General features: G+C 40.5%; 1 protein-coding gene, 1 long non-coding RNA gene and 1 pseudogene across 5 annotated transcripts; 1 reads left to right on the top strand and 2 right to left on the bottom strand.

The window, feature by feature from the left end:
• Positions 1-23,938: 23,938 nt before the first annotated feature.
• Positions 23,939-70,854, bottom strand: osbpl5 (oxysterol binding protein-like 5). Of its 3 annotated transcripts, XM_086298159.1 has the most exons (23): positions 70,662-70,854; positions 62,330-62,391; positions 45,107-45,262; positions 44,808-44,881; positions 43,637-43,717; positions 43,296-43,397; positions 42,884-43,087; positions 42,404-42,488; positions 42,133-42,295; positions 37,010-37,223; positions 36,720-36,904; positions 36,156-36,237; positions 35,102-35,200; positions 33,778-33,874; positions 33,510-33,608; positions 30,952-31,049; positions 30,760-30,849; positions 30,214-30,350; positions 29,738-29,917; positions 28,972-29,101; positions 28,623-28,737; positions 28,424-28,526; positions 23,939-25,717 (listed from the first exon to the last, which is right to left on the bottom strand). In XM_086298159.1, exons 3-23 carry the CDS (start codon positions 45,240-45,242, stop codon positions 25,582-25,584), a joined length of 2,610 nt encoding a protein of 869 aa, XP_086154285.1. In that variant the 5' UTR covers positions 45,243-45,262; positions 62,330-62,391; positions 70,662-70,854; the 3' UTR covers positions 23,939-25,581. The 3 variants fall into 3 exon arrangements, with proteins under 3 accessions (XP_086154285.1, XP_086154286.1, XP_086154284.1); XM_086298160.1 differs by lacking the exons at positions 62,330-62,391; positions 70,662-70,854 and adding an exon at positions 45,418-45,523; XM_086298158.1 differs by lacking the exons at positions 62,330-62,391; positions 70,662-70,854 and having other exon boundaries at positions 45,107-45,281.
• A 2,853-nt stretch (positions 70,855-73,707) lies between these two features.
• On the bottom strand, positions 73,708-126,926 carry ptprjb.2 (protein tyrosine phosphatase receptor type Jb, tandem duplicate 2; annotated as a pseudogene). Its single transcript, XR_015130635.1, has 38 exons — positions 126,909-126,926; positions 125,452-125,556; positions 122,841-122,908; positions 120,332-120,474; positions 106,287-106,308; positions 105,955-106,155; positions 105,557-105,814; positions 104,007-104,267; positions 103,390-103,641; positions 92,979-93,227; positions 91,928-92,188; positions 91,308-91,556; positions 89,817-90,077; positions 89,197-89,445; positions 88,086-88,346; positions 87,454-87,714; positions 86,528-86,785; positions 85,924-86,196; positions 85,383-85,652; positions 85,020-85,283; positions 84,257-84,517; positions 83,873-84,127; positions 83,224-83,490; positions 82,736-82,996; positions 82,396-82,647; positions 81,920-82,189; positions 81,552-81,815; positions 81,045-81,302; positions 80,577-80,664; positions 80,423-80,476; positions 80,139-80,226; positions 79,652-79,742; positions 79,301-79,377; positions 78,964-79,098; positions 77,197-77,313; positions 75,618-75,778; positions 75,363-75,498; positions 73,708-75,270 (listed from the first exon to the last, which is right to left on the bottom strand). The product of XR_015130635.1 is annotated as a protein tyrosine phosphatase receptor type Jb, tandem duplicate 2 (transcript).
• A 3,802-nt stretch (positions 126,927-130,728) lies between these two features.
• On the top strand, positions 130,729-139,273 carry LOC147324384 (uncharacterized). The gene is made up of 2 exons (XR_015130133.1): positions 130,729-131,659; positions 138,923-139,273. It is a non-coding gene; the product is annotated as an uncharacterized LOC147324384 (long non-coding RNA).
• Positions 139,274-144,179: the final 4,906 nt, after the last annotated feature.

Genomic DNA, 144,179 nt, shown 5'->3' with positions numbered 1-144,179 from the left:
TTCCGTCGCAGCATCGCACCTTGGGGTGTGGCAACGAGATAGGACCTCGGAGTGACGCTCTCCTTGGAGATGATGGCCGGTGTTGTCCAAGCCTTCTCCTGGTCCAGCTTAGTTAGGACAGCATCCCCTGGATGAAGTGGAGGTAGGGGCCTAGCACCATGGCGGCGGTCGAAGTAGAACGCCTGCTTGGCCTTCTGACCAGCATCCCTTCGTTTAACTTCTCTTTTGTTTGGCCATTTAGGTCGAAGATTCTTCTCCAAGGTAGGCAGGGTCGTCCTGATCCTCCTCCCCATAAGAAGTTCCGCTGGGCTGAAGCCTGTAGTGGCACAGGGAGTAGACCTAAAGCACATTAGCGCCATCAGTGGGTCGTCGTGCCGGAGGATTTTCTTTGCAGTCTGTACTGCCCTCTCCGCGTGACCATTTCCCTGTGGGTGGTGGGGACTAGACGTTATGTGGGCGAAATCCATCTCTCTCGCTAAAGCCTGGAACTCAGAGCTGGAGAACTGAGGGCCATTGTCACTCACCACCACGTCAGGGATCCCAAACCTAGCAAAGGTCGACTTCAGTTTCTGAACAACTTGGCCGCTGGTCGTGGATGGTAGGTGAAGTATTTCCAGAAAACGTGAGTAGTAGTCCGACACAACGAGGTAATTATTCCGGTTGTGTTCACAGAGATCCAGGGCTATCCTTTGCCATGGACGATCTGGCAAAGGTGTGGGGATGAGCGGCTCCTTTGTCTGTGTTGGCCTCTGGGCCAGACATGTGTGGCACTGCAGCACTACATTCTTTAACTCAGTGGAGAGCCCCGGCCACCACACAGATGAATTAGCCCTATCCCTGCACTTGGTGAGGCCTTGGTGCCCTTCATGTAGTTTGTGTAGAATGGCTGTTCTCTGCGACTTTGGAATGGCAATTCTGCAGCCTCGTATAACCAGGCCGTCAGCCTCTGATAGCTCGTTTTTCACTTTCATGTACGCTTTAATGTTCAATGGCACACTAGCTCCGTGTGCAGGCCAACCCCTGCGAATGTACGTAATGACGGTCTGTAGTTCATCGTCCGTTGCAGTGGCTGCTTTAATGCTTTCCATTCGGCTTGGGGACGCTGGAATGCCCTGTAACACGGTGGCTATGTAGCAGTCCACTTCACTGTGAGTGCTAGTGTCATCCTCAGCCCAAGTCTGTGGACTCCGTGACAGCGTGTCGGCGATGACAAGCGTTTTGCCAGGGACATAGACAGCCTCCGGCTTGTACCTCATGAGCTTCATCAGGAGGCGTTGACACCTCAATGGAACATTGTCAAGGTCCCGGCTATTGACCAGGGGTACCAAAGGTCTATGGTCGGTCTCAAGCCTGAAGCGATCTAAGCCACATAGATACTTATCAAACTTCTCGCAGGCCCAAACACTTGCCAAACACTCCTTTTCGATTTGTGCGTAGCGTGTTTCAGCCTCCGTGAGGCGTCTAGAGCAGTAGGCAACAGGTTTCCACTCTGCGCCATGAAGCTGAAGCAGCACAGCCCCAAGCCCGTAGCTACTGGCGTCGGCAGATACGGCTGTGAGTCTGTTGACATCATAGAAGGCGAGAACGGGTGCTGATGTAAGCGCTCTCTTTATGTTCTCGAAGGCTGCCTGCTGTGGGTGATCCCAGGTCCAACTGTTTTTGCTTTTAAGCAACTCGTACAGTGGCTGGCATATTGTGGCAAGAGCAGGAATATATCTGCCCAGGTAATTAACCATTCCTAGGATCCGTTTAAGCTCTTGCACATTTTCTGGTGATGGCAGCTGAAGAATGGCGCTCACTTTCTCAGGGTCTGGCCTGACCCCAGAATGGTCGATCAGGTGCCCTAGGAAGCGAAGCTGGCTCTGTCTGAAGGAGCACTTCTCTCGGTTGAGCTTCAATCCTGCTAGCTCAATGCGCTGCAGCACCTTCTCAAGTCGGGTGTCGTGTTGTTCCATGGTGGCCCCATAGACCAGGATGTCATCCATAAAGACCTCCACTCCTTCGAGCCCCTCTAAGGTCTCCAACATCTTTCGCTGAAAGATCTCTGGTGCACTCGTTATCCCAAAGGGCAGCCTCTTAAAGCAATACCTGCCAAATGGCGTGATGAATGTCGTTAGTTTGCAACTCTCGTGATGCAATGGGATCTGCCAAAATCCACTGGCTGCATCCAGCGAGGAGAAGACCGTTGCCCCACTCAACCTGGACATCGTTTCCTCAGTGGTAGGCAAGATATAGCGCTCTCTTTTGACAGACTTATTCAGTTTTGTCAGATCAACGCAGATCCTGGCCTTTGCTGTGGTCTTCTTCAAGACAGGCACCATTGGGGCACACCATTCGGTAGGTTGGGTCACCCTCTCAATGACACCATGGTTCTCCATTCTTTGTAGTTCCTCCTTCACTTTCTGCAGCATGGGGAAAGGCACACGGCGTGCCGTACGCACCGCGTATGGCACAGCATCGTCCCTTAACTGAATTTTGACTGGCTCAGTTTTTAGTGTTCCGTGTTCACCGTAAAGTGGTTGGTTCCTGGTGGGTGTGATCGTTGCTTCATCAATTCTTCTCACCAGGTTCATCTGCACTGACAAGGAGCGGCTGAGAAGGTTGCTGACTCTGTGTCCACGAACCACATACACCTTGGACAGGTAGTCTTTGCCTTTATAACTTATTGTGGCCTTTAAGTAACCGAGACATAGCAGCTCTCCTCCTGGGCTATCTAGAGGGCGATCTGAAGGCTCTAGCGTTCTCTTATGAGCAAGAGTGTGCAACGTGTCCTCATTTATGATAGTGACATCTGCTCCTGTGTTAATCTTAAATTCTATTGGGGCAGAGTCTAGCAGCAGCTGCACAGTCCATGCTTCACTATTTCCGTTTGCATTACACACTGAGCCTAGAAAATATGAGGCCTGCTCTCTTTTCTCTGTCTCTGTAACCTCATTCACTGATCTGGTGTTACGACACACCCTGGCCCAGTGTCCAATTTTTTTGGCATCCATGGCAAACAGATTTTGCTGCCGGGCACCTTTCATCCCTGGCATGCTGTGTCTTCCCACATTTACCGCATTTTTTGTCACGCCCCGCCCATTTTGTTTTCGCGGGTAGCCTACCTCGCTGTTGTTGTGATTTCCAGTCCATGCTTTTCCGTTTATCCCATACCTCCTGTACTGAGCCTCCCGCATCTCCCTGCAAGCTGACCTGCGCTGCGACCTCCTCTGACTGTCTGACGATCTGGGTCGTTTGTGCCAACGTGAGGTCCTTCATCAGCTGTAGCCTGCGGGAGAGGTCCTTGTCTCGTATCCCGACCACAATACGATCGCGGATATTTTCCTCTTTACATGCACCAAACTCACAGTGCTCTGAGAGGTCATACAGGGCTCGGATAAAACTCTCCGCCGTTTCGCCTGGCCGCTGGACTCGCTGGTGAAAACATGCTCTTTCATGTATCGTGTTCCGCTGCGGGAAAAAATACTCGTCGAACTTCCTCATTACGACGGCGAAGTCGTCACGACTTTCATCGGCGGAGAAGGTGAGTGACTTGTAAATGTTCTCTGCTTCATTTCCCATCGCATAGATTAGGCAGCTCACCTGTACCTGTCCTTCGTCTTTGTGGAGTTTCGTTGCGATCCGGTAGCGCTCGAAACGCTGTTTCCAGTCGGGCCATTCCGTCGGCTTATCGAAGGGGAAGCCCGTCGGGGGATTAAACTTAGCCATTCTGCTGTTTTCTCCCCTATGGCGTTATTCGGCGATGGTCCGGGCCACTTCTGACACCATGTAGAATGACCACTCGGTTGCTTTCTTGTGACGCTGCTTTATTGAACGTGCATCCAGCAGGGGTTATAACAGCTCAACAACGTGTGTGTCAGCTAAGACATAGAACAGGATATAGACAGCCCCCTGCCGCAGAGCAGGTCCTAGTGGCGTAAAGCCGTAAAGCCCAGTACATGACAATATATTAGAAGGAACAGACTTTATTCCGTTTAACAGACTAGTTATACAATATGGGATCAACAAGAAAAGATTTTTAGAATATCAACAAATTAAATCCATAATAAAAAACAAATTTAACCTCAGTCAAGTTGAATTAAATTATTGTCTAAAATATACAGAACACTTTCTAAAATAGATTAATCAATATCCCTTCCTATTGCAAAGTGGGAAGCAGATTTGTCAGTCAGCTTAGACCAAAACTTCTGGTCTCAGGTATGCTTAAAAATCTTTAAATTGATTAGAAATCCCAGTCTGCAATTAATACAATGCAAAATACTACATAGAGTGCACTATACAGGTCATCGGATGTTCCAGATGGGCTTCCAACAACTGCTCACACTGTCAAGGCAAAACACCAGACAATTACATTCACACTCTTTGGTTCTGTCCACCAGTTCAGAGGTTTTGGCACGAGATATGTGAAGACGTCAAAGTGTCTGAAATGTAAAATTCCAACCTTCCCTTTAGTGTGCTTGCTGGGCAAATTGGATGATGTCACTACAGAAACTAATACAGTCCACATGGTTTTTACTGCCCTACGCATTGCCAAGAAAACGGTCCTCTTGAACTGGAAAAATAAAAATAATCTTAATTCTAGCCAATATAGAAACCATCTAATAGATCACATTAGTCTCGATACAGCCTCTGCCACCACATTAGATCAATCCCTCTGGGCTCCTTTGATCGGCTCCATCACCTAGGTGAGGGGGTCGTGGTTTCGTCCCGCCTTCGCTATTGTTTTTGATGTGGAGGTTGGGACGGGCTTAGGGCATCTGGGAAAACCCTAGGGATGTTATCCCTGGAGGGCTTAACCTGGGGATTGTGGTCATAACCTGGTTAGTGGCCCTGATTGCTCTTAGAAGGTGTTTTCCTCATGGCCGCGTGAAGCAGGGCTGGGAGAGGGTCTGTGCTGGCGGACGTAGGTTACTGGCCTGGTAGCCTGGCTGAGTGGATCCGGGGCAGGTGCTTGGGGTTCGGGGGTGCGTCGCCTCCGTGCTAGGGCTCTGGCTGGGCCTTGGGGGCTTCGGTCCTCATTGGTGTGTCGCTGAGGTTGTGGGCGGGTGGGTGCACTGGTGCTCAGCCCTGGCGCAGGGGGCCTCTGGTGCAGTGGCCTAACTGGGGGGCTCTTTAACTGGCAGGGAGGTTGTTCCATCCTTGCAGGAGTCCACTCTGCAGATGGGGGACAGTCATAGCAGAGGTGGAGAATAAACTTAACCTGGGTGTCTATTGTCCTGTGTAGTCTGGGAGATTATTGAATGTTGGGGTGGGTACAGTTTCCTCTGCGGTGGGGTTGGGTGGGCTGCCCCGGGTCCTGTGGGGCTTGGCGGTGCTGCTGCCATAGACTCCGGTCTGGATGGGCCTGGGCCCCCTTCCCTTGGTGGGTGCCGGAGGACGGGGGTGCTTACTGGGGTCAGTGGGGGAGCTGGCCCCAGGGAGGGGCTTGTTGCCCCTCAATTCTTTTCCTCCCCATCCCCAACTGCCTCCCTCTTCCCGCTCCACCACACCCACCCACACAAGTAGGGCCCTGGGATGCAGGTGTGTCACCAGGGTGCAGGGGAGGCATCCCCCCCCCGCTTCCTCTGTCCCCTTCTGGCCACCTGTGCCTCAATTTTATTCCACAACTTAGACTTCCATGGCTCCCTACACCCTCTAGCAGACCGCTACATGGGGAAACCTTTTGAATACAAGCACGCTGATCCACACAGGTGTGCACACGGGTGTTCACTGTTCATAGACATAAACTACACCTTTCTTAGCTGCTACCTCAAAACACATTGTGCGCTGTCGGTCCTGTGTGCTGCACAACAACATTCAATATTTAGTATTTAATGCGTGGTGCTGTGTTTATTATGTTGCTTGTTTCCTTTTCTTTTTCTCTCAACAGGTGATCGAGGAGATTTTTTTTCTTTCTCTTTTTAAGTGCCCTTTCTCACGGTCCCTCTTCCCCACTGTTTTTCTTTTCCTTCATCTTCCTTTCCCCCAGTCATGTCTGTCCCGTCTGTAACAACTGAAAATAAAATAAAATAAAATGAATAATAACAAGTTCAATCAAATGCACCAATACCGCAAGGCCGTGATGATCCACTTGGTAAAGTAAATCCATTGGGTATCCTTGTGGGCCTTCAGACAACAATTCTGACGGCTAAAGAACCAAATGGGACAGGCAAAGAAAAAAAGTACAGGTTGCCGGCAGGATGGGGCCAGGATGTGCCTTGTCTTCAGCAGCGGAGAACTAACGGGAGAGGTCATCAGGCTTGACGTTCTGGGAACCGGGTCTGATTGAGAAGTGAAAGCGAGTGAAAAATAGAGCCCACCTGGCTTGTCGAGCATTGAGACGTTTCGCTGATTGGAGGTAGGCCAAGTTTTTGTGATCTGTCCAGACAACGAAGGGTTGAGTGGTGCCCTCCAGCCAATGCCGCCACTCTTCTAAGACGAGCTTGATCGCCAACAGCTCTCGGCCAACATCATAGTTATGTTCTGCAGGGGTGAGACGACGGGAGAAAAAGGCATGGGGTGCAGCTTACCTTCCTTCTGTTGGGAGACGACGGCCCCCACCCCCGAATCAGATGCGTCGACCTCTACCACAAACCGAAGAGTAGTGTCAGGCTGGAACAGGATGGGTGCTGAGGCAAACCATTTCTTGCACTCCTGAAAGGCTGATTGGGCGGCGTCATTCCACTGGAAAACAATCTTGGGAGAGGATAACTGGGTTAATGGTAAGGCAATTCTGCTGAAGTCCCGTATAAACCTCCTGTAGAAGTTGGCGAAGCCTAGGAAGCGTTGCAACTAGAGATGGACCGATCCGATATTACGTATCGGTATCGGTCCGATACTGACCTAAATTACTGGATCGGATATCGGAGAAAAATAAAAAATGTAATCCGATCCATTAAATATCACGAAAGCACCTCACAAAACTTGCAACACACCGTAACTCACCTCAGAACGTTAGCACTTGGAGCAGTATGCATCACGTGATAGAGCGGCTGTGGCATGCGGGACCTGTCGGTGGTCTGGATAGCATGTGGAGCTTCGCTAGCAACCCGGCATTTCATCTCCGACAAAGTTATCCCGAGAGAAGTAAAGCAAGCGTGTAAGTCCATCTCTGAATGTTTGTAAAACATTCCTGCGTTAAGCTTAACAAGCGACTGCCTCTCCTGCTGCTACTTCAATCATGAAAATGCTTAATGATCAGCTGATCGGCTTTTCTGTCGGGACTCCATCTCTCTGGTTTGTTTTTGGCCCACTTTGCACCAGAAAGAGGAAACCAGCGGCTGAACAACAGCAGCACGTTTAAGCTTGATCAGCTGTTGTTAGAATGTATTTAATATTACTTTCTACTCGAGGATCTTTTTCTGCGCAGCTGACGGCTGGTAACTGTGCAGGGGCGGATCTAGCAAAGTTTAGCCAGGGGGGCCGATAGGGCATGAACAGGGAAAAGGGGGCACAAAGACATACTTTTCTTTCTTATTCTCATTTAAAATGTCGAGCTTTTAATAAATAATTATCCAAATCTTACACCCAAAGTTTTAATTTGATGTAAAATGAATAGAAGTCAATTACTGTATATAGTGACTATTAAGTCTAATATATATACCCTAGTAAGCTATAGTACTTTTTCCTTTGGGAAGGTACCATCTGTGCAGTCTGCAATTTTGTTGAAGAAAGATGTTGAATATATTTAATATTTCTTGAAAAATAATTGATTTCTGTGCATTTTTTTTTTCACACTGCATCAAATTAAGGTTGATTACATCGATTAAGCATCATGAGGTGGAGGGTGAGGGGTGGTTCCCTATTTTTTATTTATTTATTTTTGTTGTTGCTGGGAGTTGGAACCCTATTAGTTAGGTTGCTTAATATTTACGCTAAGTACTCTTTAAAATACCAGAATAGGGAGGATGGTGTAGGTTTAAGTTTATTAGATTGATCAGTATTGCTGAACTATGAAATATTTTTTTTTTTTGCATACAGGTATAACAGAATAGCTTTAGTGTAGTTGTTTTAAACTTGAGTATGAACTTATACAAAATGCAGCAAGATATTTAAAAAACAGTTTTGTTGATTAAAAAACACTATATCGGATTCATATCGGTATCGGCAGATATCCAAATTTATGATATCGGTATCGGTATCGGACATAAAAAAGTGGTATCGTGCCATCTCTAGTCGCAACTGGCGACGGTTGTTTGGCTCCGGCCAGTCCACTACAGCTTTTACCTTCACAGGATTGGGTCGGAGATTTCCTTGTTCTATGATGTACCCTAAGAAGGAGACAGTGGATACATGGAACTCACATTTCTCGCCTTTGACAAACAGCCGGTTCTCGAGAAGGCGTTGCAGCACCAGCCGAACCTGGGCCTCGTGTTCAGTTTGGGAAGAGGAGAAGATCAGAATGTCGTCTAGGTAGACAAACACAAATCGGTTAATAAAGTCTCTTAGTACATCATTGACCAGAGCCTGGAAGACTACAGGTGCATTGGTGAGGCCAAAAGGCATACCAAGGTACTCGAAATGTCCGAGGTGGGTATTGAATTCTGTCTTCCATTCTTAAGTCCAGTTTACTGAATACAGTTGCTCCCTGGATAAGTTCAAAAGCGGATGTGAGCAGAGGCAGTGGATATTTATTTTTGACCGTGATGTTATTGAGGCCCCGATAATCAATACAGGGTCGAAGGGTCTTATCCTTCTTTTCTACACGATGGGTGATGAAGAGGCCCGGATTATGCCGGCAGCGAGGGATTCAGTTATGTATTTCTCCATAGCTTCCCGTTCCGGCAGCAAGAGGCTATAGAGGCGACTGGTGGGTAAAGGAGCTCCTGGTAGCAGGTCTATGGCAGAGTCGTAGGGCCGATGGGGTGGCAAAGACTGGGCCCGGTCCTTCTGAAAAACCTCTGCGAGATCGTGGTAAACAGGTACATTAGTTAAATTGGAAGACTGTGGTGGCTCTGGACCAGAGACTGTTGTGCTAGGAGGTGAGGCAGCCTTAAGGCATGGTAAATGGTAAATGGCCTGTATTTATATAGCGCTTTACTAGTCCCTAAGGACCCCAAAGCGCTTTACATATCCAGTCATCCACCCATTCACACACTGGCGATGGCAAGCTACATTGTAGCCACAGCTGTGTGATTCTTACTCTGAATCTTAATAAGTACGCGGGACCACTGTGTGCGGTAAGACCATCTCTTTTACTTCCTGTATTACCATCTACCGGCATGCATTGCCAGTGCGTAACACGTGATTACACAATCAAACAGTGAACACATACTGCCCATACAACAAATGTACCAGAGACAATTATGAATACACCACATCTCCCCTTTTAAACAAAAACAGAATATTCCTTTTCTCAGGACAGAACTTCTCTTTTTCAAAGCCATACAAGAACATCTGGCAAACAATCTGCATTACATTTTTAACCTTTTGTTTTTGTTTTCTTGTTCTTTTCTTTTCTTAACAACTCTTTTTAGCTTTATTTTACTGTGCTCTACAAAACCATTATAACACAGTTACATAACAACAACCTTTTTTGTTTCTTACAGATCTAACTTTTTAGGTTTAACTATTGGCCTCCCTGACTTGGTTCTGACCACATCAGTGTTAACAGGTGTAGCAGGGATCACACTGGGTGTTTGAGGCTTCTGCAACACAGGCACATTAGCAGGTTCATGCACAGGTGAACTTAAAGGAATCAAATGCACACGATTACGCCTCACAGTCCCTTGTGGTAACTCCACTGTGTATGATCGGGGTGTAGAGTGATTTTGGATAACAGTGCCTGTAGTTTTGACATCAGTCACCCAAACTTGCTCTCCTGGGGACAGGCTGCATAAAGGTTTTGCGTGGTGGCGCCTGTTGAAGTTTGCCATGTCCATCATCCTCTTCTCCCTTTCCTTTCGAGCGAGCAGTGCGTTGTCCGGCAGTGTGGGCTCCAGCTGCGATGGAAGCATCGGCAGTGTGGTTCGCAGACGTCTGCCCATTAAAAGCTCTGCAGGGCTGTATCCGGACTGCAGTGGTGTAGCTCTATAGGCAAGAAGAGCTAGATAAGGATCAGCTGCTTTTTTCAGAAGATTTTTTACAGTCTGCACAGCACGTTCTGCTTCTCCATTACTTTGCGGAAACTTGGGACTGCTTGTGATGTGTTTGAAGCCGTATGCTGCTGCAAAGTCTGTAAAGATTTGACCTGAATACTGTGGCCCATTATCAGACATGAGGACCTCTGGGATGCCGTGACGGGCAAAGAAAGATTTCAGGTATTTAGTATTTTAGTATTTAGTATTTATTTATTTATTGTCATTGTCAAGAACAATGAAATTGCGTTTGGGGCTTCCATACAACCCAAAAAAAAGAAGAAAATAATAAATAAATACCCCTTAAAACCCAAGTGTACATATTTAACCCAGTGTGACTCCAATGCAATAAGACAATCCTTAGCAATAATGTTCGTAGAAATTCAGACAAAGACCTGAGAAACATGACAAAATACAACAATGCAACCCATTCAATATTATTGTACTGTGAGATATGATATCAGATATGATAGTTATCGATTTAAGAAAGAGGGGGGGGGGGGCAGGAGGGGGAAGAGAATAAAGATATGATGCACCAATGCAGACCAGTTCATTGCTATTAAGAAGTTGGATATGGTTATTGTCCGTGAGAGGGGGGCAGAGAGTTCAGGAGCCTCACAGCCTGTGGATACAGGCTGTTGGCCAGTCTGGATGTTCTGGCCTGTATAGACCTGTACCTTCTCCCTGAGGGCAGCAGATGGAAAAGGTGGCACGCAGGGTGATGTTGGTCCCGCAGGATACTGTGCACCCTCCTCAGACAGCGAGTGGGGAAGATATTACTGATCTCTGGCAGACTTGTTCCAATAATTCTGCCAGCTTCTTTCACCACCCGCTGGAGTGCTTGCTGATCGGCCTTGGTGCAGCTGGGGAACCACACTAGAAATCCATACGTCAGAACGCTGCTGATGGCACAGTTGTAGAAGTTCAACATCAGAGATCTGGGAATGTGTGCTCTCCGCAGTCTCCTCAGGTAGTAGAGACGCTGTTGGGCCTTCCGTGCAACTGAGGTGATATGGTTGCCCCAGGACAGGTCCTCGGTCACAGTTACCCCCAAGAATTTAAAACTGCTCACCCTCTCCACCGCCTCACTGCCAATGAAGAGAGGCAGATGGTTGTTATGACCCCTCTTCCGGAAATCTACAATGATCTCCTTGGTCTTTTTGGTGTTTAAGACCAAGTTATTGTCGTGGCACCATGACTCTAGTTGTTGCACCTCTGTCCTATAGTTTGTCTCATCGTTGTTGGATATAAGTCCGAGCACTGTAGTGTCATCTGCAAACTTAACAATGAGATTGGACGCGCAGGAGGAAATACAGTCATGGGTGAAGAGAGTGTATAGCAGAGGGCTCAGAACACACCCCTGAGGGGCACCGGTGTTGACCACAAGGGTGGAAGAGGTGTTCTTACCCACTCTGACACTCTGTCTACGGTTAGTGAGGAAGTCCACAATCCAGTTGCACAGAGAGGAGTTAAGTCCCAGTTGGTGGAGTTTGGGACGTAGTTTGTATGGCCGGATGGTATTAAAAGCCGAGCTGTAGTCTACAAAGAGGAGCCATGCATAGGTATTCCTGTGTTCCAAGTGCTTCAGTAATGTGTGCAGCACTGTGGCGATCGCATCCTCGGTTGACCGGTTCTCCCTGTATGCAAACTGGTGCGAGTCCAGGGATGGTGGAAAAGCAGCTCTGATGTGTTTAATGACCAGTCTCTCCAGGCATTTGGCGGGAATGGGGGTGAGTGCCACAGGTCTGAAATCGTTCAGACATGTGACATTTGACTGTTTTGGGATGGGAACGATGGTTGCTGCTTTGAAACAGGATGGTACCAGTGAACAGGACAACGAGGTGTTATATATAGAGGTGAAGACGTCCGCCAGGTCCGCAGCACAGTCTTTTAGCACCCGGCCCAGCACTCCATCCGGCCCGGCCGCCTTCCTGGTGTTAATGCTCCGGAACACACGCCTCAGCTCATGAGTGCTCAGGACCGGAGCAGGGTCGGTTGAGGGGAGAGGGGACAGGACAGGGTCGGTGTTCTCCCTGTCAAAACGGGCATAAAAGAGATTTAGATCCTCAGCCAGAGTAGAACTGTCGGCTGAGGGTGATGGTGTTCTTCTTTTGTAGTCCGTGATAGCCCTGATGCCCTCCCAGACCTGCCTTGGGTTTGTGTTGTTCTCAAACCTGGCCTCGATACGCCTCCTGTGCTGCTGCTTGGCAGTCTTGATGCCTCTTCTCAGGTTGGCCCTGGCAGCACTGTATGCCTCATGGTCCCCAGATTTGAAAGCGTTGTTCCTTGTTCGAATAAGTTGTTGAACTCCGTGTGTCATCCAGGGTGGATTATTAGGGAACACACGGAATCGTTTCCAAGTTGTTACATTGTCCACACAGAAACAGATGTAGTCCAAGACAGTGGAGGTGTAACTGTCCAATGCGACACGATTGTCAGTGTCCTGCACCTTGAATACATCCCAGTCTGTGCAGTGGAAACAGTCCTGAAGCATCGGAATAGCATCCTGCGGCCATGTTCTCACGGTTTTGGTTGTAATCCCAGTGCTCTTGATCTTTTGTGTGTATATTGGGTGTAGCAGAAGGGAGAGATGGTCTGACAGACCCAGGTGGGGATAAGCCTGGGCTCTGTACGCATTCGCCATGTTGGTGTACACCTGGTCCAACGTTCTATCTCCTCTGGTAGCACACTTCACATTACGGTGGAAATTGTGAAGTACAGATTTCAGGTCCGCGTGAGTAATGACATCGTTTGATTTTGTCCTGTTTAACAAAGCAATCTCAACAAATCTAGAGTGATAGTCAACAGCGAGAAGGTAAGTTTTCCCTCCCAGCTCGAAAAGATCTGTGCCCACTCTCTGCCATGGGCGGGCAGGGTATTCTGTTGGCATGAGTGGCTCACTGTTATTGTGTCTTTCTTGAATACACGTTTTGCACTTGAGCACCATCTCAGAGATTTGTTGACTCAGCCCGGGCCACCACACTGTTTGGCGTGCACGAGCTTTACATTTTACAACACCTTGATGTCCTTCGTGTAGTTTTTCCAGCACCTCGTTTCTCATTGCTGAAGGAATGACAAGCCGTGTGTCTTTTAACAAAAGGCCGTCTTCAACAGTGAGCGTGGCTCGGTCAGGCCAGTAATTTCGCAGTAAAGGCTCTTGTTTTGCATGTTCTGGCCAGCCTTCGGTGCACATGTCCATGACGCGAGCACACACATTGTCGCTTTTCAGTTGTTCCTTCAGTGTTTGCATATATGATGAACTGACAGGCATGTTTGCTACAATACTGTCGACATATATGTCTGTGCTTTCCATTAGCTCTTTGTCTGACAGGTTCATTGGTTTTTTCAGAGGTGAGCGGGACAAAGTATCTGCTGTCCAGAGCGATTTCCCTGGGGCGTACTGCACAGTGTACGAGTAACGCATGAGTCTCATTCTGAATCGCTGGATCCTGGGTGGCAAGAGATCCAGAGCTTGTCCTCCCAGTAAGGAAACGAGAGGTTTGTGGTCCGTTTCAAGACAAAAATGTTTACCAATCAGGAAATCACGAAAACGCTCACACGCCCATGTAGATGCCAGTGCCTCTTTTTCCACTTGTGCGTATCGTTGTTCTGTAGGAGAAAGGGACCTCGATGCATACGCCACTGGTCGCCATCCTTCTTCCCACAGCTGCAAAAGAACACCTCCGAGACCATAGGATGAAGCATCTGCTGATACTTTAATGTCTCTGTTGGGGTCATACATTGCGAGCACTGGGGGTGAGGTCAGGGCATCTCGTAATGTTTTGAAAGCTCTCACTTGGTCAGTTCCCCAATACCATGCGTTCTTTTTGGAAAGAAGATCTCGCAGGGCTTTGTCTTTTTCAGCTAAATGGGGGATGAACTTGCCCACTTGATTCACCATGCCCAGAAAACTGCGCAACTCTGACACATTAGTTGGCTCTGTCATTTCTGTAATTGCCTCCGTTTTCTTCGGGTCAGGACTGATTCCTGTATCCGCTATGATGTGACCCAAGAAAGCAACCTTGCTCTGGGAGAGCTCGCATTTTTCAACATTCAGCGTTATGCCTGCTTTTTCCAGTCTTTGCAGTGTAGCATGGAGACGGGAATCGTGCTCCTGATGGTTACGTCCCCACACCAACACATCGTCAATGTGACACACCACTCCTTCGAGACCCTCGATGACCTCCGCCATCATGCGCTGAAAGTGTTCGGGCGCTGAGTTGATCCCAAACGGTAGGCGGTTAAAGTGGAACTGCCCAAAGGGTGTGATGAAGGTGGTGAGTTTGGCAGACTCATCGGACAGGGGAATCTGCCAGAAGCCCATGTTGGCATCCAGTTTGCTAAACACTTTGGCTCCTGCGAGCATTCCGAGACTTTGTTCAACCGATGGCAGCACATATTTTTCCCTGCACACATACTCATTTAGTCCGGTAAAGTCTACGCAAAGTCTTAGCCTAGGGCTGTTTTTCTTTGGAACAACAACCATGCCGGCACACCAATCCGTTGGTTCCTCAACTCGGGTAATGACACCAAGCTCTTCCATTCGTTGGAGTTCCTCTTTTACCCTTCCCATCAGAGGCAGAGGAAGCCTTCGCGGAGTTTTGAGTGAGTACGGCACAGCATTCGGTTTGAGTTTAATGTGATAGGCCCACTGCACTTTCCCTAGACCATTGCAAAGTTTAGGGTAAGTAGTCTTCAGAGTGTCCATTGAAACCGCGTCAACTCGCACCAGCAGGCCAAGAGCTGTAATGGCGGGCAGGCCTAGCAGTGGAGTGCTCAGGTTTCTTACAACATAGACCTTCTCTGTTGTCTGTTTCGCTCCGTAGTTGAGCTGTAGCTTTGTAAAACCTGCAACGTCCAGTGGTGTTTTTCCAGGGCCTAACAAAGGTTTTTCTGGCTGCTGGAGAACTGGTCTGTGTTCGTTAGCAAAAATCTTTGATAAGTCCGAGTCAGCTATTACAGTCACATCTGCTCCAGTATCCAGTTTGAAAGTGATTTTTGCATCTTTCACTTGTATGTTGGCTGTCCACGCCTGGCCGTCACTGGAAACTGAGCCTAGGAAGAAACCTTGCTCCTCTTCCTCCTCAATACTTTGCACTGTCTTGCTTTGTCTGCAGACTCGCTGGTAGTGACCTTTTTTTCCACATAAATGACATTTTGCATCATTTGCTGGGCACTCAGGTTTCTGATGTGGAGAGCCTCCGCACTTGTAGCATTTGTTACTTTGTCTCTTGCTATATTGCTGTTGTGTTTTGACAGTTTTATTTTTGAACATGTTGAACTTTGTTTTGTCGTGCTTTTGTATCACTCTGTCAACTGTTTTCGCATTTACATGCATTACATTTGTTTCACTTCTCAAAGCTGACTGTTGCTTTTTGATTTCTTCTGACTGCCTGGCCATATTTATAGCTTTATCCAAGTCCAAGTCTTTTTCCATCTGCATGCGCTCAGACAGCCTCGTGTCGGCCAAGCCCACTACTATTCTGTCTCTTATCAGCTCATCGTGGAGCGGTCCGTAGTTACAGTGCTCTGCTAATGCATGCAAGGCAGTCACGAATGCATCAACAGTCTCATTCGGCTCTTGTTTGCGCATATTAAAACGTGCGCGCTCATAAACAACATTTTTCCTGACAATGAAAAAGTTGTGGAAGCTATCTCTCACTTTAGCATAGTCCCGTTGGTCTACATCACTTAACTTTAGTCCTCTCAGGACGTCATCCGCTTCGTCTCCCATACAATATATGAGAGTGTTCACTTGATTTTCCTCCGAGCTCGCAGACAGATTACTTGCCTGACGGAATCTCTCGAAGCGACGGACCCATCTTGTCCATTTGTGTGGTTTGGAAAAATCAAAGGGCTCCGGTGGTTGGATGCTAAACGTAGCGCTGGGAGTGCTAGCCGCGGTGCTAACTCCTGCCCTCGGACGATCGTCTACGTCGTCATTCGGCATTTTGTTTCCACCTTCCCCTTCTCCTCACACTCGGCAGATGTATGGAGTCTTACGAGTCACACAGCACTTCTGACACCATGTGTGATTCTTACTCTGAATCTGAATAAGTACGCGGGACCACTGTGTGCGGTAAGACCATCTCTTTTACTTCCTGTATTACCATCTACCGGCATGCATTGCCAGTGCGTAACACGTGATTACACAATCAAACAGTGAACACATACTGCCCATACAACAAATGTACCAGAGACAATTATGAATACACCACAACAGCCACCCTGGGGCGCACTGACAGAGGCGAGGCTGCCGGACACTGGCGCCACCGGGCCCTCTGACCACCACCAGTAGGCAACGGGTGAAGTGTCTTGCCCAAGGACACAACGACCGAAACTGTCCAAGCCGGGGCTCGAACCGGCAACCTTCCGATTACAAGGCGAACTCCCAACTCTTGAGCCACGATCGCCCATCAGGTCATATGACACTCTTCCCCCCAGCCAGTGATGCACCCTTTCTGCCAATTAATAAGGGAGTTGTGTTGCTGGAGCCAGGGATGCCCGAGAACTAGTGGTGTGTGGGTGGCGTGAAAAACAAATCTCCTCAGAATGATTGCCAGACAGGGTGAGGGTGAGCGGTTCAGTAACATGCGTGATGTCGGGGAGGCGCTGTTCAGATAAGACCGTGACGCGTAAGGCAATGGTTCCACGGCAATACAGTTGTTTTACTAACTCAGAGTCAATAATGACTTACTGTCTGGAGATATGGGGTAATGCATATAAAACGAACACTCTTCCTATTTTCAAGTTACAAAAAAGAGCTATAAGAATTATAAACCAATCAAACTATATAGAACCAACTAACGTTTTGTTTATTAATCTGAATACCCTGAAATTTTATGATTTAGTTGAATATAAAAGGGCACAGATAATGTATAAAGCACAAAATAACTTGCTTTGCCCCAGTACTCAGAAGCTGTTCAAAGTCAGAGAGAGTCAATATGACTTAAGGGGAACAGATTTCTTTAAAAAAAACAAGATAAGGACAAATATAAAGCAGAGGTGTGTTTCTGTTAGAGGAGTTAACCTGTGGAATAGTTATGACAGTGATTTAAAAAGGTGTAGTTCATTTTCCTTGTTTAAAAACATGTTTAAAAATAGAGTATTAGAAAAATATATAAATCAAGAATGAAAAGAGCAAAAAAACAACAACTCTTGATTCTTTTGCTTTGATGTAGTTACTTATCTAAGGTGGAAAGTTTTTTTTTCTTGTTTGTTTGTTTGTTTGTTTTGTTTTTGCTTTGTTTTATTATTTGCTTCGAGCCCTGTGTACAGGAGCTGCATGCAAAAAGATCTTTTGTTAAAAGGGTTGGCGTAATAAGCAAATGCTTCAGCCAATACCTTTTGATTAGCCTTGTCTCATGCTTTCTTGCTTTGTGGTAGATCTTTGTTCTGTCTTCACTGAGATATTTGAATGCTAATCAATAAAATAAAATAAAATAAAGTGCTATTCTGTTCCAGAATCAATGAGTGCTGATAGTGAATGACACTTGATGTGGACTGGAAGTTTAGCCGTTAGTGCTTCCCCGCTGTTTTTCTTTCCCTCCCTCTCTTTCTTTCTCCCTTTCCATTCCCTCAGTCATGTCTGTCCTGTTTGTAACAACTGAAAATAAAATAAAATAAACAATAAAAACAAAGGTCAATCAAATGGACCAATACGGCAAGGCCGGGATGGTCCATTTGTTAAAGTAAATCCGTTGGGCATCTTTCTTGGCCTCTAGACAATAATTCTGATGGCAAAAGATCAAAACGGGACAGGCTAATATGATTGCCACTGATTTCCCGCCTTTTTCCATTGTGGAGGACAAAGGTTTCAAAAGTTTTCTCAAAGCCTTAAGTCCCACGTACACTCTATCTAGTAGAAAAACTCCTGTACAATGATCCCGAAACTATATGACACAGAACGTGCATAATGGGAAGTGTCATGAAATTAATATCCTTAGTATCCTTATTTTCTTATTATATTGTTTTATGTACTTTAATAATGAAGGCTTGTAGAGCAAGGCCACTTTTGACTCACAAACTAAGTGCTCAGCCAGACTGAAAAACAGGAAGTGTTAGTGCACGGGCATATTAATAGATGTAGGTCCCCGAGCTTGAGCTGGTCGCGCTCCTCTTTTTCCCCGAAGTCGTGCGTCCTTCACCTCCACAGCTTGTACTGCAGCAGTCTGGACCGTGGGCGCAGCAGACAGGAGTGTAGCATTCTTGACCGCAGCCTCCACCTGACACGCAATTGACTATGTGCACGTTAGCATATGCTACTTCCGGTGCGGAAACTCCTATGGGGAGCTTTGTTTCCGGTGTCCTATTCACGCCCTGTTTACGGTCCAAAAAAAGTTAAGCAAATGAATGAATGAAGCGGCGATTGACATTTCTATAGATGTCTTGGGCATTTACCCAATATATTTGTAAATGATGTTCATCGACTTGTCGATATTTTTTCCCCGCGCCTCAGAGCAAAAGCGAAAAGGGATTCAAATGTTATATTTCTCAGCTGTCCCTCGTTTATCGTGGGTCTTATGTTCTAAAAAATAACCAGCGATAGGTGAAATCAAGTAGCCAATTTTATTTTTTGACGGTGCAAAATGTTTGGTGGACATCGTGGACATACAGTACTGCACTTCAGAGTCACACTGCTAGCGATCGATGCAGCGATTCTGTACTGTACAGGAGAGACGTCACGGAGGGAAAATAAGCATGCAAACTTGCACTAAAAAATCTGCGAAACAGCGAGGTGAAATGTGAACCGTGTTATAATGAGGGACCGCTGTAATTTTGAAGGTAAGTCACAACATACCCTTCGTAAATACTAATGTATAGAAACCCTTACCAGCAATCATTAATTTTTTTGTGTGGCTTTTTTCATGGTTTGTTGACATGCTGTGTAGGTGTGTACTTGACTAGCTGATATCAACATAACGGGGGAAACATCTGGTTTGACTATAGTTCACCTGTAGTTTGAATGCTGAACATTTGCCTGTTTAAATCATAAGACCAGTCACTATACAGAGATGTGCTTCTGAATGTCTTCTGCATGCAGTAATGCAGTTCTGCTTGTGTTGAGTGATGTAAACAACTGATCGATCTAAACTCTTTAAACGTCAAAATTGATCATTAGATTTTTTATGACACAACAGTGGTGAGTGTTCCCACCTTCTGTTCTTTGTAACTTAACGCGATCTTTCCGTTTTCAAGTTTTGGACATGATTTTGGAGGATATCTTCGCAGTAGCGATTGACCGCAAAGTAAAGCTACCGGAAATGTACCACCCCACATCCGGTCTCAAACCAGGAAGTTAGCATTTTCTCGTGCACAGGGTCAATAGTAACTGCCTTGTCCAATGTAAGGTCCTCCTCCAGCAGCAATTTATCTTTAACAACACTGAGATTAGCATTAGCAACAAGTTGATCCCGAATCATTTCACCCTCCATTATTCCAAAACCACATGGCACAGCTAATGCTCTGAGGGCGGCAACATACTGGGTCACAGTTTCATCAGTTTGTAATCAGGCAGCGGAGGCGACGTCTGGGTTCAACACTTTATTTCAGGCTTTACAGTGGCACTCCATCTTTTTTACCTCTCTCTACAGGGTGGGCCATTTATATGGATACACTGTAATAAAATGGGAATGGTTGGTGATATTAAAGTCCTGTTTGTGGCACATTAGTATATGTGAGGGGGCAAACTCCTCAAGATGGGCGGTGACCATGGTGGTCATTTAGAAGTCGGCCATCTTGGATACAACTTTTGTTTTTTCAATAGGAAGAGGGCCATGTGACACATCGAACTTATCGGTAATGTCACAAGAAAAACAATGGTGTGCTTGGTTTCAACGTAACTTTATTCTATCATGAGTTATTTACAAGTTTCTGACCACTTATAAAATGTGTTCAATGTGCTGCCCATTGTGTTGGATTGTCAATGCAACCCTCTTCTCCCACTCTTCACACACTGATAGCAACACCGCAGGAGAAATGCCAGCACAGGCATCCAGTATCCGTAGTTTCAGGTGCTACACATCTCGCATCTTCACACCATAGACAACTGCCTTCAGATGACCCCAAAGATAAAAGTCTAAGGGGGTCAGATCGGGAGACCTTGGGGGCCATTCAACTGGCCCACGACAACCAATCATCTAGGAATGCTCGGACCTGGCACCCATAATGTGGTGGTGCACCATCTTGCTGGAAAAACTCAGGGAACGTGCCAGCTTCAGTGCATAAAGAGGAAACACATCATCATGTAGCAATTTCAAATATCCAGTGGCCTTGAGGTTTCCATCGATGAAGAATGTACCCCATATACCACACCAAACCATCACTTTTGTTGTTCCAACAGTCTTGGAGGGATCCATCCAATAAGATAAGATAAGATAAGATAACCTTTATTAGTCCCACACGTGGGAAATTTGTTAGTGTCAGACCAATGCGGGTTAGTGTCAGACCAACAGCGGTGGTTTTGTTTGTTAACTTCACCATTCACATAAAAGTTTGCCTCATCACTGAACAAAATCTTCTGCGTGAACTGAGGGTCCTGTTCCAATTTTTGTTTTGCCCATTCTGCAAATTCTGTGCGCCGATCTGGGTCGTCCTCGTTGAGATGCTGCAGTAGCTGGAGTTTGTAAGGGTGCCATTTGTGAGTAGCTAATATCCACCGAAGGGATGTTCGACTAATGCCACTCTCCAGTGACATGCGGTGAGTGCTACGCTGTGGGCTCTTGCTGAATGAAGCTAGGACAGCCACTGATGTTTCTTCATTAGTGACAGTTTTCTTGCGTCCACATTTTGGCAAATCCAACACTGAACCAGTTTCACGAAACTTAGCAAGCAGTTTGCTGACTGTATCATGGGAGATGGGTGGTCTCGTAGGGTGTCTTGCATCGAAATCTGCTGCAATCACCCGGTTACTGCGTTCACCAGATATCAACACAATTTCGATCTGCTCCTCACGTGTTAACCTCTTCGACATGTCAATGGCTGTGAACAAAGAAAAACTTGTAAATAACTCATGATAGAATAAAGTTACGTTGAAACCAAGCACACCATTGTTTTTCTTGTGACATTACCAATAAGTTTGATGTGTCACATGGCCCTCTTCCTATTGAAAAAACAAAAGTTGTATCCAAGATGGCCGACTTCTAAATGACCACCATGGTCACCACCCATCTTGAGGAGTTTGCCCCCTCACATATACTAATGTGCCACAAACAGGACTTTAATATCACCAACCATTCCCATTTTATTACAGTGTATCCATATAAATGGCCCACCCTGTACTTTCTTCTTCTCCCCTCTCTCTTGCCCAGCCTCATTAGCGGCACCCCTGGTCTGACAGGGTAACAGCATGTACTAATTTGCTTCCTTTATTATAGAACCTTGTAAACACAACAGGCGCTTCATAGATACAGAGAAAAACCCAACAATCATATGACCCCCTGTGAGCAAGCACTTTGGCGACATTGGGAAGGAAAAACTCCCTTTTAACAGGAAGAAGCCTCCAGCAGAACCAGTAGTGTCCTGTCTCTTATCTGTTGAGTTGACACTTAGCAAACAACTAGATTGCATCTCCGCACTCACCCAAAGCACAATATAATACATAATATTAGACAAAAACACAAGCAAGACACTTTCAGTCCCTCCATTTCTTTATCACAGTTTAAACAAAATTATTAAATTTTTTAACAAAACAAAATCCCAGAGAAATCTGGGATTCACAGTCTGGTGCCTGGGTCTTAGTCCATGAGGCCTGGCCGGGCACAGCTTGAAAAAGGGACATGGGCCCATCTTCCTGCAGGTTCACCACCCGGAGTTGGGTGTAGCCAGGCGGTGGGCAGTACTGATTCCCGGTTACCAAGACTGGCAATTGGGACATGAAATGTCACCGCTCTGGTGGGGAAGGAGCCTGAGTTAGTGCGTGAGGTTGAGAGGTATCGGCTAGATATAGTTGGGCTCACCTCAACATTAGGCTTAGGCTCTGGAACCAGTCCCCTGGAGAGGGGCTGGACTCTGCCTCACTCTGGAGTTGACCCTAGTGAGAGGCGGCAGGCTGGGGTGGGTGTCTTGGTATCCTCTCGGCTTGCTGCTTGTATGTTTGTGTTTCTCCCGGTGGATGAGAGGGCAGAGGAGGACACCGGAAAGACCTGGCATGCCAAAACTAATAGTGAGGGTGTGCTGGGAATGCTTAGCAGAGGCCCCCTGGTCTGCGAAATCTTGGCTTCATCAGATGATGGCCTCCAGCTCACTTTGGCATGGTTCACAGAGAGTTGGAAGCAGCGGAAATGAGAATCAGCACCTCCGAATCTGAGGCCATGGTCTCTTGGCTGGGCTGGGAACGCCTTGATGTTCCCGTGGACAAGCTGGAGGAGGTGGCTGGGGAGAGGGAGGTGTGGGGCTTCTCTGCTTGGGCTGCTGCCCCTGCAACCCAGCCCCGGATAAGCGGAAGAAGACGGATGGATGGACAATTCACAAAAGCCACTTTTTGTTCCAGACTACAGACCTTACTATTTTCTTTTTTTTTAAAATTATTATATCAAAAACAAACAGCAACCACAACAATTTGAAGACCATGTATTAGCAAGCACTACAGGCTACAGTGGGAAAGTAAAACTCCCTTTTAACAGGAAGAAACCTCTGGCAGAGCCAGGCTTAGGGAGGGGCACCCAGAGGTTAGTAATTACTATTGGTAAAACATCCTGAGACTAATTATATAGATATATCTATATCTATATCAAGGTATAGATTTAGATAGATATGTCTCACCAAATAAGTGTCCACTAAGGTTTAAACAATACACCGATTCCCCAAAAGCTCCATGTATGTGTAAAAAAAAAAAAAAAAAGCAAATAATCTACAATGAAAAATAAATTATCAGCACAGATTCAAAGTTTGAAATTCATTAGGACACTATTTTTTTTTTTTTTTTTATTATTTTTTTTTTTTTAAATTGTACTATATGGAATATAATGGCTATAACAGCACAATTAGATGTAGGCTTATCAAACAAGGGGATTTTTAAATGGATATAATTATTATTATTGACAAAAAGTTTATTTCACATTGAGGCACACCAAATTGTTTTGTCCAGCAACTGAGACTTGTTTTTAAATTGGCATTATGTGCAGTGAATTCGAACGGAAGAAATCAAACTAATTTCTGAGCAGTAACCACAACAGCAGTATTAGTATTTTCATACTATTTTAACAAACGTAGTTTCCTTTAAGTAAGTAATTCCGATATTTGTTTGTTTTTAAAAAAAATTACATTGATTTTATGTTAGTAGTGCTTAATAGTCCTGCCTCTTGAACCCCAAACAATTCAGGTACCCTCACTGGAGAGGGTAACTGACTTCACTGTGGCAGAGATATAAATCCACGTGGTTTCTAGCTAAAGACTTCTACTTCGTCAAGTTGTACTCTCAGGCCTGAGCTCAGGGCTGAACATAGTTACTATCACAGATGCGACCCAAAGTTTTTGGTACCCCTCCCAAACACAATGAAGCAAAGAAATCTCTTAAAGATGAAACTGAGACCTTGGTTTTGATTTGTGGTGAGATGCATCATTTTAAATATGCTTTACAGTAACAAATTAAAGGAGCTGCGCTCACAATGTGCATCACAATTTGCCTTTTCCTGACCGAATAAAAGGCTTTATATATTTGAAGGACCCCACTCCACCGTCATTTAAAAGATTTATCAGGCTGACAGCTCAGCCTAGTTACATAAAAGGGAGTTGCTTTGCAAATGTGATACAGTCCCAGTTGAAATTTATTTACCTACATCAACATCGCCCTCTAGTGGGAGAATTGCAAAGAAAACTATTTTGCAACACTGTGAATATCACTGGATATGATTTTAAATATTAACGAGAGGTAGAAGCAGAGGCAGGGTTAAAACATTTTACTGTAATGCTACAGTAGTCAATAGATATGAATGAAAACAGGCAATCATCATGTTTTCATCACATTGTTCCATATGACAAAAAAAATCTGGCATGTAGAATCCCACAACATGGCAGCAGTGTAGAAAAGAGGATAGTAATGAAAAGAAAAACAAATTAAGCATTCAAAGAGTCGACTTCCTTCTTCTGCTTGTCCGTCATCTCCTGCTGTGCCGATTGGTACTGGTGATGAGGCTCAAATTCAAGGACTAATATACCAGTAAAAAATCAACATCAGACATGGCTTGGTTTAGCGTGGCCATACAGGCGTCCTCGCTCTTGTGTGCTCCATCACACGGACACACACACATACATGCACTCACACAAATACATATACAAAATGACAAACCTACACAAGCCCCGGGAGATCGATTGTCACCCCTGGTCTCTGTCGTCCAAGCTGATTTAGATTAGGAAAATCAAAGTTAATCACACAATAAATACATTCTGAAATCTCTTTTTGAAATAGACGGCCTGACAAATATATACAAACTGATTAAAAGATTAAAAAAAAGAACAACTCATTACTAAGTGTTTACATCTAAAACAGTCACTTGAACATGTTGAAGTCCGAGATGCACACACAAACCCCTTCTATTAGGCCAAAGTATTAGTTATGTTTTCCTCTCTCTCTGTATTTACTCCCTCTGTTTCATCCTCTCCATGCTTCTTCATGTAACTGATTGTACAAACTAGTGTCATGGTCTAGACCAATAGGTGTTGTCCTATCATCCCTTCAGTTACTTCACTACAGGCACACAAATATAAAGACACTCAGTTTGGCTCTCGGCCCTGCCTCGTTCCAATTCTCCTTCCTACAAACAGAAGCAGTGCTGCCTGTAAACAAGTACTCTTTGTCCTTTCGGATTATAAATACTGTTTTGGTAAATGCATGATCAATAGCAGACAAGACGGAGTGCATTTTAGTGTACACCGATACAAAACACACAATTGCACTGTGAGAAGAGTTTCCTTCTTCATTTGCATTTCTTCTGGTTGGTTTTTTTTGTTTTGTTTTGTTTTTTGTTTTTTTCTTATTTTGGCTTCAGCATTAAGGCCCAAAAATCTGGAGTGTTAGGGAAGAAGAAGTCCAAGTGGTGATCTGCCTGTGCCCAAAGGGCCTATTGTAGGTACAGACAACACGTGTACAGGCACACTCACAGATAAACAGTATTGCAGGGGAATATAAAAGACACTAAGGAATGGTGAAACATCCTCTCTGTCATTTGTTCTTACTAAATCATTCTCAGACTATTCTCAGTCATACATTTCTTCCTTTATTTGAAATCTTCTGAACCGTGCTCGTCCTTCAGTCCTCCTCTCCTGTCCAAAGTGCTTGGGTGCCGGTGCTCTTTCAGTCTGGCTACACTAGGGGGTGCCGTTTCTCTCTGCTGATGACTGACAGGCGGTGGCTGTGTTTATTGCTGTAAGGTCCAGGCTCCTTGAAGTGAAAAGAAAGGGACAAAGTTGCCCTCCCAGCACTGATCTGAGGTCCCTGCCCTCCTCTGTTAATTAGAGTTTGTGCTTTTTAGAGGACTCCGATGCCAGATCAGTGCCAGTGGGGAAACTCCTTCCTCGAGGAGCTGGCTCAGGTGAAGACGTAGTTGAGCAGGAGCTGGGAGAGGAGCAGAACGCAGAGGATGAGACACTGACGGCCTGTCAGCGACACGCTGTCGTCTGTTGTCCTCTGACGAGCCATCTGACGACTCAGAGCCACCAGGTTCCTGCAGGAAGAGAAGGATCAGGATCAACAACTGTTTGAACGAATTTCAACAGGAATTCATAAAAACAACATGAATCCCAGCCTACATTTCTCAAGATGTCCCAGGGTGACTGAAGTCGGAAATAATACATATTCATTTAATGATTTTTTTTCTTAAACATTTGCTTAACTGTGTTTAGTTTCTGAATACTTTAGGAACACCCAAGTCGCTCTAGTCACATCCTGCATATGTTTTAAGGGTCACAAGCCAAAAACTAAATATGATAACAATGAATGAAAATGCAAACACCTACTAAAAACAAGCATAAATGCACTTTTCCAGCATTTAATTCCAATTAAACTATATCACAGACAACTATGCTTACAGCTATTTGTTGTGCCTGAATCATCACTACATCTGTCAGTACATAAACATCTACACGAGTGCTCCAGAGAGGTGTATCACGAAACAAAACTAATGGTTAGCAAGCATAAAATCTCAGTTTCTGTGCCATAAAAGTGGCTCTCTTTTCCTGGCTAAATCACCATGGTAATTTGCATGTACTCATTTAGTGATGGAGAACATGTGGAACTGTTCTTAATACCCGGTTCTAATATGCTGCAGTCTCTTTTATACTGCAGGAATTGCAACTACTAGAGGAAGTTTAGTAAGTTAAAATTAATTTCACTTAAGCTGTAATGTTTAAAGTCGTCGTCGCATTAGAAATAAACACCACCAGTAAAACATAACTCCTACCACTGTGTTCTTTCTTATTTTAAGAATTTCTTGTGTATGTTTGGATTTTACTGTAAAAATCAATATAAAAAAAACAGAAAACATAATATTATCATCATAAGCTGATAATGTTTGATTGGAGTAGGTGGAACACATCAGTTCTGTACGTGGGATTCATTAGATAACACTAAGAAGTGAAACTTAAGAATAGTTTATTAAAGCAAATATTAGACTCCATTAACACAAATAGTTACACAGCTGGACTGGGACTAGACTGTTGCCAAGCAACACATTAATGTTTTCCAGAACAGCAGCTTGCTCCCCACACATCACTGCCAGTCAGCTGCGTTGTATCGTGTGCATTTACGTGAACCTTTCAATTAACTGTGCAAACAGTTCTGCAGCGGCTTCGGATGCACGTGTGCTTCTGATGAGTTACAGCTTCATCCGAACATAAATTGTTTCATCACTTCCTGAGCTCCTTGGATGGTCTCCTGTAGCATTCAGCGGTTTTTGTTAACATTTTTTTTTATCTTATACATCGCTTTTGTGTTTATTTAAGGCAGCTCACCGATTCTTAATCACTGCTATGAGCTCTGTTGCCTTAAGTCTTGCATCACATTGTTTCAGAGAGCACTGGCTCTCAGGCTGTAGTTGATATGAGACATGTGTGACCGGGTCTCTTTCCCATTCTTTGTAACATGTGTTGTAGCTGGTTTACTCTCGGGAGGATTGGTGGTGGATCGCAGCTGTTGGCCTCCTGGGCTTTTTGACCAGGTGGAATTTTGCTCACATATTTTTTTGAGATGATACCAGGTAGAGGGTGATTTACTTGATTCACAAACATAGTGCTCCCTCTCATTTCCTCTCTTTTTCCCGTGGATGTGTATATGTTGGTTGCTACAGTTTAAACCTGTTACTATCTGAGACAGTCTAATGACATGTTGTGACTAAGCTGTGTTACGTGTAAAGGCAAAGTCAATTACACTGTGCTGTACATTTACTACTCATTTACTACTATGGGGCGACTGTGGCTCATGGGGCGACTGTGGCTCAGGGGGTTGGGAAGCACATCTGTAACCAGAAGGTCGCTGGTTCAATCCCTGGGCTCTCTGTCCTGGTCGTTGTGTCCTTGGGCAAGACACTTTACCCTACCGCCTACTGGTGTTGGCCAGAGGGGCCCGATGGCGCGAAATGGCAGCCTCGCTTCTGTCAGTCTGCCCCAGGGCAGCTGTAGTTACAACTGTAGCTTGCCTCCACCAGTGTGTGAATGTGAGAGTGAATGAATAGTGGCATTGTAAAGCACTTTGGGTGCCTTGAAAAGCGCTATATAAATCCAATCCATTATTATTATCAAATGACTTCAAAACCAATCTGCTTACATCTTTTTACAGGGCTGTTTTCTCTTAATTATACAACCTCGCAGATGGGGACCAGATATAATTAACATGGGCTTGGCATATGGTGTCCCTTATGCAAAGAGGCTAATGCAGGGGCCCAGGTTCCAGTCTATCCCAGGCTCTTTGCTTTATGTCACTGCCCTGCTCTCTCCCCATTGTCCTATATGCCAGTGGTCCCCAACCTCCAGGCCACGGGATTTGAGGCTCTCTCTGTGAAATTTATGGTTTGTTTCCCTGGGTCTTTTCCCGTGTGTTATGAATAAATCTTCTTTTTTTTGGTACCGGTTTTATTTTGTTATGTTTATCTGCGACAACTTAACCTCCTAGGACCTGGAGTCCACATATGTGGACATCACAATTTGGGTTGTTTAGACCAAAATACAAAATTTTGCTCTACAAGGGCCTGATATCCACTTACGAGGACATTATACTGCCACTGTTCTATCAAAATTTTAAATGAATGTCCTCATATGTGGATCTCATTTCTCTCAGAAAGAAAAATCAGTAAAAAAAAAAAAAAAAATCTGGTCATTCTTTGTTTTTACATTCATCAGGTCCCAATCAGTCCAAATAGTAGTTGGTTTACTCTCACCTCTGGATATCCTGCTGTGTCTTCTTTATAGATGTGATGGAAGCTTCTAACATGGCAATGTCCTTTATCTCTTTACTGCACCGGGCACACTGATTAGAATAGCCTAGGTACATAACAGACAAGAGACCAATGATAAGACACCAGAAGGTTAGATTTATTTAGCTATTTTATTTTGGGGAGGGGGTCACATACACCTCACCTTCATTGTCCGAGGACTCATGTGTGGGTTCCGGCGTAGTGCTGCTGCTCTCAGTGTTCTGGCTGCAGCTAGACGGCTGACTGCTCGCCTTCCTATGCTTCCCGTTAACCTCAGCCTGAGAGGAGAAGTGCAACAAACTTCAATTCGGAAAATTCCCAGCATACTGCACGCTGACACAACACTGGCTATCTGGATAAACTGCAATGAATATCAAGTGGCTAAAAATAAGGAGCTTATCACGCTTGTCAGTGACATTGCAGCAACAAAGTATGAGTATGAAGAAAGAAGCTCAGAGATCATTCTGATAAAATGTCAGTGAAAGGCTCATCAGTAAATATTTCAGTTTAACCTTCTGTTGACTGGCCCAGCTGTGACTGTAGGAGAGTCCGTTGTGTTGTCTCTGGCTTTTCTCCTGCGTCTGAATCACGCCATCCTTCTCAAACTGAACAAAACAGCGCTCAGGTTCCCACGGTCGCGTGCTGCAAAAATAAACCAGTGGAATTTAAACTTCCTCACATCCTTGTTTGCTTGTCCCCACTTGCTGATACCACAGTGCTTGTAGGTCTTCCTGCAGCCCCCAACCATCGTATTCATTACAAAAGGAGATATGCATGAGCGTGCATGAAAGCATTTGTGAAACAACAACCAAAGGACTATAAATACTATAAATAAACCATAAACTGCAGTACTGCGTCATGTCTGAGATATGGTGAGCTAGATCACAGTGACTCATTTGATTTTTTTCCTGTTGTAAAGTTTATTACAGTAATTAGCAACAACCTGTGACTGACCAATAACCCCTGTACCAGTTTCAGTACTGGTGTCCTGTATTATATACCTCATAATACTCTTACTCTCATTATATATAATATAAATGTTTGTTATCAGCTTTCAGCACCTGACTATTTCAAGTGACATGTATTGTGGCATATCAGTATTTATTCTCACACCATTTCTGACCCCTTCCTTCACAGGTCACCTTTTACTACACTTATAAGCTGAATAAAAAAGGCCCTAGTGTGTGTGTGTGTGTGTGTGTGTGTGTGTGTGTGTGTGTGTGTGTGTGTGTGTGTGTGTGAGAGAGAGAGAGAGAGAGAGAGAGAGTGTGCTCATACTCCATGTGCTTGTAGGTCCACTCAGAGGTGACAGAGTGCGGATGGAAAAGCTGTGGAAGCCAGGGTTTGTCTCCTCTCTCTCTGGTGTCTCTCCGCTGAGCTTCCTCCAATACAAACTTCTCCTGGGTGGCACGCACTTGGTCCCTATCCATGATAGCACTGGTCACATGCCGCCACAGTCTGCCAAGAGCATATTACAATCAGATGCAAATGGGGAAAACACACTGGCCAATGAATTGTCACTAAAAAGTCAAAAGCAATTGTGTATAATGAGATATAATGACATCCCAGCCACAACCTCGTCTGGATATCTAATAACGTCTGCAGTTAAAGGTTCTGAGCATTGGGTCACTGACACATGTTAAATGGAAGCCACTATTACAGTTATCAGCTATCATGCTAGCACAAATGTTTTGCATTTGTTGACTCAATAACACTCAAATTAACAATTAACACAGATGATCTTTGTGCTTTACCTTTCGGACTCAAATTCTCCCTGCTGGTCTAACTGGACCACTTGTCTCTTGAGGCGACCGCTGCGAATTTCTGGACTTGGGTTCCACAAAATCTCCTGCTGGCCTGAGCGCTTCTCGTGAATAAATACCTCGTTGTCCTGAACAAAAGTTTAGCCCTTTTAACGTTTTTTTTTAAAGTTAATTGACCACAACCATCCATAAGACTCTACATAAAAAGACATTGCCCTTATTTTCAATCCAACCTGGAAACTACTGGAAACTATTCCCAAAAGATCCCAAAAAGTCATCTAGAAAACAAAATAACAATACTGAATTTCTTTACTTTTGCTTTTTGATGCTCAAAGCCACTGTGAGAGCAATACAGATTAGATCCTTTACTTTATGCACCTTCCAGCTGCTCCTAAACCTATGATTATCTATTTTGTACTACAGAGTATTACTAATTACTAATTGCTAAAGAGTGGTGTGTGTGGTAGCAAATGATGCTGAAAGATGTATTCAAGCTCCTTAGACTTCATACGAGATCAAGAGGATTAAGGTTCTTACCCAGTGTCCATCAACAGTGGCCAGTACTTCCTCTCCGACAAAGATCTTTCCATTGATCTGATTTACAGAACCAGAACCTCCAAGAAAAGGCTGAAGTGAACAGAATGAAAATGCAATACCTTTACTAAAACAGCTGACTAGATAAAACAACCAGTTAAACAAATGTTTCATTCCTTTTTCCTGAAAATATACCTTCAGTTTAAACTCCAGCTCTGCTACGCATTTGGTTTTCTCACACTCAATGGTAACTTTCCCTCCCAGCTCTAGTGTCATAGTGCCGTACAGAATCCCTACGAGAGAGAGACAATATTGCAGCATCAGATCAACAAGTTCAGCAGAAGGAAATTCATAAATTATTGGTAGAATTTATCATGTAGGCAACTGCAGTGAGTGCATTCCTGAGAGACAAGATGAAGGAAAGAATTTTAAAAATCCTGAAGCAGACCCAAAATAAAAAACTTAAACCTGCCTTGATTTATATATCTCACCCATCATCCATCTCGAACTCTGACTGTCTGCCATATTAGAGTTCGTGCTCACAGCGAAGCAGAGCTTCATTTGATTTCCAGTACATCAGACATATTGGCCAGAACAGATGGCTGTAATATTTACAGCCCACACAGATTGTGTCAGTTTGGTCAGATTTCATTGTAAACACGGTAGATGAGCTTGTGTTCTAGCCTCCTGTCATGTGTGTGCTGTTGCAATGATTGGTAAATTATATTGTGAGAATGAGGAGCTCAAACAGAATTGGCTACAATCAGCGTGGTACAGCAGAACAAAAATCAGAAGCAACAAAAGGTATTATTTTCAGACAATACAGGTCATTTGTTTGTGAATTCCACTTCTGAAACCCAACTTATTAGATGCCATGCACATTACAGATCCACTAATATCCTCCAGTGCTCACTCATTCACACTATCCCAACTGATCTGTAGACAAAGTTGAGCCTTGAAAAACTGGAGATGATCCCGTATCTGTGCTTACTGCAAAACTATAAATTACTTAACATCTCATATCTTCTTTGATTTAACTGCTTATAATTATAATTTCATCTCCGAGGAAGTGATCCCAGAGAGAAGTAAAGCAAGTGTGTAAGTTTATCTCTGAATGTTTGTAAAGCATTCCCACGTTAAGCTTAACAACCAATATATGGAGCGACTGCCTCTCTCTCCCTCTCCTGTTATTACTTTAATCATGAAACCGATTAATGATCAGCTGATCGGCTTTTCTGTCGCGAGTCCGTCTCTCTTCTTTGTTTTTGGCCCACTTTGCACCAGAAAGAGGAAACCAGTGGCTGAACAACAGCAGCACGTTTAAGCTTGAAAAGCTGTTGTTAGAATTTATTTAATATTACTTTCTACTCGAGGATCTTTTTCTACGTAGCTGACGCTGGTAACTGTGCAGGGGCGGATCTAGCAAAGTTTAGCCAGGGGGGCCGATAGGGCATTAACAGGGGAAAGGGGACACAAAGACATACTTTTCTTTCTTATTCTCATTTAAAATGTCTAGCTTTTATTAAATAATTATCTGAATCTTACACCCAAAGATGTAATCTTATGTAAAATATATAGAAGTCCATTACTGTATATAGTAACTATTAAGTCTAATATACCCTAGTAAGCTATAGTACTTTTTCCTTTGGGAAGGTACCATCTGTGCAGTCTGCAATTCTGTTGAAGAAAGATGTTGAATCTATTTAATTATTCTTGAAAAATAATTTATTTCTGTGCATTTTTTTTCACACTGCGTCAAATTAAAGTTGATTATGTCGATTAAGCATCATGAGGCAGAGGGTGGTTCCCTATTTTTTTGCTGGGAGTTTGCAGCCCTATTAGTTAGGTTGCTGAATATTTCTCCTAAGTACTCTTTAAAATACCAGAATAGAAAGTATCAGTATCGAGACACTTACAAATGTGGATTGCACAACACTGGACATTATATTTCTTCATTTCCATTTAATACTTGTACAGCTGCTGTTATTGTATATATATATATTTATATTTCTTCATACATTCTTATATATTTCTATACTGTGTATTGTGTATTTTGTTGTACGGTTATTTTATTTTCAACTTTAATTTATATATTTTATCTTATTCTTTCCCAGTTAAATTTACCCTTCATTCTAATTGGTTGTTGTACAGTTATTTCATTTTTAACTTTAATTTTTATATTTTATTTTATTCCTTTCTAGTTAAATTTACCCTTTTTAATTTTCATATGTATTTCCTATCTCATTCATAGCCTTTTTTTTCTTTAGGTCACGAGCAGTTGTGTAAGCATTTCACTGCATATCGTACTGTGTATGACTGTGTATGTGACAAATAAAATTTGAATTTGAATTTATTGCTGAACTATGAAATATTTTGGGTGCAGTGTAATTTTTATATACAGGTATAACAGAAAAGCTTTAGTGTTGTTGTTTATTTAAACTTGAGTATGAACTTATACAAAATGCAGCAAGGTATTAAAAAAAACAGTTTTATTGATTAAAAACACTATATCGGATTCATATCGGTATCGGCAGATATCCAAATTTATGATATCGGTATCGGACATAAAAAAGTGGTATCGTGCCATCTCTACCCTTTACCACCGCATAGAATTTTTGGCACTGAAAACATATTACTTATTTCCAAAGAGATGTTGCAGTATTAAGAAGATTATGGAAAGATACTGCTAATACTAACATAGCAACAAGGACATGGAACGATTAGTGGAGTAGAAAGTAATGCATATTTATTACCTTTGCAGTGAGCATAGGGCATGGTGATGACATACTCCTCATCCCTGCTCAAGAATAGCAGCCGGGCTTTGCCATCTAGAATAGCTGAAAGAGAGTTACCTACAAAAGCAGGAAAACAGAGAAATATGTGGTTAACAATGCTTCTCATAGACTGGGCCAGATCGTGACGGTGTCCTTGCATGCCTTTTTATAACCGTACACATGTACTGAATCCGTACCGATCATCTGGCTGAGACAAATGAATTAGATCGTGAAATATTGACTGTACCATAGAATTTGGACTTGGCCAGGATGCTTCCACTAATAGAAAATCCATCCTTCCTATTGCAGACATAAAAGGCAGAGATGGGTGGATGGTGCGACACCTGGCAGAGGACAGAGAGAGAAAACGAAATCTGAGCAGCAGAGCGAGGCAAAAACTGTCAGATACTCTCTGGCCAATGTTCCCTCTAAGCTGCGTGTGCGCGCAATTGCGCACTGCTGGCACGGTCTCTGCACACAGAAAATCTGCGTTGCGCACAAAAAAAAAAAAAATCTAACCTGAATTGAAATTAAAATGAAAACTTTAACAATTCTGTTTTGCAGTGTTAGTCAGTAAGTGACAGTTGTTAGTTGTTTAGGAAAGGGGAAGTTTTAGGAGTGTTTTGAGATGTGAGAGATTTGCGTCATTTAGCGCAAATCTTGTGTAGTTAGTGTGTAGTGTAGTCAATAGTTTTGTTGTGTGTGTCAGAACAATGAGGCGACTGCTGAATGTTACAGGTGTTACAGGAGTGATACATCTCCTGTTGTCAGGCCTGCAGGTATCAGACTGTTGTTCTTCTTTATCTCATAGTGACAGAAATTATTTTTTGGAGTGGCACAAATAATTTGTGTGGCATCAAATTTGATGCAGAACAGCTGATTGTTCTGTAAATAGTTTGAAATGTTTGTTTAAAAAACACCTTGGCTGCATTTTTAGGTAAACAGCTGCAAAAAACTTTGTTGTTTGCATAACTCAGTTACTTTTTTGAAGAAGTAACTATATAATTAATTGCCCAACATTGGTCATTATATACTGTATTTTGCAGACAGAGAGTTACAGGACTCTCTCCCAGACCTCAGACTCATAATACAAGTCAGAGCTTTATTTAAAAAAAAAGAAAAAAGAAAGTTGTGTTTTCAAAATTGGAGTTCAAGTTATTTTTACTTCCAATAGTGTTAACATACTACACAGGTCATGAATAAGATTTTTTTAAATTTTCATTGCAAGTGGGCTAAAGCAGTTAATTAAAAGTAGCCTAACATAAATGTAAATGCTGTAATGTGATTATTTTAATAAACCATGTAACTTGGATGGATTCGATGCTGGCGTAACCACAGTGCACACGTCTGCTGTCGCTCACAGTGGTCCAAGGGACCGCTAAGGGAGTTTGTTCGCTCAGACACATGAAAAATTAGAGGGAACATTGCCTCTGGCACTTATTAATTTTACACTTGCTGCATAGGTGTTTGCTCAGTGTGTTTGTCGAAACAGTGTTTGTGCAAGATATTTCACACGAGACAAGAGTCATGTCCAGTTCTGGTTCGCCACTTATCTACGAGTCTGATTTAACCTGTTCAGCTATGTAGAAAGTGCAGCTGTTGGTCTCTGGATGGAGCCAGCAGCAGCGAAATGTCTCCCCCAGGATTGGATTGTAAGGTTTTTTCAGACCCTGTAAATGCAGACACACAGAGAAATGTTAGTGTCACTTTAAGCATCATCCAAAACAAAGAAGATTTATTTCCCAGATTAAACATCAAGCTACTTTAATTTTTTGTTATGCTACTGTTGAGCACAATTCTTAAGTAATAACTTGATTCTGTCCTGTTTCACGTAATAAGCAATATTATGGAGTGCAGCACCACTTATCCAGGGAGCTACAACAGACAGTTCTATAGATGTTATGCAATTACTCCAGCAGCAGAGCAAAGTTTTTGTTTGGTAGCCTTATGATGAGAGCTTCTCAAGAATTTATCAGTCTACAGTTTCACAAAAGTAGTCAGCTGAAAATGTGCTGAGCAATGCCAGATTAATCGACACACATTATCTGCTGGCTCAGATTCCCAGAAGCTCTGCTGCCACAGAGGAAATAAATTTCTAACCAGTGGGAAGTGCGTCCTGACATTTTTACAGCACAAATGGACCCTGAACAGAGACATTTGTCAAGCAGCCAAGAAATAAAGCGTTACTGAATGTCATGTTAGATGATGGTGCGCCCACAAAACTAAAAACTGCTAACACTTAGAAAATCTTCCAGTGGTACTGGTAAAGCCACATGATAGAGGTTGATGGGTTGTGCAAATCTATAACTGACTGATGAGTGTCCATTCAGACTTTAAAAATTTAGGAAACACTAAATAGTTGAAGCTTTAAGTTTTTAGTGATTCTGCTCTGATTCATGGTGAAATGTTATTTAAAAGATCACCGGCTTGTAGTATACAACATACTGCATTTTATTTAATAGTAGTGATGCACTGAAAAGCTTTCACATTACTTCTAAAAACAGATGTCACTGTAGTCTCTAACAGGCACTGAATGGATGTGCATCTTGTAATTAGGTTTGTCATACAGTACAGCTAATGTGATAACAGAACTATATAAGCTTGACTGGAGTGAACGTAGCTTACCTTGGGCTTCTTGTAAAAACCTGATAAGTACCACCTCAGCACCTGCTTGATCCGACCATATGCACTCTCTTCCAGTGAGGCTCTGTAGTGAAGAAACAAAAATAAAAAAAATAAAAAAGACATGCATACAATCTATAAATGCGGAAAAAAGAATCACCTGATTTCAAAAGACTATATTTTTTGTAAGTAATGGAAACAGAAGAGTGCAGTAAATTTTAAAATACATGGCTAAATATAAAGCAAACACACCACTTTGCATTATGTGTACAATGGGTATTATAATAAAGCACCACAAAACTTGGTGTTCAATGTGTCTTCCTCTAGATTCAAGGCACGTGTCTGTACTATAGTCAAACTCAGCCCATATTTTGCAAGCATGTCTGGAATGACTGCAGCCACTGCGGCTGTTATGCTACCTACCTGCATGAAACTCATGCTTGTTCTAACAGTATGTGTTTTGATCATTATAGTTGAACAGCTGCAGTTTTAAAGCACTTTGAAATCAGGTGATTCTTTGTGATACACCCTGTATGTTCTTAAGTGAAATCACTAAGATTTACTGACTGTGAGAGCAGATCTGCATGATAGTAGTAGTCAGACAGCTTGTCCAGGAAGGAGCGCGGCTCCAGGATAAAGGTTGGAAGCACCACCTTAGACAGGTCCATGCCTGGCCGCAGCTGCTTCAGCAAGCTCCAGATCAGGCCCTTGTTCTCCTCTGATACAGTCTCCACCTGGGATGCCTCGCCAGCCTAAAGGAACATGCACAGAGGGCAGGTAGTTGTGCGTAAGTAAGATTAGAAAAGTAATCAGGATGGCGAATAGAACTGCAAGGCAAACATAACAATCAGCCTCACCTCAGCCATCTCCTCTGTGCTCTGCTCTACATAGGCTGTGGCCTGTGGCCCGGGGGACAGCTCATCTGATTGGTCCACATCGCTCTCCTCCGTCAGTCTTCCACCGTTCTCATTGGCTGCAGCGTCCCAGTCGTCATGAGCTTCGCGCTCCGATTTATCTGAAAAGCCGTCATGCTCCATGTGGTGATTTCCCAGCAGCACTGTGTCATTCAACCTAGTGAACAGATAAGCAAACAGGTTACAACTACATTAATAATAATGATAAGCAGCCATTTTATCGCTGCTGTATGCCGGCTCTTGAATAGCCCTTGCAGAGGAGAAATCTGATAGCTTCTCACTGGCTTGATCTTTCAACTTGTCCATTATGATGCATAAGATCAAGTGACTTTTCAAAAGTCACTTGAGCCAAAGTTTTGATGACTGCCTTGCTAGTGGAGAAGTCTCTAAAGAACAAGAAATTACCTACCAAGAACATTACAGCTCTAAATGGCTTTTAACTGATGTCCTCTTGTATCCTCCTCACAGTTATGATGAGTATGTCTGCTACTTTAGAGACTATGGATGTTAATAACTTTGTTGACCTCAAGGGTTGACAGGACATCCAGATTACAAATCCTCACGTCCACATATCCCACCCCTTAAACATTAGGTTTGAATTTACGTGGCTACAATAAAGATGCACAAACAAGTTAATATATAAACATGCAAGTATTGTATATACAGACAATACTCAACTACCTGTAGGCTCTGTGCTTCAGCACATTCATTTTAAAACAACAATGGATATTACAGTAAAGCACCACTGCAAATGAAACACGTGCATTTTAACAGCGTGCACAAATTTTAAGGGCCCAAAAGTAATTGGACAATCGCCTACTAAGTATTTGTCAGCACACAATGTAAAACGATGAGTTTTTAGACTCACTGGGGTTTTGCCAACAAGATCATTTACAAACATGTAAATCAGCAGCACTCAGTCCTATGGCACACCTGCGCTGACTTTTTTATTGCCGTCAGCAGCAACAGCATGAGGAATTAGGTATACAGCAGATTTGTGTGTGCTCGGATTCACATGGAAAAACAGAAAAACAAACAAACAAAAAAAATCCACATTATACAGCATTTTATTATCCACGTGATGATGCATAATATCTGCCTCACTCTCAATTAACTGCTCCATTTCACTAACTGAGAACCAGATACAAGCAAAAATCCCACATCAAGAAAGACAGATTCTGCTGGTGACTAAGACTGAAGATTTCACACCATTACCGACTACATAATTCCCCCCAAGATAACTAATTTGAGTGGTTTTTAAGGGTTAAGGATTACATTTTCCCAACAGTTAAATTCAGTCACAGAACTTGTACATGTACAGAACAAAAACAACATACAACTATCCAAACACATATGGTCTGTGCAGCAAATGCTTACACTAACCCAAAAATTAACTCGAGAAAATAATCATCTTAAACTTCATGCTGTGCCGAGTTAGTGTTTTCAAGCTGTGTGATTTTGCAATCGGCAATAAAAAGGCCCAGACCTCAGACCTGCTATCACTTAATCAGAAAAAAGGGAACAAAACATGGAAAACGAAAAAGAAGAAAGTCATACATCAGCTTGTGAACTGTCAAAGAAGGAACGAGGAAGAAGTGAGAGTGAGGGGCGGGAGGGAGAGATTTATGAGGTTGGTAGCTAAAAAGGAACAGCCTACAGCCATTTTACAATTCAGACAGTGGAAGTCTGTGGAGTGAGACTGCAGAGTCCTACATCATGCAAAATCAATGCCAGCAATTTCCAAAGCTTTGTTTCCTAACAAACATGAGCAACCGTTGGGACAGTGGAAAATAACTGCATTGTGCTGCAAGCTTCCACAAGAACATACAGTATTAGGATTGTGGTCACAGCATACAGGGAAATAGCCTGTCCAACAACAAAGATAGTTACAGGTTCAAAATGCCCCAGGGTTTGCCAAACCTGAACAGTCACATTCCAGCTAACGTTAATGTTACTTATTAATCCAAACACACCCAAAGGTAAATAAGCTTTCCTTACCTCAAAGTCTTAAAACATACAGACAAACTCTTCCTCAAGGATCAAAACACCACCAGTAAATCCAATCACAGATGCAGCCTGTCCTTGTCTCTTCTCCTGTGTGCGTGTGTGAATGTTTTCACTCTACTCCCTAAAAGAAAAAAAGGTGACGCTCTGTTTCTTCGACTCTGGCAAACCTGCTTCCTGAATGCGTGTGCATACGTGTGTCTGTGTGCATGCCTGCAATGGCTGTGCTGCTACCGTCTCTGTCTGGGTGGTGTATGGCTCATATTGTGCTCCATCTTCCTGCTCCTCTGTCAGTCATGTGACTGGTTGGGCTTTTGTGATTGGATGGGAGAGGAATTGGAGAGGAGGTAATGCTGGGATGGATGTCCGGAGGGAGGAGGTAAGAGAAAGGGGAGGTGTGAGGGGGAGTGAGGCTTCTAATGTTGGATGTAAACCATACACAAAAAGATCAGAATGAGGGCTACATAACCAATTAAACACACTTGGACCACATAGTTATACTGCAAATAGGATTTCAGCGGCAAACAGGGCACCTTATGATTTCAGCTATTGATTAACTTCATACAAAAGCCCCAACTCTGCTTTGTTTCACAGCAAATACTCAAAGTTTTATACTGATTACGCTCTATTGTGTGTAAGCTGTGAAATTAAGCCTATCAAGTCCAATGACTGTTTTTCATAGACATTGATCAAGTCTCAGAATGCCTAATAATCATAGTTACTCTGACAACATAAATGGGAAATGGAAGGCATTTCCCACAATCCTCATTGTGGGAAATTGTGGGGGCGATCGTGGCTCAAGAGTTAGCAGTTCGTCTTGTAATCAAATCAAATCACTTTTATTGTCACATCACATGTGCAGGTACACTGGTACAGTACATGTGAGTGAAATTCTTGTGTGCGAGCTTCACAAGCAACAGAGTTGTGCAAAAATACAATAACGTAAAACAAGCAAAATATAAGATTGGCTAAATCTGAGACTAATAAATATATGTACAATATATAATAGTATATGCATTACTGGATGTGTATACTAAATATGTTTTTCTGCGTGTGTGTGTGTGTGTGTGTGTGTGTACGTATTTTACAAATTAAATAGAGTAAACAATAAAATAAAATATATAAAAAATATACAGAGTTGGTTGAGACATGTGCAAAAGAGTGGCATTAATTGGAAGGTTACCGGTTCGAGCCCCGACTCAGACAGTCTCGGTCGTTGTGTCCTTGGGCAAGATACTTCACCCGCTGCCTACTGGTGGTGGTCAGAGGGACTACGTAAAGCGCTATACAAATACAGGTCAGTTACCATTTGTATCCTTCCCTTTTCCCCATTATACCCAGATCTCATCAAAATGCATTTTTTTAGCCACTTTCACAAGGTCAGACTGTATCCACTCACTCGAGCAAAATGCCAAAACTTTGCAGAATCCAATTTTCCAGCTTTATAAAGGCTGATAACACGTGAGTCACAAAGAAGGGCACAATCAGGACATGCTCAACAGACTCTGACATGTCACAACAGAAAACGCAAGGGTGGACTAACGATGGCTGCATGCCATCATATCCTGCTATTGTGCATGCTGGTAATGAGCCAGAATTATCGTTATTAGTTGTGCCCACACTTTTCCTATAGCACAATGCACTGCTTACTAAGAAAAATCTACATTAAATGCAGAGACTGCCACCAACAAAAATACATTTTTATTTTTTAAAATATAGTTTACACAACAGTTGAAGTCTATTTAATTTTTTCATTTTTTGGTTCTGGAAACTGCTTGGTTATGATTCAATGATGATTTAAAAATAAACTGTCCCAAACATTGTGAAGTTATCCAACGTTGGATTCAGCAATAATGTCTCCAGAGAATCCATGTTTCTTCATCCACTGTTCTGAGCTGACCACCAGAAAGCACAGAGGCTGTATGTGACACAGCATGGAAAAAGCCAGCCAAAGAGAGTAATGGTAAACGGCCTGTATTTGTATAGCGCTTTTACTAGTCCTCCCTAGGAACCCCAAAGCGCTTTACACACCCAGTCATCCACCCATTCACACACTGGTGGAGGCAAGCTACAGTTGTAGCCACAGCTGCCCTGGGGCAGACTGACAGAGGCGAGGCTGCCATATCACGCCATCGGCCCTTCTGGCCAACACCAGTAGGCGGTAGGTGAAGTGTCTTGCCCAAGGACACAACGACCGAGACTGTCCGAGCCGAGGCTCGAACCGGCAACCTTCCGATTACAAGGCGAACTCCCAACTCTTGAGCCACGATCGCCCCTTGGGAGACCACAAATCCCAGTTGTGGTCAAAAACAGCCAAGCAATGACACATCAACCAGCATTTTATCATCCATGTGATGATGCATAATATCTGCCTCACTCTGCCTCAGTCCAATATTTCCAGTCTCTTCACTGCCTGCAAGTAGCTCTGAAAACCATGTCTGAAAAATGCAGCTCATTAAACAGTTTGATTCAAAAACTAAACACTAAACTAAACAGAGCACTATTTTGCCCCAGGTCCTAGTCCAGCAAAACTCTTATCTGTAAGGTGAGATCCTGCCCTCAGTTCAGCCAAGCATACCCAGGGGTATTTGTATTTGGTATAATGTTGTGTGAATCGTGATGAATCTATGGTTTCTTATAAGCCTAGCAGAGTTTTTAAATAAGGTTGATTACATACAAGTGCACTAAAAGTGACTTTTTTCCCTAGTTGCATTACAAAACTACGATAATTTAAAGAACGGACAGTTTGAAATCTCCTAGTTAAAAATGTATAGAGAATAAATAAAATAAATAAATAAAATCTGGATTTGACGTTCTTGGGCTTTAGCTGTTTTATCACATAAGTGAGAGTACCATGGGAATTTCTGACAGTGATATGAAAAACAAAATGGGGCAAATGGTCAACAATCAGAATCAGGATCAGAATACTTTATTAATGCCTAAGGAAATTATGCAAAGCGTGAATACAGGAATCATCGGTGATCCAATAACAACAAATTATAAAAGAAAGACTGAAATCAGTCATATGTCCGTGGATCTAGCTGTGTGAGTTTATGACTTACTGCAGCAGCTCTGTATCAGTGAGTGCCGTGGACTGCAGCAGGTTCAGTATATGGGAGGACTCTGAAGTCGTGCTGATATCTCCTTCTTTCCCAGCTTTGGCCGTCAGCTTGTAGAGGCTGGAGCAGCTCAGAGCCAGCTCCAGGGCATCCATCCAACACCGACCTGGAGAGCAGATTTTTTTTTTTTTAAGGGGAAGAAGGGTTGATCAGTTTGGTTGCATATATATAGTTTCATCAAACATGCAAGAAGCTGCACCTTCAGATGCCTCACCATCAGACTCAGATGCAGCTCTGAAGATCAGGTAGTTACTGGGTAGAGGCTGCGTGATGGAGCCAACGTTCTCTCCTTTGGGACCCTGAGGATATGGATCAAATACTGACTCATGCTTCATGTTGTGTATTCATGTTGCACCAATTGAAACAAATGGCTCTCCCAAGGGCCATGAGAATTATGCAGCACTAAACGAGATAATTATCATTTAGAAATAACATTTACGGTGAGGAAAATAGAAGACAGCCAGTTTCTTTTTAATACAACCACTAGGTGTCACCCAAGACAGATTTTTTTCCCCACACAAAGTAAAATCAAATAAAATTATTACTACACAAACAAAAATAAAATGAGATTTAACTGTCTAAATACACAAAATATTAAATTGTCCTAATGCTGAGTGAACTTGTCAATTAAAATCTAACTGTTTTTGATTACATAATTTTAATTGGACAGAATAAACCTACAAATATGTCTGACCTTGACAGCCCAGATTGATTTATCCAGTGGGTGGTACAGCTTGAAGCAAAAGCCATCCTTCTTGGAGGGTCTCTCGATCAGCTTGCATGCACTGAGCAGGATGGTACCCACCCAGTGATCTGTTTTGGGGGTCTTATAGATCAGAAGAACCCCAGGCTTCAAGGCACACCACAATCTGGTCCAACTTTTTAAAGAGCCACGGATCTAAAGAAGCATAAGGGATGAGAGTGGAAGCAATTTAGAGTACAACTAAATAAAGTAAAGAAAATGAAATATGTTAATTCACAACTGCAGCATATTAAATATTAAGAGCATTGAAAAGTAAGAGGGAAACTGGGAAGTCAATATGTAATGACATCAGTTTAACATCAAGGTTATTATTATCCTGGCTGTTACTGCAATAGTGTCACACCTTTAACCAGTTGGACATGATGATGACGCTGGGGTCCTTAAGTGCAGTGGACAGTTCTTTAGCTGCTCGCTTCTTCTCTTGCCTATAATTCTGCTTTTGGACCTTTAGAACATTATAAAAACAAAAGCAAACAATAATGAAAGATCAGAACTGAACAAAGGACTGATATCAAAGTTTTAACACTAGGTGGAAGCAGAGTCAAACTAACTCTAGCATTCAACATTCAAAGACTTAACATCAAAGGTAAACATTTAAATATTTGAATACTGCAATGTTTAAAATGAGCATGCACATGAGTCAACACAGCTGCTGACCATCTCAAGCAAGGATGTGACCTCTACCTTGAGCGACTCCTTCCGGGCCAGCTTCTCGGTGGGGGAGGGGCAGTCCTTCTCAACACCATTAAACATCCTGGACTCAGACTGGAGGCGGGAGTTAAGACAGAAAGGAAAGACAGAGTTAAATGATGGACAAATAATCCTGTTGGGAGGGATTTTAGTTTAAATAAATCTGTGGTTAATAAAAGTTTAAATAACCTTATTTGTTTTAGTTGGGAACGGCCCAATATTTTACTGTTTTCAAAGGTTTGTAAAGAGGGGTGGGTGGCCCTTTCAGTCAGCAAGGAAACTTGGCAGGCAGTCATTTGTGGCGCTTTGACCACACACCCACTAACTTCCTTGGTTAAACAACAAGGGGTGAACTGAAGTAAACAGACATTAGAATCACAGTGGTAAGTAATTTGCAATTTCACTGTGATGTGCAGTTACTTAACCACTTGTTCTATATGCACTAACCCAATATTATCATCGAGCCCACACAGGCATTCTGTAACATCCAAAGAGAAAGCCATTTTTCAAATGTGGTACACGACGACAATCCAGGGTAAATGACAACATGCGAGGGGAAGGCGATTCTCAGTATTTTGGGGTGACTTCAGGTTGGGAGACGCAGCTGTGCATGTGAATTATTGCACATATAAATAGGCAATCTTGCAAGACGAGGCAAAGCGACATGAGGAGAGGAGACGAGACAGGACTATTACCCACAGCCACTGGAAATGTTTATTTACCACTCCTAATTCATATTTATAAGGGCGGAGACAGATAGGATAGTTAGCACTAATACAACATAAACAGCACCGGGGCAAAATAGGTCTGGGAGTCAAATACATGGCTTGTGGTCCTAAGGACACAGTTCCCACCACTGGCCTGAGATTTCAAATCCCACAGTTTTATATTTATTCTTGTTGTGTTGGTGCTGTTTAAACACAATGTAAAATTTTCCCTTCCTTCTATATTTTTTAGTGACCCATTTGTTAACCACCCCCTGAAAATAAGCCTAAACAGCTGCTGGATTTCCCTATGATAAAATTCTCACAGATGTCTCATTCTGCTACCACTATGAGCAATCAGAGAGAACTAGTCATCACAAAAGGCAACAGTGTGCTCTCACCCAATGAGACATTAATAGTCAACTGTTGAGGACCTGCCCAATCAGGAACTGAGTTCTTACCTTGCTGCCTGGTGATAAGACAGGACTAAGTTCATTACTCAGCATGGAGAGACCGTTCCTGTCTGTCTCACTGCCTGGTGGGAACCCACAACACACAGTCACATATAAATGAAAAAAACTTGCTGACAAACAATTAAAGCATGGCAGTGCACAAAGCAGTTAAGAAAGAGCAGCTGAGGTTTGCTGATTAATATGGCATAAGTATGTTTCACCACAGTGCGCCATACTTTCCCAGACACTGGAATCCACTATTTCACAAAATATCACGTTTTGTCACTTGTGACATCTTGACCTTGTACCTGGGCTGAGGTTGTAGAAGTCGTTGTCTCCTCCATAAGAGAGGTTCCTGGTGAGGGTGCGGGGATCAATTTTGGGCGGGGAGGTAGCACTGGGGCACAGCGAATACCTCCGATGAAACAAATTCTCCTCCTTCATCCTGGCGGCCTGCTTCTCCTCTGCAGGGGAGAGACGCATAAAAGAAAAAATGGAGACAAGGTAGATGTAAAAAGGATGGAAGAAAAAGATAAAGAAAGAAATCTGTAGCTAGAACAAAAGGGAACTTTCAAGTTCTGAGCCTGCATGCATTAGTTCAACCAATATTTTCATTTACCAATAGTGAAATATCCTGTCTTTACAGATCCCTCTCTTTTGAATCTGATCTTCAACCCGTTTCACTGACTCTCAAACTCCATATTTATTCACTTCTTCTCTCCGTCTATGTCAATCCATAAGAGCCCCCACCCTTTCACTTGTCTCCTACACTAACAAAGACCTACTGTACGAGGACATGTAAGCCTGTTCACATAATGGCACTGTGCATGGCAGTGACAAGCAGTTCACACTGTGTATTGTCAGAGTAAATGACAGATGGAAGCCTCAAGAAAGTTCAGTTAGTCTGACCACAGACATCTACTGTGTCCAGCCACACAAACGCTATTCTTATTTTCCCCATTTCAAAAACACAGCTTCATCAGTCCTTCCCTAGATATCCACAAAGAATTATCTTCTAAACAGTTGCACATTTCCACCCACAAAAAGGGACAAATGCAGCAACTGCACATGTGTACAGGATCAAGCTTTAGCTCTGTAGCTTCAAGTCGTTGTTGTGCTGTTGTTAATTTATAGCAGTGGATGAGTCATACTTACAGACCACCAAGCCCACATAAAGAAAAAAAAAAAAAAGCACACACACACACACACACACACACACACGAATCTATACGGGTGTACACATGCTGTATGCATGCCCTGTTTTCGCCACCACTGAGCTCAGAAACGATTGACAAGTTGCAAACTATTCTTAGCACGTTATTAACGGCTGCTGAGGGTCACAGCAGTTTCCAGAAAGATCGTTTTACTCAACCAAATAGATGTCGAGCTGATCGTAGCAAATCAGAGCGGACTGTAAAACAGGCAGAGCGGAACCACCTGGGTCTGTCTGAGCAGCTACACTCTGTCCCACTCAGATCAATATAATCCCATTCATTTTCTCTCAGTATGCAAACACATACAGTAGACTCCCCACCTACATAGCGGTCTCGCCTACAAGCCTCCAATTACAACACTGAAGAACAACAGATTATATAAAATTCATTCAAAGAATGTTTTCACAGACTGATTCATCTTTAACTCTCCCACGTTATTCCACTGTGATTAGACACATGCAGGTGCAGCAGGAGAAAATGTACATATAGGTATTACAGACTCCACCGATTCACCTGAATCTATAGAAATGAGTAAAACTGGAAATTAGATTAAGTGCTGGAGAACTACTTGAGGACCTCCCGCTACAAGTGCATTCTCGCACATATTAAAAATACAAAAGCATTCACATCCGCGTGCTCGTCAAACCACTCCCTACTTCCCTCTATTGCCTATTCTGCACCACTGACTCATTCCTTCAACCTCTTGACTCCCTGCTGCTTTCTAATCATTCAATCTCTTCTACTCACTTTTTCCCCCACCTTTGCATCATCGCTCTTTCAAAAAAAGCAGGTATGAATGAGCAAGACATGACACAGAAGAAGATCAATTCAACAAGAAGCTTTTTTTGTCCTTGTGGGTCAGAGCTATAAATAGCTAATGTTTTGCTGCAGTGCATGCGTGCATATGTAGTACACCGCTGAACCCTGAGTGGGGTGCAGACTGCATGGAAAAGAGCTTGAAGCTTGAGCATTACACAACAGCAAAACACAATGGCCTGCCATGCTGCATGGTGATGGACACACACACACAGTATTAATACCACTTACAGTACATCCCCGAGTCAGACTAATATGTAGGCAGACATGAATACTGACAGGACAAACCAATCGCAGCTAGCTCTCACTGTTGCAGGGAAGGATTAGTTAGGAAAAAGACTTGAGTATGAGGACAGTGGCAGAGCAGACGGAGCATGGGTGTGGCATCCTTGCATGTTTAATGTGTTTGTTCATGTCACCCTGTCAGTGAGGCATATATGAAACAGTAGTGCTAATGTGTGTTTCTTCAATGAAGCAAGTTAAAAAAAAAGGAGAGAGAGAGAGAGAGAGAGAGAGAGAGAGAGAGAGAGGCTACGCATACGTGACTGCATGCGCGCCTGCCTTGCTGCTGCAAACTGAAGGGAGGATTACATCTGCACATGATGTAGTGCCAAAGGAGAGATAAAAGGCTCCTCTCCAACAAGCAACTCCAGCACTAGCGCTGAGGCACTGTGATTTTACACAAAACACCCAAATAAGTTAGGAAAAGCATTCTTTTCATTCACTTGTATAAAAAGACACAAAAGTATCAAACCAAAACACTGACCGTATTTATTCTTTAGAAGGTTCCAGTAAGGGCCAGCATATGACCTCTCAGACCCCTTTAAGACACTCTATCTGAACACAGCAGGAATCAAAGCGTTTATAGTTGTTCTGAGAAGCAGTTGGAACGAGGCTAGTGAGGTTGGAGTATTCTTCAAAGGGAATTTATACAATAATCACTGATATGCACTGGGGTTCTCAAGTTACTTCTGGCACGATGACAAAAGTTTACAGAACACATATCAAAACTTCTTTCAATAACAATTTTAAAAACATTGAAGGGAATTATTACTAAATTCCCTATAAAAAATAACAACAAACAAACAAGTGCATTGGGTAGATCTGCCCACTGCCTTCTCAGTGGAAAGAGAGAATGCAAGGGGGTTTTTTTTGTTTTTCTTTTGGGGTTTTTTTTTGTGCGTACACATAGACACACGCACGCATTTGCCATTTACACCGAATGCTCGTTTTATTTTACAGTAAGCTTACCCACTGGTGGTGCACTTCCCTAGTCCACTTCTCTATTCTCATTTCACTTTTTTCTTCCTCTTTAGTCAATAGGTTGGTATACTTACAAAAAAATACAAGTACAAAACACAAAGACCAAATAAACACCCTCCCAAATGTAACTGAAAAAAATGAAAGGAAGAAAAAAATCCATTAGTCTGGTTGATGTGCACTTGCTGCATTTCAGCACAAAATGCTAAGCTCTGATTGACATGCAGGCCAGCTTCCCCTTGCCCTTCAGAAGTACTAATGCCACAAATCAGTGGCATTAGTACTGTATCAGTGTGAGCAACACACACTGATACAGTATTTCAGAGACAACAGACAAAATGTCACAGGATCAGAACCCATGAGAATACAAAGGCAAAGGGTTTTCTTCACGCTTAGCCAGTTCTAACCCTTGACTGACCTTCATTATACTTGAACACAGCACGCAACTCACCTCTTAACACTCACCGCACACAACGCAAAGTTTGCCAGGCAAGGCTAACATGAGGTTCAGTTATCACAAATGCTACACAGGTGCTAGACTAATATTTACACACTAATATCAACATCTTGTGGAAAAGATAAGAGTAAGGTAACAGCACCAGGCCAGTCAATGACACATATTCCAGTGTCGTACATTAACCTTAAACTAAGAGAAGGACAGATTAAAAGAAAACAACAACAACAGAAGAGTCTGACCCACAGTTACCTTGTTGAGATGAAAGCACATGAGGCCTGTTTGTTTTTAGTAATCACGCCTGGGAAGGCAGGGGAGTGGAAGACGTATACATGTTCTAACCTGTATGTTATTCATTTGCTCGACTGATATAACAACCATGAATCGCACATAGAAGTCTCAATGTGCTCACACAATGCATTTTCAGAAATTATCTGCTCGGTTTTCCAGTAGCCACACGCTTTGTTTTTTAAGTGACAAGAGATCCTGTAACTTACTTGCAGTTTGAGAGAAATTGTAAAGTTTAACTTCTTTTACTATGAACACGTTATTCTTCAATTAAGGAAGTTACTCAGTTGTCATTCTTAGAAAGAAAACCAGAACTGGCAAAAAACCTGTATTGGTAGGTCACACTTTGGAAAAAAACTGGAACTCAGATTTAGCCAAGAAAATTGCAACTGGTCCAAGCTCTAGTTTACGGCATGTTAAAAAAAAGAGTAAACATTCCCTGACATAGACTGGTGACGTGTGCAGGATGTAACATACCTTTTGAATATGACAACTGGGATAGGCTCCAGTGTCCTGTGACTCAGAACAAACAGAAGTTAATGCAAATACTTCTTGGATAGATTCAGCTTATGCCAGCTACACTGAGAACTGCATGTCACCAGACACAGAGATACACCTTAAATTTCACAACTTAAGAGTGGCCAGTCAACAACACTAGCAGCTACATTATTAGAGAAGGAAAAATGTTTCTGGAATTAATAAAATGAAATAGCCAAAATTCAACACAGACACATACAACAGTGGTTCGACCCACTGATGAAGGACACTGTGGAATGGTGTTCTTTTAGCTGTGTTCAGATTAAAAACAAAGCTTCTATTTTGGTCCATATAACTTCCAGTAATCTTAAATTGTATTCCAACACCTCAACACACATTGGCCCTGCTATGTGCCAGAGCCTCAAAATGCAGAAAGCCAGCATCAAACCAGCTGTTCTTAATACGATGGCACAGATTAAGTCCATACACTCCCCCATCTTTCCATTGCTCTATCCATCCTCCCTTCACTGCCCCCAGCCATGTTAACCGTCATTTTCCTGTAACAACTGGATGACCACATGACCTAGATGTATGAGCCGAACATAACATGCATTGACCTTTTTTTCTTTTACTCCTGCTTAGGGACTGCTCAAAAAGTTTATATTCCTATTATTTGAAAAGAACATGTATAATTTCTCATCCTCAGCCACATCACATGAAAAAAAAAACACTGCTTAAAAACTGTCATGAAAGATGGTGAGGTATAAGGTCACATTTTGTCCAAATTCATTCTGCATATTCAACAAAAGTGAGAAGAAAAAGTTATTAAAGAAAACAAAAAACTCCTTAAATGTTGCAAAGCTTAGATTTAAAAGCGCTCTGTAATTTCCATCCTCAACTACAAGCTGACCCGGATATTTCAGCATCAATCAAGCATGTTTAAAATATATATATATATATATATAGTCAATGGTCAAAAGCTTCACGAACATTTAGAACTTCTTCCTGAATACAAAACACAAGGGTGCCTTAGAAACTGCTGATAACTACACACTGACTCTTTAAACAAACAATTTTAGCTATTGTGTTTAACAGCACATGAGAAAGGTAGAACTACTGCAGGTCTTCTGTCACTGTAGGAAACAAACAGAGACAGTCTAATTTTGTAACTGTGGGAGGATGTGTGGTTTAGTGTTCTATTCTGAGTGTTGTGGGGGTGCTGGCATATTTTAAGGAACTGAAATGGAGAAAATGCCTCCCAACCAGATTTCCCATCTAATCTTACCTTAAATGGGAAAGTCCACTTCGGTCTATAAAAGACTGGGGTGGTCCCTACCCTATTTTAAGCAGCAAGGTGAACAGTTGCACCCTATGGTAGTATTTTATGTGCTTATATTATTCTTCCCGATCACTTCAGTTTATGTTAAGGTCGGGAAAGCTATCAAACATTATAAGTTATTTCCCTGGCCTGCTAAGAAGGGCTTAGGATTTGCCAGTTAGTCAAAGAGTTTCAAATGTTCCCAGTGCTTCAGGTTAGACTAGCAGAACATCAAACCATGATAAACACAATTTAGAACAGAGGCTTCTGTCATGAAGGAGTAAAGAAGACCAGGAGTCCCTACAAAGGGGATGGCTGCAAACTTTAGAGACTTAAGAAAGATTAACCCAATAGATTTATCTGTAAATTGAAATTGAACCACTTTTTTGGTTTTATCAAAACAACTACAGATCCAAAACATATTCAGTGTGAAAAGTCAGACTCAGGCCAACAATCGCTTTCCACATTTCCACTCTTTTCACAGACGTATTATTCTATAGAAAAACGTAACCTCTACCGACCTCTACCTTTCAAAACAACAAGTAAATTAACCCTGTCTTCTTGTTGCTTAGTGTGGATGTGTGTGCATGCACGTGTTTTTAACATGACTGATTAAAAAAATAAATACATTTAAAAAATAATCATCACAATAATTCAAAGAAACGAGGTGTCTAGAGAACACTAACTAGCAGTTATTTCTTTTCAGAAACTCCAGACTGACATTATACAAAAACAATTGCAGTTTTTGTTTTTGCTTTCACAGAATAAGTCTGACTAAGAAAGCAGGTCCTAAGACACACACTGGAGCCATATTTGACCTGGCAGACAGATCAAGCCAGCTGGCTCCATATATGCTGGATCTAGGCCAGGGGATGCAGTGTGTGAGAAGTAGCCTTGGGCCAGCCTTGATGGAGAGAAAAAAAAAAAGTGGACATCAACAATCATGCAAACGTATATGGACATGTGCATGTAAACAGAGGGCCTAGCTTACTATTTCAACTGTCAGACGACCTCAATAATTGACTGTGACATGCTGCAGTCTTGACTTTGACTTGTTCTGACACGCTCTCCCTTGCTTTCTTTTTTCTGAAGTTCCTCCTCTTGAAGCTCATGTACAATGCTGCTTTAGCATGATTAAGGATGTTGCTGGTGACGGTGAGACTAACCTGACATATTAATGGATCTAAAAAAGTATGTGAAAATTAACATCTGCAGATTGACACCTCAATAAGGTACGTGCCCCAGCACATACAACACAAACACACTAACAAAATAACTCAAACATGATTAAGGCCGACTAGGAGAGAAGCCACGTGCAAAGATAATGAAGATTTATTTTAAAGAACGAAAACAATCATAGCATTTTAGAGACGCTAAAAAGGTTCACTTCAAGCCCTCTTTAAGTAGCGTTCAAGTTTTACCGCCTTATGTACAAATCCTTCTGTTCAATCTTGTGCCATTTAGTTTCTGCTGTTTGTAAACACCGAACTTTCACTCATCATAACTAGCACATGTATTTTAAGATATCTGTGTGTGACCTATTAAAAAAAAAAAAAAATACAAATAACTTAAGTGAGAACTACGCCCAACAAGCTGTGTTGGGAAGGTTACTTTTAAAATGTATTCCACTACAGATTACAGAATACATGCCCCAAAATGTATTTTGTAACATAATCTAGGGCTGCTCGATTATGGCAAAAATGATAATCACGATTATTTTCACTGAAATTGAGATCTTGATTATTTGACGATATTTATTTAACCCTTTAAGACCTACTATAGAACCAAGTCCGCCAGAGCTTATATTATTTTTTTACATGTTGTAGTGCCATTTGTGGGAGCATTTCAAGTTGCTATACAACTGTTATAGCCCATATTTTAATAATATGTATGCATTAAGTCCATAGTAACTACATTAATTGCAAAAAAGTGCAATAAACTACAAAAAAATTGAAAATCGTTTTTGTTTTTTTACATATATATTTCTACTTGGAGAAATTTAAGAGGCTTATCCCTCAAAACTTTAAATACAAAAAAGTTGCAAAAAATAGTTTACAACAACAGGAAATTTATTTTGAGTGTCTTCATAGTTTTATTTTGGCGATGCAGCAATTTTTATATACTGCAGGAAAAACAAAAAACAATCCTATGATGCAAATTTGCAAAGAAAACAGCAGGTGCATCAAAATAAACTATTTCCAGCAGTGCAATTCGAGTTCTAAGCATCCCAGCAACTATTCAGAAAAGTCAAACATGACCAGTATAGGCTTTTAAGGCCTACAAGTAAAAAACTACATTTTCCACGAAAATGACATCACTTCCGGTTTCGGGCAGGAAATGGCGGACATGCGATAGTTTGCGTTTCTGTCGTTTTCATTGTGGGAAGTGTTAGGAACAGCTGATCGGATCAGCAAAGCGTGTTTCTGGAATATTATGTTTTTGTTCCTGCAAACGCTTTTTATGCAATTTTTGCAAAGCTTTATGTGGAAGGAAACCGTGACCGAGGACAAGCTGATGGCATAAGATGTAAGTACAACTCCTCTGGTTTCATATGCAAAACAAATTATTGCGCTAGCTTACACGGTCCAGGTTCTACAGGGATTTAAAAATAGTTACACAAAACGGAGCGTGCTGCTCTGACCGGCTAAAGGGTTAACAATAACAATGTATTGAATAATGACTTTAAAAAATAATATAAAATAGTGTGCAACACCACTGAAGGTTTTTTTTACCTCTCTTTTCAACCAACGGCAGTCACTCTCCTCTCCAAATAACTTCTGCTTAGCTTTCCGAGCTTCCCTCGGGTCCTCTTAATCAGCGGTCTCCAACCTTTTTTGCGCCATGGACCGGTTTATGCCCGACAATATTTTCACGGACCGGCCTTTAAGGTGTCGCGGATAAATGAGGGAGGGGCTAATAATCGGCTCAGTCATTTTTAATGATCATTGAAAGCCCAGATCGTAATCGTGATTAAAATTCGATTAATTGAGCAGCCCTAACGTAATCCATTACGTTACTCAATGAGAGTAATGTATTCTGAATACTTTGGATTACTTAATATATTATCATGCTTTTTACAACTACATGAATGTACTATTGCTGTGTGAATTATTACTTTTACTGAAGGTTACTCGCCATACCAATAGCAACTAGATTTTTAAATCTTAATATAAAATGAGTGACAGTAGGTGGACATTAGGTAAGGCTGCAGTTTTTGCAGCGATCTCGTATAGAAAACTATCCGTATATAAAACAGGTCCGCGGCTCCAAACCGTAGTAAAGGGATCTCTGGCTAATACGTCGGGTTCATGTCGGGCTCGTAGCTGAAAACTAGCTTTACTTTGTTGTCTGGGTCAACTTGTGTTGAAAGGCTGCTCCAAAGGAACTTATTGTTTCGGAGAAAAACACGAAAAAAGTGTACAATCGAGTCTTAAGCTTACTTACAACTTGCCTAATCAGGCACAGTCTTTTTGGCTGCAGTGGTTATTATTATATTTACATGCTTCCATCTCCCGCTTCTGGTCGGTGACAACTTGTACTTTTCCACTCTCCTTTTTCGCCCTCCCTCGCGCTCACAAACACATAACAGGTATGGCAGTGCAGTCTCCCTGCAGCACGGACTACACTGCCCATGAAGCTACATTCTTTAGGGCAATGTAACACTCTGCCTATTGCCTTCATATTAAATTATTTTTGTGAATAACTTTTAAAAATATTTCTTCACGTCATTATGCAAGCCGCAAGTAGTGGTGACATGGGCCACGAGATTGAGACACAGGCATTAGAGCGTCTTAATGCGTGTTTTGTTTGGGGCGTGGAAACCAAAAATAGAGAGGGCACAGCCGAACATATGAAACAGGAAAATACCGCCGTGTAAGCTCTTTATATCAACAAAGTAACTGTATTCTGAATACCACCTTTTTAAATGGTAACTGTAACGGAATACAGTTACTCATATTTTGTATTTTAAATACATAACGGCGGTACATGTATTCCGTTACTCCCCAACACTGCCAACATGAGATTGCATTGGTAATCCACAGATGCTATGTGTATTACCTGTGCCTACGTGTTATAGCTGTGTGTGTTGTCACCATATGGCAGTGTGCATATGGAGCTGGTAATATGTGCTACTTTTGTTGTCTGTGCTGGTGTTGCTACGTTAGCTTGGCCCGTGCTACAGAGAACATCTTTTTAAGTCATAATAGACAAAGAATCTTTCATCGAGTTAACACTCAACTTCCCAAAACCCCTCTCAGAATAGCCATCAAAGTTCAACAATGAATCCTGCATATCTAGCATAGTTGGGCTGCTAACATAAAACCTGGTGGGTGATGTTTTCAGTCACTGGGAAGATTTGCTTGGGGGAGATACTGTACTGTACTTTACCAGCCTTTGCTAGCAAGAGCCATTTCAGGTTGATACAATGCCAGACTATGTCTGGGAAGAAGATGGGTCAACAGCATTTTACTTTGAAACTACAGGACCAACCCCAGTTTTAACTGTCCTAATGTCTTAAGATGGAATGCAAAGGCCAAATGCTTTGTTTTTTCTCCCTTCCTAATAAAGCAGGGTGAAATGAGTGAAGTGAAACAATGCTGAATGTTCTTTACCTTGTTGCTAAAGGAGGGATGTCAAACTCATTTTACATCTTTGATCTTAAGTGGTCCAGATCAGTGAAATTCTCCTTTCTGTCAATATCAGTAAGTAAGCTTAATCCCTGAGATATGTTTTGTATAAGAAAAATATGTGCAATTTTAACCTTATATCTCAGTTTTCAACCTAATATAGAAACTGTTGTATTTAAAAAAAGAAAGAAAAAAAAGAAATATGTCAGCACAACTCTTTGGGCTTAAATGTTGACTGTAATATAATTATAAAGCATGAAGGTTTTGTTAATTCGCAGAAAATAGGTTTTTTAAAAAGTTTTGACCCATTGTAATAAAGATACATTTTTATAATTGATTATTTTTTCCTGTCATTTAATCTATTACTAAATTCCTTTTATGTAGTTTGAACAATCATGGGGAGAGAATTTAATTGTAGAGACTGAGCAAGGAAAATTTCACCCCCTGGACCTTATGTTTGACACCCATGGTCTAAAAGCTACAAAAACACTTGAGTGTAGTTAAGTTTAGTGTGCTGTGTGGTAGTAAGTATGATAAAACAAGTAAAAAAAAGCAATGGGTGCATAATTATTGATAATAAACGGGATAAGAAGTACAGACAAAAAAAAATGACCCCACATATTAACACATATGTATTCTATATTTAATCTAAACTCTGGCTATGGGAAGCCAAGCCTCCACCACTGCAATCTTATAACCTAGGTCCTTCTTCACATTGTTAAATGAAAACTAAAATAAAAAAAACTAAAAAAAACAAAGTCAAAATATGCAGTTCAAATGAGAATGAATTTATTGTCAGTGGCATTCTAATCATATCTGTCCTTGCCTTCTGTTCAGTTCCAAGTCTCTGCATTTCTATTCCAAAAAAAGAACTAAAGCCATGAAAAAGCAGTCAGTGTGAGCCAATTTTCTTATCCCTTTGCATCTTGAATTAAATATTACTGCACCACAAATTAGATACAGTCTTTTGCTCTACTTCAACTTGCTGTGGTGAATTAAATGCCCTGCAGCTTTAGAACAGCATTTTTATAGCACCAAACCCTTTTCTGTACGAAAAGGTAACGATAAGCTGTAAGAAACCTCAAAAATTAAATGAAGAAAAAGATAAGCCAGCCTCAGTCGCTAATTTGTGCAAAACAGTGTTCTTATCTTGCACCCAAAAAATGTGCACACTAACTTTTTTTTGGATTCATTTAATGTGTGCATTGGCTAAAGTTGCTCTTATCACTGCATGTAATCAATCAGAATCATGCCAACACATATTTATATATAGGAATCTATTTAGCTCAAGCTGTAACATAGAGAAAGTGGTTAATTTTAGTAGCATCGGATTTTTGTTTCCTTTAATTAATTTCTTTATATGTTATTTATAACAACGGCAGAGTTTGTTTTTGAGCCTAAATGAACCTGTGTGATAAATCAGCACAGGTTATGAGCTTGGCTAAGTGTGGACCTCAGGGGACACTGTCTCTCTCTGCTGGAGAGACAGGAGGTGTGAGGGACTGGAACAAAGATGCCTGCCAGCAGAGAGAGGGAGGCTGCGTGGCTTAAGATGTCAAGAGATAACGGATGACAAGGTGTCAGATAGATAACGGTAATGCAAAAAACAACCCAGAGAGCAGATGAGGGCAGAAGCTGATTGCAGATTCCCTGTATTATAATATTCCAAACACCAAATTATGTCTCATACTTTCTGCAATAAATAATCCATTTTCACTGGAATGTCTGTTTTCAACCTGATAAAACTCTCCTACTTCTCCTACTCTCCTAACTGCTGATTTCTTACCAGCTTGGTATGTCATGGCCAAAAGATGAACCGACTGATAGTCAGTACAATAACTGAAAGAAGTGTTAGAGCTACGTGACTTCATCAATGAACAAACAGGAGAAAATGCAAATGCTCCAGGGAAAATAAGCAGTAAGGTTAGAGTTCCATGCAAGTTTTGAGCCTGCGCTGTTACACACTGTTCACTTTAAAAACACTTATGCCTGATCAATGTTGCTGGCTAGATATCTACATGGTCAGTGCATTCTGGTTTACAGGAAATCTAGACAGCAAAAAACACAAGCAAATTAAAGCACAGCTACTGCAAAGCTATATGTACTGCTGTGCAAAAGTCTCAAGCCAAAGGGAAAAAGATGTAGCAATTTATTGAAATGTGCAAACATAAATGGAAATAGTGTGCATAAGGTAAAAACAGAGTTTGTGCAACTCTAACAGACTTGAAAGTCAATATTTGACACCTTTATTCTTCAAGCTTTACTGTCATTTCTTTTAAGTTGTCTTCAGGAAAGGTTCTCCAGACTTCTTGAAGGATATTCCAAAGCTTTTCTTTGGATAGCAGCTTCCTTTTGCTCCATTTTCTGTCAAAATGATCCCGTGCTGGTTCATTAATGTTAAGTTCAGGCTCTTAGATGGCTGATTTATTACTAATAGAAAAAGACACAGTGGAACACTTTCCAAGTATGCTTTTAGTGCATTGGCAGCATGTTTCCATGGCTCCTTCAAAGGTAAATATAAAGAAATGAAGGGTGGCTTCAGACTTTTGCACAGTAGTGGACACATGAAATAAGAGATTTTGTTTACATCTATGAGCCAACTTTCAGGTATTGCATAATTCCTTTAGCTTCAGGCAAAGCAGTTTTTATGTACTTCCCTGTCCTCTACGATAAAACTAAGAAGCAAACTTGCAACCAAAAAAAACAAACAATTTTTCTTAAACCTCCAACAGTACAAATGCTGAATGAGAGCACTGTTTAAATTAATCAACACTGAATTTGTTGGAATCATCTTCACAAAACTGAGTTACAAAGTCCCTGACCTGCTACCCTCCTCATATCAGCATGGAGCTCCTTTAATTCTTCGTTCCAGCAGTGAGGAACAGTAAAAGAGAACAACAAGCAGAGTTCAAAACAACTTTTACAAGCTGCAAAACTCGTTTTCTGGGACAAAAAAAAATGCTGCTTGCAGTTCACTCTGTACTGGACCCCTGGGTGATCTCATATGCATACTGAATGGACAGTGCCACAGCTTGTGGTTTGTAAAGCATTTAATGAGAAGTAATTGGGTCAACCTGCTACAAGTTCCTCCCTTTGTCCAAACAGTCACTTGATAGTCCCGTCACATGAGGAATTAAATTAACATAGTGTAATGAGGGCAGACTACACTTCTGTTCATCCTGCCCAGTATTTAATTGAATTATACTGAGAGACCAAAAAAAGGAAGAAGAAGAAGAAAAAAAAAATAGTGTTGTACAGCCATAAATAAAAATGCAATTTACTGTACGAGACCTCATTTAACCAGTTTGTCACGGATATAAATCCCACATATGACACAAAGGACAGTAAAAAGCAAGACTATGCACATAACTGGAGAAGAACTGCATCATGTTATAGTCAGGAGGTTTGTCCTTTGAAACACTTCAGGGGAAATCAACAGATGAACACTTCTCACAGATCGTCCATCCACTTTGTTTTCTCGTCTCTCGTCTGTCACCTGCCCTCTTTCTGTCTCCCCATCAATCCCACAATAACGAACACTTACGATGCTGGCAGGAGCTCTCAGCTATTCACTGACACAAACAGCCGGAGTACTAATCATATCCTCAAGTCTTTGCTAATGTTTTATAGTAATACTTCAAACTCTTTACTTCGATAGTTTTACACATGCCTTAATTATGTTTAGCCTTGTAAACAGTTTCTGTTTTATTTGCCAATGTGCAAGAACCTCAGCCACTTAGATTTATAATGGCACTGTAACTGAACTGCGTGCACATAGTGGTGCATCATTTCTGCTCATATTATGCTGTTTCATACCGAGTAGGCAGTTCTTATAGGGCTCCACGCGTCACCAATACTCTGGCCTCTCTTCAAATCACGAGAAGCACAATAAATATACATCACATTTACTGAGTATTGTTCTCATTAACTTAGGTCTTATTTTGTTTATTAAACAAGACTGTCGGGTGCTATTTTCTCTGAATGGTGTTCTACAGTAGTCAATGCAGATGCCATTATCAGCTCTCCTTAAATTTATTCTATCTGACAACCAATTTGGATTTTATTTGTTCTTTAATTACTGCAAGGTCAGCTCCTGATTGTATAACTATTCTTTGATGAAATGACTCCAGGCAAACATTGTGTAACACTGAAGCCTACTCTAAGTTAAATTAAGTTTTATTGATCCCTGCAGAGAAATTCATTTGATGCATTTAACCCGTCCTAATAACTAGGATGAGTTTGGCACCAGGGGACCAACTCTACTTCTCTAGCAAGGTTTTGTTGAAGAGCACTTTGAAAAAATTAATTTCGCTGATAAAAGGAAAGTCACGCAGGAGACAGAAAAAACAAAACAAACAAGAAAAAAACCCACATGCAAACTATATATAGAAAGGATCGGCAATGGATGGTGATCAATCTCAGGACCTTCATGTTTTGAAAGGTCAGTTCTAACCACTAAGCCTGTGAACACTAATGTAGAACATTAAATCAACCATGTTATGCTACATCCAGTAATTTGTCGCTCAAAGCAGCTTGTTTTTAAGCATTAAGAAAGCCTAAATATTGATTTCATCCCACTGTTAACAATTTCCATATTTTTAAAAAAAGAAAAACATTAATTGTTATGGTCTTTTGTTATTTGGCTGGAAATTTAGACGATTAGATTTTTGTGTGAAAAATCTAACAGGTTAAATGTGCAGCATTTGGCATTTCAGGACTTTCCTACAACACATCTTCATCATTCAAGCATAGTTAACTTTAGATTTGAACTGACAGAGATATTGGATACAGAATATTACAACAGTCTGCCTTCTCCCCACTTGAGTAAACAAAAATGTGATCACCGCCCTGCGTGTGTGGAATGACTGAGACAAACAAAGCTGAGGTGGCAGAGTGGAAATGTTGAGAAAATTGCATTCATGTTCCACTTCTATGCCATAAAAAGCTCTTGTGTTTCTCTCCTTGTACACTTTACATCTTTACCCAGTGTGTATTGTGATGCAATCTGGTGTTAAAATGATAATCATATAGTTTTTGGATAATTTACTATCCACAAAAATAGTTGTCAGAAGTAGGAAATATTAATTCTACTAAATTATGGTGTAAAAGTGGCTGCATGTGAGTTAATCAGGAACAGTTAATAGATTTCAAATCCAAATTGCAACTGGACTCAATACATGCAATTAAACTGCAAAAGAGCCAAGTAAGTATTTATTTTTTTAGTTTAATTAAGTAACTTGGCCCAATCACATCTAATAATTTCATGTTTGATTACTCTGTATTCTATGCAAGTCACAAAGACAAAAATAGTTGGTACAATTCTAACCAGTCAGTATTTGGTATGATTATCTTTATTCGTCAACACAGTCTGAACTCTTTTAGGCAAACTTCCTTGCAGTTTCATGAAGGATAAGAAGAAGAATCGCTGCTTTTTGTTCCATTCTCTTAAGAAGTCAACACCACACTGTAGGGCTGTGGTATATCATAATGTCTGTGATAACATGGATACATTTTTACATGATAGCCCCATTTCACAATATCCATGATATAGCAACACAATTTGATTATTTCCCTAGCATGCCCCACAACACAAACAACACATAAATCCAGGTGTTGCCTAGTTTTTGGCTAATAGCTCTTTGGCAATCACCTCACTGTTGCAAAACACTCTTTTGTGCTTGTCAAATTGTGCCATCTTTGGCATTTTTTCACTGAATCAGCTAAAGAAATGGGAACAAATGGGACCACTTTAAAAATTAGAAGAAAGTCTGGCTCCTTGAAAGCAAAATATAAAGATTGGCTCACATATTATTGTATTACAATGAATACTGAACTAAAGCGTGACTTGAAAAATGCATATATTTCGCAAGTCAAATCATAATTGTGTTATCTGTGAGAGAAATAGTTAAATATTTTCCCGCTGACTGTTCAGCCATGGAGTAAGCTGCTAGGTACCGGATTTGTCTGGTTAATGTGTAATTTGCTGTTAAAGCACATGCTCCAAGCACATGCCAACGTAAACAACTTTAGCATGGCTGAATCTCTGAGCTTTTCCGTACTGAACCGAGTTGGCCTCTTTTTATAACTACCACCCTAGGGCTACACAGACACACAAAGCAGTACCTCTAACCTACATAATGACAACACAATTTCAGCACACTAAAAGTAAAGTAAGATTACTGTGTTATTATTATTATTATTCCCACAACATCAAAGTGACATTTTTCACAGTAACAAGGCTACATTTGTTAAGTAAATAAAAATCCACGGTCACCCTTTCTAGACAGATGTGCAAAAGAGCTAAGTGAAATCTGTAATTTGTACAGCAAACGTGTACAAAGATATTTTTATCCTTCCAGGAGAGACAAAAATACACAGTGTAATACAGAAGACTGAAAAAAGCCAGTAACTAGTAATTACATCCTGCCTCTGTATAAGAGACCACCATGTTCCCCAGGCAAACTGCCTGTTTTAGGGCTTTGCCCATCTCTCAGAAGTATCCATCTGAGGCCAGCTGTCCTTGTGAAACCTCACTTATTCCCCTCTGAACCAAGCGAATCAGACACACCCTGTAACCTGCTGATCTCACTTCTAACGGTTTCTCTTCTTCTAAAGTCACATGGTGTACAAACTCTAGCGCACACAAACATAGAACAAACACAGACTTTACTGCTCTAGCCAACACTTTGATCAAATAGCTGTAGACAGGGAATATTCTACTTAAATGTAATAAAAACTGGCTGAAACAGAGAGTCTGCTTCACACCTTAAGAGATGTGCCCTACTTCTGCTCAGAAAGTGAGTTATCCCTCCTGGCAACGCTGGGTAAAAATGTGCTCGCATTGGTGTCAGATATTGAAAGCAGGGTGATGGACTGAGAAAATCAGTTCACAAATTTAAGTACATTTAAGTACAATTAAAGTACTCAAGCACATGCAAGCTTGGACGGTAACATGCTAACAGCACACACAAACCATTTGACTAACTGAAGCTAAAACAGATGGCTATCCAATTTAGCTAAGTGTATTCATTACTAAGAAATTAAAGAGTGGGCCAGCAGCTGAAAGCTCAACTTACCTTTCACCTGAGCCCCAGGAGACACTGCATCCAGAAGCTTTTGTTGAATCAGCCTGTCTCACCTGCAGAGATGCAAAAGTTAGAATAAGGTTTCACTTTAACTCACACAGTACAAACGCTCAAACCTGCCTCACCCCCAACGTCTCTCCCGCTAATGCTCCTCCTGGTCACACCACTGTGTTAGAGCCCCACCCCACTCTTTCCCAGTCCTTATTTCAATAAGTCAGAACAAGCCTGCACCTTTAGCTAAAGTTGACTTGTAATACAATTATGGATCAAATTTCCCCCTCAAAAAAGATCAATGAAAAGAAAAGATTCAATGCTGATACTGTCAATCCCATTTTGTTGGAAAGGAGATTGTGTTTACCAAAACATAAGGAACACAGTCACACTATCATATTTATGGAGAACTACTTCTGTTACACTAGATAAACACACACCCCAGTACGATGTGAATCCAGGAAGACGTGAGGCAAGATAGCAGGAATATGGCTGCAGACAGTTCAATGTCCACATAAGTGAACTTAATTTGATGTTACACATTTACATTCACTCTCATTATTTACAGCTAAAAATTGTGTTTTCACCTCCCATTCTTACATTTGTTTTCCCTTGAAATCCCTTTGAATCACTTTTCTTGAAAAACCTGTCTATTCACACACAACTGGGACATGTGATAAGTCACAAATCTACAAACGAAAACACACACAAGCATCAGTTTGCAAAGCAGCACTGCACTACATATACCCCTAATACATGCAATAAAAAACTGAGAAAATGCATGTATCTGTGCAGATTACACCAATGTTAATAGACGTAATGGTAGTGCAACAAGTGAAAAAACAGGGTGGTCAGGAGTGGTGGAATCTGCGCCTTTAAAATCCTGCTGCTTAGCAAACGAGGAAGCCATAACACTTGAGTACATCTAACCTAAATAAGAAGTGAACTGAAAGAGAATCGCTGAGCTAACAGCACTTGAGGGACAAAGACAAAGAGGGGGGCGAGATCAGGTCAAACACGCACAGCCAATACAAAAAAAGCTGAAAGAAAAATACACAAGGAATGAGTAATTTAGCTTGCCCCCTTTTTTTTTGCTTTAAAGACAAGAATCATGAAATGCACAACATGTACAAACAATGCAAACCACAAGTGAAGTAAGACACCGTGGCCCAGAATGTGTCATGGTTTCAATGGAAGAGTATTTGTTCTCGGGACCAATTCACAGTGCAATAAAGTTAACTGCATAACACATAAAAACTACACTATTACAACTTGGGATTGCACTTAACTCATGACCAAAGGCCAAGAGAAAAGTGTAAAGAACGGACAGTTTATATGCAACACTCTTACTAAAGAGACTCACAGTGTACGATGTACTTCTTTGTTTGGCGCATATCACATTCATACATAGTGGGCCAAATATAAGTCAGAAAGAGAGCAATCACTATCCCTACAATTACAAACAAACAGTGCTGAATAGAATCTAACCAGCAAATTGTATGCTAGTCTTCACAGAAGCAGCTAATTAACATTTATTTTAAGGCATTGTGGGTATGCCAGCATTCATAGCAGAAAGTCAGGCTGGGCTTGTAAGCAATGATAGGAAGGTAACATGTGTAAGAAAGAGATTACAGATGAAAAAATGCAATTAGTGATGGATTTGAACTAAATCAAATGATTGCTGTCTTGCTTTAAACATTTGAAACTAAATATTTGAAACTACATTAAAACACCACAGCAACATTCATGCATTTGTCTATGATGGTCCTCAGTCATCCAGGTCATTGTAATCGAAGGAGCTTGGAAAAGACCTTGACTTGACATTAGAACTGAAAAAGCTTCTCAGATAAGAGGTGAAACGTCTTCAAGCAACTTAAAGAAGTCCAGACGCTTTTCTTTCCAAGCTCCTTAGATTCATGCATTTGGTTTTTACAGCACTTCCTTCAGGAAACAACTTTTACACAGTACAGTGATATTAAGCCTCTGTTGTGATTTTAGAAGGAAATATTTTAAATTTCCCTACTGAAAACTGAAAAGATTTCCAATGACATAGCTCTCTGCTTTGGCAGCTATGCCAAAGTGCCAAACTCAAGTTGCTTAGCAACTTGAATTGAGTTGATTGGTTGATGAGGGGCAAAGATCACTGCAGTGCAAAAAGATGCAAAGCAACAAAATTATTCTGATTCTAGATCCTTTACATTGCACATTAAAAATGTTTGATTCATTGCATCTTGTAATTTCATAGCATAATTCTGTTGCATGTAACCAGTTCTCCAGATCAGCCAGACTTGCTTCAAATCAATATAAAAATAGGAACAGTGTGAATAATAACTAGACTAGAAATAGGTTTTCCAACTTGATATAGTACTGGCTGTAACATTATAGCCAACCCATGAAACATTAACAATGTCTGCCATTCCAACTGAAAATATTTTATTCATCTTTGCCCAATAAACCAAAGTTCTGGACTTACTGTAACAGCTGTGCTTTAAAACCCTTCACTTCCTCTAGGAGTCTAAAAATCCACCTTTTTATCCTGTCAAATTGAACTGTCTATCCTGTAACAATCTTGAACAGTTCTGCTGACTTGAGGTCATCATTTTCCTAAAGATTAAATGGATACAAATAGTCCTCACTTGTACTTGTGTTGGTACTTTTATCACGTCAGACAGCCTTCGTAAGGAAGGCCTCTTATCAGCAGCCTCCTTCAACAACCCTCATCTCTGACCATGCAAACCCACTTAGGTAAACATAAGGCCACAAAGGATTTTGCTGTGACCATAGCTAGACATCAACAGTCAGATATAAAGTTAGCTTCTGTCTTTTAAGTGAAATGTCAATTTGACAAAGACTTTCACTTAACGTTGAATTTGAGACTATGATCCATATGAGCATTGGGTAATAGAGGCAGGTATTTAAAAATGTTCTTTGGTATACGGGAACTGTCTGTCCAGTGAAGACAGATAGCACAGATAAACAGAACATAACCTTCTATCAACACATAAAAATCAGTCTGCTGAGACACAGAGACACAAAGTGAGGACTCACTGTCTGTTATGGTCACAATTTAAACTCAATGCAAAATTTGGCTCTGGGTCTAAGGCCACTTAACATTAAGTGTATTCATGTCGCTTAAAGACCAATGTACTAATCGCATGCCATCCTACTTTGGGGTCTATTGTTTGAGCAGTCTGGTATAAATCAGGGGCATCACAAACTGGAAAAATCACAGTTCAATCCAGCAAAATGGGACCAGCTCAGCGTCGTGCACCTGAAGTCGAGTGTTTTGACAGATGCATGAAACTATACATGTTTAGACATAAGTTGAAACTGCCGTAATTTTCTTTGAGAGTATTTATTACATAGCGTGCTGCAGGGAAAAGCCTGTTTTAAGGTTTAGGTTTTTTAGCTTCTTTTTTTGTTTTTTAGAGTTAGATGGGAGCATTTATCAATTTAATCTCTGTGCCTTCAACAAAAAGATGAGAGCAAGATTTGTTTACATAAGGACAGAAAAGCGGAAGCAGAGAGGAATGCTAGAAGCAGACTCACATAAACACTGCAGGGCGTAAGGCAGCACAGATAAAAGCTGCAGCAGTGATTCAACAACCTCCTATGAACAGCATAGATTTTTTTTCCCTGCGTGACACTCAATCACTGTTGGAAACCACTGTAATGGCATAAATCATACTATTCATGATCAATAGCTTTTAAAGCAATCTCTCCTAAAAGTGTAGTGTAGTGTCACTTTAAGACTGAAGTCAGATGATGGTCCCGTGTCATGGAAATCACCCATCGTCTCGGACCCAATGTTACTTTGAAAGGTGAAGGCAATGCTTGTTTTGTTGGAGTGACTTGGCATGTTTATCTACAGATGGATGTCACAAGTTTCCATTTAGTGTAACAGAGCCACTTTCCCCCTGTTAACTACTTCATTAGGAAAACAGACGACATAGTAACAGACAGAACGCTAACACTACTGATCCCTAAGGCAAAGCTGTAGAATTACATTAACAGCTATTAATGGATTTGTCTGGCACCAATAAAACGCATGTCATAAAAACATCAGGCAAAAATTCAACACCAATATCATCCTGCCAGCACAGAGGATTGTGATAACCCTATAAAGTGGAATTTGACAAACTGATGACGTAACCAAGCCTCTCAGCAACACCTCATTTGTAAACAGAAAAAAAAATGCTGTGTTAAAAGTATGTCCGAAATCTACAACGGCCCTGCAGTAAACTCAACACAGATGCTTCAGCTTATCCCAGAAAACTACAGATTATCAGCGTCTGACATGGGCAGCGCACAGTGCCAATCATTTTCAATGACGGAACAAAATCTCCTTACGAGCCCTGCCACTCAGAAACAGCCGTAAAACAAATGGAGACTTTTAAAAGGATATTGCATCATAGTTAATGTAGCTCATTCACAAAATCAAACAAAAACATTATGAGCGGAAAGTCTGAATAGCAGTAGCTTAATCCATATGGCTGCTTATTATTTAATAACAAAACAGTGAATGTATTCCATGTCAACAAAACACAACAGCATCTATAATGGACACTTATTTTAAATAAATCAAGTTTTACACCCACAATATCCACACAGCACACTGGGCCCTAACCAAAGCTGTCAGCATTTACACAACCACCAACTCCATGTAGTAACCTATAGAGAGGTGGATATTGATTGCAGAGGCACTAGCTACTGCGAGAATACTCGTTGGCAGTCTGTAGAAAGCTGAGTGGTGGATGTATGGTGTCAAACCTGCTCTAAATACAGACACCTGCTGGTCAGTTTCCTTGGAACAAAGTAAGAAGTCACTTTCTACGGGTCAGGAGGTCAGTCTCAAATGCTTTATTTCTTTGTGTGTGTGTGTGTGTGTGTGTGTGTGTGTGTGTGTGTGTGTGTGTGTGTGTGTGTGTGTGTGTGTTGGATAAATCAAGCAGGAGACACGGAGAGAGCCCAGAGTTTTAAAATCCTGGCTGTCGGTTGTTAAATCATATAGCAAAATAATTGGAATGCACTGTTTGATACACAATTCATCAAAAAAAGAGAGAATCTAGTTTTCAGTTCCACATTTAAACGTCATGATCGTGGTTTCACAAGCCTTTGCCTCACTCTGCAGGGTTGATTTCAGATCAACGCAAAATGCCATTGTTTCCAGACCTGTAGGGTGTTTTACTCAGTGTTAATATTAGAGGAAATAAAACCATAACTGCAGACATTTACAAATTACAAATTTATAACAGAAGTCCCACTGACTTTTACATAATAATATCTGAGCAAACAATGTGTGCATCTGGATAAAAGCGTTACCCATGAGGGAATAAGAAGACATTAAACATTTTTGTGTTTTTCTGTGCTCACATAAATACTTTTTCTTCTTGGAAAAAGTGACATTCTGTGACAAAAATGGCCTGTTTTAAAACATAAATGTCAGCTAGCATCTGTAAAGTAACTTGTGATGAAAAATTCTGCCGGGGAAGAGAATCTTGGAACAATATGGGCTACTAAAAGTGCGTTCGCTCTCTAGGGGCAGAGAGGAAAATTCAGTATGGAGCAGTATTAGCCTAGATTCCCCCAGTAGATGTCGGGGAAAGCATTTAAATCTCAGAGGAACTGGAAACAGCACTGAGCCACTTATCAGCCCTGGAATAGGACAATTCCACTTTGAAGACCAGCCAGATTCAAAGTAGCATTTTAAAGGGAAGAGTGTGTTTTGGAAAATTGCCATTCAGATACACAGAGACAATCAGGATCAGAGAAAATATCTGATTTCCAAATAAAAACAAATAAAGCAGCGATTAGCATTTAGACTGGAAGACGGAGAGGACCTAGCACCCGTCATCAACGCCTAGCTGGCTTCTCCTGTGGAGACTGATCTACAGGATGCAGTGAGATGTGGTATTTTCTGCATATCCTTCACAGTACAGCATGGAAGTTGGGACATCTGTTGCTGTGTCTTCCTGCTAGAAAAAGCACTGATAAAAAGCAGGACTATCCACCCACAGAAAATGACTCAAACGGCTCTTTACTCTTTCCTTCTTTCACTGCCACTCTCTCCCCCATTTGTGTTTCACAACAGAGCAAAGCCACAGTTCTAGTTGATAGGCTTAGGGCCCAACACCATTAAATATCACCACCTGATTAGAGGAAGGTAGACTGTCACATGACATGTCAAGGCTTTGGGTGTCAACAGATCAGCGCAGAAAAGCAAATGTGATTTTTGTTTTTCTAAAGTGGAAAAAATTGTATTAAGCGTCAATCTGATGAGCGGTGTTAGACTCTATTTAAATCAGATATGCAACAAGACGTGGTCTCTGTTAGTAATGATTTCATGACCTAATTCCACTGCCCACGTAATACTAATGACCTTCTCATGCTTGCCATGGTCCTATCTCAGCTATTTCCACCACTCATAGTAGGACATTCTGCAGTAATTCAATATCAGATCAATTTTTTATCTGATGGTGAATGACGACAGTGCACATTAGACGTTTATCATTCTATATAACCCTCTTTAAAAGACTGAGTCCAGTGAATGTGCAGACCCAGAAAGGCTGAAGCAACAAAGCAAATAAAGAAGTAGAGAGTGTGAACAAGTGACACACTTTAAAACTGCCTCTTCGTCAAGCTCTGCAGCAGTTTCCCACATATTATCTATTTTCACTTCAACCAAGGGTGAAACATTCCACTAAACCCTTTAACTATTAACTAAAGTGCACTCCAGCACTCCAGTGTTATTCTCATCACAAGCAAAGCCAGACTCGACATAATACCACACAATTAAAGATGGATGAGACAAAGTGGCAGTGAAAAGCCTCCACAGTTAGTCATCATCTCATCCAGATCAAATGCCACGAGTATCGTTTGACCCGCACTTTTTTTTTTTTAAAAAGCTTGAAGAAACTCATGATCTTCTGTTTCTTAAGCTGCACTTTTTTCACAAACCCCTAACATGTGCACAAATGCCAATGTGGATCTTTTTAATTACTTTTTATTGATATTGCTGTGGGAGGAACTCCTTTCAGAAACTTCAGACAATTTAATGAGAACTACATGATGGAGCTGGCAACGTTCTCAGCGTGGTCTTGTAAACAAACAAGCTATGTAATGAAGTCTGTGTTTCTGAGTGACCCCAAAAAACACTCTGTTTTGGCATTTCTGCGCTGCAGCATCTGACTTGTCAATGAATGTAGACTGGCACCAATGAAGGAAGCGCTCATGCATATACTGATAATCACCTGTTTATAGATTTCTGAAAACAAGAAGGCATTTTCTAATGTAAGTGGCCAGTATTTATATGTTGCTTTTTATCAGCTTTGCTTGGGATTACTTTTTAAACTTGCAGAAAGTAGGGCACCTAAACATCTGTTATTATGAACCCCAAATTTGGCAATCACAGCATTTAATTTCTTGTCAAATTAATATGGAGGAGGCGTGTGTCGTTAGATTAAAAAAATATTTAAGGTGAGTTTCAAAGCGTTCTTTGCAGAAAACCCTACCTGGCTTTTACAATGTGTTCCTGGTGAACCCATGAAAAAGGTTACACGTTTGGTATCACACTTGCAACAGTGCAGCCGGCCAACGCTGGCGAGGTCTTGGACTGTCCTGCACATATTTGACATTTAAATGTCTGCCAGCCTCGTCGCTCTGCTTTGAATTATCTGCACTCTGCAGTAAAGTCAAAGCAAAACGTCGCATCCCACGTGGGACATAGATGATACAGAGACGTTACAGACTGCTTGATTAATGACTACAGTTAATACTCCTATGATCCTCCGCCACATGTGCTTAACAGCACAATAACATGCATTTTTCATTTATTTACAGTTTGTAACAAAAGCAAGTGAACGCAACACTGTAACTGATTTAACATAAAAGCAGCACATACAGGTACGTGCACTCGCTTGTTGCAGCCATCCTGGGCATCGGCGGGGATCGTGGTTGCTATGCAAACGAGTGACAGCAAAGCTGCAGCCGCATGGGGCACGGGCTGCTCCGCTAACGTGGCGATGAGGGGTTTACTTGAGGCAACAAGCTAGTAAGGTTAGCTGCTACCCAACGAGACGGCAAACCAAACACTCAGAATGACGTTACTATAACCACTGAACGAATTCCTTCATATGCTGCGACGATGAGAAGACTAAAATTACAGCGTGGATGCCACGAAACGCGCAATTTTTTCCCTCATTTTGTTATTCAGCGCTGTCAGAGCTAACTAGCAGTTAGCTCATAAAACATGGGTTAGTTGTATAGATACAAGTAACGTTGACTAAAAATAGCAAGTTGTGCTTAGCGGTGTGCTGTAGTAACAGAAACTCACTCTTTGTCGATCAGGGAAACGATCATGCACTTGCTCCTAAGCTTCTTTTCCAGTCCAGCGTCATAGCACGGTGCTGTATGGAGACAGCTGGGTGGTTTAGGGGGGCAGTAGGTGGGCTGTGACGGACGGTTGGAGAACAAGTTGCTCGGTTCCTCTCAACATGGAGAGTGCGGAGTGGACTGGATCATCTGCTGCCCGTCACACACAGGGAGCTATGGCGCCACCTGTGGCCGTAGCAGCGTACAACACCAGCTGCATGTGACCTACAAGATAAACACCGGCACACATTTCCGCTTCAGATTCAGTTTCACGTCTGCTTACATTTACTATTGTGGAAAACGCTTGTACACAAACTGGGACCAGTCAAAACGGACAAACAAAACTTCATAAGTGAGAATTTCCTACTGACATATACATTATGTTTTTAATGAAGTGTATTACATAATGTAAACATACTCCATGTAGAAAATAAAAATATACAATCATAAAATAAGTTTACATGCAATATCAGATACTCTTTAGGCAGCACACTGTTCCCTGCCAGTGTATGTCATTTTGTTGTAGTAAAATGACAGATGAAGACTTTTACTTTTGCGGGGTTGATGTGTAGCTAATTTCATGTCCCAGAGGTGGGCATTTGAAGTTCATCCAGATCACATATTGGGCATATTTTTTATAAATAAAAATCTAAATGAAATTAGAAAAAAATAAAGTACAAGATCTATACATGCTAATCTGGTTCGATCTCAAATCTAGAGTCTCAGTTCATCAAGATGTTGCAGAGAATTTTAGCATTAAATATTCATATTAGATAAATGTAGATAGTAAAGATAAAGACTCTCAGACTCAGTGAAGTGTTCATATAGCTTGGCAGAAAAATTATAAGAGCAAACATTTTCACACAATTTTTTTATTATAAATGTATAATTCATATTTGCACATACAGTTAGGTCCATATATATTTGGACAGATTTCCCAGAATGAAATTCAAATGAAAAAACTCAAATGCACCTTAAGTGTAGCCTTTCAACTTTAATTTTTTAGGTAGAATAAAAACATTGCATAAAAGTGTGAGGAATTTTTTTAACGCAATCCCTTAGTTTTAGGGTTTCAAAAGTAAATCGAGAAATTAAAAGACTAAGAATAAAAATTTCATTTCTAATACTCGAAAGCCCTTTGCTGGTATTGAAGCCTGAAGTCTTGAACTCATGGAAATCACCAGATGCTGGGTTTCCTCCTTTTTAATGCTCTGCCAGGCCTTTACTGCTGCAGCTTTCAGCTGGTTTTTGTTTGTGGGCCTTTCTGTCTGACGTTTAGTCTTCAACAAGTGAAATGCATGCTCAATTGGGTTAAGATCAGATGACTGACTTGGCCATTCATGAATATTCCACTTCTTTGCTTTAGCAAACTCCTGGGTTGCTGTATGTTTTGGGTCATTGTCCATCTGCATTATGAAACACCACCGAATCAATCTGATTGCATTTAACTGGATTTGAACAGACAGCATGTCTCTGAACACCTCAGAATTCATTCAGCTGCTTCTGTCCTGTGTCACATCATCAATGAACACTAGCGTCCCAGTGCCACTGGCAGCCGTGCACACCCAAGCCCTTGCACTGCCTCTGCAAATCTAGCCTAGTCCAACCTAGCCTTTCTATTCTTGAGACTTATGTGTGGCTTGCAGTTGCAGTGGAACTCTGGATTTACTTTCTTGCAGTCTTCTCTTTATGTTAGACTTGGATATTGATTGGCCACTTGGTTGTGAAGGGATTTCTCTTGACCAAGGAAATGATTTTGCCATCCACCATCATCCACCATAGATGATGGTGGATGATAGACATAGACATCCAGGTCTTTTCGTGTTGCTTGGTTCACCAGTGCTTCCTTTCTTTCTCAGAATGTACCAAACTCTACATTTTTCCACTCATAATATTTCTTGGATGTTTTTTTCTTTTCTTTTCTTGCATTTTAAGGATGGCTTGTTTCACCTGCACGGAGAGCTCCTTTAACTGCATGTTGTCTGTTCACAGCAAAATCTTCCAAAATGCAAGCACCACACCTCAAATTAACTCCTAAACCCTTCATCCAATATCAATGTGGATACCCTCAAATGAAAGCTGGGAGTCTGCACATTATGTCCATGTCCATTAACTATATTCGGAAAATGTCTTAGTAAACAGGCAAAAAGCAGAACTTATGTCCAAATATATATATGGACCTAACTCTAATCCCTGGTCTTTACATAGAAATGGCCATATTTAAACTGTAGTGAAAAAGAGTGGTCTAGTACCTTTGCCTAGATCAGATGACAAATATTTCATTTTCTCTTTACTGTTGTTTTATATTCAATTTCAGAGAAGGTTAGAAAAAACATCCTAGTGTAATCCATTATGGTGGATTTGTGGCATATAAGCATTTGAGGTCTTTTATTATTAAATTTGGATCACCCAGTTATCTTTTGTTCTATTTTAATTTTCCAATTGCAGGTCAGGATTTATGTTCAAAATGGGGCATTCAAATGCCAGATCTACTTTTTAAACATCGAACTTATGGACCTGAGAGGCATGAGACAGAAATTATGTCGGGAAGTGGGGGAGAAAAAAGTAGAAGCCTGAGAAACTGCAGGCCTATTTAAGCTGACATGCTGAAAAAATCTTACATTTGTAGAAAAACAATGCTGTGTACAAAAAGTGGTCTTTTAAACCACCTCAATACTGTACAAAGTCTTGCAACAGAAGGCCTGATGTGCTGAGCTGTAAAACTGTCAAAGTCTCCTTGTGAAAAGCTTTTTCCTTACAAAGTAAGAAACAGACATGGTATTATTTATTCATCCGTTGAGGGTGCACTTATCTACCTGCAACCTCAAATTGAATAATTCAAAGGTGTAACACCTCAATCCTGCTCTGTAGCATGCAGTCATGTATTGTGTTGGTCCTTTTGATCCTTCCATTTGACTCAAACAATTTGGAAACTATATACATAATGAGTTTATCAGACATGCTGCAGTAGCTGTGACACAGTGTGCAGTTTGTTTATTTTCTGAGTGATGAGCTTTGTAAATAGATCCAAACTCACAATTGTCCAGAGGTAACATTAAAGCAAGCATATGAATCTTTAATCATATTGAAGCTGAGGGATTTAAACAATAAGAGGAGTATTACGCCCCTATTTTCCAGAATTTATAATATATATAATCCCATTTCATATGACAGGTTAAAATGTATACAAAATTTGAATCCTTGCCTTTTTCTATATATATTTTCACATTGTACCATCAAGCATCATATAAAATATCCTAAAACCTTAGTAATTATTATACATATTTTTCATTTAAAACCCAAATGCTTAAAATAGCTTTAAATACACTATGATAAAATAAAAATACGTTTTAAAAAATATCTACAGGCGTACTCTTTTACTAAATTATCTTTAAAAAAGTAAAGTATCTGCCTCATGGAAAATCCTGTCCTTTAAGCCTGCACTTCTCTGGCCATTTTAACATCACAGTATTTCCATACAAGGATCGGATATGTAGCAGGAAGTGACATAACATTACAGTTTCCGTGAGGAATGCACAACGTAGAAAATAAGGAAAAAAATGGACTAAGTTCGTCAAAGTACAAACACCATAGATGCTAGGAACATGTTTAGTTTAATTGAGTTCCTGAGCTTTTTATTGAGGCAAGTAAAATTGCAAAAATAAAATTGTAATAAAAGTATTGTATGTATAAAGAAATAATCCGAACAGTCTACAAAGCACTGGCCAAAATATTAATGCTACTGAAAAAAACATCTCCATAGTAGACAGTGTAGAAGACAAATGCATCCAGTGCATTATTCACAATACAGTGCATACATGTGCAAAAGGCTCCTTCATTTAAACACATTGCAGAGTTCATGTTGGCTTAAAATATGCACAAACAGACAGCTGAATTTCAGATGTCTGTCTTTTCCATTTGAAGACATAAGAGTGCCACCTATTGGTGAACTGGTGGAAAAAACTCTTTAAAAGGCACACTGTCTTCATAACAGCATTTGTTTTATACAAGGCAAAGGTTATTATAAGTTTTTCCTGATCAAAAATACCTGTACAGCATCCATCACACTACCTGAGCAAAAAGATCTAATTATCAGTGAGTCATATACAGTATTAAGAAGCATTTATAAAACATCTGAGCAATACAAAAATATACAATTATAGCAAAGTGTCCAAGACACATAATCCATTATTGCAGCTCTACGTACAGTTTCGTCCACTGTCAACATTCATAAATCGTAACAAATAAATATCAAATAATCTGAGTTTGAATCCAGGAAGCTAGATGACTGTTATCAAAAGCCTAAAAGGTATAAAAATAAATCCAGGAAAATGTGCTCACAGCCTCTCCTTCACAGATATTTGCTCAGTTTCTTTCTAAAAGTGAAGAGAGATGGAAGAACTGATGGACTTCTGGGCCTATGAGTTGTGGTATCCGTTTTTGGGAGCCCCCTTTTTTGGGCCTATATTTTCATAGATTGCCGCGGTGTTTTGGTAGATTAGATCCACATTGGTCCCCGTTCTCGACCGGATGATGTCCAAAGCACACTGGTTTAAGAACACATACTGGTCCTGCACATATGTCAAATGCAAAAGTTCATTGAGATATGGCATATTACTCATCACGTCAAACAACACACTACAGTGAATGTGAACATTCCTACCTCTGTCTGCACCATAAGCGGTCGGTGCATGCGCAGATCATGAACAATGCCGAACACATCCACTGTATTTTCTCTTTCAATCTGGAAAATCAGTCTGTCTATGGCTATAAAGGTACCTGTGCGCCCCACACCAGCACTAATCATAAAGAACATAGAAACACAGATATATAAATATATATATATATATTTTTGAAAACAGGTCACACTGGATAAATACAAAGTTGTGAGTGTATTTGCATGTGTGCTCTGTCAAACCTGCAGTGGACCACTGTGGGCGAGTGTTTTGAGTACTGGTTCATGTGCTCTCTGACTAAATGTCTGAAGCTGATGAGGAGCTCTGTGGTTTCTGGTACCCCGTGATCTGGCCATGCTGTGAAGTGGAAGTGACGAACTGCTCGGGTTTCTGCTGTTTTCACCTGAAGGACAAAACAGCGAAGCACCTCAAAACAGCTGAAGATCCTCAAGACACAATAACACATACTAGTGATGAGAATTCCAGCTCTTTTTAGAGAACTGGCTCTTTCAGCTCGGCCCACTATAAACAGCTGGCTCTTTCGGCTCCCAAGCGGCTCTTTAGGTTGTTTTGTTGCTTTAATTAATTTATTATCAATAACAATATAAAGTTATGCACAAAATGAATTACTAATGTAAAAAATAGTGGGGTTTTTTATTTATACATGTTTATTATATAAATATGCTTTTATTTATTCACTTCACATAAAATGTAAAAAATAAATTTTAAAACATATAAACATATTACAAAAAACAACTATTTACAATTCAACTTTTAACTATTTAAATGTTCAGCTTTTTCTGTTTCAACAAATTTAAAGTGAAAAAACACAAAACACTTCAAACCACAACACAATAAAATATAGAAGATGCCGCAATTGCTGGAAACTGGAATTGGCTGGGCCGCGCTATGAATTATGGGATAGGCCGGGCCAATTCCAGTTTCCAACTATGGCGATAGCTACTTAGTTTTAATATTACTTTCTGGCTCACAAAATAAACTTAAGATAAGGCAAGAACGTAGCTGTGTAAACTTCAAATATCTGCTCGGTTTATCAAGACATCTCATATTGACAAAAGTGCTCCGACGTTTTCGGACACGTTCTTGCACCAGTTTGAAGTTTTGCGAGTTCATCTTAATTTTTTTTCTCCCATGTCCCTCGCAGGGCTCGGTAAGAGAGAGGGAGGGTAAGAGAAAGGAAAAAAATGAATAAATAAATAACACGGCTCGCGATAAGGAGCCGGCTCCCATCGTTCACTTCAAAGAGCCGGCTCTAAGACCCGATTCATACTCGACTGATACATCACTACCACATACCTCAAACGGTAACTGGACAACATGACAAAAATGTGTTGCAAGGATTTATGTTTTAAAGCAAAAGCAAAAGTGCCTTTTTACAACAATCAAAGATACAAAGTATTAGTTATATAGATATAAACAGAGAGAACTTCAGTCAACACTGACCTTGTTATTACCATAGATTTGTTAAGACATTGGAAAGTTTAATAGGTAGTCTATTTTGGTTGCAGGACGCCTACTGTAAACCATGTTAAATATTCAGGGACCATAGGGTTTTCCAATCTAAAGGTTTCTCCCTTTCCTAAAAATACTTCTGAAAAATGATAAATATTTATTACAAAAATAATTTACAAATATGGATATATGCTGTATGAAGTATGCTTCCTTCCCATTGTTACCAAATGCTTGGTGATAGGGGGTCGTGTAATTGTTGGGCTTTCTTCTATTATTGTAGTATATTTATCTTTAGCACTGACACTATATAGACAAAACAATATTGAAACCAATGTGAAAACCACTCACATTTTTAATGTCAAAGTCCCTGAGGGTCCAGTCCTCAAGTGTTATTTCAGAGGTTGCTTTTACAATGATGTTGTCACACCGCTTGGTACCAGAACTCCAATACTGCTCACATTTTACCTGGAAAGGAAATGTTTTAGCTTTAAAAAAAACCTGCAAACATTGTAAAAATAACATTTACATAAAAAAAAACACTGTAAAAACATCTATCGTTTCATTTTACGCTATCATTTATTTCGTGGTGTCGCAAAATAAAAAGTTTAAGGCAATATTTTTTCAACGTTTTGTGTCACTGCAGTGGCTATATTAATTTCTTAAAGTTCTCTCTTTCTCTTATATTTAATGTAACCACACTACAGACGGAAAAGAGCATGTTTTTACGCGTTGTCGTAGCAACAACGACGGTAAAACCATCGCGTGTCAGCTTGTTTATTTCCCATACAAACCTTTCACAAGAAAGCTCAAGATCCTGTTGAGACTTTTCAAAATAAACTGAATCACATGAAATAGTTTGCAGAGTGTTTACGGATGAGAAGCTAAAAAGAGCTGTCAGAAGCTCAAAAATAAACCTTAAAACAGGCTTTTCACCACAGCACGCCGTGTAATAAATACTCACAAAGGAAACGGCAGCCATTACAACTTATGACTAAAAATGTGTCGTTTATGCATCTGTTAAAACACTCGACTCCAGGTACACGACGTCCAGCTGTAAACACTTCACGCAAGTCGCCCGAGATTCACAGAATTTACAGAAAATGTTAAAATTTTGTGATTTATATCGTAGTCGGGACGATAGATGTATTATATCGGGATATGAGATTTTGGTCATATCGCACAGCCCTACTAGAGCTACAGGGGAACATCACATGACTGTATAGAGCATTATTAAATTTATTGCCAATGCAATCATATGGCACATTGACTTCTGAGGACATTTTAGACGGCACTCATCATCAAAAAGGTTGCCGACCCCTGGTATAGATGGAAACATATGAATAGATCACAGGGATTCTAACTTTTTCCTCAGCTGTATTGTTTCATTCTTGGCCTCTATTAGACTCATTCTGAATGATCAAAATAACCCTCGTTTATCTGACAACTGGTGTTGATACTACCCATGTCTTAAACGGTGTCCCTTCGTGGTCACGTTCCCTTTATGACAACTTTCTTCTGATTAGCTGTCCATTGCAAACAAAAAGTTTGGGCAGCAAGTGGGTGGGATTACTGTGGTCACACTGATATCATACAGGTGTATAGAGTGGGGTTATGCAATCCTGCCATTAAATTACAGCTTACATCCACCAAGATCAGATGATTGAAGTAGCAGCAGGAGAGGAAGGGGGAGAAAGAGGCAGTCGCTCCATATATGTATATCGGTTGATAAGCTTAACATGGGAATGCTTTAACATTTACTAACATTCAGAGATGAACTTAAACACTTGCTCTACTTCTCTCTGGGATAACTTCCACGGAGATGAAATGCCGGGTTGGTAGCGAGGCTCCAAATGCTCAACCAGATCACCAACAGGTCTCGCACGCCACAGCCGCTCTATCACGTGCTCCAACGTGCTACGGTTATGAGCTGAGTTATGCCACGTCGCAAGTTTTGTGAGATTTAAGGGATCGGATTACATTTTTTATTTCTCTCCAATATTCGATACAGTAATTTAGGTCAGTATTGGACCGATTCAGACACGTAATATCAGATCAGTCTATCCCTACTGTAAACATGCTTGTCCTGCTAGTTGTGGTGTTTTTGTTAATACTCACTCGTCCCTGTTCATTACAGCGTGTCAGCATGACCAGAGTCTGCACATTCTTCTCCCAGATCATCCTCCAGAAATCGTTGACCGTGGTGGGTAAAGGACCTTGAGCTGCAATAAACTCCTTCCTCGAGTTGTAACCCTGCCAAATAAAATGTGAGCTCAACCACATGAAACAGCAAGTTGGATTTTTCTGAGACGTTTTTCAAAGCAGAGTTTACATGAAGGCAGAAACGTTTAACAAATGGCAATGTCAAGAAGCAAAGTTATATTGCTCAGTAGGATGCTTGCTGATGCTGCAATGACTGTGGCAGAGAGCTGCCTCAAAAAGTGTCAGTACGCACCGGCATGTAGTTAGCATTGATGTAATCATCAGACGGACTTCCATGGAGAATGGAAAGTTTCACCCTAGAAGAGTCATCTAGGAGGTGAACAAGAGGGTAAATGAAATGTAAGAGATGAAATTAAAGGGAAATGTAATGAGCATGAAAGGAATTAAAAATTATTATTGTTAAAAAAAAAAGTATTAGAAATTATTTTCCTACACTGTTATGCATTAATAGATGCATGCTATTGTTTGGTTCAAGGCACAAACTAAAATGGTAGCAGATGCTGTAAGGCAGGCAATGATATTGTTTAAAGAGTGAGGGTGTTATGGTCAAAGCAGCAGAGATGGATTTGTTAAAGTGACTCACATGGAAGCACATTGTTGTAGCGATTCTTAGGCTTGTTCTCCACATTCAGTGCATGTAACTTTGACTGAGCTGTGCCAACAACCTTCAGGTCCTTTAAAATACAGAGAAAAAAAGTTGGTGGCTACATGTGGAGTACCAGAGAAGCAAATGAAACTTTTTCCGGGTAGTTTTTCTTTTTTTTGCCCTTTGCATTACATTTCAGTATTATTTTGGCTCATTCTGGTAACAGTAATTACATTTGATTTTGTTTCAGTTGCACCTCTCCAAGATGAATCTTTTCAGGCAGCAAAAAGCTTTTGGAGCACTGTAAGTAATACTGTAAAGCTGTACCAGGAATGATTTATTGCTGTTATACTGACATTGACACTGGTGAGTGTGTCTAGAACACAAATTGTTAAAATAAGAAATAAAAATAAAATTGTTCTACTATGAATAAGTATATTTACAAATCAAGAGTCAGTTAATATATTCAGTTTTGGGGATTTACCTCAAATTCTTCTGCAAAGCCACAGTTGGAGTCTGCTCTCTGCTTCTTGTAATAAGCCTCAAAGTCCTCCACACTCACGGCCACACTTCTGCTCAAACCAAAGTTTAGGCAAGAGTGATAAGGTGCTTTCAGGAAAGAATTAATATTTGGAAGATATGCTGAAGCTTTGAGAGTTAAAAAATGTTGTACTTACACTTTGGCTCTATAAAAAATGCAAAAAAGAAGAATAAGTAGCAATTAGAGGAGTATATCATACATACAGTACAACAAAATGATAAAAATACAAATTTTACCTTAAAGATTCAATCTGGATGTCTGGTGATTCTTTTTTGGCTAGCCTATAGGAGCAGATAAAGTATATAAACTGTAAATATAGAATTTATTCATATACACGGATATTTAATGAACATGTTTTTATCACTGGTGATAGTGGCAAACCTTTTCCAGTAGATAATAAAGGCGATGAGGACACTGAAGAGAATGAGAAAAACTGCTACTGATACAGCAACAGCAATAGTAGTGATAGCTACAATGTTTGGAAAAAATGTAACAGAGAAATGAAGAAAGATTTCATTAGGCAGTCGTAAAATTAGAGTCGTTAAACATCCTTGGATCAATCTGTAGTATGAAACTATTGTGTGTGACACCATTCGATTGCGCCAAGCTAGCAGAATTTACTGGCATGGGCAGCTCTTTGATAAAAAAAATAAATAAAAGTGTACTATCAACTACAGCTCAACCAATAAAAGCAGTCACAGACAAATGAATGCATAGATGTTTTTGAGCACCATTAAGGAAAAAGGATTTTATTAGGAACTGGTATTTTCTATAAAAGGCTTCTCTATGTATCTCAAACTCTAGTTTTTAAGTACATTAGAACACTAATATTATTACACAAAGCCTTACCTATGCCTGTTGAGCACTCGCGATACACAGGAATGCTGGGATTTCCATGGCTTAGAGTTATCACAGTCACATTATATATAGTATTGTGGTTAAGGCCAGAAATGGTATAATTGCAAGATGCAGTTGCACTGATGTTGTTTCCATTTACAATCATCTGGAAGCCAGTGTGTTGGCCATGGGGTGTGGTACATGACAAGATGATTTGTGCAGTATTGTCGTTTGGACCTTGACAGCCTAAGATTGTCACTGGGCTTGCATCTGTAGCATGAAACAGAAATAAGGAAAAAACAGAACACCTCTAATGAACAAATCTGTCAGTTCTATTAAAGTATAATATTTCTATCAAATATCTAAAGAAAATACAAAATATGTTTTTGACAAAATTTTATTTGTCAAAAACAGATTGTTCAGTTATCTTTTGGTGACAGTGGAATCATCAAAATTACATTTTTCACATGTAAAAGATAGGTGACAAAATTTTGCAGAATTATTACTTAGTGTCCGTACTTGTGCATTTGGTGATCATTACTGGTGCACCCCGTGTTTCATCAGAGGTCTCTGTGGTGACATAAATACTGTAGCACTGACCAGGTTCCAGGTTAATGATAGTATAATTAGTTTGTGTAACTATGAGGTTCTGCATTTGGGAATTAGTTTGATTCCAGGACAAAACGTATTTATAGCTGTTCTTGTAGTCAGGTGGATTGGTCCAGTTGACTGTGATGTATGTCTCTCCTGGAGTGGCCGTGAGCTCCTGCACTGCCTGTGGTCCTGTCAGACATTAGAGAGATATTAAAGTTAATTCATACAGTAATAATGAAAGAGGAGACTGCCCAAACTTCTCCAATACTTCTTTACAGAAATGAAAGCCTTACTTGTTGTGACCATGTAGACATAAACTGTCTCACTCTGAAATCCCAGTTCCCCCACAGTTTTCACAGAAATGTTGTAGGAAGTCCCAGAAGACAGGGAAGAGATGTTCATTCTGGTGTTTGTGGTATTTGTATTGTTGGATTGCTGGGATGACGTGTAAGTCAGCAGGTAGGAGAAATTAGCACCGGTCATCAGAGGCGCCTCTATCCATCGAGTTTCAATGGAGCTCGTTGTTTTATTCAGGATCTCAATCGTCCCAGGAGGGTTAGGGACTGGAGGAAGGGGGATGCAACATGTTACCTTATGTAAGTGCTCACTGTTTTAATTAATTTTGTTTTACAGTTGTTTAGTGTAGTGTCAAATTAAACTTTATCAGTAACAGCTAAATTCTCAAAACCTGCTGAAGTAAATAAAAACATACATACATATTAACATAAATGTGACTACACTCAAAATTGAAGACATTTATTCTACTCACGAGTGGCGTTAGTAACAAGTTCAGATGACGCATTGAAGGGTCCACTTATTGTGGTTAACATGACGCTGTACGCTCGTCCAGGTGGCAGGTTTTCAAACTGATAGGATGTATTCAAAGAGTTCAGGGATTGAATAGTTGTATTAGGTGTTAGGTAAAGACTGTAACGCTCCACATTTCCTTTAGGTTTCGTCCATGTCACTGTGATGGAACTATTCGAATGACCTGAGATAGTGGGCTGTACTGTCTCGGGCTCTGTTGATGTGATGAGAGAACAAAGGATTAAAACATGTCAACAATGATAGTCTGACAAAGAAAACTAGAAAGGGCAGCTGAGTCGTACTCGTGTACTGAGAAGTGCAGACTGTTTGTCCTTCAATGCCGTTTGCTGCCATGACAGAAACACAGAAGGTACAGTTGGTCCCAGGGTCGAGGCCTGAGATCTGTATGGTTTCTTGTCCCAGGGTGTTGTTTTTGTAGGCACAGCCTGATGTAGCAACTCGATATTTATAGTCAGCCCTGTACTCAGCTGGCTTCGTCCAGTTCAGATTTATAGCAGTTGTGTTTATGGTTTCAGCCTCCAACTCAGTAATACCGTATGGCCCTACAAACACAGGAGGAATTATTATTATTATAATAACAACAGCAGTATTATAGGCACATGAACAGCACTTTTCTTATAACAGCTCTCTTTCACTGGAATAATGATAAACTACCCAAGCTCAGCTTTTGATGGTTGCTGACTTTGGTTGTTTTTGCTGATTTAGTTTGAGTTTAGTATCGTGGATTTCCAGGAGAAGCAGAAATTCTGACAACATATACTGTACATACGTGTGAAGTAAGACACTGTCACAGGATCTGCCTGAGTGCCATCTGCTGTCAGTGTAGTGACAGTGAAGTTGAAGTTGCTCCCAGAACGAAGATTTCTGATTGTTGCATTTGTTATGTTCACATTTAATTTGTTTACAATAACATTGGACTCGTTGGTGACCTGCACCCAGTAAGAGTAGCTTAATTTGCTCTCCTGCTGTGCCCACACCAAGGTCACTGCATTTGTAGTTATTTCTGTCTGAGTCAGATTGGATACAGGAAATGGTCCTGAGAAAATGAGACAGATGAAAAACCTGTGATTGCTGCTACATGTTCCTCACACTCAGAGGAAAAAGCAATACGATAAATAGTATTAACAATATTACTATTTTAGAAAAAGGACACTTGCATTACATCTATGCATGTCGTACACAGACAATTGATTCCAAACATTTTAAAATCTGTCTGAATGACATTTTGTTGTCTACATCCCAAAAAAGTAAACAAACCAAATAAAAACAAACAAACAAAAACAAATACAAAGTGTACCAGTCAAAATAAACTCTGTCAGAGTGAAAGAAAAAGGATAAACTCAATAAAAATAAAATAACAAAAAATCAGGAAAATCCACCATAACAATCACAATCTCATCAGCTGTATGTCTACTCACTGGTATAGTTTACTGTTGTCACTGATGTACTTGTATATCCCATCACACCCACAGTAACAACAGAGATATTGTAGGGGCTTCCAGATGTGAGGTTTCCCAGCAGGAACCAGTTGTCTTTTGTCACAAAGTTGTTGTTAGTGGTGGTGACACTAAAGTTGTATTGATTGTGGTTCATGTTCTGTGGGAGGGCCCAGGTGAAGTTGATGGAATTAACAGTCTGAGATTGCACTGTGATGGAGCCAGGAGGGTTGGGAACTGAAGAAGGAGAAGGATTTGATTATTTGATTGATTAATTCAAACAATACATGTATTTTTAAAATAGGTGTTGATAAAAATGCTGAATATACAATTTGAGGTAGAAGTCAGATTGTCAATGAAACTCACAAGTTGCGTCGCAGACACGTGAACTGTTACTCTGAAAAGGTCCACTTTTGGTGATCAACTGGACACAGTAGATTACTCCTGGTGTCAAGTCCACAAAGACTATGTTTGTAGTTTGATTGTTTACATCCGTGCTGTTCACTAACTGTTCAGCACTATTTAGCACAACACTGTAACTGGAGACCTTCCCTGTCACCAGTGTCCAGCTCACTGAAAGGCTAGTTGTGGTTCCTACGGCTGTAATGTTTGAGACTGCTTCAGGCACTGGATAAAAAAGAAGATTCAAATTAAATGAACATTAATATTGGACTAATAGGGGCTGAGTAGTAACACAAAGAAAATGTCGACCAAATTACTTGTTTTCTGACCAAAAACATGTTTAAAGATTTACTTTTAGAAGTTTATATACCATCACTAAAACCCTGATGATGTTATATTTTGGCTCGGGGTTGAGACCTTTCACAGAAAGGATAGAAACTAAAGAGCAAAGGTATCGAGCTAACAGCTACTGATTGTCAAACAGGGAGGAAAATTTTTTATGAAAATTGTAGGCTTCAGCTTTACTGAAGCTTCTATATCTGCCTGCGGTGCCTGGAACTCTTTTCTCTTATCAGTTCCCCTTTAAGAAAAAAAAATGCTATACATATAAATAATACAATATCACATATAACCAAGCTCTGACAGTCTGTTGGGGATCACTATAAATTGCAAGATGGATTAGGAAGACTTGACTTTGAAGCACATTTCAGAGATTTTTAAGACATACTTGTGTAACTCTGTGTATTTTCCTCTGTGGATTTGACCCCTGCTATAACCGTGAACACAGAAAATGTGTACAGCTCTCCAGAGGTCAGATTATAGAAGGTGTACGTCTCATTCTTTGTCGAATCATTCTTTATCTCGCTGCCACTCTTTTTTGCTATGACCAGGTAGGAGTAGGAAGGCTTGTAATCATTTTGTCTGGACCACGTTAGCTTGATGGAGGTCGTGGTCACACTCTCTACTGTGATGTTGGTCACAGGTTTGGGCACTGTAGAAATTTTCAGTTTGAAGTATTCAAGTGACAAAACACAGACCAAACAGCACTGATACTTCAACAGTTTGACTGAGTTTATATCTTAGTTCTTACTTGTGTAACTGAATCCCTTCTCCACCGTAGATTCACTTCCTTCTGCAGCTTTTGTTCTGACTGTGACACTGTAGTTAGTTCCTGGGTTTAGATTCGGTACAGAAATGCTATTATTGGTGATGTTTGTTGAGTAAATAAGTCCTCCTGTGTCATTGTAAGTGTCAACTAAGTATATGTAATACGATTTGACCCCCAGTGGATTTGACCAGTTCACATTTAGTGAAGTAGTAGATTCAAGGCTGACTATTAGATTCCTCACTGGGTTTGGCACTAAAAAAAGATGACAAATTGGAAAACGATGTTAAACAACCAAAGTTAAATGATTTGCACTTATTACATCAAAGATCCATATTACATGTCATACCAAACTCTTCACACCATATTTCCTCTCTATATCTAAACAATAAACTGTCCAACACTAACACTCATATTATATGTTGATTAATATGAATTGTTCTTAGGTGCTAGCCAGTAAAACCATGCATTAAAAACAGACAGTCTGATGGCTTTGGGGTTTGTTTGTTTTTTTTGTTGTACTTACAGGTAAAAGAAGAATTCTGAACAACTGTGCTGCTTAAATTTCCAGGTCCAGTAGTTTTTACTGTTACAGTGTAATTGGTTCCAGAGTCAAGGAGTGAAAGCAAAGTGTTATTTTGAGTGGAAGTTGTGTTTTGACTGAGACCACCCACAGCCTGATAGGTGATACTGTATATGATGCCTGGAGCTCCAATCATTTCATCAGGTGTTGCCCACTGCAGCTGGAGTGAGGAGTTGCTCCGGCTACTAAAGATGATGGACCCAGGAGGTTTGGGAACTAAAGGGTACAAATAACACCAAGTTGACATCTTAAGTCATTTTGCTCATTTAAAGAAGTACAAAACAGTTTAGTCCACTAAAAATGTAATAAATGAAGTATACTCCTATAGGGTGCCAACCTTTATCTACAGACACAGTTACAAAAGGGATCAAATAATTTCAATGTGATGGTTTTTTGTAGTTGTTGTTTTTAACTGTTTAGGTGTTTCTGCATAACGCATTTGAAAAATAGCAAATTATGTTAGAAGCATTCTAATGGTATCCACAGTTGTTCTCAGGGTCTTAAAAAACATGGTGATGAAGAAAAGATATTAGGTTGTTGGGCTTACCAGTGGCAAATGACACCTGGTCAGATGTATTCCAGAGGTTTCCAGCAAAAGCAGTCACTGTGATATTATAGAGTCTCCCGGGTTTTAAATAGGTGAAACTGGTTGTTGTGGCCATTGTTTGACTGGAGTTTGTAAACACTAAGTTTTCATTGGATATATTGACCTGATAATAACTAATGTTTCCTCGAGGCAAAATCCAGCTGATGCTTAAGGTGTTGGTTCCTTCTGTAACACTAATGTTCCCAGGCTTTTCAGGCCCTGTAGAATAAAGATGTACATGGCATTTTAATAACACAACAAATATCCAAACGTTTGGACAGCTATACTGTAAATATATTTCAATTTCCTTCACTACTCGAAATTATGGATAAGGCATAAAGTGTGGAGCTTTAATTTGAGTAGGTTTATATTAACATTTAAAGAAGAAGTTGATTGATTTTAGTTGTTTCATTGTTTAGGGGAGTTTAAAAGTAACGACACAAGCGGCTACTTGACTTTGCAGTTTAAGCTTCACCTTCATTTAAGTAATAAAAATTAGGTAAAGACAATCTGACTAAAGATCAGCACTTGTACAATCTCATCCTCTGTATTATTCAGTCTTTTTTATTTTTTTCTAGCCTATATTGCAAAAAATGTCAATACAGAAGTTTTAAAATATCACCCTATTAAAGATAAAACTATAACGAGTATTGGAGCTGTTACGCAAACACAGAGTGAGCACAACTACAGCTGTTATATGAGGACACATCGGTGAGAGATCCAACCTTCTCACTTCAAAGGGCTTCTTCTTCTACATCTGGATTTCTTCTTCTACTTTCCTTTCAATTGAACTAATCTTATGATGATAGGAGACTCCTTATTTTACCAGATATCCTCAGCAGACAGTCACTAATTCACAGTATGAAAACATGTAAATTCTCGCTTACTTGTGTAGTTGGTGACAGTAGCACTCTGTCCTTTAGTAGAACCATCACCAGCCACTGCAGTGACAGTTATTTCATACTGGACACCAGCAGTCAGGTTAGTAATGCTCTTAAACGTGTCACTGACAGTTACAGAGGCACTTGTTCCTCCACCTGTCCACTGTACTTTATAGAAGAAGCTGTTTCCCACTGGTTTAGTCCAGCTCACAAACATAGACGATGTTGTGATGTTAACAACAGAGAGACTCGTGACTACTTCAGGCTCTGAGTGGAGAGTACATGAGGAGGAACAAGAAAACAAAACAACAGTTAGAACAAGAGCAATAAGCAGTGACTGCAACAGGTAAGAACCAAGAGAACTGAATTAAGGAGAACCTGAGAGGATATGTGAATAAATCAAAAACTTAATTTGGTAAAAAACAAACAAACTTGTCACTCATGGATAAAAAGTGCTTTTAGATTTGAAGTCTTCCTGTAAAAAGGATTTCATTAATTTTTGAAGTAACTGCTTCACTAGAAAAAAAAAACTATCCTAAAAAGTTGACAAATAATAAACTACAAGATAAAAAATGAAACAGTGACACAGTACAGAGCACGAGACCCCAGATCAGAAATGGTCATACTCTTCATCTTACTTGTGTATTGAGAAAGTGTTGCTACGTCACTTTGTGTACTGTTATCTCCAGCCACTGCTGTGACAGTGAAAGTGTAGTTCACTCCAGGAGTCAGCTCAGTGACATTTACTTTAGTTTCAGTCACAGTCTTATTCATGTTTATTGTTCCATCTGTCCACTCTACTCTATAGAATGACCTTTGACCCTGTGGCTCAGTCCAGTTCAGAAATATAGAGGACGTCCTGGTTTCACTGACAGTAAGATCATTCACTTTTTCAGGTTCTGTGAGTTACAGAGAGATAGATGCAAAAATAACAACACTAAGATTACTATAATTTTAACTTTAGAAAATGACACCATCAAATATGCTGCAAATTTAGTAAAGAACACCTAAGGGACAGCATTTGAAAAACACTGATTACAAATTGATTCAGAAGTTGAATTCCTGCACATCCTGTTTGTATACAGTGAAATTAACTCTGCAGCTCCCGTAGTTTGCTCATCACCAGCCACTGCAGTAACTCTAAATCTGTACTGCATACAGGCAGTTAGTGCACTGATGGTTATTTATGTGTTATTCACACTGTGATTCTCATTTAAATGTCTATCTGTCCACTCTACAAGATAGAAGCAGCTGTTTCCCTCTGCTTCAGTCCACTTCAGTGATACAGAGGACGTTGTGAAAGCAGTAACACTGAGTAATCTGACTACTTCAGGCTCTGTAAGGGAGAAGTCACTACATGGGTAACAATTAAAATATCAGCTCAAGTCTTCTCTGTCTCAAAGTTACAGTAAAAACACACGAGCAGCAACATGCTGACCCTGTAACATTTCATGCAGCTGGAAGTTCAGAGGAAGATCTAAACTAGACGTACAAAAGAAATGCAAACCATTATTGGAGCTGTTACTCAAACACAGAGTGAGCACAACTACAGCTGTTATATGAGGACACATCGGTGAGAGATCCAACCTTCTCACTTCAAAGGGCTTCTTCTTCTACATCTGGATTTCTTCTTCTACTTTCCTTTCAATTTAACTTATCTTATGATGATAGAAGACTCCTTATTTTACCAGATATTCTCAGCAGACAGTCACTAATTCACAGTATGAAAACATGTAAATGCTCGCTTACTTGTGTAGTTGGTGACAGTAGCACTCTGTCCTTTAGTAGAACCATCACCAGCCACTGCAGTGACATTTATTTCATACTGGACACCAGCAGTCAGGTTAGTAATGCTCTTAAACGTGTCACTGACATTTACAGAGAAGTTCGTCCACTGTACTTTATAGAAGAAGCTGTTTCCCACTGGTTTAGTCCAGCTCACAAAAACAGACGATGTTGTGACGTTGACAGCAGAGAGACTCGTGACTACTTCAGGCTCTATGAGTGGAGAGTACATGAGGAGGAACAAGAAAACAAAAGAACTGTTAGAACAAGAACAATAAGCAGTGACTGCAACAGGTAAGAACCAAGAGAACTGAATTAAGGAGAACCTGAGAGGATATGTGAATAAATCAAAAACTTAATTTGGTAAAAAACAAACAAACATGTCACTCATGGATAAAAAGTGCTTTTAGATTTGAAGTCTTCCTGTAAAAAGGATTTCATTAATTTTTGAAGTAACTGCTTCACTAGAAAAAAAACTGTCCTAAAAAGCTGACAAATAATAAACTACAAGATAAAAAATGAAACAGTGACACAGTACAGAGCACGAGACCCCAGATCAGAAATGGTCATACTCTTCATCTTACTTGTGTATTGAGAAAGTGTTGCTACGTCACTTTGTGTACTGTTATCTCCAGCCACTGCTGTGACAGTGAAAGTGTAGTTCACTCCAGGAGTCAGCTCAGTGACATTTACTTTAGTTTCAGTCACAGTCTTATTCATGTTTATTGTTCCATCTGTCCACTCTACTCTATAGAATGACCTTTGACCCTGTGGCTCAGTCCAGTTCAGAAATATAGAGGACGTCCTGGTTTCACTGACAGTAAGATCATTCACTTTTTCAGGTTCTGTGTGTTACAGAGAGGAAGATGCAAAAATAACAAGATTGAGAGAAAAACACTGACAGCATTTGAAAAACACTGATTACAAATTGATTCAGAAGTTGAATTCCTGCATATCTTATGTGTATACAGTAAAATTAACTCTGCAGCTCTCATAGTTTTTCATTTCAGTGACAATGAGTTACCTGACTAATTTAGGCTCTGTGAGTAGAGGGTAATTGCATGAGAAGTCAATTCTATTCAATTTTATCTTCTTTAAATAGAGCCAAATTAGTTAGCTCAAAGCACTTTAGTAAAGACCCTACACTAAAAGAGAGAAAACGGCAACAATCAAACAGCCTCCTTTGTGCACTTGGCGACTGTAGGGAGGTAAAACTCCCTTTTAACAGGAAGAAACCTCCAGCAGAAACAGGCTCAGGTAGTGGCAACCATCTGCCACCTTAAAGGCCTGTGTTACATACAACACTAATAGAGACAGATTGATCATTTTTTAGACTGAATCATTAATTCATTGTAGAATTTATTTGAGCAAAAAATGCATGGGAATTCCTGCACATCCTGTTTGTATACAGTGAAATTAACTCTGAAGCTCCCGTAGTTTGCTCATCACCAGCCACTGCAGAAACTCTAAATCTGTACTGCATACAGGCAGTTAGTGCACTGATGGTTATTTATGTGTTATTCACACTGTGATTCTCATTTAAATGTCTATCTGTCCACTCTACAAGATAGAAGCAGCTGTTTCCCTCTGCTTCAGTCCACTTCAGTGATACAGAGGACGTTGTGAAAGCAGTAACACTGAGTAATCTGACTACTTCAGGCTCTGTAAGGGAGAAGTCACTACATGGGTAACAATTAAAATATCAGCTCAAGTCTTCTCTGTCTCAAAGTTACAGTAAAAACACACGAGCAGCAACATGCTGACCCTGTAACATTTCATGCAGCTGGAAGTTCAGAGGAAGATCTAAACTAGACGTACAAAAGAAATGCAAACCATTATTGGAGCTGTTACTCAAACACAGAGTGAGCACAACTACAGCTGTTATATGAGGACACATCGGTGAGAGATCCAACCTTCTCACTTCAAAGGGCTTCTTCTTCTACATCTGGATTTCTTCTTCTACTTTCCTTTCAATTTAACTTATCTTATGATGATAGAAGACTCCTTATTTTACCAGATATTCTCAGCAGACAGTCACTAATTCACAGTATGAAAACATGTAAATGCTCGCTTACTTGTGTAGTTGGTGACAGTAGCACTCTGTCCTTTAGTAGAACCATCACCAGCCACTGCAGTGACATTTATTTCATACTGGACACCAGCAGTCAGGTTAGTAATGCTCTTAAACGTGTCACTGACATTTACAGAGAAGTTCGTCCACTGTACTTTATAGAAGAAGCTGTTTCCCACTGGTTTAGTCCAGCTCACAAAAACAGACGATGTTGTGACGTTGACAGCAGAGAGACTCGTGACTACTTCAGGCTCTATGAGTGGAGAGTACATGAGGAGGAACAAGAAAACAAAAGAACTGTTAGAACAAGAACAATAAGCAGTGACTGCAACAGGTAAGAACCAAGAGAACTGAATTAAGGAGAACCTGAGAGGATATGTGAATAAATCAAAAACTTAATTTGGTAAAAAACAAACAAACATGTCACTCATGGATAAAAAGTGCTTTTAGATTTGAAGTCTTCCTGTAAAAAGGATTTCATTAATTTTTGAAGTAACTGCTTCACTAGAAAAAAAACTATCCTAAAAAGCTGACAAATAATAAACTACAAGATAAAAAATGAAACAGTGACACAGTACAGAGCACGAGACCCCAGATCAGAAATGGTCATACTCTTCATCTTACTTGTGTATTGAGAAAGTGTTGCTACGTCACTTTGTGTACTGTTATCTCCAGCCACTGCTGTGACAGTGAAAGTGTAGTTCACTCCAGGAGTCAGCTCAGTGACATTTACTTTAGTTTCAGTCACAGTCTTATTCATGTTTATTGTTCCATCTGTCCACTCTACTCTATAGAATGACCTTTGACCCTGTGGCTCAGTCCAGTTCAGAAATATAGAGGATGTCCTGGTTTCACTGACAGTAAGATCATTCACTTTCTCGGGTTCTGTGAGTTACAGAGAGGAAGATGCAAAAATAACAAGATTGAGAGAAAAACACTGACAGCATTTGAAAAACACTGATTACAAATTGATTCAGAAGTTGAATTCCTGCACATCCTGTTTGTATACAGTGAAATTAACTCTGCAGCTCCCGTAGTTTGCTCATCACCAGCCACTGCAGTAACTCTAAATCTGTACTGCATACAGGCAGTTAGTGCACTGATGGTTATTTATGTGATATTCACACTGTGATTCTCATTTAAATGTCTATCTGTCCACTCTACAAGATAGAAGCAGCTGTTTCCCTCTGCTTCAGTGCACTTCAGTGATACAGAGGACGTTGTGAAAGCAGTAACACTGAGTAATCTGACTACTTCAGGCTCTGTAAGGGAGAAGTCACTACATGGGTAACAATTAAAATATCGGCCCAAGTCTTCTCCGTCTCAAAGTTACAGTAAAAACACACGAGCAGCAACATGCTGACCCTGTAACATTTCATGCAGCTGGAAGTTCAGAGGAAGATCTAAACTAGACGTACAAAAGAAATGCAAACCATTATTGGAGCTGTTACTCAAACACAGAGTGAGCACAACTACAGCTGTTATATGAGGACACATCGGTGAGAGATCCAACCTTCTCACTTCAAAGGGCTTCTTCTTCTACATCTGGATTTCTTCTTCTACTTTCCTTTCAATTTAACTTATCTTATGATGATAGAAGACTCCTTATTTTACCAGATATTCTCAGCAGACAGTCACTAATTCACAGTATGAAAACATGTAAATGCTCGCTTACTTGTGTAGTTGGTGACAGTAGCACTCTGTCCTTTAGTAGAACCATCACCAGCCACTGCAGTGACATTTATTTCATACTGGACACCAGCAGTCAGGTTAGTAATGATCTTAAACGTGTCACTGACATTTACAGAGAAGTTTGTCCACTGTACTTTATAGAAGAAGCTGTTTCCCACTGGTTTAGTCCAGCTCACAAACATAGACGATGTTGTGACGTTAACAACAGAGAGACTCATGACTACTTCAGGCTCTATGAGTGGAGAGTACATGAGGAGGAACAAGAAAACAAAAGAACTGCTGAGCCAAGAACAATAAGCAGTGACTGCAACAGGTAAGAACCAAGAGGACTGAATTAAGAAAGACCTGAGAGGATATGTGAATAAATCATAAAATTCTTTTTAACAAAAAACCCATGTCACACATGAATAAAAAGTGTTTTTAGATTTGAAGTCTTTCAAGTCACAATAATTTCATTAATTTTTGAAGTAACTGCTTCACTAGAAAAAAAACTATCCTAAAAAGCTGACAAATAATAAACTACAAGATAAAAAATGAAACAGTGACACAGTACAGAGCACGAGACCCCAGATCAGAAATGGTCATACTCTTCATCTTACTTGTGTATTGAGAAAGTGTTGCTACGTCACTTTGTGTACTGTTATCTCCAGCCACTGCTGTGACAGTGAAAGTGTAGTTCACTCCAGGAGTCAGCTCAGTGACATTTACTTTAGTTTCAGTCACAGTCTTATTCATGTTTATTGTTCCATCTGTCCACTCTACTCTATAGAATGACCTTTGACCCTGTGGCTCAGTCCAGTTCAGAAATATAGAGGACGTCCTGGTTTCACTGACAGTAAGATCATTCACTTTTTCAGGTTCTGTGTGTTACAGAGAGGAAGATGCAAAAACACGAAAACTGACATAAATATATTTTAAAATTAGAAAATGACACCATCAAATATGAAGCAAATTTAGTAAAGAACACCTAAGGGACAGCATTTGAAAAACACTGATTATAAATTCATTCAGATGTTGAATTCCTGCATATCTTATGTGTATACAGTAAAATTAACTCTGCAGCTCTCATAGTTTTTCATTTCAGTGACAATGAGTTACCTGACTAATTTAGGCTCTGTGAGTAGAGGGTAATTGCATGAGAAGTCAATTCTATTCAATTTTATCTTCTTTAAATAGAGCCAAATTAGTTAGCTCAAAGCACTTTAGTAAAGACCCTACACTAAAAGAGAGAAAACGGCAACAATCAAACAGCCTCCTTTGTGCACTTGGCGACTGTAGGGAGGTAAAACTCCCTTTTAACAGGAAGAAACCTCCAGCAGAAACAGGCTCAGGTAGTGGCAACCATCTGCCACCTTAAAGGCCTGTGTTACATACAACACTAATAGAGACAGATTGATCATTTTTTAGACTGAATCATTAATTCATTGTAGAATTTATTTGAGCAAAAAATGCATGGGAATTCCTGCACATCCTGTTTGTATACAGTGAAATTAACTCTGCAGCTCCCGTAGTTTGCTCATCACCAGCCACTGCAGTAACTAAATCTGTACTGCATACAGGCAGTTAGTGCACTGATGGTTATTTATGTGTTATTCACACTGTGATTCTCATTTAAATGTCTATCTGTCCACTCTACAAGATAGAAGCAGCTGTTTCCCTCTGCTTCAGTCCACTTCAGTGATACAGAGGACGTTGTGAAAGCAGTAACACTGAGTAATCTGACTACTTCAGGCTCTGTAAGGGAGAAGTCACTACATGGGTAACAATTAAAATATTGGCTCAAGTCTTCTCCGTCTCAAAGTTACAGTAAAAACACACGAGCAGCAACATGCTGACCCTGTAACATTTCATGCAGCTGGAAGTTCAGAGGAAGATCTAAACTAGACGTACAAAAGAAATGCAAACCATTATTGGAGCTGTTACTCAAACACAGAGTGAGCACAACTACAGCTGTTATATGAGGACACATCGGTGAGAGATCCAACCTTCTCACTTCAAAGGGCTTCTTCTTCTACATCTGGATTTCTTCTTCTACTTTCCTTTCAATTTAACTTATCTTATGATGATAGAAGACTCCTTATTTTACCAGATATTCTCAGCAGACAGTCACTAATTCACAGTATGAAAACATGTAAATGCTCGCTTACTTGTGTAGTTGGTGACAGTAGCACTCTGTCCTTTAGTAGAACCATCACCAGCCACTGCAGTGACATTTATTTCATACTGGACACCAGCAGTCAGGTTAGTAATGATCTTAAACGTGTCACTGACATTTACAGAGAAGTTTGTCCACTGTACTTTATAGAAGAAGCTGTTTCCCACTGGTTTAGTCCAGCTCACAGAAATTGCCGATGTTGTGACGTTAACAACAGAGAGACTCGTGACTACTTCAGGCTCTATGAGTGGAGAGTACATGAGGAGGAACAAGAAAACAAAAGAACTGCTGAGCCAAGAACAATAAGCAGTGACTGCAACAGGTAAGAACCAAGAGGACTGAATTAAGAAAGACCTGAGAGGATATGTGAATAAATCAAAAACTTAATTTGGTAAAAAACAAACAAGCAAACATGTCACTCATGGATAAAAAGTGCTTTTAGATTTGAAGTCTTCCTGTAAAAAGGATTTCATTAATTTTTGAAGTAACTGCTTCACTAGAAAAAAAAACTGTCCTAAAAAGTTGACAAATAATAAACTACAAGATAAAAAATGAAACAGTGACACAGTACAGAGCACGAGACCCCAGATCAGAAATGGTCATACTCTTCATCTTACTTGTGTATTGAGAAAGTGTTGCTACGTCACTTTGTGTACTGTTATCTCCAGCCACTGCTATGACAGTGAAAGTGTAGTTCACTCCAGGAGTCAGCTCAGTGACATTTACTTTAGTTTCAGTCACAGTCTTATTCATGTTTATTGTTCCATCTGTCCACTCTACTCTATAGAATGACCTTTGACCCTGTGGCTCAGTCCAGTTCAGAAATATAGAGGATGTCCTGGTTTCACTGACAGTAAGATCATTCACTTTCTCGGGTTCTGTGTGTTACAGAGAGGAAGATGCAAAAACACGAAAACTGACATAAATATATTTTAAAATTAGAAAATGACACCATCAAATATGAAGCAAATTTAGTAAAGAACACCTAAGGGACAGCATTTGAAAAACACTGATTACAAATTCATTCAGATGTTGAATTCCTGCATATCTTATGTGTATACAGTAAAATTAACTCTGCAGCTCTCATAGTTTTTCGTTTCAGTGACAATGAGATCCCTGACTAATTTAGGCTCTGTGAGTAGAGGGTAATTGCATGAGAAGTCAATTCTATTCAATTTTATCTTCTTTAAATAGAGCCAAATTAGTTAGCTCAAAGCACTTTAGTAAAGACCCTACACTAAAAGAGAGAAAACGGCAACAATCAAACAGCCTCCTTTGTGCACTTGGCGACTGTAGGGAGGTAAAACTCCCTTTTAACAGGAAGAAACCTCCAGCAGAAACAGGCTCAGGTAGTGGCAACCATCTGCCACCTTAAAGGCCTGTGTTACATACAACACTAATAGAGACAGATTGATCATTTTTTAGACTGAATCATTAATTCATTGTAGAATTTATTTGAGCAAAAAATGCATGGGAATTCCTGCACATCCTGTTTGTATACAGTGAAATTAACTCTGCAGCTCCCGTAGTTTGCTCATCACCAGCCACTGCAGAAACTCTAAATCTGTACTGCATACAGGCAGTTAGTGCACTGATGGTTATTTATGTGTTATTCACACTGTGATTCTCATTTAAATGTCTATCTGTCCACTCTACAAGATAGAAGCAGCTGTTTCCCTCTGCTTCAGTCCACTTCAGTGATACAGAGGACGTTGTGAAAGCAGTAACACTGAGTAATCTGACTACTTCAGGCTCTGTAAGGGAGAAGTCACTACATGGGTAACAATTAAAATATTGGCTCAAGTCTTCTCTGTCTCAAAGTTACAGTAAAAACACACGAGCAGCAACATGCTGACCCTGTAACATTTCATGCAGCTGGAAGTTCAGAGGAAGATCTAAACTAGACGTACAAAAGAAATGCAAACCATTATTGGAGCTGTTACTCAAACACAGAGCGAGCACAACTACAGCTGTTATATGAGGACACATCGGTGAGAGATCCAACCTTCTCACTTCAAAGGGCTTCTTCTTCTACATCTGGATTTCTTCTTCTACTTTCCTTTCAATTTAACTTATCTTATGATGATAGAAGACTCCTTATTTTACCAGATATTCTCAGCAGACAGTCACTAATTCACAGTATGAAAACATGTAAATGCTCGCTTACTTGTGTAGTTGGTGACAGTAGCACTCTGTCCTTTAGTAGAACCATCACCAGCCACTGCAGTGACATTTATTTCATACTGGACACCAGCAGTCAGGTTAGTAATGATCTTAAACGTGTCACTGACATTTACAGAGAAGTTCGTCCACTGTACTTTATAGAAGAAGCTGTTTCCCACTGGTTTAGTCCAGCTCACAAACATAGACGATGTTGTGACGTTAACAACAGAGAGACTCGTGACTACTTCAGACTCTATGAGTGGAGAGTACATGAGGAGGAACAAGAAAACAAAAGAACTGCTGAGCCAAGAACAATAAGCAGTGACTGCAACAGGTAAGAACCAAGAGGACTGAATTAAGAAAGACCTGAGAGGATATGTGAATAAATCATAAAATTCTTTTTAACAAAAAACCCATGTAACACATGAATAAAAAGTGTTTTTAGATTTGAAGTCTTTCAAGTCACAATAATTTCTATAATTTTTGAAGTAACTGCTTCACTAGAAAAAAAAAACTGTCCTAAAAAGCTGACAAATAATAAACTACAAGATAAAAAATGAAACAGTGACACAGTACAGAGCACGAGACCCCAGATCAGAAATGGTCATACTCTTCATCTTACTTGTGTATTGAGAAAGTGTTGCTACGTCACTTTGTGTACTGTTATCTCCAGCCACTGCTATGACAGTGAAAGTGTAGTTCACTCCAGGAGTCAGCTCAGTGACATTTACTTTAGTTTCAGTCACAGTCTTATTCATGTTTATTGTTCCATCTGTCCACTCTACTCTATAGAATGACCTTTGACCCTGTGGCTCAGTCCAGTTCAGAAATATAGAGGACGTCCTGGTTTCACTGACAGTAAGATCATTCACTTTTTCAGGTTCTGTGTGTTACAGAGAGGAAGATGCAAAAATAACAACACTAAGATTACTATAATTTTAACTTTAGAAAATGACACCATCAAATATGCTGCAAATTTAGTAAAGAACACCTAAGGGACAGCATTTGAAAAACACTGATTACAAATTGATTCAGAAGTTGAATTCCTGCACATCCTGTTTGTATACAGTGAAATTAACTCTGCAGCTCCCGTAGTTTGCTCATCACCAGCCACTGCAGTAACTCTAAATCTGTACTGCATACAGGCAGTTAGTGCACTGATGGTTATTTATGTGTTATTCACACTGTGATTCTCATTTAAATGTCTATCTGTCCACTCTACAAGATAGAAGCAGCTGTTTCCATCTACTTCAGTCCACTTCAGTGATACAGAGGACGTTGTGAAAGCAGTAACACTGAGTAATCTGACTACTTCAGGCTCTGTAAGGGAGAAGTCACTACATGGGTAACAATTAAAATATCAGCTCAAGTCTTCTCTGTCTCAAAGTTACAGTAAAAACACACGAGCAGCAACATGCTGACCCTGTAACATTTCATGCAGCTGGAAGTTCAGAGGAAGATCTAAACTAGACGTACAAAAGAAATGCAAACCATTATTGGAGCTGTTACTCAAACACAGAGTGAGCACAACTACAGCTGTTATATGAGGACACATCGGTGAGAGATCCAACCTTCTCACTTCAAAGGGCTTCTTCTTCTACATCTGGATTTCTTCTTCTACTTTCCTTTCAATTTAACTTATCTTATGATGATAGAAGACTCCTTATTTTACCAGATATTCTCAGCAGACAGTCACTAATTCACAGTATGAAAACATGTAAATGCTCGCTTACTTGTGTAGTTGGTGACAGTAGCACTCTGTCCTTCAGTATGATTATCATCACCAGCCACTGCAGTGACATTTATTTCATACTGGACACCAGCAGTCAGGTTAATAATATTATAAAATGTCTCATTGACATTTACAGAGAAGTTTGTCCACTGTACTTTATAGAAGAAGCTGTTTCCCACTGGTTTAGTCCAGCTCACAAACATAGACGATGTTGTGACGTTAACAACAGAGAGACTCGTGACTACTTCAGACTCTATGAGTGGAGAGTACATGAGGAGGAACAAGAAAACAAAAGAACTGCTGAGCCAAGAAAAATAAGCAGTGACTGCAACAGGTAAGAACCAAGAGGACTGAATTAAGAAAGACCTGAGAGGATATGTGAATAAATCATAAAATGCTTTTTAACAAAAAACCCATGTCACACATGAATAAAAAGTGTTTTTAGATTTGAAGTCTTTCAAGTCACAATAATTTCTATAATTTTTGAAGTAACTGCTTCACTAGAAAAAAAACTATCCTAAAAAGTTGACAAATAATAAACTACAAGATAAAAAATGAAACAGTGACACAGTACAGAGCACGAGACCCCAGATCAGAAATGGTCATACTCTTCATCTTACTTGTGCATTGAGAAAGTGTTGCTACGTCACTTTGTGTACTGTTATCTCCAGCCACTGCTGTGACAGTGAAAGTGTAGTTCACTCCAGGAGTCAGCTCAGTGACATTTACTTTAGTTTCAGTCACAGTCTTATTCATGTTTATTGTTCCATCTGTCCACTCTACTCTATAGAATGACCTTTGACCCTGTGGCTCAGTCCAGTTCAGAAATATAGAGGACGTCCTGGTTTCACTGACAGTAAGATCATTCACTTTTTCAGGTTCTGTGTGTTACAGAGAGGAAGATGCAAAAACACGAAAACTGACATAAATATATTTTAAAATTAGAAAATGACACCATCAAATATGAAGCAAATTTAGTAAAGAACACCTAAGGGACAGCATTTGAAAAACATTGATATCAAATTCATTCAGATGTTGAATTCCTGCATATCTTATGTGTATACAGTAAAATTAACTCTGCAGCTCTCATAGTTTTTCATTTCAGTGACAATGAGATCCCTGACTAATTTAGGCTCTGTGAGTAGAGGGTAATTGCATGAGAAGTCAATTCTATTCAATTTTATCTTCTTTAAATAGAGCCAAATTAGTTAGCTCAAAGCACTTTAGTAAAGACCCTACACTAAAAGAGAGAAAACGGCAACAATCAAACAGCCTCCTTTGTGCACTTGGCGACTGTAGGGAGGTAAAACTCCCTTTTAACAGGAAGAAACCTCCAGCAGAAACAGGCTCAGGTAGTGGCAACCATCTGCCACCTTAAAGGCCTGTGTTACATACAACACTAATAGAGACAGATTGATCATTTTTTAGACTGAATCATTAATTCATTGTAGAATTTATTTGAGCAAAAAATGCATGGGAATTCCTGCACATCCTGTTTGTATACAGTGAAATTAACTCTGCAGCTCCCGTAGTTTGCTCATCACCAGCCACTGCAGTAACTAAATCTGTACTGCATACAGGCAGTTAGTGCACTGATGGTTATTTATGTGTTATTCACACTGTGATTCTCATTTAAATGTCTATCTGTCCACTCTACAAGATAGAAGCAGCTGTTTCCCTCTGCTTCAGTCCACTTCAGTGATACAGAGGACGTTGTGAAAGCAGTAACACTGAGTAATCTGACTACTTCAGGCTCTGTAAGGGAGAAGTCACTACATGGGTAACAATTAAAATATTGGCTCAAGTCTTCTCTGTCTCAAAGTTACAGTAAAAACACACGAGCAGCAACATGCTGACCCTGTAACATTTCATGCAGCTGGAAGTTCAGAGGAAGATCTAAACTAGACGTACAAAAGAAATGCAAACCATTATTGGAGCTGTTACTCAAACACAGAGTGAGCACAACTACAGCTGTTATATGAGGACACATCGGTGAGAGATCCAACCTTCTCACTTCAAAGGGCTTCTTCTTCTACATCTGGATTTCTTCTTCTACTTTCCTTTCAATTTAACTTATCTTATGATGATAGAAGACTCCTTATTTTACCAGATATTCTCAGCAGACAGTCACTAATTCACAGTATGAAAACATGTAAATGCTCGCTTACTTGTGTAGTTGGTGACAGTAGCACTCTGTCCTTCAGTATGATTATCATCACCAGCCACTGCAGTGACATTTATTTCATACTGGACACCAGCAGTCAGGTTAATAATATTATAAAATGTCTCATTGACATTTACAGAGAAGTTTGTCCACTGTACTTTATAGAAGAAGCTGTTTCCCACTGGTTTAGTCCAGCTCACAAAAATTGACGATGTTGTGACGTTAACAGCAGAGAGACTCATGACTACTTCAGACTCTATGAGTGGAGAGTACATGAGGAGGAACAAGAAAACAAAAGAACTGCTGAACCAAGAACAATAAGCAGTGACTGCAACAGGTAAGAACCAAGAGGACTGAATTAAGAAAGACCTGAGAGGATATGTGAATAAATCAAAAACTTAATTTGGTAAAAAACAAACAAACTTGTCACTCATGGATAAAAAGTGCTTTTAGATTTGAAGTCTTTCAAGTCACAATAATTTCTATAATTTTTGAAGTAACTGCTTCACTAGAAAAAAAAAACTGTCCTAAAAAGTTGACAAATAATAAACTACAAGATAAAAAATGAAACAGTGACACAGTACAGAGCACGAGACCCCAGATCAGAAATGGTCATACTCTTCATCTTACTTGTGCATTGAGAAAGTGTTGCTACGTCACTTTGTGTACTGTTATCTCCAGCCACTGCTGTGACAGTGAAAGTGTAGCACACTCCAGGAGTCAGCTCAGTGACATTTACTTTAGTTTCAGTCACAGTCTTATTCATGTTTATTGTTCCATCTGTCCACTCTACTCTATAGAATGACCTTTGACCCTGTGGCTCAGTCCAGTTCAGAAATATAGAGGACGTCCTGGTTTCACTGACAGTAAGATCATTCACTTTTTCAGGTTCTGTGTGTTACAGAGAGGAAGATGCAAAAACACGAAAACTGACATAAATATATTTTAAAATTAGAAAATGACACCATCAAATATGAAGCAAATTTAGTAAAGAACACCTAAGGGACAGCATTTGAAAAACACTGATTACAAATTCATTCATATGTTGAATTCCTGCATATCTTATGTGTATACAGTAAAATTAACTCTGCAGCTCTCATAGTTTTTCGTTTCAGTGACAATGAGATCCCTGACTAATTTAGGCTCTGTGAGTAGAGGGTAATTGCATGAGAAGTCAATTCTATTCAATTTTATCTTCTTTAAATAGAGCCAAATTAGTTAGCTCAAAGCACTTTAGTAAAGACCCTACACTAAAAGAGAGAAAACGGCAACAATCAAACAGCCTCCTTTGTGCACTTGGCGACTGTAGGGAGGTAAAACTCCCTTTTAACAGGAAGAAACCTCCAGCAGAAACAGGCTCAGGTAGTGGCAACCATCTGCCACCTTAAAGGCCTGTGTTACATACAACACTAATAGAGACAGATTGATCATTTTTTAGACTGAATCATTAATTCATTGTAGAATTTATTTGAGCAAAGAATGCATGGGAATTCCTGCACATCCTGTTTGTATACAGTGAAATTAACTCTGCAGCTCCCGTAGTTTGCTCATCACCAGCCACTGCAGAAACTCTAAATCTGTACTGCATACAGGCAGTTAGTGCACTGATGGTTATTTATGTGTTATTCACACTGTGATTCTCATTTAAATGTCTATCTGTCCACTCTACAAGATAGAAGCAGCTGTTTCCCTCTGCTTCAGTCCACTTCAGTGATACAGAGGACGTTGTGAAAGCAGTAACACTGAGTAATCTGACTACTTCAGGCTCTGTAAGGGAGAAGTCACTACATGGGTAACAATTAAAATATTGGCTCAAGTCTTCTCCGTCTCAAAGTTACAGTAAAAACACACGAGCAGCAACATGCTGACCCTGTAACATTTCATGCAGCTGGAAGTTCAGAGGAAGATCTAAACTAGACGTACAAAAGAAATGCAAACCATTATTGGAGCTGTTACTCAAACACAGAGTGAGCACAACTACAGCTGTTATATGAGGACACATCGGTGAGAGATCCAACCTTCTCACTTCAAAGGGCTTCTTCTTCTACATCTGGATTTCTTCTTCTACTTTCCTTTCAATTTAACTTATCTTATGATGATAGAAGACTCCTTATTTTACCAGATATTCTCAGCAGACAGTCACTAATTCACAGTATGAAAACATGTAAATGCTCGCTTACTTGTGTAGTTGGTGACAGTAGCACTCTGTCCTTCAGTATAATTATCATCACCAGCCACTGCAGTGACATTTATTTCATACTGGACACCAGCAGTCAGGTTAGTAATGATCTTAAACGTGTCACTGACATTTACAGAGAAGTTTGTCCACTGTACTTTATAGAAGAAGCTGTTTCCCACTGGTTTAGTCCAGCTCACAAAAATTGACGATGTTGTGACGTTAACAACAGAGAGACTCGTGACTACTTCAGGCTCTATGAGTGGAGAGTACATGAGGAGGAACAAGAAAACAAAAGAACTGCTGAGCCAAGAACAATAAGCAGTGACTGCAACAGGTAAGAACCAAGAGGACTGAATTAAGAAAGACCTGAGAGGATATGTGAATAAATCATAAAATGCTTTTTAACAAAAAACCCATGTCACACATGAATAAAAAGTGTTTTTAGATTTGAAGTCTTTCAAGTCACAATAATTTCTATAATTTTTGAAGTAACTGCTTCACTAGAAAAAAAACTATCCTAAAAAGTTGACAAATAATAAACTACAAGATAAAATGAAACAGTGACACAGTACAGAGCACGAGACCCCAGATCAGAAATGGTCATACTCTTCATCTTACTTGTGTATTGAGAAAGTGTTGCTACGTCACTTTGTGTACTGTTATCTCCAGCCACTGCTGTGACAGTGAAAGTGTAGTTCACTCCAGGAGTCAGCTCAGTGACATTTACTTTAGTTTCAGTCACAGTCTTATTCATGTTTATTGTTCCATCTGTCCACTCTACTCTATAGAATGACCTTTGACCCTGTGGCTCAGTCCAGTTCAGAAATATAGAGGACGTCCTGGTTTCACTGACAGTAAGATCATTCACTTTTTCAGGTTCTGTGTGTTACAGAGAGGAAGATGCAAAAACACGAAAACTGACATAAATATATTTTAAAATTAGAAAATGACACCATCAAATATGAAGCAAATTTAGTAAAGAACACCTAAGGGACAGCATTTGAAAAACATTGATATCAAATTCATTCAGATGTTGAATTCCTGCATATCTTATGTGTATACAGTAAAATTAACTCTGCAGCTCTCATAGTTTTTCATTTCAGTGACAATGAGTTACCTGACTAATTTAGGCTCTGTGAGTAGAGGGTAATTGCATGAGAAGTCAATTCTATTCAATTTTATCTTCTTTAAATAGAGCCAAATTAGTTAGCTCAAAGCACTTTAGTAAAGACCCTACACTAAAAGAGAGAAAACGGCAACAATCAAACAGCCTCCTTTGTGCACTTGGCGACTGTAGGGAGGTAAAACTCCCTTTTAACAGGAAGAAACCTCCAGCAGAAACAGGCTCAGGTAGTGGCAACCATCTGCCACCTTAAAGGCCTGTGTTACATACAACACTAATAGAGACAGATTGATCATTTTTTAGACTGAATCATTAATTCATTGTAGAATTTATTTGAGCAAAGAATGCATGGGAATTCCTGCACATCCTGTTTGTATACAGTGAAATTAACTCTGCAGCTCCCGTAGTTTGCTCATCACCAGCCACTGCAGAAACTCTAAATCTGTACTGCATACAGGCAGTTAGTGCACTGATGGTTATTTATGTGTTATTCACACTGTGATTCTCATTTAAATGTCTATCTGTCCACTCTACAAGATAGAAGCAGCTGTTTCCCTCTGCTTCAGTCCACTTCAGTGATACAGAGGACGTTGTGAAAGCAGTAACACTGAGTAATCTGACTACTTCAGGCTCTGTAAGGGAGAAGTCACTACATGGGTAACAATTAAAATATCAGCTCAAGTCTTCTCTGTCTCAAAGTTACAGTAAAAACACACGAGCAGCAACATGCTGACCCTGTAACATTTCATGCAGCTGGAAGTTCAGAGGAAGATCTAAACTAGACGTACAAAAGAAATGCAAACCATTATTGGAGCTGTTACTCAAACACAGAGTGAGCACAACTACAGCTGTTATATGAGGACACATCGGTGAGAGATCCAACCTTCTCACTTCAAAGGGCTTCTTCTTCTACATCTGGATTTCTTCTTCTACTTTCCTTTCAATTTAACTTATCTTATGATGATAGAAGACTCCTTATTTTACCAGATATTCTCAGCAGACAGTCACTAATTCACAGTATGAAAACATGTAAATGCTCGCTTACTTGTGTAGTTGGTGACAGTAGCACTCTGTCCTTCAGTATGATTATCATCTGCCACTGCAGTGACATTTATTTCATACTGGACACCAGCAGTCAGGTTAGTAATGATCTTAAACGTGTCACTGACAGTTACAGGGGCACTTGTTCCTCCATCTGTCCACTGTACTTTATAGAAGGAGCTGTTTCCCACTGGTTTAGTCCAGCTCACAAACATAGAGGATGTTGTGATATTAGTGACTGTTAAACTGACCGTTTCTGGCTCTGTGAATTAGAGATATGTCAACAGGAAACAAATCAGTTCATCATATTCTCATTATTGGTTATAAACTAATATTAACATCACTATCATCCAACTCACAGAATCATTAGTTTATATATTTAAGAAAAATAAAATGACTTACTTGTTGCGATGTTTGACACATTGCAGGAGCCTGAACAGTTTAAGACAATGTGATAGACAGCTCCAGGAGTCAGACCAGTTATTAAACCTTTTTCAGACATATTACCGCCAACTGTTAAGCTGCAGTTTGAGTCAAGTTGAAATTTGACATCTGCTGTTGTTGTGGTGGTTGTTATATTTAAGGTTCCTGTTGCACAATTTGCTAAAAAGAAGAACAAGAAAACCAAGACATTCAAGACAACAGTGAGAAATTCACAAAACTTCAGTTTTGAGCTATAAAAAGTCAAAATATTAAACAGAGAGCACATGAATAAATGAGGAACCAGTACTTACAGATATTTTGTGCTTGGGAGCTCTGCAGAGATTAACACAGAAAAAAACAAGGTAAATCATTTTTACACCAGCAGAGGTCAGCATTTAGTTTTGAACAGATTCAAAGCATCAAAACCAACCAGCTGTTCGATGTCACAGGTCACTGCTGAAATTCAAAGCTGGATGTGTATGCAGGATTTTTTTGTTCCTTCTGCGTGAAAGGAGAGTGAACCTGCTATCAGGTCAAACCAGCCAAAACATGATTTGACCTGATGGCAGCGTCAAGCTGTTTCTCGACCAGAATTCCTTGCAAATCACACTCATGTGGGGAATTATTTCATCTGTACATTTTCCTACACATAATGTGTAAGTGTTCAGGAACCAGAAATTAAATTAGAAACCTCAAAATGTTTACACACAGATCTGTTTAGGTATCACATTTTCTATTTTGATGGTTAAAAAAAAACACACAAAAGCTCAGTAGCGTGTGATAAAGTTTCACTGTAACAGCTGAAAAGAACACGATTTTGTGCTAGTTAGTACAAACAAGGAAGTAGACTCCGCTAATAACTAACCATCTCTAATCCTTCAACAGCCTTGAAGGTACGAAGAAATGTGGGGAACTGCTGTTCTGAATATTGTTCTTCCTCCTCCTTGGATTTCATGATGATATCTGATTCCTCGGGGATAAAGTAAAGCTGCTCACAGCATATATAAATACAACATGCACGTCAGCTTTGTATTTCATCTGTATCCTGGTATCGAGCCAAATACCAAGCTTTGATTCCACATTACTTATTAGCCAAAATTTAAATAGCTCACAGTTACTTGCTGATATGTTACCTTTCAAACTGTTTCCCACTCAGCTAAATATTAAACTCATGGCATCATAGCTCAAACCTGCATCATTGTCTCCCTCACAAGGCTCACAGATATGGCCAATTATTAACTTCTAATAATGGCGGAACAGACCTTAAAGCACAATGTTTTAGTGTTCAGTTTAGCAAGTTTTTCAGTCAACTAGTGACAATTTTGGAAGCCATAATGCAATGAAATGATATTGTTCTAACCTAGTTATGAACTACACTAGTAAACTTACTAATTTAAACATTCAGATGCTGAAAGCAGAGGAAATATGTTTTTTTTTTTTCAGTTAAAGAGGCTTTAGATTTGTTTTTTGTTTGACGTCTGTTTATATGGTTTGATTTGTGAATATATTGTTCTTGACTGCACAATGAACCTATTTGCTTTTAGGTTTTTCTTCACTATGTGAATATTTACCCTGCAAAAAAATCATAACAGTTTCTTTCTGTTTTCACCGATCGTGACCCTTTTTTACATTCAGTCCAATAATGAGCACAGCTGTCTCATGATCTTTGGTTCTTGGTCACTTGAACAACTTAAAATGCTGACTGACTCCAAACTTGATTATTTGAGAATGAAGTGGCCTGATAAAACACACAGGAGAAAATTGAAACTACTCATTTCCAAGTTCCAGATACTCAGTAAAATGCTGGCAAAATGCTACATGTTTTACAGAACAATTTAAAACCAGACAGACTTAACCAGAGAGACTTTATTAATCCCAGAGGGAATCTTCACAAAGATAAACACGTTCTAAAGACATATAACCTGATCACAGGTCTTTCTTTAAACTACAAGCTTTGTTCAGCCGATCATACACACATTTATACAAGCACTTTTCTAAACCATTCACGCACAAACTCACACCCCGATAGATGCATTAGAGGCAACTCAGGCTCAGAATAAGGTTCTTTCATAATTGTAAACGACAGTCATGGTCGCTGCAAATCATTTCAGCAAGTATTTTATTGCATCTGCCACAGAATTATGAGGTGAATCTTTGTGGTTTTATGATATGATAGTAAAGGTTTGTTGAAATATTTACTAACTGTAGCCACAAGTCACATGTAAAAGTACATTTATAGTAGCAAAGTGGGTAACTAAAAAAATGATTAGATCACAAACAAAGTGAGAGGCAAATGACAGTTTAGCGTTTGACTGTCTGTCTCTTCAACATACAACGATATTTCTTTACTACCTATCATCTAAATTAGAAATGCATCTGTGTGAGTATTTCCTTATTTATTCAAAAAAGCAGTTGTGCCATAAAACTGATAAACATCCTTGTAAATGTTTATCATATAACACAAGATAAATATTTAGGTTTTATTTTAGAAAAGACATCACATTAAAAAGATGGGTTAACGTACACAAATTCAGTGACTGTTACAACATTAAAACCAATCAAATCCCTTTATTTTTAAAATTCCAAATCCCTTTGTGATACCATGACATTTTCATCCTTGTGGTATTCTTGGTAAATAAAATATTTTAAGTTTGGAGAACTCACTTCTCTAATATTGTACAGTGGGTTGCAAAACTATTTGCCCCCCTTGAACTTTTCCACATTTTGTCACATTACAGCCACAAACATGAATCAATTTTATTGGAATTCCACGTGAAAGACCAACACAAAGTGGTGCACACGTGAGAAGTGGAACAAAAATCATACATGATTCCAAACATTTTTTTTTACAAATAAATAACTGCAAAGTGGGGTGTGCGTAATTATTCAGCCCCCTTTGGTCTGAGTGCAGTCAGTTGCCCATAGACATTGCCTGATGAGTGCTAATGACTAAATAGAGTGCACCTGTGTGTAATCTAATGTCAGTACAAATACAGCTGCTCTGTGACGGCCTCGGAGGTTGTCTAAGAGAATATTGGGAGCAACAACAACATGAAGTCCAAAGAACACACCACACAGGTCAGGGATAAAGTTACTGAGAAATTTAAAGCAGGCTTAGGCCTCAAAAAGATTTCCCAAGCCTTGAACATCCCACGGAGCACTGTTCAAGCGATCATTCAGAAATGGAAGGAGTATGGCACAACTGTAAACCTACCAAGACAAGGCCGTCCTCCTAAACTCACAGGCCGAACAAGGAGAGCGCTGATCAGAAATGCAGCCAAGAGGCCCATGGTGACTCTGGACGAGCTGCAGAGCTCTACAGCTCAGGTGGGGGAATCTGTCCATAGGACAACTATTAGTCGTGCACTGCACAACGTTGGTCTTTATGGAAGAGTGGCAAGACGAAAGCCATTGTTAACAGAAAACCATATGAAGTCCCGTTTGCAGTTTGCCACAAGCCATGTGGGGGACACAGCAAACATGTGAAGAAGGTGCTCTGGTCAGATGAGACCAAAATGGAACTTTTTAGCCAAAATACAAAACGTTATGTGTGGCCGCTGTTTTGCAAAGAAGAAAGGGCAAGGATTTCAGTCTGTAGATGTGCAAAGCTGGTAGAGACAGACCCTAAAAGACTGGCAGCTGGAATTGCAGCAAAAGGTGGTTCTACAAAGTGTTGACTCAGGGGGCTGAATAATTACACACACCCCACTTTGCAGTGATTTATTTATAAAAAGTTTTTGGAATCATGTATGATTTTCGTTCCACTTCTCACGTGTGCACCACTTTGTGTTGGTCTTTCACGTGGAATTCCAATAAAATTGATTGATTGATTGATTGATTGGTAATTTATTTCAACATGTGAACAATATACAAGTACATTTAGAAAAGAAATGAGAGAAAAAAAATATACTATACAAATTACATACAAAAAAACATTCTGATTAATTTACATTCATGTTTGTGGCTGTAATGTGACAAAATATGGAAAAGTTCAGGGGGGCCGAATACTTTTGCAAGCCACTGTAAACAATGTGTTAGTTGCAAATTTTTCTGAATATTGCACCTTCTGAAAAACTTTATTCAGCTTTGGTGACAACAAACCACCAGATCTGTTGAGACTAATTTGCAGCGTTTGCAAAATTATTAATATTTTAAACATTTTCTGTCTTGACTATGTCCATCAGACTCAGTCAGTCCTTAGTGTCAAAAGTTGTATTTTACATTCTCATAAATTGCTAGTTAAGTGCACATTTTTATTTTATTAGCCACGACTTAATATATATATACTTCTCTCTTTCTTAAATTTGTAAATATTGAATCATAGTATGCTAATAATGGGTCTAACAATTGAAAATCATCAGACTAGGAATCTTAAAAAAATCCATCCCAGTTTTCAAAGTCGCCCCATTCACCTGCCGATACACATGAGCAACCCACCCATTACTGTTTCCTTTTCTATTCACAGTGACCCTGCCCTTTTTCAGTCCTCTTTGCTAGTGTTCTTGTTTCTGAAGAACAAAGGTTTCGCACACTGATGTCAAAGTTAAAGGTTTCAAAAGCCTCACGATCAGATGGAGGGTGTTAACGTATTATTAAAGCTACTTTTGGCTGCTCCCTTATTCACAAAGGGTCGCCACATGTGGATGTTTGATTTTTACGCCAGATGGCCTTCTGGCGCACCCTAAAAAGGATTTGTGTCTCCCCCCAGGATCTAATATATAAACATTCAGTAAAGCCTGACTTGTCTGATGTTCTTTTATTTAGTTTTTTTTTTTTTTTTTTACAATGCTCAGTAAACAATATTTTAAAGCTGCAACTATTTTCTTTTTGACCTAAACCCAAAGACTAACTACCCAACCAACCACTACACTAGGTCATGTAGTGTGAAATGAAAACTCAAGTAAGCTGGGTGGATTTTGCACTTTAACAGGAAGAACAGAGTGTATGAGGAAGTATATATATGTGCATGACTACACTTCTGCTGTTTCTGCCTAACAGGACAAACACTCTGAGAGAGTGTTAATGTTTTAAGCATCTCTAATTTAGTGACATTTTTCCACCACAGGTAGTTTGTTAGTAATAGAAAAGCATTCCACACCATGCTAATGTTGGGGTTGGGTTTGGACAACCTGTTTAGATAAACTCTTTAGATAAACAGTGATCTTGTGCCAACACTGAGAGTCTTTTAACTTTGTATCTTTCTGTACAATTGCCATGACTTTAAGTTTATACTGAAATGTTTCTTTTTCAGCCATACTACATGTTAGGACGCCATGAAGAATCTCTAAAGTCTGCATTCTCTGGATGTACTTCATAATGCCACTGGGGGTCACCAAAGTTACACATTAACAGATCACCTTAAAAATGATCTTAGAACAAATTTGAGTTTAAATGGCTTTATGAATTAGATTTAGATAAGATTATTTGAATTTGGCATGTTACCATGGTGCTGTTGAGGGGTGGGGATTACTGACTAAATGTCCCACTTGGAGCTCATGTTAAAAACCAAGTTTTTAATGTTAGTAACCCAAAAAAGTTCACTTTTAAAAAAAGACATGGAAGAGAAGGAAGAGGCCCTTAAGAAAATGGAACACGTAGAGTTTTATAATAGTGGGTGAAAGCCCTTCAGCTGTTTTAGATGGACACCAGAGATGCTACAAATAGGACTTTGTGGTAATACAAAAATTAAGAAGTACTTTTGAATAGGCGGTTTGTACTTTAAAATATGTTTTCAATGCCCTGGTACAGTAAGTAAATGTAGTAAACACATGTTAAACTGTGTTAAGTAAAACGAAAACGAAAAACTGAACTTCTTCCAGCATCAGAAGAATATGGTAAAGGTCACATACCATTGTGTAAGAGCTGCATCTTAATACTATGACAATCTCACGTTTTCATGCAAAGCTGACCTCGGGGGATGTGACTTTTCTAAGCTATGACTCCCTGGAGTTGTATTTCCCTTGGCCCTCTTCCTAAGAATCACTTATTTTCTCTTGAGTAAATAAACAAAGCATCATCTTAAGCAATTATGCCTTGACACTGACTCAGAGAGCAAAAATAACCAAAGCTCCAAGTCCCGTTTGGGAAATAGTGCCCAAGAAATGGTTCATTTTCCTTTTGAATCCACAGCGACTCCACCCATCTCAGGTTTGTTTTTCATTGTTGGTATTATTTGTGGCTCTTCTATGTGAAAAGTGTTAGAGAACTGTTGTGCAGAAACAGTAAATTTGCTGTTTAAGTCTTTTATCCTACTCATATTACATTTGATGGGCGTTTTTAAACAACTCCAGTGCGACGACAGACTGCTGTTTGAAACAATCTTCAGTTTCTTCTTGTAGTTCTCCATGTGGCAATGACCCTTTCACCATGTACACTATCTAGGCCCTTTGACTGGGCCGTTCTGCAGGAGGAGGAGGAAATGGCTGTACTGACCACTGTGTAAACATTACATCACCCCTAAACACGCCCTACCACGTTCTGATTCCTTATGATTCCTTGTACCTCCTGATAATGTCCGAGTTCCTTCCTGCATAATAAGAAATGACCTCTAAAGCTGTTTGTTCAAGAATCAGCCTTTAACACTATACGCTCATAATACTTCACTACTTTACATAATACTGCACAATACTTTGTTTCTACTTCTCAAATTACACAAACTATTAAAAATGGGTCTTGTGCCCTTGCTGACCTGCTGAGTGGAGAAAGTAGATTCCTCTCCAGCTGTAAATTCTGCAAAATCACGTTATCTGACTCTAACGATTATGTGTGCAGGTCTGTGTGTGTTGAAGATTAGTATTAGGTGTTTCGATTGACAAGGAACAAATTAAATATTGATAGTTTCCTCTGATTTTGCTCCTTCTCTGTTTGACCTTTTCCACTCTTGTGTTTTATCAGTTTTTTAGAAAGTGATCCTTCACTTTATTCTTTCTTTTAAAATTCTTTTTTCTTTATTTGATATCTCCTGTCCTTAACTGTATTATTATTTATCACAGGCAGGGGTATGCTAACTTCTTGGTACTTAACACGTGCTCTGATTATGTAGTCCTAACAGTATGTGTGAGTTAAGACTTACTATAGAGCAAGTAAGCCAAGCAATGCTTGCCCTATTATATTAAAAATTGGACACAAATTAAAACCTACCTTAAACTGATCTCTTTCTGAATTCTGTCCTATAAAAGACGTCCAATCGCATGATTACAGCCAGTCAATAAATTACTTTGACCTGTTGACCACAATTGGCAATAATAAATATATTGTGGTCATTTCATATAATTCTGTGAGATCAGGTTTTTTCTTTATCCCAGAGTGTAAAATAATATGTGGGTAATACTTGAATCTTCTTCTTATGTGACTGAACTTGACCTGTAGCTCCCAATACCTTGGTTTGTTGTGTCTGGTAAGGTGAGACAAAGTGCATCCATTTACCATTGTTATTGATTAATAGGTTTGAGTGTGATCTGGTATTTCCTTTTATAGCACCTCTTAACCTGAACCTGAGTAGAGGTCTGATTATCCAGAGTAATTTAAAACCTCTGTGTGTATATAGTGTGTTAGTGGATTGTGATATTAGCAGTTTTTTTGTGATACAAACATTAAAGTACAGCATGACGTGGACAAGTTTTGTTCAAGCTGCTATTTTTCTCTAGCAATAAGTTGGCAGACTGTTCTCTATTTAAAAGGTCATTGCCTGCATATGAGTGACCTGCTCATTGTTTCTGTTCTAATGTAACTTCCTGAGCCCACCCAGAGATGCCTGATAAGACATTTAGACCATATTAAGGGAGGTCAGGCATTTGGCTTTACTTCATACCTACAGCCTGTTTAGTCATGCAAAGGTCTAGAGCCAATAAATCAAAACTTCACCGTGTCTACTTAAAGCGCTGCTGTTGCCAAAACATCACTTACTTGTGTCGACTAATAGCTTTGTCAAAAGTCAAAGTCAGCTTTATTGTCAGTGCCCATATGTACAGTCATACACAGGAATTTGACATTGCAATGCTGCCATGGCCCTCAGTGTACACTAAAACAATATAAAGATTAAAAAGTTAAAAAATTAAGTCATATATTAAACTTTTATTTTTTCATCCTTGGGATACATATTTTGCAATCACCATAAAAATAATTCAGATTATCACCATACATACGAGTGACTAATTTTGCCTGCTAACCCTGAACGTTTGCTGTTAATTCAGCAAAGCTGTAAGTTCACCAACATCCAAAGCACAACATACCTTTAGTGATCAACACTGCTCTTCTTTAAGACTGCGAGATACTTCATTTAACCCTATATAAAACCACAAGTTAAACGTTTATAATAAAGATCATGATCCATCAAATTTCGTTGATATAAATGACGAACAAATGTAACACTCTATAGCTCATGTCAGGGGAACTGATAACCACACTACTTGCCTAATAATATAAAGTGAGATATCCTATCATGTGGGAACTGGGCCCACAACATAGCTCAACAAGTAACAACATCTGATGCGCTGCTTATTCTATTCTTTTCCTACATAACTATGATCCTTTCAGACAATATAGGACGATGAATCATAAAATAATGCTGAATGCTGCGTCTAAAATTAGCTGCTGTCTTTTGCTATCAGTGGTGTTTGTCTCCAGGTACCAGCCTCCCACACCGCTGTTTAGCAGCTCCTATCAGAAGCCACATCAGAATATACGGAAATGAGTTACGTAGCATTTACGGTCCCCAGCGCTGTGCTGCCCTCTGCCAAGTGTGGAGCTGCCAGCTGCAGATACCCATCTGAGCACAATGCTCTTACCGTTAAGAGCTTCCTCGTAATGCAACAGTGCATGAATGCATACATACCCACACCCACAAAATGCTGGGCACAGAGGGCCAGTGCGTTACACTCATCACACCAGTGTGTGTGAGCAGTTTGATATTTGAAATGTGTGAAAGTGAAACATTGGGTGTAAAGCAACACTTTCTGCGGTTTATTTTATTAGCAAAAGTCTCCTTTTGTGGTCAGCAGTTATCACTTAACAAGCCTTTTTAACCTGTTTAATGGGCAATCCAGTCTATGCACGTTTTTATACCAATCTTACCAACAGTAGTTGAGTAACTGACTGACTTATTGAACTCTTTAGAGAATTGTTACCGAAATAGAATATTTAGTTATGTGAGATTATAAATGCTATACATTTTACCACCCATGATGCTGATGAACAGCCTTAACTGACTGACGTAGGCAGCTGTATAGTATTTTGATTTTAATCACTTTTCTGGAAAGACATTATGATGCAAAAATTAAACAACAGCAAAATAATCATATTTTTGTCCTCCGACAGCCTTGTTTAGTTATAACTTGCTCAAATGCCAATGATAAAAAGATAGTTATCTGCTGACAATAAGGCCTTTCAGGCTCGGAGAGGAGCCTGTGTCTCATTTACATGGACGGGGAACTGTGACTCTTTGTAATTCAAATTGTACAAGCTGCACTTCGACTCGCAGTGCTGGCTGAATGCAGAAGGTCTGGGGATGTCAATTTGAAACTGGACAGTCTTGATGCAGATGAAGGGGCCTGGGAGTGGGTGGAGGGTGCACCATTCTACAAAGGAGGGTTTGATTTGTGACTTTTGCACTTTAGACCAGTAATGGGACTCAAAACACTGGAAGGCTTTCTAATTTGTATAAAGCCAGCAGGATGCATCAGGAGAAAGAAACTTATCAGACGTCATTGAGATACCGCGCGTCATCAAACGTCACCCACATTTCAGGCATAAGGCTTGCAGCTTGCCGGAAAGACAGCGCTCCTCACGCAATGTCCACAACCACAGACGAGCCAGTTCTTTTAGAGTGTTAAAAAACATCACATTTCCTTGTTCCAAGACATTTCTAACTAATAGTAATGCCACAATTCTCTGGTAAGCAAGCCAAGAAAGAGAGTGAGAGACGCAGATGCAGGACATGGGGAGGACAAAGAAATGATGCACACAACCATATACACATGCAAAGTATTATACTTTTCCTGGTTCATTAATGGATGTGTGCCAGACTATGACCTCAGATGCAGTCTATATGGAGCACACCACCTAAACCTATTTTGAATCTCTTTTACTTCCATTATTTCTGTTATAGTTATAAATTAAATTAATAACAAATGATTGCATATTATATATTTTAAGCCCCTCCCCCCAAAAAAATGTAGGCCCATACAATGACATTACAATAAAGTTTGTTAACAAACATACAGCCCGCTTTTACCGAGGCTACCCATAGATATTTCAGCATTAGTGGGTTCAGATACCTCATATGGTTCAATCAGTAGTTAAACCAAGACTGACACTAGACATAGCTACGGTGGACATATTAAGTTCCACTAATGGAAAATATCTGTATGCAAAAAAAGTTACAGGGAAGCACAATATTTCCCCTTTTCTACTTTGCCTTTCCATTCTCTCTTTAGAGGGATTATGTGTCTGAATTTACATTTTTTTACTGTGACTTTTTAAAATAAATTTTTTTAAACTTTTTAAATTAATGTTTGTGTAATCTAAGTAACTAATATTAACTTTTGCCCAGCGCTGCCAGACATGATCATCATTACCACACATTTAATGGAAATGTCATGTAGTTCATGTAACTGCTGATGGAGACGAGGATGGAGAGAGATGGAGTCTAGTATTTGATTGTGTGGTTATAGTTGTCTAATGTATGTAAACATACTAGCCTCAGTTACATAATCTTAAGAGCCACTACTCAAGTATGTGCATACATACTTTACATTCCCGATACACGGTACAAATGTAAGTGATGAAAGCTTGTTTTCCCTTTTAACAATAAATAGATAATAAATAAGGTTAGCAAATAATTAAAGTAACTGTCAGCATGTGAGTGGGTGTTGCAATTGTGCAAACAGGTATGTCTGTAGGCTGTAAGCTTTTTGTATGTTTGTTTCTTTTATTGTTCATGTAATCACACCTTTTTAAAGGTGTCATACGCAGCATAGGGTTTGACCACACCTTGTGACTTTCAGACCTTTCTTTGCCCATAAACAAGGCCCAACAGTCATAGCTTAGAAAAGTCACATCCCCCGAGGCCTCTGACAGATGAAGGCCCACTTCATCTGTCAGAGGATTCTTAAAATGTTTGTGAACACGGCCCCAAGTTTATACCGCTGTTTCATCAAAAGACCAGGGGCTATATTTGCAATCCTTCAAGCAAAAAAGTTTCTATGAAAGTTAAAGTTAGGACTAAATGTTGGTACAGATAAAAGATATTATAAAAGCATTTATAAGAGTAGATCCTTAAATAGTAGATACTGTCAAAGTCCTTTTATATCGAGGGCCTCATGCAGCTTACTTTGATGTCTAGCGCGCCGGACACGTGAAACTCCCCTTTCTATCTGATGGTTAATTACACATTAAATCCTTGAGATATCTTAGGATATTAAAAACCTACAATTTCAAAATTTCATCTCATTTGTTATATTGCTGGGGTGAATGAAAGACATCTGTGTTTGGGTTTAAAATGTAAGAAATTAAAGAAAAAAATTTTGTTGTTAAAATACAGCTAAAAATCCACATTTTTAACCCTCCTTCACATTTTTCAAAGTCATCCACTGGGCCTGATTGGAGTCCTTGCTAGGCCGATTTTGTCCTCTGACCCTTATGCTTCATATGCTCCAGTCAAGTTTTTAAAAAAAATACACAGAATGGTTAAAATTGTAATATCTATATTTGGACGTTGTAGTAAAATGTAAGAAAACTGTTCTAATGGAAGTTGCCAGCAGATGAAGAGAGTCAGACAGAGATTTCGATAAGAAGCTTTTATGTCTTTTTTACATATCTGTGTTGTGGTCATGTATACTGTATAGACTTGCCATAAGAACCACAAGTATATCTCATAAAAGTGAAAACAAGGGTTGATATTTTAAGTCATGCAAGGATTTTTTTTTAAAAGACTAACTCTTGTGAATTTTTCAATTAATAATAAAAAATATATAATTATTAATTTTTTTATTAAACCAACTGGGGAATTTTCCAGCATCACACCTAAGCTAGCAATTACTTTCTCTTAGATTTCTTTGTTCTGTGGAGTGAGGAGCACTCTTAGTTTAGCCCCGGAGGAATCAAACGAAACATGTTTTGAGCGAAATGAGAAGATTTTCGTGTCTCTTATCTTTGGAAAGAATTCCAAATTGAGGCGTAGTATTCACAAATATTAAGTTAAACAAGTTTCTGGCCTCAAGAAACTGACAACAAATTTCTAAACTGATGCCCATAGTTAAAGCCTTATGTAAAGTCTGCCGTTCTCTTTAGTCTACAGAAAACAACTGTACTCGTGTCAGGGTTTTATTTGCATGTGTAGCGTGCAGCCAGTGTTCATCGCTGCTCAACCTGTGTACTCAGCAGCACAGAAGCTGACTTAGTTAACAGGTCTCTGTACCTTTACTTCCCCAATGGAAATAAGAGATATCATGTGATGTGCTAACAGAACATTTGTGTATTTCAACAGGACACTTCAACAAGCTGCATTTAATTATTAACAGGGGGAAATATTAAGCAGTGGTCATTTCTCATAACTGAATACAAAAACAGGATGATGATGAGGTTTTAATCAGAACATCTATGTTAAAGTTAAGCGATCGTGGCTCAAGAGTTGGCCGTTCGCCTTGTAATCGGAAGGTTGCCGGTTCGAGCTCCGGCTCGGACAGTCTCGGTCATGGTGTCCTTGGGCAAGACACTTCACCTACTGCCTACTGGTGATGGCCAGTGGGGCCGATGCCACAATATGGCAGCCTCGCTTCGTTCAGTCTGCTTGCAGTGTGCAGGGCAGCTGTGGCTACAACTGTAGCTGCCTCCACCAGTGTGTGAATGTGAGAGTGAATGAATAGTGGCATTGTAAAGCGCTTTGAGGGCTTCGAAAAGCGCTATATAAATGCAATCCATTATTATTATTATTAAGGTGTTGCCAATATATTGAGTATCTAAAAAATAAGTAAATAAAAGATACTGTTGACTGCTGATGGGAAAAGTGAAAACAGTTGCTATCTCTGGTGTGAAACTCATAATCTATCCACCCATGCTTTTCTATCCACCTCCTCTTTCAGAAGCACAAAACCATCATGTCACTTCTGCTGATCTGTCCAGTAAATGAAAGGGTGTGTGTGTGTGTGTGTGTGTGTGTGTGTGTTATTTTATTTTCTATTACTTGCTTAGTTACTTACAGAATGGGCTTACAGCTCCACCCTTCAAAAAAAAAAAAAACAATGTGCAAAGGAACAATTTCCGCAGTTTATCAATCTAAATGTGCATCGGCAACAATGTCACAGATACGCATTTAAAATCATCCTCCTTCTCAGTATAAAACTTTGCTCTGTTGTCGTTTGATCGGTGCTGACACAGCTCCACATTAATAATTGGTTCCATGTTACTTTACACTGAAGAACGGTGAGGATCACATACGGAAAGAAGCGAGCCGGGGTGGCAGAGGTATCAGATCAGGTCCTTTGAAGTGTATTAATAGAGTCAGCATCACGGCACCATGGAATAAATATTTGCATAAAGAACGTGCCTTTTCATCAAGCACTGATATTAAACTTGGAATATGCAGCACAGCTGTTCAATTGTCTTCTGATTCTAAACAAAAAAGTAGTTAAGCCACTTATCACTTATTAGAGATGAACAAGTAACTGGGCAAGTCCCTGGGTCTGTGAAGTGAAGGGGACACTGAGCTGCACCACATTCCTTTCCTGACCCCTTTGTGTTGGCCACACACATCCTCGCATGCCATTCTCAAACTCTCTCATCTTTTCTCCCCCTCTCTCTGGGCAGACTGATCAGTGGGACACGGGACAGGTGGATCTGTGGTAGCTGGATGCCACAGTCTATCCGTTAGTTGAGCCTCTTTTCAGAGGAATGTATTTCAGGGGATTTCAGACTACAGGTCAGGTCACTTGAACAAACAGTTTACCAACAAAGAGAGTGAGTCATTTAGTCTACTTTGGCAATGCATTTTAATATTGCTTCACTGTTAAAACTCTCTAGCTCAAGTCCGACATATTAATTACCCATCGTTATAATTTTTTATGCAGTTGAAACTTTCAAAGGACCAAGTTTTATTGTACTATTACATCTTTGTTGGTATCAGCACAAAATTAATGTGTTATAACAGCAGAAATGTTTTCCATAAACTTTCCCTTTAAGCGTGAGGTACACTCCACCGATTGCTGACTTAGGGGACGTACCTGCGCAACAGGTGCAGGAACCACGAACTCATGAAAACCGTGCGCATCACCGAAACAGAGCGCAGTGCAATAGTTGGAAAAGTGCAGTAGTGTCGTGTTTAATTTCGCTCATATTGTAAAAAGGATTAAGTTTTTCTTACCTTGAGGAAGGCGCTGAAGACCAGAAGAGTCCACAGAGGGACGCTGAAGCGCATTGAGAGCTTCATGATGCCGCACACTGGGAGAACGGATTCTAGTGCTTTTTCTACCCGCTGCACACTTTCATGTCCAAACTTCCCTTTCGCTTGCAAAAAAAAACAACAGAAAACAAACAACGACTGGACTTTCTTCTAACACCTGAGTCAAACCGTTGCTACATCAGGAGAGTTTAAAGTGAGAGAATGAAACTTTTTCCTCTGAATTCACGGGGAGGAGCAGCGGCCAGAGGCGCGTCATTCAGAGTAGTCCGCCTCTCTTCAGTTTTTCCTCACTTCAGCTCGAACTACTTCCTCATCAACTAAAAGTCTGCCTTCCCTCTTTCCTCGAAGAAATCCAACATTCTTCCCATAACTTTGCCAAGCAGGTCGAAGGAATGCAGTGTCCCGTTTCTAACACGACGGAAATCCCATTTTCCAAAGCCAAGGTTACTGGGAAACATCCCTAATATCACTGGCCTGGTTTCTCCTCTCTAAAGCAGTTCAGTCATTTCACAACAAAACAGAGTATTAGGCCAAAGATAAGGGGGACTACAGTGAGAGGGATATTTCATGCCTGAAGACTCGAGACAAAAGAACAGCTTAGTTTAAAGAACTAAAAAAACAAATAAACCTGCAATTTCAAAACCCGTTTATAATTTAATATATTCACTCATGGCTTGACCTTGTCTTGTTGTTTTAGTCATCTTTGGCCACAAAAGTGACTTTATTTGAATGAGCGTTGAGTCCTAACTCATTAGCTAACACCACTAATGCAGTCTAAGGATGTGCATTTAGCCTGCGGATAGCTGTTAAGGAACATAGAGATGTGAGAAATTTCCATTACTAATACTGAAAAAGACATGGTCAACAGTTCAGTTATTTATAGTCTATACAGATAAAGTCTAAAGTATCTAACTAGTGGGTCCCACCCACATACTGAGACACACAGTTGTAATGACACAAAATTGAAGAGCTCCGGAAGAAAGCTGGAAAATGTCAATTGGTTGGCGATTCCAACTTACAGTATTCCCACATGTGCAGTAAGTATGTTGCCACTAACACTATTATTACTCACAGTAAAGTAGACATAGAGTGCTTAAATAATCTTTGACTTAGTGACTTAATGCATTTTGTTGGTGTTTCAGTCAGGGATGGTTTTCAGACTAGGAAAGCAATGAAGATAATTGTTGTGACATGCCATAAACATCTTTATTTCAGCTGTGAAACTGTGAGCATCAAGATCAACTTTGTCTCCAAATCATTCAGCCTGAGCTGACCCTCTGATAATTTGTTCACTCCCGATGAAAACCTGAGTATCTTCAACACTTTCACTTCCAGCTCGGCCTCATGTCTTTTTGTCAGCACCATCTCCAAACCATAAACCACATCAGGTCTCATTACCATCTTGTAAATCTCCCCTTTCACTCTTGCTGCTATCTTGCTGTCACAAAACACCCTTGACACTCATCCCCACCCGCTGCACCCTCCCTGCACTGCGGTCTTCATCTCTCTTCTGCCCTGTTCACTGTTTTGGATGGTTCACCCTATCTCATTAGCCTTCACTACCACCACTACTCTGCTCAATGTAGAGTCACTGCTACAAACACTGGAACCAGAGCAAAGGTAATATTCAAAATGAAAACTAAAACAAAGTCAAACAGAAACAGAGAGTCTGAAAATAAAACACTGCAGACAAAATGCAGGATCACGACAAAAACTTTTTTATCGTCTGCTGAAGGACTAAATGGAAGCTCTGGCTGCTGTTATATTTCTCCATGTAAACTCAATTCAAATGAATGATAAAAGAAATAAACTACATGGTATGAATGATAAGGGCCAGTCTTCATGTAAAGCTTATTTATAGCCTATTTTATCAGCTTTGTTTTTCTTGTTAGTGCTGGATGGACAGGAAACAGTTTATAACAGTGTGTGTGTGTGTGTGTGTGTGTGTGTGTGTGTGTGTGTGTGTGTGTGGCTGTAAAACAAAAGCAAAAAAACAAGCCTCCTTGTCACACTACTTAGGATGAATAATTCCAAAATAAATAAACATTTAATACTTAATTCTTGAAAATGAAACCCTTTTCTAGTGTAAGTATTGTGTGTAAGTTATGAATATGCACAGAAACCCATATTAAAAAATAGAATAGAAAAGCTACTTTATTGTAATTCAGAACATACACCAGTTACTGCACACCAAAATAAAATTTCAGGCATGTAACTTCACTGCCCTAAATATACTTTCTTAATGTGCCTTGTGCATATATGAATATACATCCTTTATGTTGAGTGCAGACATGTTTACGCATCCTGCGTGTTCATCCCGTGTTGAATTTTATGCTGCTGTCTTGTGCTTGTTCTGCTCATCTTTTGAGACATTCTCACAAGTGCGTTTTGAACTTTTTGGAATGTGTTGTTTATCACCTTCACACTTTTACATGTTAAAAAAAAAATTCTGTTACTTGTCAGCACTTACTGTGTAACGTTGTAGGATGTTCTCATGTTCTATAGAAATACTGCTAAGTTGCACTTCCTAGAAACAAACTTGGAACACAGAAGAAGACAGAAGTTTAGTTTTGTGAACACCAGAGGCTGGTCGGGTTTTACTGGTTGAAAATAATAATGGTAGATTTTTGCTACAACTTAACAACATAATTTAAAATAAATGAATACTGATGGGCGACAGAAATGTTGCAGCAACTTCCTGTTTGTTTTCCCGTCTCTAAAAAGCTCTTCTGAGTGACACAGACTGGCCTGATGTATGACAATGTTGTACAGTGTGTCATAGTTTTATTTGGCACTGAGAGGACATGCAAGGAAAGGTTCCAGCCAACGAGGAGGTTTAAACTAGGAACCCTCTGCATGTTGCGTGTTTAGGTTGTTTAAATGCATCATTATGCCAGGAAATGTTGGGTCCTGACATAACAATTCATGTAAATCACGTGGTCTCTATATCCCCACCTGGCTATTGACCAAGCATGATAATTTAGAGACCTTAAGCAAAGACCTGCATGAAGTCCTTGTTCACTTAAACAAATGCGTTCATAGCTAAGTGAGTAAAACAAAAATATTTTACATGTTAATAGATTTATTTTTAACTAGTACAGATTAACACTCGTTTGTGGATATAAGAAGCCTGCTCTATAAACACACAAAAAAGGAAAAAGCTTTCTAAAGTGGCACTTTGCCGATGAGGCTTCATGTAAATTGTCTGCTCAAAGTTGACTGACTACTTTATTTTGTGCACCTTGTTAGTGCTGGGTTAGCTGCTTTAATTCTTCATGCCATAGCTATATCAAAGTGTTTGAAATATACTAACATGCTGCTGCATCTCTAAGGTGCTGTGTTAAATTGAGATCTAGCGACACTAGAAGTTAGTTGAGTAAAGTGATCTCACTGTCAAAAAAAATAAAAACAGTTTGAGACCAAGTCTCAGCTGTGTCGTTGAAAGGTGGCTTTCATAACACCCCTGTTTCACCATTTTCCTCGGGCCAGCTTTATAATACCTTTTAGGCCTTCACAGCGCATGTGAAGTGAACATTCTGAGTTAAAGTGGCATAGCTGGGAGGTCACTTCACAGTTGAAATGTGAATTATGCGTTGTTCAGCGCAAACCTTATTGCATCCTGATGATTAGAACACAGAAGAAGACACAAGCAGGAAATTTGTCTTTTTCAGTTAACCGTGGTCATAGACTGAAGCTTATGTCATATGTGAGCAACACGTAAATCTCCTTTCTACTACAGCGTTAGAACTCATTACTCAAAAAACACATTCTCAGTTTTATGTTATTTTAAAGTTGCCAAAATTAGGAAATCCTCATTTTCATTACTCCAGAATAGCTGGCTAGCCATGAATCGCTCTCATGTGTACGTGTATAATTAACGCCTCTTTAATACTGGTGCTTTTAAAGACGTGCTCTGTTAAGTGGGTGATTTTTTTGACCTCTTAGTACACTGGATGCCAAAGCCGCTTTTTGACAGACAGTTTTATACTGGCTGTTAAAAGAGCCCAACTAATGATGTCTAATGGAGATAGAGAAGATGTGAACTGGTCACTGTGACGTATTATTCTCAGTGTTACATAATGCTCTCGGATTGTTGCAATTTGTATTTTTTTAAAGCCGCACCTTCCATATGTTCTTCCTGTAGCCATTATAAATTTAACTAATATGTTGTTTTTCTTTCTAGCCTGCTGCTCTTTTCCTTTTTTGTGCTCTGTCAGGAGATCAAGACTCAGATGTTTTCTTTTGAGAGATGTTGGTGATAACATTTGACCACAGGGACAGAAGGAATCTTATCTGCATGCATTCATAAAAAAGAAACATGCATTAGACTTAAATATCTCAGTCTGAGTGACCTGAAGTCAAAGTGCAGTCGTCAAACATGCAGCGTAACTCTGGTGTAGACTATACTACTGTTAGTAGTGCCTTAACTCTGCCGATCATTGCATAACCAGCATGTGCCCATTCAACATAAAGTGATCTCTATTTTCCACACAGAGAGTTGCAGAACATTTGCAAATCATCCTGTAGTTTTTTAATGAAGCACCTTTGTAAGAACACGCAACTCTTAGCGATGGCATTCTATTATCCCTAAAAGGCCTCTCGACTCTTCATCTTTCTGGTCATCATCATCGATTCATGCAACACAGAGTATTCAGGCATCTGATTTTTACTAAATACTAACAGAAATTAACTGTTCATTAAAACACTGACATTTTTTATACAAAAAGATTAGTGTATTATCCCATAAAGACAAGATTTCTTTAAGCAAGTAACAGTTTAAAACAATTAAATTATAGTATTGTAAAAAATTATTTAAAAGATATTGTAACAAATCATTATTGGGTTGATGGACTGACAGAAATTTGACACCCTTTTAGCTCATTGATAGATTTAGACACCAAAAATTGTGCAACGTACCAACACCATGTGCAGCAAAACAGTCACAGAGAATATGCATTTAAGCTCGTATGTACACTTTTGACCCTGTGTAGATTAGAGAAAATCCACCATGAATTCAAACACATGCACATTCATGCCCATGATCAGTGCATGCAAATGTCATATATACAGTTGTCACAAACCTGTCTTATTATAACTTAAGCGCATCAGGCTCAGATGGTAAAAAACACCTTCTGTGTTATTTGGAGAGGGCGGCAGCTTCTTAAAATATGGCAGAATTTGATGCTCTGAAAATGAGAAGTGGGTAGAATTACTCAAAGAAGTGTTTCCACTTTGAAAACAAGCAACAAAATCTGCACAAGAATGCTGGAAGAGTGGTGTTGCACGAGGCTTATAACTCTCAGCCAGGAGAGTCTCATGTGAGACAATTACTATTTAGAAAGCTTCATGTTCCAAGTTGCCAGGGTGATAGGATAGGTCCAAAGTAGATTTTACATGCACTTACCACCTACTCAATGTTGCATTCTCAATCTGTAAAAACAACTTTGACCTAAAGATAGACACAGGACCTCTGAAACTGCGCTATGGTGTCTGATATGAACATGAACATGACAATGAGTTCACTGTACTCAAATGGCCTCCACAGTCACCAGATCTTTATCTCCAAGAGCACCTTTGGGTTGTGGTGGAACAGGATATTTGCATCACGGGTATGTAGCCAACAAATCTGCTGCAAATGTGTGATACTATCATGTCATAATGGACCAAAATCTCTCAGGGATATATCCAGGACTTCGCTGAATCTATGGCATGATGAATTAAAGCAGCCGAAGAACTAGCAAGCCGAGCCTAATTAAGGCAGCCGGTCCCATCTTTTATGTGAGGCCTCCTTTGGCAAAGTTCCACTTGAGACAACTTTTTTTCTTTTTCTTTTTTTGGTCTTCTTATCTTGTTTCTGCAAACAAGTGTTAACATGTACTTGGTAAAAAATAAAGCTGTCAACATGTAAAAAAAAAAAAATTGTTAATTTTACTTGAAAAATTACAAATGCATTGGGTAAAATGGAGAAGAGCATCACACTTGTCTTTGCTTGAGGTTTTTCAATTGCTGTGCTTCGTCAGTAGCAAGTAAAGCCAGCCGCGTGAATGCCAGGATGCAAAGTTTCTTAGCACAACAATGCCTTTTAACAACTGCACCTAACTTCTGTGAAGGTTCTCAGTCATCCAGGTCATCGTAGTCTAAGGAGTTTGGAAAGAAAAGTCTCTGGACTTCGAGAAGTTTCTCAGATGAGAGGTGAAACATCTTCAAGCAACTTAAAGAAGTCCAGATGCTTTTCTTTCTAAGCTCCACTTAGACAACTGCACCTAACCTAAACATATAATCCTCTCTTTAGAGTTCAGTATGGTGCAATCCACACATGGTAAGCTCCACACCTCTCCGCTAGTTGCTTCACTCTCGTTTACTTTGCAGTCACTACTTTAAATATATTCTACTTACTGTCCAATGTATTGTTTCTTTATTAAATTAATTTTTTTCTATCACACCTTCCAGTGTTTATATGGAGTGCACACACATTAACACTACAAGGTCAAAGTTCTGTTTTATGTTATATTAATACATCTTTCTTTGTTTGAGTTACCTGGGGTTTGGCTTCTCCTTGCTGGTTGGCAAAAGGTGTGGCAAAGGGATGGGAGAGCTGAAGTACTGCTGACAGCCTAATTGGATCAAATCACATGATTCATTGCCTGGGGGGTGTTTCAAGATTGTTTAATTATTTTGTGTTTTCACAGGCCGGCCTTTAAGGTGTCACAGATAAAAACCCTGAAAACCATAAATTTCACACCTGAGCCTCAACTCTCAACTTGGGTGTTCTTTTGGACAGCTCCTTTAAACTTGATAAACAAGTGTCCTCTGTGGTACGGTCTAGCTTTTACCAGCTATGACAAATCTCTGAAGGCTAAGCATTACATACCGCGAATGGATCTGGAAAAACTTATACATGCATTTGTTACCTCAAGATTAGATTACTGGAACTCCCTTTACCTGGGCCTCCAATCTGCCCTTCTCCATAAACTACAACTTGTTCAAAATGCAGCGGCACGCCTTTTAACTGGTACTAGAAGGTTTGATTTTATTACCCTGATCCTTGCTGACCTGAACTGGCTGCCCATCAAATATCGGATTGATTTTAAGATTTTACTGCTTACATTCAAAATCGTAAATAATATTGCACCGTGCTATTTAACTGAACTTGTCAGCTGGTATACTCCTAGGAGAGCACTTCGATCATTGAGTCAAATGCTCCTGGTGCAACCTAGGTCCCGGCTGAAAACCAGAGGTGATCGTGCCTTTGCCATTGCTGCACCGAACCTCTGGAACAGTCTTCCTTTTAAAACACGATTGAAAACTTATTTATTTGATCTTGCATTTCAGATTAGTTAGGATTTATCAGATGTGCACTTTGTACTTTAATTGCATTTGTGTGTAATTTTAAATTATTGTGTTACTGGGTTCTTCCAGTTGATATTTCTGTGCTGATTTTATCTAACTTTTACACTAGGTGTGAAATATTTCTTTTAGCATAGTACGGGTTAATTAGTGCTTTGTTTTAACTGGGAATGCATGTATCTGTATCCATGTCTAATTAATTTTATTTCATATTTTATTATTGAGAAGCACTTTGGAGTATCTCTGGTCTTTTAAATGTGCTATATAAATAAAGTATTGATTGATTAAATTATACATCATTACAAGGAAAGTCACCTGCTGTTTTTTCAGATAACTTACTGAAACTTCATTGCTACTGTGATGGTGCAGAGTACGTAAATGCATTTAGAATTTATCTGAGCAGATTCATTAGCTGTTGGCTTTTTGTAATGTTTGCTTCTTTACTGTAATAATGGTCCACTGACAGTCTGTCACGGTTCTGGGTCGGTTCGATCCAGCATTTTAAGTTTATTATGTTTTGGGTTTATTTTTGCATTATGGAGTGTTTTGGGGTTCTCTGGTGTTTTGATTATTTACAAAAGATTATATTACTGTGGTTCTGGTTTAGGGTTTTGTTCACAGGGTTTTGTTCACAGGGTTTGTGTTCTCATGTTTTGTGTGGGTTTAGTTCTGTGTCTGGTCTGCGTCTTTGTGTAGTGATGTCTTGTTCCTGTTTTATTGTGAAGGTCTGCGTCTCATGTGGGTGTGTTCAGTTTACCTCCCTTGTCTCGTCTCGTTAATTACTCCCAGCTGTGTCCCCCACCTGTGTGTAATCTCCCTGTGTTTCTCTGAGTGTATTTAAGTTGTGTCCTCTGCTGTAGTAGCTGCTGGTCTGTCTGTCTACCATGTTCCAGTCATGTGTTTGCACTGCTGTCACCATCATATACCATCGTCTATCTTCCTTCATGTTCATGTTCAGGTTCCTGTTCTGTAGTTAGTTGTTCCCAGTATCGTTTAGTTCATTCTCCGTTTGCCGTTTGTCTATTTTTATTTTGTGTTTAATAAACCACCTTCACACCTTTACAAGTGCCTGCGTTTGGATTTTCCTTTATTACTTCCACACGGCTCATCTCTATCGCCGTGACACAGTCAAAGTTATTGGAAAGAGCTTCAAGGAACTGCAAAAGCAGAAAAATGCTCCTTGGTTTAATTTTAAAACTTAAACAAATATATCCTTTGAATGTTTAATTTAGCTGAAAAAGTTATAGGCAGCAGGAAAGAAAGCAAAGCACTTTGATTTCCAGTCCAAATAATGAAGACAATGGATGGATTTCCTAGAGGCCGGAGTTGTTACATACTTGTCTCTTAGCCCAAAACTTATACTGAAGATCTTCACCAGAAATAAAGAGAAGAAACTGTATTTACTGTAGAAGTGACGTCAGTTCTAAGAAGTTGTAAGAACAATCTTTTGACTTTATTCACAGTTTTGAACTGGGAGTGAGCCCCTGAGTGAGCCGCACCTCTTCCTTAGCCCTCTGAGTGATAAAACATCTCTTTGATATGGATGATCTTTGAAAATGCCAGAAGAAGAAAAAAAAGATCAAGTGTTTGAAGTTTGCTCACACAATCTTCTACCAACTGAGATAATGTTTCTCTTTGGTTCCATAGGAAACACCCAAGGAAATGACCGATGAATTCTCCTTTTCCAGATGTGTTTTACTCCTCTTACCCTTTGCTGTTCCAGTAACAACATTGCCGTGTTATATAGCTTATCGCTGGCATTGATGGCCAGGAACAAAATCAATTAAGCAAATATACTGTGAGGGTTACAGTACAGCTACTCTGTGCAAATACTCATGTTAGAAGAAGGGAAAACAAACAATGAGCACATCTTTTGTGAAAGATTATAATTGTGCTATGCACACACACACACACACACACACGCACGCACGCACACACGCACGCACACACACACACACACACACACTTGTAAAATGATTGTGGTTTTTTTTGCTGAATGTGAAGGCAAACAATAACATTGCTTCATCTTTGCAAAAGAGCTTCTCTTTGAGCCTTTTCCTAACCCACTCTGTCCTCTGGTTGCAAAGAAAAATATTTATAGTGTGAACAAATGTGTCTTTTAACTGCTTTAGGTAGTTAAAAGAGAAGGTTGCATGGTGTGATTGAAAAGATCCACATTGTGCTGCGTGCAGAATGCTTTCATGGTTAAAATAACTTAATTTGGTTATTTACTTTCTATATTTAGGTGACCATACTTGATGTGGTCAGACCTGTTTAACAACACACAAGAATTATAAAGTCAGCATCAGTTTGAATTAATCACATCTTCAGTTCCAAGATTCCCAAACAGCGGCCCTTGCAATTGATAAAGAATTAAGGGAAAATGTGACAAAGGTTGTTCTTCCTGGTTAAAAAAGGCATTTTTCCTTTCCACCACTGCCTAGTGGCTGCTCACAGGGGATCATCTGATGGCTTTCTCTCCAATACTGTAGGGCCTTTATAGTGATTTGGCACTACAGAACAAAAGGTCAATCGAATTGAATTAAACACTACATCCAGGATAAACCCTAGTGTCCCCACTCTTACAGTTAATGAAAATGGATAAATATATAAATACCTGAATTTAAATGTGACATTAACCTTGATGTCAGAGAATATGGTAAAACTAGACAGCAGAGATGTTTAATAAGTGACAGACAAATTTTAAATTTCCAGCTATTGCTATTAAAAGGAACAGAAATAGTTTGCTATAGGCTGAAATAGTTAACTAAAAGCAATTGACAAATACTTTTCTTAAATCTTTGAGATAAAATTCTACTAAAAAGGTTGCTTGACAATATTCACAAAGTTAAAAAAACTGCTAGTTCCTTCATATCAGGTGAAGGTTTGTCCTTGTGTTCAGTAACAGCCAGCTGATTTCTAACTTATTAAATGTCCCTATCTTCTGTTTGTAACATATGTGTTAAACACTTGTGAATTTCACCCAAAATACTTTCTTTTTTTGGAATAAATATGTCATTTTTTTGCATCTCACTCTCCTATCTGTGTGTTCGGTCTGTGTGCGTTCATGTGCGTGTGTGCGCTGCGTGGTGACGTAGGCGCGTGCATGTGTGCCCCGGTCACAGCTCCTTTCAGCATGGCCGGAGGTAAGTCACTGCCACGTTGCTCTCTGTTAATCAAAGTTTGTTCGGATCCCAAGCTTCAGTGTGAATACGACCGTACCGCCGCGTTTTTGTTTATCGTTAAGAGACTCATTTGGGATAAGTTTTGTGGAGGACGAGTTCATTAATACACAATTATAATGAGTTATAGCCGAGAACTCGGCTAATATGCTAGCATGCTAAGCTAGTCCGTATCGCTAGCGGCTTGAGAGTTTACTCGCGTCAGTCTCTCCTTTTGTGTAACAGCATGCACCTTTTCTTTCTTCGTCAGGAGAGGGTTACGAGCAGTCGCGTGACACGCACGGATCGAACATGTGTCTCTGTGTTGCAGGTATGGAGATGTTTTTATGTTTTGGAGATGCAGTCTTTCATTTATTGTTCTTATAAGTTGTTTTGATGTTTTTTAGTGACACATTGTTTATTTTGTGCTTTTTGTTTTTTGAGAGTTTAAGTCAATGGTTTGAAATAATTTGTTGTATTTGGTTCGTTACATTAATGTACATTAAGGACACAGCTCCTTTCAGCATGGCCGGAGGAGAGGGTTACGAGCAGTCGCGTGACACGCACGGATCGAACATGTGTCTCTGTGTTGCAGATGTGCAGTAAAGAGCCAAAGATTCGACACTGTCTCCTGCCTCTTGCTTCAACACCAAAACACAACGCAGAACAGCAGGCGTAACAATTACACGGGTCACATTGGTGCCGTGACCCTTTGGATTCATCAAGCATCGACGTCATCTCGATCACCGTGGGGAGCTCTTCACAATTGCCCTCGTTCCAAGTTGGTTGCTTTTCCTAACTTGTGTGGGACTTTTTGAATGAGCTTGGACATTTAATCTGCTCAATTCTCATCCTGAATAACATTAAGTGTTAGTTAAGAATACTGTGTTTGCTTTTGTTCAGTTGCACTATTTGGAATTTTGTTTCTTGTGATTGTGCTTTATTCATCATTATGGAGCCAGCATCTGGTTCGGAGGCAACTGGTGTTCCTGATGAGGAGGTTTCCTCTAATGTTGGTTTGGGGCGAGGGTGGTTTCTTGGGGATGGGGCTCAGACACCTAAAGTTGGTGTGTCATTTGCTCCCAAGTTTTGTTCCACTCGTCTCCAGGTTCCCCCCTGTGACATTCAGACCCCGCAGACAGCTGGCAGCGCTGAGTTGAGTACACTCATCTCAGACTTGGCCAATCAGATTGGTCAGTCCATCGTAGCCCAGCTGCAAGGTGATAAGGGGAGCAGTATGCCTATTGAAAGCTCTAAGGCTGAGCAGGGACCCCCTGAGCTAAATTTGTCTGGGGTGAAACTGGTCTTGCAATCAGACGTCAAGGAGCCACCAGTTTTCAGGGGTGATGGCAGTGATAAATTTTCCATTCATGAATGGGTCGAGATGATGGAAATGTACTTTGTAAAACGCAACACACCAACAGACCAGCGATCACGTGACATATTGGCTAGGTTGATGGGGAAGGCTAAGGATGTAGTGAGGGTCACCCTACGTCACAACCCCTCACTTGACCATGTCCAGGTTCCTGAATTGATATTTGACATTCTGAAACAGCACTTTAGCGTATTGACTTACTCCTCTATGCCTATGGCTGACTTCTATAACACCAAACCATTACAACATGAGGGAGTGATGGAATATTGGATAAGGCTAAACAATGCTATTGACGCTGCTGACGAGTGCTTGCGTAGGCAGGGGCGTAATGTTGAGGACCCAGGGCGTGAGGTCTCGATGATGTTCATCAAGTATTGCCCCGACCCCATCCTCTCGAACAGGCTCAGCATCAAAGCAGCTGAGGAGTGGACAACCACCGAGGTTCAAGAACGCATTGATAGCTTCCAGCGTGAACTCAGGGCACGCAGTCAGGGCAGTTCCCACACCTCACAGAGGAGAGAGGTTAGCCACAACTGCTCTGTTGTGCCTCAAGAAGCGATGGCGCCACAGCCTGGTCAGGCCAGTGTCGCCTTGCAGTCTCAGCCTACAGCAGCAGCCTCAAACCTCGCTTGTCAGCTTTCGCCCACAGCAACTTGCTTCACTCCTGTTCTAGCTGATGTTTCGACGACCTATCCTTCTGGGACATCAGTGTCTTCTTGTCCGGTGCCTACGCCTACTCCTCAGTTCCAACAGTCACCAACATACACTGTGACCACTCAACCTAGTCAGCAGTCAGTTGGTTGCGAGCTTGGTTCGACTGACACCCAAGCTTTTGATGTGACTGGCATGCGCGCTCTGATCAGCCTCTTGGATCGCGTGATTGCATGTCAGAATGTGCAGACTGCAGCCCCTGCATCTACACCTTCGCAGCGTCTTACCCGCGGGCCCTTTCTTAAGAAGAATTGTCAGGTCTGTGGCAACACTGGTCATTCCACTCACATGCACTGCAGGAGAGAGAATCTCTGTCTTGCATGTTTTGCTCCTGGTCATTGGAAAAAGGACTGTCACAGTCGTCGTGAGGGACGGGAGGCCGGGGCTGTCGCGAGGCAGGGTTGGCCTTCGGAAAACTGAATCACCCACATTTGGAGAGGGGCAGTGTGGGGGAAGAACCTAATACCCTCAATCATGATGAATCGGATCTCGAAATTCTTTATGTCAACACCTGTTCAACAATGCCAGAGGGGTACCGTGTCGTGGTTCAGGGACCAGCAGTAGTGCCCACATTTAGTGAATTGTTCTACACCCAAGTTGCAGTGAATGACAAGGTTAACTTGAGGGGCATGATGGATTCCGGGTCTATGGCTTGCACTATGAGTGAAGAGGCCGAGAAGTCACTTAGAGAGGCTGGGGCTCTTGTGAGTGGACCGCAGTCGGCCGAACGGATTGTGCTGGTTGGCTGTGGTGGGAAGCAGACCCACCCAAAGTGCGTTTATGACTTGACACTTACCGTCCACGGTGTGAAATGCATTGTACCAGTTTTGGTAGTGTCGGGCCAGCGTGATGAGCTCATCATTGGCTCCAACGTTCTCAAGTACCTGATGCGAGTTATGAAACATTCTGATGACTATTGGAAGCTTGTGTCTGTGGGAAGCAAGCACTCGCTTCTTGACTATGAGCACTTCTTGGACATGATGTCGTGCACCACCAGATGGAGGGGTGAGGAGGTTCCCGACAAAATTGGCACTGTGAAACTGCCTCGTGCTGTGACACTACTCCCACGGTGTGAACATCTGGTATGGGGCAGGCTACCCAGCAATGTGCCAGTCTCTCCAGGCAGCACGATCATCGTGGAACCGTGCACCTCTGGGTCTGGGCCGAGAGACGTTCTTGTTGGCCGGGTGATCACGTCCATGTGGGGTGATCGGTGGGTGCCATTGAAGATGACCAATCTCTCCTCAAAACCACTGACCTTGAAACGCAACTCGAGGGTTGCTGTTGTTTCATCTTGCCTTGCGGTGGAGGACCTTGATTTCCAGCAGGACTCCTGCAAGATGGCGAGTATGGCCCAGGTACCAGCCAGTGGGCCAGCTACTACTGAGGCCGACTTGAATGACAGGTTGTGCTCCCTAGGTTTGGGTGATCTTGACATTGACTCATGCCATGCCAGCTTACAATCAAAGAGAGAGCTCGTTGAGCTAATTGAGCAGTATGAGGACATCTTCTCTAGACACCCGCTTGACTGTGGCGAAGCTAGACGCTTTGTACATCGGATCCACCTGACTGATGAACGCCCATTCCGTATGCCTTACAGAAGAGTACCCCCTGCTCATTACCAACAACTAAGGCAGGTACTCACTGACATGGAGGAGAAAGGGATTATTCGCAAATCCATCAGCGAGTATGCATCCCCCCTCGTCATGGTCTGGAAAAAGGATGGCGGATTGCGGATTTGTACGGACTTCAGGTGGTTGAATGCGCGGACTCTTAAGGATGCGCATCCACTCCCTCACCAAGCGGATTGCCTTGCCGCGCTTGGGGGCAATGCCTTCTTCAGCACGATGGACTTAACCTCTGGGTTTTACAACATCCCAATGTGTGAGGAGGATAAGAAGTACACCGCTTTCACGACGCCTGTTGGCCTCTACGAATACAACCGGATGCCACAAGGGCTTTGCAATAGCCCAGCTTCATTCATGCGCATGATGCTGAACATCTTTGGTGACCTCAACTTCACCAGTCTGCTCTGCTACTTGGATGACCTCCTGGTCTTTGCTCCCACTGAAGAGGAAGCCCTGTGCCGGCTCCGAGCTGTTTTTCAAAGGTTGAGAGACAACAATCTCAAGTTGGGTCCAAAGAAGTGTCATCTGCTGCGGAAGTCAGTCAGGTTTCTGGGCCATGTCATCGACCAGACCGGAGTGGCTGTGGACCCAGCTAAGGTGGAAGTGGTTTCCAAGATGCCAAGGGAGGCTCTAATGGAGAAGGATGGTTGCACTCCTTCTGTGAAGAGGATTAAGTCCTTTCTAGGAATGGTCTTTTTCTATCAGTGCTTCATCCCTGGTTGCTCAGCCATTGCCAAGCCTCTGTTTGCTCTGACGGCTGGTCAGAAGAGGAAGGGACGGACTAGTCACGCTGGGAGGGGTGCTGGCATGTTCAGAAAGTTGACTGCTGCAGATTGGAGCCCTGCATGTGACAAGGCCTTTCATAAACTGAAGGACGACCTCCTTAACTGTGCCGTGTTGGCTCATCCTGACTTTTCACGACCGTTCATTTTGTCTGTGGATGCTTCTCTGGATGGACTGGGAGCGGTTCTGTCACAATTGCCTATCGACGGGGATAAGGCACGCCCTATTGCTTTCGCGAGCAAGGCGCTAAGCAGGTCACAGCAGAGATACCCAGCCCATCGCCTTGAGTTCATGGCCCTAAAGTGGAGCATCTCTGAAAAGTTCAGCCACTGGTTGATGGGGCACAAGTTCACAGTGTGGACTGACAACAACCCGCTCGTTCATGTATTGACCAAACCCAAGCTGGACGCTTATGAACAAAGGTGGGTGGCCAAGCTGTCATCCTACAACTTTGATTTGAGGTACATCCCAGGTCGAAAGAATGTTGTAGCAGATGCACTTAGTCGTGACCCCTTCACCTATCAACCTATCGGTGGGCGCTTGCTTCAAGAGCCCTACGAGCACTTGGTGCGGAATGCAGAAGGTGCGGCGGCTCATGAGGTGCAGGACGCTTTCAGGTTTGGTGTCCAAAATATTCGGGTTGTCCAACAACCTGTTCCAGCTCTGGCCTCAGAGGATTTCTACAGTTCGTCGGAAGTCACGGCTACCTTGGCTCACCATGATTACTGGGAAACCGCTGCGGAGAATAGAGCTGCCTCCATTCTCCACCTTGTTCAGCAGTTGCAGCCAGTTGGCAATGATGTACTGCCATCACTTACCTTATATGAGCTGGAGGACCACCAACTTCAGGATCCCATCATCTCCGCTGTCCTGCCGCTTGTAGCCCGCAGGAGGCGCCCTTCCAGGCGTGAGAGACATGATATGGATTCCAGGGCACTGGCCCTATTGAAGCACTGGGAGAGGCTCAAGGTTCGAGATGGCATTCTCTACAGGGAGACGAGAGACCCTGTGAGCAAAACAAGGAGACTCCAGTTGGTGTTGCCAGTGAATTTACGGGTGCAGGCCTTGAAAGGTGTCCATGATTTGGCAGGGCACCAGGGTCAAGTTCGCACCCTCCACCTAGCAAGGCAACGTTTTTTCTGGCCCAATATGGAGAGGGATGTGAAGGAGCATGTTCGGTGCTGTGGAAGGTGCATACTTGCCAAGACTCCAGAGCCTGCAGCACGAGCCCCATTAGAGAGCATTAAGACCTCTGTTCCCATGGAGCTCATCTGCATTGACTTTTGGTCAGCAGAGGACAAAAAGAAGCGCTCTGTTGATGTGCTTGTGGCAACTGACCACTTCACGAAAATGGCCTTTGCTTTCCCGTGCAGGAATCAGACTGCCAAGCAGGTTGCCAGAAAGTTGTGGGACTGTGTTTTTTGTGTATATGGTTTCCCTGAGCGTATTCACTCAGACCAAGGTCCCAGCTTTGAGAGTGAACTATTTTCTGAGCTTCTGCAGATTTCGGGCGTTGCCAAGTCTCACACTACAGCTTATCACCCTATGGGGAATGGGGGCACGGAGCGGTTCAACCGCACACTTGGCAACATGCTGCGAGCTCTCCCTCTCAGAGCCAAACAGGAATGGCCGCAGCAGATTCAGACATTGACCTTTGCTTATAATGCAACTGTTCACGAGACTACTGGATATGCCCCATTCTATTTGATGTTCGGCCGTGTCCCACGACTACCGGTCGACGTTATGTTCAAGTCTGTTTTGCATGATCCCATTGTGGTGGACTTTAACGGCTACTCCAAGCTTCTTCTGTCGTACTTGTCTGAGGCTGCCAGGATCGCCCAGGAGCACACCAGCAATGAGCAGGAGCACCAGGCTCGTCAATACAACAAGAAAATCAAAGGTGTGTCTCTGAACGTTGGGGATCGCGTCCTGCTTGCCAATAAAGGCGAGCGGGGCAGGAAGAAACTTGCAGACAAGTGGGAGCCTCAGGTTTACACTGTTGTGGAGAGGCACCCCAGGACCCACATTTACAGGATCAGTGACTCTTCAGGCCAGAGTAAGGTTGTACACAGAAACCTTCTGTTGGACGTGAGTTTCCTTCCTGTCCAGGATTCGTTGGGAAGTCAGTCCTTAGACGTTTTCTCCAGTGAGGGGGATCTCAGTGCTGATGGGGATCTGGAGGACCCTGGCAGTCTAGGGACAGAGTCTACCGCAGCAAGGACTTCTTTGTGGGTCTTTTCGGATTTGAGCCATGGAGTGGATGTGGATTCCGCGGCAGGAGAGCATGCCTCACAGTCCACGGATCGTCAGCATGGTTCATGTGATGGTGCGGATGTGGACAATGCCCCACCTGATTCTCAGACTTGCACAACGGACATTCCAGCAAGCCCTGCTGGTCAGGCCCAGCACTTTGCTCTTCCTACTCCGGTTGACTGTTCCGCTACCTCTGATTCGACACAGTCTGGCACAGATTCTGTTCCAGGTGCCTGTCATGGGGACGCTGTTGTTCCGCAGACTGTTCCTGTTTCTGGTTCAGACATCAATCAGACCTCTGGTCAGCCGTATACTGAGCAGCCATCCAACTTGCCAAGACATGACTCTGACCATGCCAATGTTCGAAGCAGAGTGGTTACCAGAGCAGGTCGGGTGGTAAAGTCAGTCAACAGGCTGATAGAAAACATGGTCCAGAAGCCTATTACATGGGGCCTGTTACCGCCACGGGAGGCTCGGCCTCTGACATAGACTGTTTTTTTTGGGTCATCCCATTGCGTATTATGAATGTGTTGTACTTGCTTGAGGCATCATGACACCCACCCTGGGCGTTTTTATGGGACCACGTTTGATGAGGTGTAGGCTGCACCTTTGTGTTCTGAAAGGGTTGGAGGCCTGATCAACCTATCCAACTTCTTTTAATCCATTTATGGATAGTTTTTAACTGAACTATGGGATAAGATCCTTGGGTTACCTGTTCCGGAGGTGATGGTAGTTCAGCGTCGTTGTGCCTCTTGGTACTGCAGTACCATTCAGATGTGTAGTGATTTTGGTGAAATTCAGGGGGGGTGAATGTAACATATGTGTTAAACACTTGTGAATTTCACCCAAAATACTTTCTTTTTTTGGAATAAATATGTCATTTTTTTGCATCTCACTCTCCTATCTGTGTGTTCGGTCTGTGTGCGTTCATGTGCGTGTGTGCGCTGCGTGGTGACGTAGGCGCGTGCATGTGTGCCCCGGTCACAGCTCCTTTCAGCATGGCCGGAGGTAAGTCACTGCCACGTTGCTCTCTGTTAATCAAAGTTTGTTCGGATCCCAAGCTTCAGTGTGAATACGACCGTACCGCCGCGTTTTTGTTTATCGTTAAGAGACTCATTTGGGATAAGTTTTGTGGAGGACGAGTTCATTAATACACAATTATAATGAGTTATAGCCGAGAACTCGGCTAATATGCTAGCATGCTAAGCTAGTCCGTATCGCTAGCGGCTTGAGAGTTTACTCGCGTCAGTCTCTCCTTTTGTGTAACAGCATGCACCTTTTCTTTCTTCGTCAGGAGAGGGTTACGAGCAGTCGCGTGACACGCACGGATCGAACATGTGTCTCTGTGTTGCAGGTATGGAGATGTTTTTATGTTTTGGAGATGCAGTCTTTCATTTATTGTTCTTATAAGTTGTTTTGATGTTTTTTAGTGACACATTGTTTATTTTGTGCTTTTTGTTTTTTGAGAGTTTAAGTCAATGGTTTGAAATAATTTGTTGTATTTGGTTCGTTACATTAATGTACATTAAGGACACAGCTCCTTTCAGCATGGCCGGAGGAGAGGGTTACGAGCAGTCGCGTGACACGCACGGATCGAACATGTGTCTCTGTGTTGCAGATGTGCAGTAAAGAGCCAAAGATTCGACACTGTCTCCTGCCTCTTGCTTCAACACCAAAACACAACGCAGAACAGCAGGCGTAACAATTACACGGGTTACATGTTCTTGTGATATTTTTAGGACTGTATACAGAAACATAACACTTCTCTATATTATAGTTTAATTCCAGTTATGAAGCCATACATAAGTCTAAATATGCTCACTAAGATTAGTTCTCAGATCTTAACACTAGCTGTGTGTGTGCAGCACTGCTGCCTGACAGCAGGAAGGTCATGGATTTAAACAACTGGAACCTGTGTATGTGCAGTTTGTGTTGGCTCTTCAACATACAGGTGACCTTTCCATGTCTCTTTCTGTGACACCCTATGAGAGCTGGAAAACGCTCCAGTTACTCTAAAGAAGAAAATAAATGGTTAAATGGTTCTGAAAAATACGCAACCAAAACTAAGTTTTATAAAACTTAAGTTTTAAACTGTGTTAAATTTTATAAAGGCTCTGTTGTACTTTTGTATTGCTTTGTTGTTGAAAGGTGAGGTGCAGTTAAACCTTTTCTTTGAAATATCTGCCTGTTGCTTCTGCCAACAGATATAGAAATACAAACTTTCTCAAGCTGACATAAACATATTTGTAATGCTTTAAAAAAAGAAGAAGAAGAAGAAAAAGCAATGGACGACATGACGGGTAGCGAGTCTTTTGTTTGCACTTCCCCCGATACAGTCCACCTTCTCATTTTCCATCACATTTTTGGTTTGAACTAACCAGTTCAAATAACTTCCTCTAATTCATACTGTATAAAAAGTAAACAAAAACACAATGCAGTGACAAACTGAAAACATGTCAAACATTTGAACACAGACAATGTACAATTTTCAGAAAAATATTTTAATATGCAGAAACACACATCAAAAGTTGTCATTGCAGCTCAGCTATTTGACTGTGCAGTCAAAGTATTGCAGTTAATTAGACTTAATGGCAGTAGGTCAAAAATATCACTGGGTACTGTAAATAGCTCCTCAGCTAAAGCACAATGTCATTAAAACATTTAAAGAATGTGGAAAGACCAGCAGCTGATTACAGTTGGTAAAGGAAATGGGAATGGCACATAGTGTAAACATGATCCCATCCCAACTTTTTTGACATGAGCATTTTTTTAATGGTATATTTGGATGCTGTATGCAAAGCACTAATAAAGTACACACCATAGCTCTAATATTTGACTGTGCACTGTTTTATCCAAAGCATTGAACTCTCCTCCATACCCTACTATCTCTGCATTACTTGTTTGTTTGTTTATGTTGAGTAAATGGACACAATTAAGGTTGTGGTCATGAACTAGTGGTTGTCCATCTCTACTGTCTGGGCGTCTTGAGATTTGAACCCTAGAATAAACATAGATTTCTAATCTAACATCCAATCTGAAGTTTAGCAGTGATGGTGCAGCTAGGTTGCTGTGACCGGGCCCTGCAGCGAGGGTGGAGACGCACTGGAAAAACATAATGTTTGCACACCCCATTTAAAGCTCATCAAAGACATTTGATTTTACTATAATTCCTTTCAAGATTAATGTCTCTTCTTTCTCTCAAAAATGCTCATGTTAAAACAAATCCGTGTACAAAACACATTTTGCATCCAATGTAAATAACCGACTGAGCACGTACACACAAATCCACATTCAGTGTTTAACAGATAAACAAAAACCTCCCATGAGGCTCATTTCCCATATAGCATCACATAAACGAATGAAAAAACTGAGGTCCTCTGCAAGCACTGGCAGACAACTAGCAATGGTTTATTTTTTTCCCTAGTCTAAATGATTATGAGTGGAATAACACTTTCATTTTGGTAATACTGCCGCTGTCATTTTCATATCGCCAGTCCAGGCGACACAGATGTGTTAAAGTTTTTTTTACATAGCTGCTCAAGAACTGGGAGGAGGTGTTTTTCTCACTATTTACTGGCACAAACAGCATTAAAAATAAGTCTTCTGGGTAAATTCCTGTGAATAATGTCATTTACATCAAATGGTAATATTTTAACGGAATATCTGAAGGGCGAACCGAGAAACGAGTGACCACTCGATTAGGAATAAATTACTATCTGAAGGCAAAAGTTAAAGTATAACCAAGTCGAGGACTACTGGCACTGAAAGATCAGTTATTTATAAGCAGATCTCTCAGTACTGTAAATCTACAAAAAAAACCCTGACTTTAAACAAATAGCAAATTATTGCCAAATTTCACATATTATACTTAATCTAATTTTTTTCTGTTTTTTTTTTCTAGGAATGGGAAGCATCATATCATTCAGGAAGTACTTCAGCATTTTAGTAGAATTTCAGTAAAACCGATGTGAAACATGAGTCCGAGCTGCAAAGTACAAAAATTATTATTTATTTCATGCAGTTGATCAAACACTAAAAATACTTGGTCTTAAAACGTTTAATACTGCCCTTATTCGTTAAACCTGCTCTGCCTGGTAATAGTCATCTCTGATTTGCAACAGATGCTATAAACCAAAATAAAGTGCAGTGTTCATGGACAAGTTAGTCCATGAACACTGCACTTTTTTTGGTGCAAGGTCTCGCAGGATTGCAGTGTCAGATAGCACATTTGACCCTGCACATTTCAGCTGTGTTTCACAAGTTTATTTAACTTGCTGTATAGTGTCACCATCATACCAGTGACAATAAACAAATATTTTCTCTAGAATTTCTTTAGATTTGATTTACCTAATCCTGTGAAATTACAACAAATAATGTGTCTTCTTTTATGAAACAGGAAGTGAGCCTGCTGCAGGCTGCGTTCATCAGATGAGCACTTTATAGCTCCCTGATTCTCTCTAATGCAAATGTGCAGCAAGATTATCCTGCCGGTTTGTGTTGGGCTGTGTTTTATGGCTGGAAACTGCTGCATTCATCTGAATGCGACACGATGAGTCACAGTCAAATCTGAGTTTGGCATCTGTTTGGTAACAGACAGGAAGGCTTTAAACCCAATTAGTGTGCTAAAAAAATAAATAAAAATAAACTCCCCACACAAAATACCACTTGGCTAAATGTTCCAGCAAGTATTAATGAGACAGAGTCTACTGGGTACGTTTATGAAGACACCAGCAGTGAGTCACTAGGACCACTAGATGCCTCCATTTGTTACCACAAGAATGTTGCTCCACAATCTGTTTTAATATGGAAAAAAACCCCACTTTAATAATTTTCTTACTGTTCTTTATAAGTTCTACATTGCACTTCATTAAGCTTTCCGGGAAGTAAGCATTTTAACACCTCTGTGAGATTACATCACATTTCAGTAAAATTGCTGTGTGGTATCAATTGTGTGAGAGAGAATGAGGAAGTGATGTCAGAGTTTGATGTTTCTGCGTGGCAGCTAGTGAACCGGACAGTTCAAGGCCACTGGATAAATCTTTCTTTGTATCATTAATTAGATTAGATCATAGCTTAATGGTGAAAAAAGGAAAAGGGGAATGGGAAGATGAAAGACAGAGGAGTTCATTTAGCTGACTGCAGTAGGAGAAAGGTGAGGATGTGTGGGAGAGATATATTGATGGAAAGGAGAGGACTCTGAAGTGGGTCATAAATAAGAAAGGGCAGAAAGAGAGAAAGTGTTTAAGGACACAAGGTTTAGTTTAGCAAGTCACTTGAATTTTATTGAGGAAACTGGAAAGACTGGTGTGAACCCGTTGTGACACCAGCTATAAGAGAAATGTTTTCAGACCGTGAGTTTTTATTTCTTTGTTTTTCATCACTATTTTTTTTTTTAACTCCTGGGTTTGTGTTACACAAATGAGTACAGGTATCCCTAATATACACAACTCTGGCTGTGAGCACAACAACCTCTTCTACTTGCTGTTCAAACCTTCTATTTGTGCCGAGCAGCCAATCAGAAGAAATTTAACTTAAATAGAGGGGGAACAGGGTGAATACTTGAATTCATCAGTACAGACATATTTGTTCAGCTGAATGTTGAGATTATACTGGTAGGAAAGGTAGCAAAGGTGATAACCTGTATGTTGTTTTCACAGCTTGTTTCTGCTGCCTCCAAGTGGCCAAAGGGAAATCAGACAAGCTTTGGTGCCTTTAAATTTTCTCTTTGCAACAATTTGTCTTGTGTACAGAAGCACATTTTAGCAGAGGGCTCTGGTGTAACATGTTAATTACTCTTTCATGTGTGACAATCTTTATCTTTTTTCCAAATAATATAATATAAACATTGTATGCAGTCTATGTTTGTTTTCCCCGTGATTTGTGTTGGTCATATAGAGGCTGTTTGTGCTGCTGGTGAGTTCAGAGAGCTCATGACAGGGAAAGGCTACCATATGGCAAGACAGGAAGGAGGGTGTGTGTGTGTGTGTGTGTGTGTGTGTGTGTGTGTGTGTGTGTGTGTGAGAGAGAGAGAGAGAGAGAGAGAGAGAGAGAGAGCACATCACATTGAAGAAGGAGGGATGGGAAATGACAAGAGGTTTAAGAAGACAGAGAATGATAGAGACCGGAAAAGGAGAATAGACCTGGGCGATGGTGATGATGATGATGGGGTGGGGGGTGGTGACTGAGATGAGTGAGAGATGGTGGGTGGCAGAGCGTACAGCTTGGAAGCAGAGGAGGTGACAGTGGGGGGTGTTCGCTGCTCAGTGATGTGTTATGAGCCGACTTCCCCCACTACACACACAGAGACACACGTCTTTTGTCACTTAAGAAGATGTTGATTTCTTCTTTTATTGTTTCCTGGAGAGTTTTTTTCTTTATTGTCGTTATTATAAACAGATTCAGCAAAGCATTTATCTCCTCGAGCTTCATGATGTCCTCCAGCCTGTCTGTTGCAATAAACCCCAATCACCCTTCAGTAGCAAAGACGATGCAAATCTTCAGAGACAAATTGGTCGCAAATGTATTTTCTCAAAGAAACAGCTCGTGTTTGT

The sequence above is a fragment of the Aulonocara sp. 'chitande type north' Nkhata Bay genome, linkage group LG7 (genome assembly GCF_057382095.1).
Source record: "Aulonocara sp. 'chitande type north' Nkhata Bay isolate Kocher_YH1m ecotype deep benthic linkage group LG7, A_spYH_male_GT1.1, whole genome shotgun sequence".
In the NCBI taxonomy this organism is placed as follows: Eukaryota; Metazoa; Chordata; class Actinopteri; order Cichliformes; family Cichlidae; genus Aulonocara; species Aulonocara sp. 'chitande type north' Nkhata Bay.
The sequence above is the reverse complement of the archived record's forward strand: the minus strand, read 5'-3'. Positions and strand labels throughout refer to the sequence as shown.

What these genes read in the sequence shown, in the direction of transcription:
- osbpl5 (XM_086298158.1), bottom strand. Translation starts at nt 45,281, where the DNA reads ATGCGTCTCTCCCCTGCAGAGGAGAAGCAGGCCGCCAGGATGAAGGAG. An exon ending in TGGACCTACAAGCACATGGA is followed by an intron (nt 29,102 to 29,737) that starts GTATGAGCACAC and finishes TTATTTTTGCAG; the next exon opens with CACGCGACCGTGGGAACCTG. An exon ending in ACACAGCAGGATATCCAGAG is followed by an intron (nt 25,718 to 28,423) that starts GTGAGAGTAAAC and finishes CTCTTCCTGCAG; the next exon opens with GAACCTGGTGGCTCTGAGTC.